We start from the raw sequence: 137,230 nt of genomic DNA on the forward strand, positions 1-137,230 counted from the left end.
GAAGGACACAGCCTTCAAGATCCAACAGAAATAGACCCAAGGTGGCTTCACACACACACACACACACACACACACACACACACACACACACACACACACACACACACACACACACACACACGCACACACTCACAATCCCCCTGCCACACACAGAGCTAGACAGTGCTTGATGTGACTGACATCCACTGACACAGTGCCTGCTTTGGCATTTGTCTGACCGTGCACAGCAACTCAGTGACCTGCTGGATGAAGAAGAAATGAGCTTCATCATCTTGTTGCTTGCTTACCCGCTTTAGCTAAACTGAGGCTGCATGTCATTTGTGTTGTTTGATGCAACTATTACAAATTTGATTGTGACTCATCGGTGTCTTGGTTGAGAAGCAGTAAAAAGAACAAAGGGCTGGTTGAAAGACAAAATAGAGTGACTGGATTTGGTATTCACAGTTTTCAGCATGTTTTGATCGGTAAAGCACTTTTTGACCTTCTTGTACCTATAATACATGTACAGTACATACCATATGACATGCATTCACATAGACTCACACATATACGTCTGATAAAGTGTCCCACATTACATTAAGAGTCTCCTTATTAAATACTTTATAATAGAAAATCAACAGATTTTGCACCTTTACAGTAGATGATTTCACTCCTGGTTTTAAGTTAGAACCAGTCAATGATTGGAATCAATAAATAACATTTTATATACTCTGAAACTGGAATGTACATTGTTTTATAAGTGCTTGACTTCTGTTGCATTGTTCTTCCAAAAAAAGGCATCTTTTTTATTTTTTTATTAATTTTTTTTACTAAAGTCCCATTTAGGGACCCCATGGGGTCACATTTTTGACTGGCTGGTACCTGTTGCAGCCCTCTCTAGTGGTGAACCCGCAGGACTTTGGGTCACCACAGCAGCCCCAACAACCACTCGACCTCCAGCAGCAGTGTCAGACTTTCCTGCCGCGCCTCCCTGCCTCTCCTCAGCTGCCTTAGTCTGCTGTTCTTTACTCTTGGACCCCTCCTGGGAGCCGAGCTTGATTGGCCCGAGGACGTTTTTGGCCACAGTGGTCAGCTGGCTGACAAAGCTTGTCTTGTCGCCAGGGGAGACAGGTCGCGACTTACAGAGGGAAGGTCCGCAGAGGGAGGGGGTGACAGAAGTTGGGGAGGGAGAGGGGGAAGGCGAATGCTCTTCCACCACCTCCAGGCGACATTTGTCCTCCCAGTCAAGGGTTCCCCGGTAGCAATTGACAGGCCCGAGTCCCTGCCTCACCTTGCCCAGGGAGAGCGACTGCCCATGTGGGGGGACGACAGGAGCGAGAACACGACCTGGAAGTTTGGGGCTTTTGGAGCCAAAGTCTGGAGTCCTTGAGTCACTGCTCTCTCCTCCAGTCTTTCTCAGGCAGTCCCCCATACCTGATGGTTTAAAGGTCTTGATCATGCTGAGAGGACCTGCTTTCACTGTTGCGTTGATGCCGATGGATTTATCTGGAGTTGAAGCAGAGCTTTTGGTGAACAAAGCACCAGGTAAACCAGACCTGCTCTTGTTGTCTCCTTCCTGCTTTGGTTCAGTTCTGCCCCATTGCTGCTCCTGGGGAGCTTTACTATTAGATAACACACTTTTGGCTGCCTTGAGGTCTTGCTGTTTTGAAGCTAAGTCTGTCGGACTCTGGGCGATCTTTTCAGGTCCCTTCTGACCATCTAGACCTCCTGTCATTTTGGTAGGAGTGCTACAAGTTGTAGCTTTAGTGGTTTCTGCACTTAGTCTGGAGCCCTGGCCAACTTGTGAGCTAAAGGGTAGCTCACTTGTATGAGGTTTTCTTATGAACGATGACTGGCATATTGTTGCTCCAACCCGACTCAGTCTCTCCAGGACTGCCCCGGTATCACTATCCCTCTCTTTCTCCCTTTCCCTTCCTCTCTCTCTCTCTTCCCTCTCCCTCCCAGCCAACAGAGTTTCCCTACTAAGTGGTGACTCCTGTCTCCCTAATCTTCTCACAGGCTTCAGGACACCCGTCTCTGGGGTTGTGGAGGATGACGGCAGGGGTGGAGGATTAGGAGGCAAATTTTCCCCCTCCGTCTCAAGCAGGCTCTGGAGCCCAAGCTCACAGAGGAAGGCATCTTTACGGTACTCAGAGTGCTGCACCTCCAGGCTGTGCTTCCTCAGTGGACCCCCCAAACCTCCTGTAGAACTGGACTGGGTCAGAGGCGAGCCCAGCTTCTCCGCTGACTGCACCCGTTTGAGAAGGGGCGATCGAGGGGGTTCAGCACTCTTTGGCCTGGGACGGACCACCGGTGGCGAGGAGTGGAGCTTGACAGGAAAGGACTGGGTGGTGTTGGAGCTCCCCACAGTGTGACCAGGCAATGGTGGAGGTGAAGACTGGGTAGGGGAGGGTGTGTGGGCGAGCGGAGATAGGGGGATGTTTCCTGCAGATTTACAACGAGCAGAGCGATACTGGCGGTGGAGTTTAGGGGAGAGGCCATGCAGGGAGCTGGGCCTCATGTGCTGAGAGGGAGCGGGGGAGTTTGGAGTGCTGGAGGCTGGGGAGCTGTTTTGGGAGGAAGCACCTAAAGAAAAACAGAGAGCAGAAAATATTAATTAGGATACAAATAATCCCCGAGCAAAAGGCAGAGAATTCAAGATAGCCCTATAGTATAATTTTGGCTTTAAAAGTTCACTTTTCCCGGGTGGTTCCCCAATTCTGTTTTTTAAAAATGTGTTTAGTAGTTTACCATGGTGTACTGATCTTAGACCATTTGTTTTTGGACACTTGTATGTGCATTATTTATTTCCTTACCTAGATATGAGGGCTCAGGGGTGGAGCGGTAGCCCTGAGTCGGAGACCGGGCAGATAAGCTGTGAGTTGGGGAGCCAGGAAGACTTTCACTGGAGGAAAGAGAGCGATTCAAAGAGGACAGGCTGCGACTAGTGTGCAGCAGATTGGACTGCTTTGTGATCTTACGGAACAAGGAGCTGCGTTTTTTACTGCAGGACAGACAGACAGACAGAAAAGACAGGAGAAGAAAGTAAGATTTGAAGTGGGATTGACATATAACATTTTATGTCAATAGATTTGACTTTATAGTGCAATGACTTTTTTTTGCATGTTATGTTTTGTCCAGTTACAGTCAGAATACTCTTGCAGGGACAAGATAATCCCAGTGTACAGAAAAGCATGAAATTCATGAGCCATGCAGTTGGAAAATTAAATCTAACAGAAAGCAAGGATGTTATGAAAAGGATCATTTACATTTAGTTGCTGTGCACCAACTGAGTCAAGTGTCAAATGTTTATTTGCAACATCATTACATTACTGACTTTTACTAGTATACTGAAAGGAAAGGAAACTAATGACGAATTTGGAACGCATGAAATCAACCTAACCACTACCAACGGTCATCAGCATGTAAAGTATACAGTAATTGTAATTAATGGGCCAAAATGTGCAAACTGTTGCCCCATCGAGTTTTGAATCTCACTAGATAAGGAGTGAGTCAAAAAGACAAGAACATTTGGAACTGTATGTAACAAAAAACAAACCCCTTTACTTATTGTATTTCACTTAATGAGACAAGACATCACTGTCCTGGTGCAGATGTGTGTGCTCCAACCTGTCCTGGCTGTCTTTGCCCATGGTCCTCTTGTTTCGTCGGGCCATCTTACACTTGTAGCTGGCCTTGCGGGCAGGACCTACTTTAATGGAGGTGTTCTCAAAAGGTGTGGTTGTCACCGTCACCTTGTTTCCACTCTACACAGATCAATGACATCAAATTATTTCTACACTGATCCTTATAATTATATCTGTGCTTATTTACCTACAGAAAACTGACAATAACTGTCACCATTATTTACAGAAATTCTAATCAAACAGATTGCGGATTTGAAATAACTGAAGAGCTGCTAGGCTCAGAGTTACATAGGAGCTAAAGCACTTTGTTTAAGTACATGAAGAGCCTTTCCTTGACATTATCATAAATAGACAACTAAGTGGCCTTTTGACAGAAATGGAATAATAAGACAGGGATATTTATATTACCAATATACAGTACAAGAGAGAATGAATAAGTCAACTGCTCCTACCTTGAGGATGAGCTCTACCACTTCGGTGTGGACCAGACCGTGGACAGGCTCCCCGTTGACGTGGGTGATGAGGTCACCGGCACACAGGCCAGCTTCCTGGGCGGGGCCGCCGTCCTCCACATGCTGCCAAATAACACAAAACATTCATGTTCATAATAGGGCGAAATCAATTACATGTAAACATTTAGTGTACAGCATTTAAATTTTAGACAGTATTCTTTAAAAAAAAAAACCTCTAACAGTACAGATGATCATTTGTGTCAGATTAGAGGACATTATGAATTATTTTCCATCAATTTTGGCCATAAATAATAAAGGTAATGTTTGGTATTATAGAACAAATGCAACAGGTGAGAAATAACATATTTACTAACTGGTGAAATTTGAACCCAAACCTGAAATCAAAAGTATTAGATTTTGCTGAAATGTCATCGTCTTTTGACCTCTTTTTTAATTTACTGGTCCCTCTTTAATGCTCCCTGAAACTAGAAATATACATTAACATCAGAGAACAAGCCATCCCTCTTTATGTGAGGTCACTGACCAGTAAAAAACATATTCAAACAGTCCAAACTAATACACGATTCTTACCCAAACAATGTGATGCACGCTGTAGATATCACTGTCTCCAATGTAGACCCTGATGGCCCTGAGAGTAAAGCCGTACTTCTTTCCAGAGCGATGGATGGTGATGGGAGAGCGCAGCACGCTGACTGCCGGGCAGAAGTCTCTGCTGGGTGAAGAGTCACGGGACGAGGGGTTGGAGGAGAAAGAGTGTGGAGACATTGGGCTGGCCAACGGAGAGAAGCCGCCATGCTGCTCCACTGGAGAGGAATGAGACTCTGTATCAGTGTGCCACAAACATATATTCAATCCAAAAGGATTTTATTCTGTTTTTTCCCTGCTCACCTGATGGTATGATGACAGACAGGGCTGTGGCAGAGGCTGACTTAATGACCTTGTTTCCAGGTCTGGAGTTGCGTTTCTCTCCATCACCAGACAAATGCTGATGGCGCGCCCTGCGGAGAACCAGATCATTGGTGGCCCGGGCCCCCAGAGGGTCATACAGAGGAGTCATCACATCACGACCAGCTGCTGCAGGACCTGGGGATAATGTGGCGATGGCCGTGGAAATTCCTGGTGTCTCTCCATGTCTCGGGGATTTGTCTGAGAGGATATAGAGTCAGGTGGAAATAACAATTATTTTAGTTTGGAGTAACATTTAGAAGTGAAAATAGCAATGTTATGAATTGTCCAGCTGCCCACTGACTCAGCAATAGTCATCTAAAAAAGGTATTACAGACTGCTTTTTCACCTCCTCCGCTCTTACTCCTCCCCCCTTGCTCTCTCTGCCTGCTTTATTCACCACCTCAGAGACTTCCCCTTGCAAACACACCTGCTCCGTTGATCTCCTTCAGACTGTTCCTCTGCTCCAGGAGGCTCGGTGAAGGGACACTGGTCCCATCCAGTGACGTTCCACGAACCTTCATGGGCGCTTGGCGGGACAGGAAGTCTGACTCACCGTCTAGGGGTGAGGCAAAACGGTGTGTATCCATAAGTGCTGAGAAGCGACGGCGAGCACCAAGAGGAGGGCTCGCGTCCCCCTCCATGTAGAGGGACTCTGAACAAGACAAGCGCTTCCTGCAAGAGAAAGACACAGAAACAAAGTCACATAAGAGAATGGAAACAATTACTTTTCTGTGAGAATATATCACAGTAAGACTAGGAACCTACAGTCATGCTAGCAGCCCGGTGAGGCTGTATGCCAACATGCTCACAATGACAATGCTAACATTCTGATATTTACCATGTAGCATGTTAATATGCTAACATTTGCTAATCAGCAGTAAACTCAAGGTTCTGCTGAATCTGACGGGAATGTAGTTTTGATGTATTCTGTCACAAATCTAAGTATTGGACAAATTCAATTTTGACCTGATGATGGCGCTACATGAGAAGTGAAGGGATGAAGTTACAATTCATCCTGAGAAGTACACGGATGTTTGCACCAAATGTCATCATAATCCATCAAATAGTTGAACACTTCACTTAAAACCACACATTTGAACATCATAGTTTCAATGGAATAAATCAGAGGATCACAAACATCAGCAGGATTTATCCTCTGGGGATCATTAAGAATGAAGAATTAGAAGAATTACTTTATTTTTATCCCACTTGGGGAAATTCAATTTTCACTCTTATTATCATACATGTTACACACACAGGCCCGAAATACACACATGCACAACCAGGACCTATACATGCAATTGAGGAGAGATGTTAGAGCGAGGGGGCTGCCAGTGACCAGCGCCCCGAGCAGTTGGGGGTTCGGTGCCTTGCTCAACAGCACCTCGGCAGTGCCCAGGAGATGAACTGGCACCTCTCCAGCCACCAGTCCACGCTCCATATATGGTCCACACAGGGACTTGAACCAGCGACCCTACGGTTCCCAGCCAAGTCACCTATGGACTGAGCTACTGCCGCCCCTAGTCAGTACATAATGGCATGGTAATCAATCCAATGGTTGTTGAGATATTTAAAAATAAAATAAAATTAAGACCAATGTGGTGGACTGTCTGACTGACACTGCCATCTCTAGAACCCTGCTGCTAGCATGGCAAAAATTATTAGTTAGATTATTTCTCTAATGGTACCCTGCGGAGTTTCTGACCTCCAGTAGTGTTATGGAGCAGTTTTTCTATGAGTGGGTCCCCAGTTTGATTGTCTTGCACTCGCACAAGGCTGCACATGCACAGGGGCGACGCAATACACACCCTACTGATCAACAATTCCCAAACGGGTACTCAAGGCCTGTGCTGGGCATTTGGAAAAATTTTAATCTAATCAAACGTGCCAAGATATTCTGCAATGTGCAAAGGCAGAATAGAAGAAGAATGCTTTCTTTAAGCATGGATGTAAATAATGGCTTTACAAATGGAAGGAAACACATTCAAAGATACACAGCACAAGTTTTAGTGATTAACACTGAATGTAAAAATAACTTTTGTTAGTTTTCAAGAAAACTCTACAGGGCACCTTTAATTAAAGAAATGAATGAATGTGATGAGCTGTAGCCAAAAAGCAATCATGGCTAGCGAGATACTGATAATTGGTACTTGATATGGGAGAGGGGAAAATCCGATATGTAAGGTAAAAAAAAAAGTGATGAGCCACCTTGTCCTTATCAAATCTTCTAACCTTTATGAATACAGAATATGTGAATGCAGAGAGTAAGAAATCCAGACGCATGCTTCCTAAAGAATGAGGTGAAATGGAGTTATGTTAAGTAAACTGTTTCTGCTGTATGCTTTTAGTCAGTTGCAACTGTATCAGTTAATAATATGTGGCCTGGACTTTGAAAGCAACAGAGCAGAATTATGTTAAATTAATCTAGATCCCAGGATGAGAGTACATTTTTCATTTAGGAGGGCTGAAACTAAAAGCCTTAATGCAAGTCAATGAGAGCTCTCTTTTTAAATCCAATATGAATAATAACTAGCAGAGTCACACAGATGTTGACTATAATAGAACACTAATAACTGTAAGTTAATATCAAGAAATACAGTAGCATTAAACCACCCATATTCAATGGTCTTAAAATTACCCTTTTTGTCTCTTAATTAGAAAACGATGCAGTGGATTTGAGTGAGGAAAGCAGCTAAATTTGCATATTAATATATCACGAAATCATGAAAAAAATGACACATTAGAGACATATTGGGTTTATGTGAGTCATATGAACCAGCCATCCAATTTCACTTTCCTTCTTTACAGATGTTGCAGAGGTGCGATCTCTTGACTGTAAACTTTTCTTTTTATAAAAGAAGTGTCAAAAATTGGCAGTGAGACAGAAAGCAAAGCAAAGTTGTTTAGGCACTCTTGGTTAAGTGACATGTAGGCTGTTGAAAGAAAAAAGAACCACCTCCTGAAAACCCTCAGTCCTATCTTAAAGGGATAGTCTGGCTTTTTGCAGTGGGGTTATTTGTACTTATCCTTAGTTAGTGCAGTGTTGTGCCATCTCGATTGGTTAGTTTTTTGTTTGTGTTATTGTGTGATGTTTTAAAGAAAGGAACAAAACTAAATAACAGCTATAGACCAGCAATCCCTGTGTTCTGGAAGGTAAAATTACTGTTTTTGTCAAAGTAGTGTGGCTGCCTTGACTAGAGCATAGATGGATACAACGACTTTAGGGCAAGCCCCTATTACAGCGACTACCTGGCTGATCCATTTGAAGTGCCAGAAACTTCAATTTACCGAGTGGCCACTCGGGGCAGGTTTCATAATAAAGCAATTTGTCACTGACCCCCATGATAAACAGGTGATTATTTTGTACTAGGCTAGTTTTTATCTTATTGGAAGTTAAATGTTATGAATAATTAGGGGCGCAGCCTCTTGAGTGACAGCTAACCGCTGGCCCTCACTTCTCCTCGGAGGTATATGTCAGTCAGACGGACGTATCTCCCTCCCCCCAACATCACGTCAATGCCTTTTTTGGTAAGAGGAAATGAGGCAGAGTCTGACAAGATGGCGACTCCCGTAGGCGAGTACAATTGGATCAAGTTGAGAGAACGGACCTCGACTGAGAAGCTACGTCATTCTACAAGCATAATATTAAAAGAAATAATTATAGCAAGGTAATATACACAATATGTATGAATCTAGTAACCCCTCATCCAATAATGCCAGCCACTCACATCTCGGGAGATCCGGTCCTCCAGCTCTTGTCTCGCATGCTGAAGCTTCCCAGGCTCTCTCTCTTGGTCACCTTGTCCTCCCGTGGGACCTTATGCTCCCGACGGGACACAGAGGTCGTAGCTTTCTGCTCCAGCTGAGACAGATGCTCCATGCTGCTATACACCTGCAGGGCGACACAGTCAGACCAATCATCACTTGTTAAGATTTATAAACAGCTCTGGTGAGTGTGGGTTACACTGCTTTCTTGACATTATTTATATTTACTGTTATTTGTTTCAGATATCAGATGTTTGCTTTGCCTTGTAATGAAAAAATAAATAGGGCAATTGTTGTGATGCACTGAAATGATGATTTTCTTCACCTGTGTTCAGATATATTTACTGTCTTTTTCTGTACATACATTAAACAGCTGAGTCAGTTGTTGATATTACAAGTGCTGATGCTATTCACGCAGAATACAATAAAAGATTTGTAACAAAAAAAACAAAACTGTAAGAATTGGGATAAGATGTGCCCAGCTGTTCAGGGAACAAACTTGTATTTCTGAGCAGTGTTATACTCCACCGATTTTACACATCAAAGTTTTGTTTGCAGGTCTTGCCGAGTACTACTGCATATTTAAAAAAGTTGTACAAAGAGTTCTGTGTACTGGAGAAGCTGAAACATGGCAATTTTCTGGCCTTATTCCATCAACTAATCACTGTAGCTCTACTTAATAAACTATAATGAATCAAATACGTGTGTGTTCACTGTGGACCTCATATGCATTCAGCAGAGGTCTTTGTTCACCAGCTTTTCTTGAGTGAGGCCACTCAACAGCCCTCGACCGTAACTTCAAATACATCTCAAACTAAATTGAGCTCCTCAATGAGGCGCTTTTGATTTTCTGAAGAGCTCCTTCCCAATCTCCCATCCCAAACATGAGAGGATGGACCAGGTGAAGGGCAGATGGAAAGACAGCGAAAGTGAGAGAGAGGGAGGGAGGGAGGATGGAAGGGCAGAGAGTCGGGGCAGGAAAAATGGGCAGCATGAAGTGAGAACAAAAACACACAAAGTTGGAAAGTGTGAAAGGAAGACGACGCTGGCACGCTGTGAGAGATTCGGCCATAGAAAGAGGGGATGAAAAAAAAAGGATGAAAGAAATGATAAGTCCCAATAAATTATCTCGGTCAAATCTACAGAGCGAGGCCTCAAGATGAAAGGTACTGAACTGGAGAAAAAAGAAATGAGAAGGAATGGTGTAACAGTGACAGCAGCCGTAAGACTTCCTGACCACTGAGTCTGGCCTCCTGGCTCTGCTGTACAGTAAGACCTCTTTTAACACTCTTTTTCTTCCTCCTCAAACAATCCTGTCGAATAATCTCAAGTGTCAAAACATAACAGGTTGATGCAGTGATAAAAAAAGGTGACAAATGACAAAACAACTATTTCCCCTATTTAAGTGCCTTTTGAGGAAGAGTTTCCTGCAGATGAAAGAGGTGAGGTAGAAGGACAAAGTCAAACCTTGCTGAAGCGAGGAGAACAGGAAGAGAACTGTCGGATCTCTACCGGCTCGTCGTCATTGGTGTCATCCTCGTCATACGTATTGATGTGATGATACCGGTCTGAGCGGGCTGGCGAGTCGAGAGAGAGATGGAGAAGAGGTGAAATATATGAGCTGTCCGTTCAAAGAGTTCGAAGTGTATTTTTTTACTTAAACGGTGTCAGAAAATAATTGCACAACCCATAAAGCTACTATTGGTGTAACTGCTGTGCTTTCCAGACACATAAATCTAGAGGGAACCTACTATCAAAGTAGCTAGTGTCCTCCTCTGACTCCAGGTGCGGGATGAACTCTGCCTTCTGTCTCAGCAAACTGTTCCAGTCCAGCTCTGTGAAGAACGAGTGCTGCTTCACCTCGAACGCTCCGCCTGGTGGAAAAACAACATAACCTGTTGGCCTCATTCAAAATGGACAGTCTGTTTAAAACCAGTGATTTCCATTGCTTGCATGTGAAAGGTGTCTCTCATTTAAGCAAACAGAGAATTATCTCCCCACTACGGAGCCTCTTTGACACTTTCAGCTAATTGTTTTGGCCCTTAATCCACTGTTTTGCTTCACTCTAACTCATCTCAGCTGTGGAAAGGCTCTTAAAACCTACTGCACGCTTCCTGCACACCGCTGAACCACAAACCCCAAAGAAAATCAGCAACTAGCAAGTGGCAAGAAATATCATTCTGGACATGTGGACTACCATGCTTAGCCTGCTGCCCCCGCGACCAGGCCCCCGAATAAGTGGTGGATGAATGGATTAAAGATGATTTGTGGAAATTGAGATTATTTTCAGCTGTGACTTAATCTGCAGTCTTTTAACATAATGTTTGCAAGCCTGAATGCTTCTTTGGACATGTCCTCATTAATGGCACAATGCATTCCTAATATCAATGCAAAATAGATGCAGATTTGAGCTCTGATATCAAGTAAATGCAAAAGTAAGTACCTGAACCCAACCTCACAAGAGGGTTGGTTTGCAACAGGGCAGAAATGAGGTCCTGAGCATCCGCAGGCAAGGCTTCATCACCATCTGGCCAAACTATATTGTCTAACAGAGATAACAAAGAGAGGGCAAAAGGTCAGTGTAACAAGAGAGAACGAAATTGCCTTTTCAAGTAGTTTCCAAATGGCAAATCAAAGGCCAAACTTCTGCAAGATTCCCCAATACCCCCATGTCACCAGGGGAAAAACTGAAATATTAAATATGAAATCATACTGTGCAACTTTTATGGTTTGCTTTTGCTAAACAACATTGCAGTTTGAGAGTGTCTTTAACAATTAAGTATAAGTTTAATACTTTTTCCTTACCTGTGATGACCTGCCCAAACAGCTCCTCTGGAGTGTCTCCAAAGAAAGGCACGCAGCCCACCAAGAACTCATAGAGGATAATGCCCATGGCCCACCAATCCACCGGCTTTCCATAGCCCTGACGCAGAATCACCTCTGGAGCGATGTACTCTGGAGTACCACACACCTGAGTGATAGAGAGGGACGACACAGGAAGAAAAAAAAGAAAGAAAGATGGGTTGGAGATGCTTGACAAACTTAAGTTTTTTATGTGATGTAATCAAAGACTGTATGAAATATGGATGTAGTCTGTATCATCCACAGATGAAAGCCGATTACAGACGGATCTGACTGATTATGACTGGTTTTATTTAGAGAATAAACAACAACAAATGCTGAAGAGCAATTCCTTAGGGATTCATTTATTCAGAATATACAGGAAGTATTGTAATGCTATGTCCTCTTGTAGAGATTACTGATTATGATTCATCATAATTATTGGTTGGAGAAGACTAAGAGATGCTGCAAATGGCACCAACTAAACATCCCGTCTTTGAATTACACACACCTCATCCGTACAGTCGCTAATTACATGTATCTTGACAAAGTGGTGCTTAAGTATTGTACTGTACCTGCTTATCCAGGAACTCTCTGGCATCTTTTTCAATGTGCCCCTCATACAGGTTGGTGGTGAGGCTCATCAGACCCATTTTCGACAAGCCAAAGTCTGTAAGCTTGATGTGTCCCATGGAGGTGATCAGTAGACTATTTGGGGAGAGAAAACAGGCATTAATTTCTGGTTCATTGCAATAAAGCCATATATCATGCTCACAGATTGTAATTTATTGTTTTTGAAGGCAGGTCTTGCACAATACACCAGGGGGAGAGTGTGTAAGTGGAGGTATGGACACATGGGACTGGCGTGCTGCAGATGAATGTGCACAGACACCATAAATCGAGTCAGAGATGGACACTCATCCCTGAAGTATTTTGGGTTCATTTCTGTCAGCGTCTATTTGCTAAATTAACTGAAACCAATAAAGCTCAGTGCAGGGAAACAAGGAGAGGACCGGAGCAGACCCGAGGGGGCTGAAGGTAAAGCCTGCCTTTTTTAAAACTCAGATCTTTTCAAACAACACGGCATGGGAACACGACATTGAGGCGTTGTAAAAATCTGAGGCTTCTGGGGAAGGAGAAGTGAGCCGAAGCCTCGCTCCAATCTCTGTGTGTTTTTACGCAGCCATTGACTGTGTTTCTCTCTTCACTTTTTCGCCAGTCTGACACAGCACCGGGAAAATGATACAGTTCTAAATAATGTACCATCAGCTATTGTCAAACAAAGATACAAACAAAACCAATTTATGTTATAACAATAAAATACTTTTAATAAGATGCCCCTATCAGAAATTAGACACGCATGACCGCGCAGCACTGGACTCACATGCACCCTCCGTTGTCTGGCAGGAGGGTTTATTATTTCCACATGTCCAGTTTAATTAAAAAGAATGTATGATGACGATGAAATAATCTTGTCCCGGACAGGGGAACTGTGCCATGACAGCTACATCAAATTGTTGCAGTATTTCATATTGTCCTATTTAAAGTGAGTGAGCCCAACATCATCCTTTACACCAGACAGGAATTTCAAAGCAGCATTATATGATTTTGGGCCACTTGAGGCAGCAGAACAAACTTAAAACACCAACATTGACATGTTATCATTATGGATCCTGTTAATATAAAAACTATCGATAAGCGCAAACACTCACTTGTCGGGTTTGAGGTCTCTATGGACGATGCCATAGTTGTGCAGGTATTCAAGGGCTAAAACTGTCTCTGCAAAGTACATCCTCGCCAGCTCCACAGGCAGCGCCCCGATGTTCTTCAACAAAGTGGCACAGTCACCACCTGAGAACACAGAAACACAAGTTATTGTTAACATATGAGCGGATTTGTTGATTTCATACTTTTTTGTAACTACATTTTTTTCCCTTTTTGCATTCATTATGGAGAAAACCTCACACATGGAAATCAAGTAACAAAACAAAAACTTCTACATCTAAACTCCAAAGTACTTACATATGTGTTATACATGTATGTACATTTACATTCACATAGTGACATGGAATGAAATACAAAAATATATAGTGTGAATACTACATAAAAAATATGCATACCAGAAGAATTAAAGATGAGTACAATGGCGTGTTGTGCCATAACCAAAACGCTCAAATAAAATTTGATGCAGTTTATAAGAAATAATTTCCCAACCCCCATACCTCCTGTTGTTTGACCCTAATTATAACCTAACATGGTACAGACAATTTTTCAGTAGTTACCAAATGAGGAACCAACTGCTAGTGATTATTAACTAATGGGTTAGATTTTATAGTAGTAGATAGTAGCATAGAGTAGCAATTATTAGTTAATTTATAAATGAGTGAGGAACATGTGAGGAATGATTTGATAATTGATGGATTATTAATGAGAACTTCTCAAATAATTCCTAACTTTATAGTAGATAATGAGGAGTTACTAAAGAACAGAACAGAAAGGGTAAGTAATCATAAGATAATCATGTGTAATGATGGTCTAACTAGTAAATAATCAGTATGATGCATCACTTGGGTGACGCAATGACAGTAAGAAATGATGTAAAGTAATTAATAAGTCGTTACTTGTTTTGTGCCGCACAGACGCAGGTTCAGAACGGCTCTTGAAGAAAGTGGTCAGTATGATCGACTGACAGATATTCACGAATCATTACGCAATGATTCATTAACATAAGATGTCCCAGTCTGTTCTCTAATAACTTATCATTCTCTGCTATATATTCCTCTATTAGGAAGGATTAGAGAGGTACTTGTTAATGACTCATCAACTAACAAGTCCTTCCTCACTTGTTTCTTAATTACTTAATTAATTAATCAATCATTAGTTTATAAAATTATGAGTTATTCATTAACTAATGGTTACCTAGGTAGTTAGCTCCTCATTCATTCCTCATTTGTTCCCTGGTAATTACTCAAAATTGTGTGTACCTCTTTGTAAAGTGTTACCCAAATGGTAATGCAGCACAGAAAGTCTGCAATATGATGTAATTTGATCCTCTGATGAAGCAGATTAACATCATAATGTCATTCATAATAATAGTATTCCTATTGTATGTGATCTACCTGTGCTTATGAATGGGTTTTAATGTATTTTATTTTTATTAACTTTTCTACCATTTTTTACCTTGTAATCCACGCTTGCACGTCCTAAAGCACATTTGGCAGTGTCATGCCACATGAGTCCATCTCGACTACCCTTCATGCCTCAGTGTGTCTGTGCACCAACAGGTAACATACTGTAAGAGCTGCTGAATCTATTGACCTTGTTCGACTTTCATGTTCGAGAATCGTTGTGATAGTGAAATAAGAGTCTCATCTCCGCCATATTACTTTCATTTTCCTGAATCTGAGCAGACAAAATCATCATTTGATATTCAGGTGTTTAGCTGACTTTTATCCTGAATCAAATAAATGAAGTTCAAAGAACAGAAACCTGATCCAACATATCCTCAGATGCCCGGGGTGAAGGGCGAACTGAACAAGAAAGTCAAATCAAAAACATCTTTTCAAATTGAGTCCCCCCTTTGTGTAAAAAAAAGCCCGCACACAAGCAAAATCTGACTCTCTTACCTTCGACATATTCCATGACCATGCACAGATGTCTCCGCGTCTCAAAGGAGCAGAACATGGAGACGACAAACGGGTTCTCTGCGAAGGTGAGGATGTCCCTCTCTACAAACGCCTGCTGGATCTGGTTCCTCAGGATCAGATTCTGCTTGTTGATCTTCTTCATTGCAAAACGCTGACGTGTCTCTCTGTGGCGCACCAGGTAGACGGCACTGGTGAGAAGGTGAGACAGAAGAGCCAAGAGTGAAAACTGAAGGCAATGGCGGTGCCAAGATGAGGTATGGAGGAAAGAAAGCGGGGTAAGACAGTGGTGAGACCATTATAGGAAGTGTATTTTATGAGATGATCTAAAAATAGAGAGGATATTCCATCTGCTGTTAGACATGAAGTTCATACAGTCTGTCTGAGTGGTTATTACGACATAAAATCCGTAACCTTTGAATCCTGAACTGAACTTTTGACGAAATAACCTTCATCTTTTACATGGGCAGATAATGATTTTTTAAATTTTATTTCTATTTATTTAACTTTATTTAACTAGGAAAAGTCTCATTGAGATTAAAAATCTATTTTGCAAGAGAGTCCTGGCCAAGACAGGCAGCAGCACAGTTCCATAGTTACAGGTAATTATTTAAAAACAACAGAGAAGAAAGAAATAGTTTCAGTTAGAACATCATCAAATATCAAACAAAGCACGTACAGACAGATGAGCCCGCTTCAACATCATTAAGAAAGCATTTAAATTTAGTGTTCTTAAGTTACAGTGAGCAAGTACAAATCCTCAGACCGGAGCTGATAAGTTCTGTGCTTTTTCGAGTTAGTGTACATACTTCTCCAGGTATGAAGGAAGAACACAGAGAATAGTCTTGTAAATAAGGATATGCCAATGATGGAGTCTGCGGGTGGACAGGGCAAACCGTCCAACTCGAGCGTACAAAGAGCAGTGGTGCGTGAGGGTTTTAAAATGAGTGACAAATCTCAGTGTGCCGTGGTACACCGTGTCCAAAGACTGTAGGCATTTTGAAGATGCATTCATATATAAAACATCTCCATAATCCAACACTGACATAAACATTGCAGCAACAAGTCTTTTTTTTTGGCTTCAAAAGAAAAACAAGATTTGTTTCCAAGGTAAAAGCCTAATTTTATCATTCGTTTTTTCACAAGCTGCTGGATATGAGGCTTAAAAGAGAGAGAACCGTCAATTATTATAATGTCCCCAGTCCAGCTTTAGATAACCTGAAAATCTTGCTTATTAGTTATAGAGCACGTTTATGATCACATCATTGTAAACTTTAAACATGTAACAAAACATTGCAAATGTACTCTTTTTTTACTGTTTACATTTGATTGTTATGTCTTGCTTTTTTCTTACTGATGCCTATTGCATTATCCCCTTTGCTGGTGAAATACAACAAATCCCCCGCTGTGGGACAAATAAAGGATTATCTTATCTTATCTTATGTTCCAAATGGTTCTACAGACCACTGCCTGAAAAAGCTCCTCCTAAAACCCCTCGTAAAAAAATTCAAATAATTCATGCAGCAAAGAAAAAAAAGCCACAGTCTTTAAGATTAAAAAAACATTTTTTGTTTTTATCTTACTAAACCATATATAGCATAGTTCTAATAATTGGTTAATATTTGAATACAATACAACATACTTTTTAGCTATGTATTAACGTCTGGTTTCTTTCATTCAAAGCAGCTGGTTTTCAGTGATGGAAACATTTCTTACTATTTTCATCACAGTGTTGCTGTTGTAGTACTTGTAGTATTATTATAATGTGTACATCAAACTCGCATGAAAAGCACTATGTTATATCAAGCATTAATGTTTATTATTGACCTTGGAAACACTTCCTATACTGCTTTTCCCGGAGCTTTCCATTTCACTGTCTTCCATGGCCGGACTTGTTCTTGTTCATAACAAAATAGCTTCATTTGGATTTGATTTGGTTCCTATGAGGGATAATGAGTTTTCAATCCACTGCTTACCCATAAGCTCCATTGCTGATCAGTTTGATGCTTTGAAAATCTTCTTCACTTGGTGGCTTGATGGCTCTCCCTTTTCCCTGGTGACACATTTTAAATGTATAACTCAAATCAACACAAAGGCTGTTTCAGTTAAATGCTCAAATGTCATTGTTTCTTTGGTGATTGTGACAGGTTTGTGTGTTTGAATGGTGGCGTCTATATGCAGTCATATTGGGTGTGAATATATGTAAACACAGATCTTTACCTCTGCCGAGTCATCGGTCTCTGGAGTATGCGGACCCTCACTGTCGTAACTTTCAAGGCTCACGATTTCTGTTGAGAAACATGTTAGTTAGTTAACAAGAAAACATTTCTCATACTAAAACACCAGGCCTCCCACACTGCAGCTGCACAAAGGTCTTAAACAAAACAGCTTTTCATTTTTTTTAAAAACAGATGAAGGGCCAATTCACATCGTCAGATCCCAGAAAGATAAACGTGAGAGTTAAAATAGCTTCTTCTTATTAGTTTTTCTTGTCTCCTTCAGCTCTCCCTCCCCCTCATTTTGCGCCTTCTCCTTCCTTGAGCAGCACTGGCAGCTAATTTTCACTGTTCTCCCACAATTGTATGTGACAGCTGCTAGAATACACTGATTATATCACTGTTTTGTTGAAGCAGGGAAATAATTGACAAACAATTAACTTTGCAAAGCATTTACGAAGCCACTCTGTAGATATTAACGCCATGTAAAATAAAAGTCACTGAGCCAGCAATCGGACGTATATTCTCTCAGTTTTGCATTGAACTGAAAGCAACTGATCTTTCAACGTTCTCTATGAGGAGCCAAGAAAAAAGTGTGAAAATGTGCAAAGGTACGTGGGTGTGCATGTGTGTCTATGAAAGACAATGTAGCTGCAACAGAAAGTGCTAGATCAAGATAGCAAGTGACACATTGTTAGCAGAGATAATCTGAGAAAGGCCTGGCAGGTTCATATTTTTCGTTCTCAGAAATAAAACCGCCGAGGTTTATTGTGAAGAGTCATTCTGGGTCATTTACCCATCAGCTAATGAAAAGCTCCTGATGGATGAGACCGGGAGCGTCTGAGCAGATGTGAATTAGAACTGTGAGTTTGAGCCCTGATGATTAATGAAAGACAGCGATGCCACTGCACCACCAGCCAGCAAATGATCCAGCTCGTCCAGACTCTACATCTCCTAAATCCTCATGCTGAACAATCAGTAAAACTGCTTAACGCTCTGACACTTTGAGACAACTGCACCCCAACGAGACACGCTGGCTTTTTGACTTGATTGTCTGTATGTTCACAGTTTTCAACACAGGACTAATATCTGTATATGAATGGAGAGTGTCAGTGTCAAAAAATAAAAAAAAGTTTTTTTTGTAATTCCAATTATTATTCATAGACTTACTTCCATCATTTTGGGGCGTAATTATTAAGTTTTGGAACTACAGTTCCCATCATTTGAGGCTTTGGTGAAACTGTCATCCTTACATTACTACAGTATTTGTGTATTGATGAAACAAACCAGCGGCACGGTGGTATGGTGGTTAGCATTGTCGCCTCACAGCAAGAGGGTTCCTGGTTTGAATCCCGGCTGGGGCCCTTCTGTGTGCTTTTTGGGTCGGGGTTTCTATTTCTATTTCTTCAGTTTTTAAATTTAACTTTATTGCTTATTTTTGCTATTTTTTTTTATCTTTTATCTTTTTTTTTTTAATCTTATTTTGTAACATGTTCCTGCTTGTAATATTCTGTTGCTGCTGTGACAAACGAATTTCCCCGTCTGCGGGACATTAAAGGTTTTCTGACTCTGATTCGGTTTGTTTTGCACATTGGAAAGAAAAACACGCATTTCCAATGTTCTCTCTGTTCTCTCTGTATTTTAGCAAGAATACATTTTTTTTTGATAATATATGAAATCACTAAATATTCTTTATAAAGCAAAAAGTGTTACTCAGCTATTTTAGACCTGACTTAAACAATGATGGTACATCCTCAAACATCACAGGCAGAAGGGAGAATCCTGGATGCACACAAAACAAACAACTTTTGTTTCCTTATGGAACCGAAAAAGTGCAGCTTGTCAAAACCGGCCCGCGGTTTGTGTAGTGAATGGCTCGTTTTTTCATGGTTCGGTTTTGCTCTCAGAACATACAGTATTAGCTGTTAAAGCTACAATTGTACAACAAAACCTGAAAACATATATGCTCTCTCTCTCTTTCTCTCACCCTCCAGTGGGTCTCTGGTCAGCCCCAACTGGCTGATGATGTATCGGGGAATGTCTGCCTTCATCAGTTGTCCCTCCTTGGCGTGGTCCTCCGCTGCCTCCAGCAACTGGTAAAACTCTTCAGGGTTGAACTCCTGTCATTGGAGGGGAAAAAATGTAAGAACCAAAAGAAGCTATAATATAAATGCACTTAAATGCTTAAACCGCCAAAGATGAAGATCTACCAGAATCCAAATGGGTGAACGCAATGATCATTTAACAATCAGCAGTATGAAATAAATTCAAGTCCACAACAAGAGAGTTTTAACACCTTCAGATAGGTTTGAAGGAGCCACATCATCTCTAGGAGTGGATTCACGAAACTGTAACCAGCTGCTGTCAACACCAGATGATTGCCACAGAGGTGTTTGGTGTGTGGGATTACAAATAGAAAAGCTTTGCCCCTTCTCTTGCAATATGTCATTAATCCTCAAACAAATGTTAATGTGAGATCAAGAGCAAGAGACTGAATGATTTTAAATGGTTGCACTGTTGAGTAAGATTGGTAACTTGTAGGCAACTCATGGTATTCTGCTCAGTCATGATGGCATACAGGTAGTCTTGTGAGTCAACTGTCTAATATACAGTATATCATGATATGTTTGCAATTGCAGAATAGAAATATGACTGTAAACTTATTCTTAAGAAAAGCTGGTCTTATTTATATACTTTATATAGGGCTGCTGATCATTATTTTCATTGTCAAATAATTGTTGGTCTGTAAAATGTCAGAAAATAGTGAAAAATGTCACATCACAGAGTTCAAGATGGCATCTTAGAATTGCTAGTTTTTCTAACCAGCTGTTAAAAATCTGAAGATATTCAATCTACTATCATAGAACACTAAAAAACAAAAGCAAATATTTACATTTGGGAAGCTAGAAGCAGTACATTTTTGCCAAATTAAGTTTTTTTTTTTTTTCAACTGTAAAATGGTCTGTTTAGTATGTATCTCAGTCAGGATTTGCTTCAACCTGCTGCAAATTCATGACCAAACACTGCTCTGGGGCGGTCAAACAAACACAATCAGTGTTAATACAACGCACAACTTTAAATTGCTTTCTTGTAACATCCTTTTTCCAATGAAACAGCCTTTTGTGGTGTCCTGTGGGATTCAGTTTCATTCCTGTTGGTGGAATAACATTTTGATTAGAAAGCAGAGCCTGGGGCAGCCAGGATCATTTCCTTCCTCCCTGCTCTCTCATATCTGCTCCCCTCGACCGGAGAAAAAAGAGAGAGTATAGAAAGGGGGAATTAACCTGCTTCTCTGATAGCTTGCTCTGCTCAAGGATAATATCCTTGCAGCCAACAGCCTACTCACTGTGTGACATTTTACCCAAATCAGAATTCGCAACTGACTTGAATGCTAAATGAACTTCACGCCTGTGGACAACATTTTATCTGTGTGTTGTCTTCTCCTTTCTAACCTAGGGGCAGTAAGGATCTTAAGTCTCCTCCACATCCTGCCTGACCCTATCGACCTCTTCTGACGGTCGCCTTGGCAACGGAAAGATGAGCCGCAGGGTGGTTTGAGGAGGGACCACGCCACTGACGAACATGTGAGGCCATCAATCAGTGAGCTGATATCCAGGTATGGCTAAGCCTCCTTTGCATACAGAGAGGCTTGTTGTTACTAAGTAAGCTGAAGTGAGTTATGTTCTGTCTGTATCAACATGTCAAGGACACGGCTCTATCTCCCAGCTGATTCAATGTGCTACTGAGAAGATCAACAAGAAGTGGAGGCGGAAAGAATATTTTACAGTTTTGAGTTAAGTTGGAAAAATATCCTGCGGCGATAAGCGCATTCTCTGCTGCTGCAGAGATGTGCTGCATGTCTGATGACCTCAACTGCATATTACAGTACATTCATACATTAAAATCTAATGTATTAAGAATTCTGAAGGTGAAACTACATTTACTGGAAGCAAGTGTACATTAGCAGTCATTTCTGAATGCAAGGAGATAGTAAATATGCAACACAAGTGCAAAAGGAGGTAGAGAGTAGAACTCTGGTACGGTTTTCAGATCTACTCATTTTGATTTAATGCAGCTATGTTAACTGTTCATCCAAAAAATTGTAATGTTACTAAATGGAAAATCTTCCCTAGAACTTCCTGATAATGAATAGCTTTTGCATGCTGAAAAGGATACTTCTGCAATTTAATTTAGCATTTATATGAAGTCGGGGACTCACATTAAAAAAGAACAGTCTAAGTTGAAGCCACAGAGATATCCTGAAAATACAGAGTTTACCTTGCACAGCAGCTGAATTCTCGCAATATCACGAGATCACGTGATAATCGTGTTCACATGTCACACAAAGATCCATCTCGTCAGGCTCCAAGTAATGCGTTTGTGTTTCGGCTATAAGTCATCCAGCCAATTAGCATACTGTGAGGAGCTACTGGCAGCTGAGGGGAGGGGTAACGGGGGGTGGTGACAACACGAGAGGTGACTGCTTGTTCAGAACAACAACGTCGGCTCTAAAGATGTTAGATTAGATGCTAAAATAACATCAGATTTATCCGAAATGGAGTTTTTTTCTTCATTGAGAGAAAATAACTGTCAGTGCAGTTGGAATGGAAAAGATGTCTTGAAAGCGCCTGCCCTTTTTCAAACAGTATCCTATGAGGCCTCCTCAGATGGTTCTGTGTTACGTTTTTTAAAGCCTTAAAGTCACTATTCCAGCTGTGACACAATTAGAAAACCTGTGTTTCATCACCTCAGACTAATGCACATTAGACAGCCTTACCCACTCCAAATCATTCATTAATGCCATTTCACTGTGAAGTTGACCCTCCAACTCCATGTGGGAGAAAAGGAGCCTTTTCGCGGCAGATGAAGCAGAACAAACTCAGAATGTCAAAAGGCCCGCAGAAAAAAAGGATCTTGTCACTTGATTTTAATAAATGCTTTGGGGAATCCTTTTCAGTGTGTGAGGACTGTTTCACAAAACTCAATGCATTAATAGATAGAGGAATTAAACTCACCAAACACTCGAGGAGCCTGGCTGGACGAGAAATGATGATGAAGAGCTTTTTGACCAGCTCAATGACGAAGGTTAGCTCCGAACTCTCTGAGCGCTCATAAGCCTGATAGCGAGGGAGAGACAGGCAGACAGAGAGACTGATTAAGTATGTGTAGTGTTTGAAATGGCATTAGTTAAATAATAATAATAAACATTTATTTTTACAGCACTTTTCAAGCTTAAGGACAAAGTGCTTTTCAACATTAAAACATACAGAATAAACATGAAAGATTAAAACATCAGAGATCCCTGAGCATGCAACTTATCTTGGAGATGTTTCCTAATTGATAAAAACAAGCTTGAATTATTTTTCTGGTATGCTGCTCAGAGGAAAAGTTGTTATCTGTTCATGTGGTATGGGGTTCAAATGAGAGGTATAGCTGCATGTCATCGGCATAACAGTGAAATAAGATTATGTGTTGCCGGATGATATGTCCAAGGGGGTAACATGTACAGTGAGAATGAAATGGGCAGTTTAATTCCCTCTCCACCTCCAAAACGTACGTCATTCAGTAGCTTCTCCAGGTTCTCCTGTAGTTCACAGAAGTAGACGCTGGTGATGAGACCCTCGCGGGATTTGGTCAGGCAGTCTCTGGACAGCTCAGCTACCTGGTGGTGGATGAAGCTGAGAACCCCATCGGCCAGTGGCAGATCACTCTCTGGGCAGTAGTTGTGGATGAACTCTGCCAATCTCTCCTCCATCTGAGCTGTGGCCTAAATTAAGACAAGATATTGGTAAACAGTCAGTTACTATCACCTTTCTAACTCCCAGAAACCATCTGTACTACTGTGGGTTGATGGGAATGTATTTGGATAGATAGATAAGTATAGCAGTTATTTTTATGTGGATGTATGTTGTTGACCGAGTTGGTATTTTAATAAATATCATTTAATACAAGTCCATGCTCTTGCTTTGTTTCTTTGTAGGACAAAGAAATGCAAAGTTGAAAGTAGCAATAATCTGTTTTGGTAACAAAAGAAAATGAACACTTTTCCTGATAATCGTGAGTCGAAACGTGTTCTCAGTTCTTCAAAAAAAATCTTGATTCTCATTTTATTAAGAATCATGCAGCCTTACACAGTAGTGATGCAATAGTCAACCCACGGTAGGGTGAAACAGTGACAAAGCAGCGTTCTAGGCTAAGTTATTTATAACTTACAGAAACATGGCATACAATAGTCCAATCTCTTCCCCTCTCTCTTGACTCTTCCTCTCTTAAACATGCGCAGTTTTGGCTGCCGTGGCGCTTCAGTCCATCTCTGTCCTTCTCTCTTATTCTACTGTCAGTTGTACTACTACTTGAGGAATATTTATCAAATGATGTCGTTTCCATACAGCTTTTCTAGTGGGAAACTTCAATATGTGCATGAAAATACATGAACAGAAATACGGTTTATGAGAGCGGTGAGAAACATTAAAGGTTTTGGCCGGACATCTAAACAATGTGCTGAAACTCACTGTAAAGCTCATTAAAGCCGAGGGAAGCTGCAGATTCACTGTAGGTCCATTACTACAAGCAACCCCTTTAACTTTGTCACATTGACAGTTTATTCATTTTTATAATAAAAACATATATTTATATTTAATATCTATTATTAATTATATAATTATTATTCTAAAAATGGCGATGAGGACGCAGAAATGTTGAGCGTTTATTCTCAGTCCTGGGAAGTGTGCAATTATATGTGGGAAGCCTTGTTAGCACTGCTTCACAATGCATTACTGTGATAAGCACAGTGTGATGGTGTGTGTGAGCACAGTTTGAGTGAGGCATTTTCTCACATACATTTCCCTGTTCATAGAAATAAAACAGTTGTTTCCTTTCAGACACGGAGTCATGAATAAATTCTATTTAAGAGGTTAGCTTAAAGTTTGATTACATGTTGGCCAGGAGCAAAATACGTGATGTAATTGATTGATTTTGTGATCATCAGCGCCTGAGGCACTGATGACCGCCAGGAGTTTTTACACATTGCAGTGTCAACAGCTTACAGAACTGTGAAATAAAATCTCAGTTACTGCCCTCTGACTGAGAGTTGTCCTTGTGTTTGAGGTCAGAGGAGGATGGTAAACCTCTTTAACAAGGGCGCAGAAATATATACATAATTTAATACAGCAGGAGGGTTCATCAGTGTGAGAGAGACGAGGAACATTTGGAGAGACAGGAGTATGACATGCAACAAAGGTACTGTGGACATTGCAGTTTTATGATACGCGCCCCAACAATGAGACAACTGAGGCTCCTTATACTATGACTCATGTTGTGACTTGTGAGTGTCTGCATGCTGGCAACATAATGGCTCATCACTGAAGACCCACTTAGACTGATCTGCTTCTTGTTGAAGGGAAATACTTTTGTGAATGAAGAAGAAAACTACAGCTAATTCAGAAGAGTCTTAATTAAAACAAGGAACATTAACACACGTTATACTGGCTACCAGTATCCTTTTTGAATGATTTCAAAGTTATTTGACATGTTTATAACATTTTGAAGGACCTTCCTCCTCAATTCATCAGAGACTTTATTTAATTTTATGGTCAGCCAGATCACTAAAGTTCTCCACTGCTTTTATTTTAAATAATCCTTCTGTGTCTCATAAAAGTACAGGCACTCTGGATTTTAGACGCTCTCTCTGTATTTTTAAAATGAAAAAGATATATCTTTTTAATCTGTCTTTTCATTTGTAGTAATGTTATAGTATAAGGAAAAAATATAATATTTTATTCATAGCGTTATTCTAATTCTTAACATTTTATTGTCTTATTGGTGTAATTGTTGGTTTTTATTTTATTATTATTATTTTTATTATTATTATCATTTTGTCTGCATTGTTTCAGTATGCTCTTTGAAGCACTTTGGGCTGCATGTTTATAATAAAGTATTATAGTAAAGTAATAAAGTTAAGTTATATAATTTTGCAGGGAGTAAAAACCCTCCAACTGATCCAAAAATGCAGCAGCCTTTCTGATTGCACGTTGCCCAACCCACCAAGTTCAAGTTCCTGAGAGCCAAAACTGTACTGGCTCATGTTTACTTCCACGATTAAAGTGTCTGATCTACTGTTCGCCTGAGCCCTCAGTTTTTTTTTTCAATCTGAATCTTGCCATTACAAATAATGAGCACTGATGTGAGTTGCTCTGAAAAAAAAATCAACTTAATATTTTAAATGTAAATATAACTGAGTATAGTTAAAGAGGTGGCCACTGACTGCATGCATATTGTTTGTGTGTGTATTTGATGCGTGTAGGGGTGCAGAGTTTACACAGTTGGTGTTTGTATGAGGCTGACCTTGGGGAAGCGCTCCTTGTAGACATGGTTCATCATCATTATTTCATTGTCATAGCAGGATGGAGAACGCCCCGGGCTGAAGAGAGACAAACACACACGCACGCACGCACACACACACACACACACACACACACACACACACACACACACACACACACACACACACACACACACACACACACACACACACACACACACACACACACACACACACACACACACACACACAGAGCAGGGGTGTAAAACACAGCTCTGACTGAGAAAATGAAAGAAGAGTGAAGGGAGGCAGCCGGTGATGCTGTATTTTTCACTTGAATGATGGAATTATTCATTTCCCCTCCTCGTGTCCATCCTGTCTGTACATTATGCTAATTGGACCGTCAGAAATTCAGTACACTGAGTTTAATTTTTCTTTTGGATCCGGTGTCCTCCTGCACGTCACACCACACATGGAGCAGACATCAGACAAGCATGAATAAATTCAGTGTCACATGAGCACTCTCCTACACACCCATGCACAGATATGAGGCAAAATCAACATGTAGCAGATACAAATCCCCAAAATATAATACTTATAGATGTGATTTGAATGGAAAGAATGAGACATGTCAAGGCACACAATAAAGGCATTCTGTATACTGAAGCCACAAGATAGAAGATTATCTAGGGCAGCAACTGCTGAGGAGCTTATTATGAAAACTGAATACTGATAAGTAGTGACGTGTTGCATGTAGTCGGGGCATGTTGCTTCCAGAGGGGAGGCTATAATAGGTGTGGTAGGAGGGAGAGTACACCAGAGACTGCAGCTAATAGAGAAACTGCTGCACTCTGGAGAGGTACTTGTCCTTTACTTGAGAATTTATATTTTCTGCTACTTTCTAATTCTATTCCAATACAATTCAGAGGTAAATATTGTACTTTAAAGAAAGATTACAAACACGAGCAGCTGATAAAATACACTGCTCGAAAAATGAAGGGAACACTTAAATCACAACCTCAGATCGTGATGACCAAATTATTCAAGTTGAAAATCTTTACTGGTGTATGATGTATAATTTGTTGAGAAAAAAATTAGGTAACAAAGGTCAATGCTAACCCAGATCATCAATCCACTGAGGGCTGGATTCAAAATCACATCAAAAATAAAAATGAAACATTTCAATCTTTAAATGTCGTCAAAAGTTTTTGTAGGTATATGTCACCCATGTCCCGTAATCCTAAAGGGTAGCTTAATATATTTCCATAAAAGTGTTTGACATCATGAATTTTGGTTCCTTTTCATTTTCTAATAAAAATAAGAATAATTACGCACAAATAATTTACTTAAAGATAGGCTTTGAAAATGCACAGCATTAGGTTTTTGTTAATTCAGAGACTGGGGGTCACTTCCTGCTACTAGAAGAAACCACCGCCTCTGTTCACAGGAACGTCCAATCAAAGACTGCAAGACGTCTAAAGGCTGGTCTTCATTCGCTTCATTGTTTTTTTCCCCAGGATCTGCCGTGCTCTCACCTGAGGCTTCGGGAGCGAGGGCGGACATGCGGCGAGCGTCGGCCCCCGTCATCGTCCGTGATGCTCTCGGTGCTGCCAAAGTGCTTGGACAGGAAGTGCAACTCGTCCATGGTGGGCTGGAAGGGCAGCTGGTGCAGCCGCTCCTGGGATGAGCTTGATGACTAGAGAGAGGCATTAAAAAAGAGACAAGGTTTATTCTAAACTGCTCTTTGTCACATTTTTTTGAAAAGCTTCTGTTGCAACATCAATAGTTTAAAAATAGGTATCCAGTGACGGAGAGGAGCACATCAAAAACAACAAATGGCAAGAGCACCTTCATCAATGTGGAGAAGAGAAGAGAAGAGAAGAGAAGAGAAGAGAAGAGAAGAGAAGAGAAGAGAAGAGAAGAGAAGAGAAGAGAAGAGAAGAGAAGAGAAGAGAGCGCAAGGTGTACTATGATGTGAGTGGGTGGAAAGAACTAAAACAAAGCAGCGACTAACTTAAAGAACAAGGAAGAAAGAGAGAGAGAGAGAGAATTGGAGAAACAAGAGAAATATCCAGAAGGAGTTAGTGTAGGAGGACAAAACAGAATAATGTGGACTGAACACCAGAGCAAAAACACTGCAGGGAGTGAAAGTCACTCCACCTAAAAGTGTCGGCTGCCTCGGGGGGTTAATGGCAGCACAATTCGGTTTTAAACAAAAGACTTTTCTTCAGTGCAGAAGGGATAAACCAGCCTGGATCAATGGGAGGCTTAATGAACATATCTCCCAATGGGACACCATGGTTGGCTTTGACCAAAAAAAGATTTCTGCGATAAAAATCCATTAGAAACTCCAGTCAGGTCTGAGCCACTTGTGCAAGCTGCAGAAAAAAGCACTGAAACGTTGTTGTTTATGCAGCAAGTCCAGTCAACAGAATCAATTAAGAAGCTCCCTGGAGACACAGAGAGCTCAGAGACTTAGGAGAATGCCACTGGATATGATGGTGAGATGAAAAACTGTTTTACTCCTTTCGGGCAGTCACAGGTTGCATCTCGATTCACCTAATTGCACCCAGATTTCCTTCACTTAAGTCCTAGTCCGTCTCACTGAGGACGAGACAAGAAACGCAAAATATGCGAGGAAACAGGTTTATAAGAGAGTTGTCGAGATCATCTGATGTCAGTTTTCGGATGATGGTGTCACAGCAGGATCACCAGTCAGTCAGCTTGAACAGCTCTGTAGTCTTTTGATGTCTTGGAGTTTGTATTTGCACATATGTACTGGTAATACAATAATGCAGGTGTAAAGTTACCATTTCTAGCACGTTTTACTCTTTTTTCATCATCATCATCATCATTCATCTTCAACCGCTTATCCCTGTCGGGTTGCGGGGGGGCTGGAGTCGATCCCAGCTAACGCCAGGACGCCAGTGCAGGGCACATATAGACGAACAGAGACAGACAACCTTTCACACCTACGGGCAATTTTAGAGTCATCAATTAACGTAACACATGCATGTCTTTCGATTGTGGGAGGAAACCGGAGTACCCGGAGAAAACCCACACAGACACGGGGAGAACATGCAAACTCCACACAGAAAGGCCTGAGCCGGGTTGCAAACCTGGAACCTTCTCGCTGTGAGGCGACAGTGCTAACCACTAGACCACCGTGTCTCTTTTTTCACATTTCATATTATTTTGCAGCATAGACACATGCATCCAAACTTTATTCAGTACTTGCAATGTACAGATCCAACCCTCACTACTCAGACAGTGAATGCTCATAAGCCATAAGTGTCAACATGTTTTTTATGAAGCTAATTTGCAAGCCAAGTTTGTATATTAATAATTTAATAATAAAGGTTATTATAAGACTATCTCATCATATGTAGAAATGTTTTGAAAATATTGCAAAAGTGGAAATAATGTGAATACATTTATACAGGCGATCTCACAATCGAAATATAGAATTCTAAAAATAACATAGCTGCTTCAGCACCACGTGACTTGATGGAAATGACACCAATAGAAAATGTTTATTGTTGAAAAGACGACGGACTCTCCACTTCTTCCTTCTTTCTTCTTTTTGCTGGTATTAAAAAATTACAACACCAGCACCAATACCAGTACCCTCAAAGTGATACCAATACCAATAAAATACTTCATTTATTACCTATTTTCTACTCCATTCAATTGGATGTGTTATAGTTCATCCCTTTCTAGATTTAATACAAAAAGGATCAAATACAGGTATCGTTTGTATTGGTTTGGAGATGTTTCAGTACTAATTGGTACTGGGTTATTTTGGTGGATACCTTAAAGGTAACGCGTACCGATACTCAGCCACAAGATACAGGTGAAAAGGGGAAAAGAAAACTGATGAAAAGAAATGCCTTGCTGATGAATGATTATAGTGTCAAACGCAGCCCGATCAGCTGCAACATCTAACAGATTTCCTACAGTACAAAGGGAACCTTCAATGCTTCATCCTGCGTACTTCTTCCATATCTATCCTGCCTCACCTTCACTTTCAACTGTTTACATTTCTGCAGCTTTCCTGCATACATTTTGGTCCATAGTTATCTCTTCCTACAGGAAACTCCCACACACACACACACACACACACACACACACACACACACACACACACACACACACACACACACACACACACACACACACACACACACACACACACACACACACACACACACACACACACACACACACACACACACACACCTCCTTTTATCTGTCCTGTTCAGTATGCAAGGGTCCTGCTGTAACTAATCAAGCGAGTAATGGCCCATGTACGAACTAGCAGAGCAGTGACAGGATGGAGGGGGGAAGAGGAGTGATGGAAGTGGAGAAGAGTATGGAGAGACTGAGAAACAATTTTCAACCTCATCTACAAGTAAAAAGAGATCAATGTATCACCTGCAGTGTATTGTATGTATTTCTATAGGAGGAGCATGAGAGGGAGTCAATTCAAGAAATGATGTGTGAAAGATGTAGAAGTAGTGACTGTGTTCAAGATGGCACGGCAGTCTAGCTACAGCGAGTGGATTATGAGTCAACACCTTGTCTCCACCTGAGCATCATACACATTAAGGTCCATTTCTCAAATGGACTATTTAACAAATGGGCCTTGGCAGCGTTCATTTCTCTGAGTAGTCTCTTATGCTTCACTCAGACAAAAGTGAACATTGTTATTGTCTCTGTGATTGCTTCCAAACACGTTTCACTTCAACCTACACTCTGTTTTATTTGTTTCCCTCTTAACCATCCATCTCCGCTTCTCTGTGGATAAAGTGATTCACTGAGAAATAGTTACTGGAACAGGGAAGAAACACAGATTGGTTACATTTCATTTCCATTGTCCATAGTCCACTTTTTTTTAGTTCTAGTTCTAGTTTACGTGATGTGATGCATGTTCTTCAGCGATTAAATCCAGTTTAATAGTCGGCTGAGACTTGCGGCGATTACAACATCTAAGAACGCAAAGGTGTGTTAGATGTATACAGTTTCATTTTGCATGTTTGTGTGTGGGTGTGCTCCCTGAAGTGTTTCATTATGTGTGTATGTGTGTTTGTTTGTGTATGCACAGCATTTAGCTGCAAGTGTGGCATGTAATCAAATCAAAGCGGAGCAAGACCCAAGTAGAACATGCATCCTTGAGAAAATTATTTTACAAGCAGAATAGCACTAACAGATTTTATGCATGAGCATGTTATGCAAATAAATGATTTGAGTGAGGTATTTATTCATGCAAAGGAAACAAAAACCCAGCTCATCAATTTAGCAATGGATGAAAAATCAAACTAACCTAATCAGCTAAATTATCAAGAGAACAAAAAATGGCAGATCAAACTCTTCAGTGTTACTTTCTCCTGTTTCTGCTCTAAGACTGGACATGAAAGAAAATCCAGTGTTTAATCTGTATGCGTTTTCACTTATCCATTATGTTAAAAGGGGAACATGAAGGAATCTTTCTGGGAAAACAGCCACCAGAGGCCTCACAATGTATTTCAGGGGAGTTTTCAGCTTGCTGCTTTACTCTGGTGTCCTGTTTGACAGCCAAACATTTTTTGTAATGAGTTCACACTTAGTCCGCTCTCTCAAATTAATCCTATATTTGAGAGAGCACAAGTTGCAGTGGCTGCTGCAGTGATAATACACGACAGATGAAGGAACGTTGCTGCTGATGTAGTCACATCTGACAGCTGTGTTGGTAACTGGAGAACTTAAATTATAAAAAGTGAGATTTCCATGTCTTTTTTGAATATAAAGCAGGTAAAGATGCTATATAAATACTGTGAAAGTATCAAAACACTCAATACACAGTTAAATGTACACCTGCCTGTATTCAGAAACTGTGTCTTTAAATGAGTGATGTCACAAAAAAGAAAGAAAGTTTCTCTACAGTGCCGTTACAGTCATTCCCCTGCTGCAATGATGGCACTGAGAACTATCAAGGGTAATTATGTGTATGTACAGACAGTATTAGAAAAATTTTGAACATTGAAGCATGTGAACATGTTCTAGTAGAAACCAAAAACACAAATCTGAACCTGAAAATGAGCATAGCATGGGGCATTTAATCAAGTGGATTGTGGATTGTGGATTGGGTATTGGGCGGGACTTAAGTGATCCACAGTAAATACAGGTAAATATAGTTTCATTTAGTCACAGTTGATCTCCGCAACTCAACTTTAATTCCTATTGAAATGACTGGCCTCACGTTGTCTCATATAATGTGCCACACAGTGAGGTATACACAGATTTTGAATTTGGTTAAAAAAAACAAAACAATGGTATTGGATTAGAAATCTGTGTAGGATGCTTTAGGAAATCTGAAGAGGAAAGAAAAAGTTGGATCTGTTCACCCCTAATACAGTATTACTGTCTATTGTCCTCAAGAAGACTTGTTCTTCTTCCTCTTAAACTTACCGTTGAACTCGGTGTGTTGGTGCCATATCCTGAGGAAGGCAGAGAGGCCAAGGACCATCTACGACCATCAGCCCTGAGGAAAAAAGAAATAAAAGTGGAACAGGAAGAATACGTTAGAATCAAATACTGTTTTTTCTATCACTTTCAACAGCCAGAGCCCCGATATTAGTTTCTATTTTAGTCCCCCCTGAACAACACAGTTAGAGTAAATCAATCCCTCCACCTTCACCTCCTTTCTATCCAATCACTCTTTTGTTCCTTTTATTCCCTTTCTTGCCTGAGGCCTCCTCCAGCCCCGTCTAACACTTCCTCTGAGTGAGTGATGAGAGACACATGTATGGGCAAAATCCTGGCGCCTCGCCTCGCTCCTCTGGGTTCGCCGTCACGCTTCTGACTGTCGCATAGACACTTGGTGGGAGCAGCGCAGGACAAAGACAGGGTCGTGGTATACAGTTTCATTTTGCATGTTTGTGTGTGGGTGTGCTCCCTGAAGTGTTTCATTATGTCTGTGTGTGTGTGTGTGTGTGTGTGTGTGTGTGTGTGTGTGTGTGTGTGTGTGTGTGTGTGTGTGTGTGTGTGTGTTAAAATAACCCTATCAACAATTTTACTCAACTACTTTGCACTGCTCTTGTAACGTTGAAAGTGTGACTTATTGTGCGAACAGAGGGATGTCAACCTGCGTGAGGAGGCGAAGGAAAAGTGAGCAGGTCCACTTGGCGAGAAGTTGCGCGGGCTGTCCAACGGGCTGCTTCCTGTTAACATACGTGTGGGCAGAACAAAGCAGAAAACAGGGCTGAGTATTTTATCAAAAGTCATTTAAGGTTTAAGGCAACTCTACAAGTGATTTACATTTCATTTAGTCAACCTCACTTTTAAGGAAACATCGAATCCCAATCAGTTGACATCAAGAATGTGAAGTTTTGTTCTTTGTTCACTGAGTCCTTACCAGAGAAAACACTTGTGTTTATTTATAAAAACAACAACTCTGCAACTGCAATACTAATACTATTTCCTCTGTGCCATGTTGTAAATTGATAAATATTGTATGTTGTAGAAATACGGTTACTATTATTTTTATATTTTATATTTCCCTTCATTTATATTGTTCATATTTTTCTATATTTCCTTGTTTATATTGCTTGTTATAAATTATTGTTTCTTTTTGATGTTCTTCTATGTTTGCTATCCACTTTGCTGCTGTAAAAAGGATATGTCCCGTTTGTGGAACTAATAAGGGAATATCTCTTAACTCTGTTTATTCACTGTGACGCCTTTGTCCAAGACACCTACAGTAAAAGTGTATCTTATCCTGGATCCTGACCTACAGCATTATATTTCAGCAGCTGAACATTTTGTTCTTGCTGATCTCTGGTGCAATAGTGCCAAACACATTTATTTATTTATTCATTTTTTACCATGGAACCTCTCAGTAGTGATTTTCTTTCATGGCACACAGGTTCAGTTGGGTCAGACTGTGCTGAGGGCTAAGATGGATCAACATTTATCGGAGCTCTGTTTATGAGAAACCTTTCCACTACTTAATGTGATTGTCAGTATTTGTCTTATAACTCACATACCACAAAGCTTATTGTGTTACTATGATAGCTGGTGATTGTGAGGTGTGAGCAGTTAATTTTTTGGCATCCTTGGGCAAAAAAATCTATAATCGTCTCATCATGTTGTAATTCAAGTGTTCTGAGAGAAAACTAGACTCCTGCACCTCCTCTTGAGAGGTTGAGAGAGAGAGAGAGAGCATTTCTATTGGCTCAGGACAGAGAGCAGAGAGGGAGAGAGAAATTATTTTATTTGTATTATAAATATCAATATTCAGTGAAACACATCTAATCAAACAAACTCAAATAAGCTTTTAATTTTTTTTTTCTCAATCAAAATGCAAAAGTTGTATTCTGTTGATTGGGTTAATTAGTGATATCAGTTGTTACCAGGCTAACATTAGCTAGCTAATGAGTTGTGAGGAAACAGATTGTATCAGGCTAATATTAGCTAACATCAGCCCTCACAGACACTTTCTGTGTCAACACTGACAAAGTTGATCAGTTTTAATATTCAACCTGAAACCGCAGACAAGTAACTTGATTCTCAAGTCAAGTCAAGGCACAAGTCTTTAACTTCCAAGTCCAAATCGAGTCTCAAGTCTTTTATTTTCAAGTCAAGTTTATTTACAAGTCATCAAAACAGTCGACTCAAGTCCAATCAGAAAGTCTCAAGTCCAATCTCTGGGAACCACGGCATAAATTCACACCTTGGCACCAAGGTGTGAATTTAATCCCACCAGTGTGATTGTAGTGTTGTAATCAGAGTGAGCTACTGATTGCAGCATGCAGCCCAGTCCTACTGGGTAAGTAAAAAAAACAAGAAATAGTTCAACTACAGCGTGGTTGTGCTGAAAATGCTACTTTTCAAGTCTGCTGTCTGTATTTTTCTTTTTACTCATACTATATTAATTTATTCTTTAAGTAAAGTCAATTAATAAGTCATTAAAAAGGAATATAATGGCCCCAATAATAAACTGTTTAATGGTGCACTGTATCATGGCTATAACTTTCATATACTTACCTATGTGTCCAGGCAGTGGAGAGTGCGGCCGAGGCAGGGTGGGAGACGTACTGGTCAGGATGAGGCTTTTCCTGTTACTGGTTCTGCAACTACAACAGATACGAGAAAAAAAGAGTCGGTCAATATTTGTCTTCATTATATTCTTCATCGATACCAGACGGTTGATAACTCACACACACACACACGCATGTACGCACACACACACACACGCACACACACACACACACACACGCATGCACGCACGCACACACACACACACACACACACACACATACACACACACACCACAAAGTGACCCCCCAGGTCTATTAATATACTATGTGTACTTACTTGTCACCTTGAGTAAATGTATAGCCTACAGTACAGTATGTACAGGTGGAAGTGTGTGTGCCTTTTTATATTGAGTACAGTATGTCGTCAGTGTGTGTGTGTGTGTGTGTGTGGGGTGTGTTTGTGCGTGTGTGTGTGTGTGTGTGTGTGTGTTAGTGTGTGTGTGTGTGTGTCAGGTCATAATACAAGACTTTATTGACGTCCGCCCACCCAAAGTGAGTGACAAAGCAACAAAGATTTTTAATTTCCACTAGGTCCAGCCCCACGACAGCTGCTGCCAGGAAATTTAACGGCAGAAGTAATGAGGCAATGGAGAGACAGACAGGGAACAAGAAAAGGTATACACCATAATGATGAACCATGAATTGGATGTGTCTTTGAACAATTTCACAAAGGGGCACACACATATACACACATGGTTTATTGTTTATTGTCGCCTGTAGTGGAAGTGGGAATTTTTAAGGGTTATTTTCATGCGTGGATTGTGCTTTTGCTCATAGGTTCCTGCTTGTCTGCGTGCTTCATTGGAGTGCCTGTCAGAACAGATTTTGCAGACGAACTATACAAGTTTGCTCCGTGTTGCATCAGCCAGCATGCTGCTTTACATTTGTGCAAGAAGTGTTTTGAATCTCAGACGCACACATTAAATAAAATGCACAGTCACACAACACGCATTGGTTATTTGATGTATCTCCCTCGATCAATAATCTATGTTCTCCTGCATCCTCCCCACCCTCCCATATCCCTCCATCTTTTTGATGCAAGTCTTCAGCAGTTGTTTCTGGCACTCTGAGACATCAAACTGCTGGCAGGATTTTATCGGTGGCAGTGCGCCTCTGTGGGCGCCAGCTGAGGCAAAGCTTGTACTCAACCTTGCAGAACAGAGGAGGAGCATATTGAAATATTTAAAGGAAATGCATTAGCTTTGTATGTAGGGATGGAAGTGGCTTAACGTCATCCTTTCCTCTCAGAAGAGGAGTAGGGGGAAGGGTGAAAAAGGAGAGAGAGAGGAATAAAAGAACAAGACAAAAAAATGAAGAGACTGGAGGTCCTTCCAGTACATTCTTTAGATTCCCTTTCTTTGTCAAACTTCTCTTCTGCAATCATCTTTCCTTTCACTCGCCATTCAACCTGTATTTCTCAAATCCACATTTTCATTGCCACTCTTCCTCAATCAAAAGCTGAATCACTAGAGCATAGTGTATGATCCTCCAGCTTCAATCCAGAACGTATTCTTAGCTTTTGATTCATGATTCATCACATCTACAGCAGCTCCACTCCAGTGATTCACTTTTAAGTGGAGTGTTAAATGTTTCAAACCACATGTTACGGAAATGGATTTATTCCTACCTGCCTAGTTTCTGTGACTTTTTCCTAGTGCGTATTATTTTCAGTCTCCATAAATCTCTCTACCATCTTTTGATAACCCCTCATCCATCTGTTTCCCCTTCATTTCTTTCTTTGTTCTCAATCTGCTTTCTCCTTCTTGGAAATTAACTTTCTGAGTGATGAATAATAAAATAGTTGGAAGACCAGAAAACGTATTCTTGCACTCGCCTTCTTATGGTTAAAGAGTCCACTAAACTATTAAGGACAGTAACAGAGTCAAAACCCACAAAGGCAAAAGCAATCTAATCTTCCCATAAAGCCAGAAGTCTCTTGCAGCCACTATGCTTAACATTGTTATCTTCAATGAATGCTGTAAAAGGGCAGCTTGCCCAAAGCCTTTGTATTGAAAAAAAAAAAAAAAGGTTAAATACAAAAGTGCTGCGTTTTATTCAACTGTACTCCAGCAGCCAGCTACATATTTATCACCAGAAAGGTCACATTAGACTTCTGCTTCTTGTATTCGTGCAACAGTGAGGAGGACAGCATATGACAGAAGCAGCAGGGTGGAGAGGAAGGGAGAAATATCCATCTGTGGATGCTCTAACTGTCGTATATCGGTTGTACTATGCTGTTAATTTGGGGTTATTTGATTCTCACAACCTGTTTTTTTTTTTATATTTGATATCAGTCAGTAATTTACTAAAGTTTATAGAGTGGCTTTTGGCAAACCCAAAAAACAAGGCGTGAATTTCTATTTTAGACACGCCATAGAGTAGAAAGAGCAAACAAAAGCAGTCTTTGCAGACATTAAATAGTGAGATTTAAACCATCTACACAACACAGCGGTGCCTTGTGGCTACAGTATATTGCAAAGAGGTCTATTGGACTGGCTGGGTGACAAATTAAAGGAAATACCAACCTAGTGTCTCATTAAACTTAAATTGACCTTTTTTTCGGGCCACTTCGGGGAAGCGCAACAAGCTGTAAACATAACACTAACACATCATCTTCCTATTAAGTTCATATAGCAAACACATTATGTTAGAGTTGCCTAATTACACAACTTAGATCTTCTTGGAGACATGTTTGTGTCCTCCTGATGAATGAAGGATGATGAATACACTCTTGTTTTAGCACTGATTTGGTCTCCACCAGCTCCTCAGGGGAAATTCTGGCTCTTAACAGTACTCTTTACACTATTACCTCAAAAGATGTTCTATCATTAGGCATTTTACCACGCTGGTCCAACATCATCCATAAGTGTTCAGTTATATACATGTCACTGAGCTAAATAGTATATTCCTTGATTGTATTGTCACAACACAGGTAGTACTGGAGTTTCTTTGGTAAGATACTGAACCCCAAATTACTCCTGATGGTTGGTCAGTACCTTGCATATGTGAATGATAGGCTAAATTGAAGCGTTTTGGTGCTATATAAATGAAATGTCCATCTCCCTTGAGCAAAAAGGTGCACATAACACATGAATTTAATTGCAGAGTAAGCAATGACAAAATTGTAAAGAAAGATGCATATGTACTATTAGAAAACATTATACATATAAAAAACTATTATTCTAGTAACTTGGAATAGTTTAAATACTTAGTACATATCCAGCCAAACGCAGGATAACATGTTTAAAGTACAAATGTGTAGGATTAAGTAGCATCTAGTGGTGAGGTTGCAGATTGCAACCAACTGGAACTTCTCCTGTGTGCAGGTGTGTCTGAGAACTACGGTGGCCGACAAAAAAATGTCAAAATGTGGCAATGCGAACGGTGCTCTCTAGAGCCAGTCTTTGGTCTGTCTGTTCTGTGCTACTGTAGAAACATGGCAGCGCAACATGACGGGCTCTGTGGAAGAACCCCCTATGTCGACACAAATGGCTCATTCAAAGGTAACAAAAAATCTTATTTTTAGATGATTGTACATCAAAGAAAACATTTGTCTTAATATATATACCGTATATATCGTCCAACAGACTGACCTCCATCCTACACACTGCACCTTTAAGAAGTTCACATTAATCCTGTCTTGCCCTGAAATGCCAGCCAGATAATTAGCCGTCACAGTGGTGGCTGTCAGTGAAGGTTAGATGACAGGAACTATAGGGGGCTGTAAGGACTTAGGACTAACATGCTGAAGCTTCACTTGACTGGAACAGCAGAGAAGATAAGAGAGGTGCGAATGTGTTAGCGCAATGTGTGTGCGTCTCCATGTGTATGTGTAAATGTGACTTTAAATCACTCTGTCACGGTTATGGTCATGCAGCCCGGGCACATCCTGCCTCAATCTGGTTGAGAAGGTGTGTGTGTGTGTGTGTGTGTGTGTGTGTGTGTGTGTGTGTGTGTGTGTGTGTGTGTGTGTGTGTGTGTGTGTGTGTGTGTGTGTGTGTGTGTGTGTGTGTTGTGTGTGTGTAAGACAGAGATAGAGACAGTTAGTATGCTGCACATCGCCATCTTTGAATCATAAATCTAAAGCGCTCTCTAGTTTCATGGTCAAACACAAACATGTTGTCAGTTTACAGCCAAACATGCCTGCACTATATCATCCAGCAGCCTCTTCTGTTTTCAGGCAGCTGGTGCTGTTGGATTAATTCAGTCGTCCTTACGCATAAATACATTTTGATCAGGTTTGCTGAAAACGAGACAAAATATTCAAACTCGTTCGGATCCAATTAGGTTAATCGAGAACAAATTCTCGTCTATCCATAATAAATTGATCAAAAAACAAGAAAAAAGATGAAGTGGGAACTGGATGTTCAACGTTACCATAGAAACACATTTAGAGTCACGCTCAAAAGAAGCAAACAGTGACATCTCCGACTGTTTTGGTTTTTCTCTATTCTCGCCAGAGCTCCCAGCAAAAAAACAAATAATAAAAATAAAAACGTGTTAAACTTAAATAATGAAGGTGAGCATCAGACAGAATCAGCTCTGAACTGAGGCCATAAAAATGATCTCAACCTGCAGTCAACCATAACACTGTGAGTCAGTGTCTGTTGATATGGCTGAGCCAAATATGTTTGTGTGTTTGTACGAGGATGCCAGTCTTATAATCCATCATAATCCATTGTGTAATCCATCATGTAGGCTCAATCTGTGTGTGTGACAGAGGAGTAGTGGTGAGGCGTGTGGGGCTGTCAGTCAGACGGAGTATGATTCATTGGGGTCAATGGTGCATGCATCTATTGTGTGGGCCTCTATTCACAGACACCTAAGCGGGTGAGAAAGCCGCCAGAGAGAAACAACTTTTAATATGTGAGCGAGAGAAACCAAGTGTGACAGCGTCAGCTGGGTCTGTCAAAAGGTGCAAAGCAAATCAGTGTTTGTTTTTGCAGGATGCAGGTGATTTTTGTATTGGGGGGGTTTCATGAAAGGCCTCTAGAATGATGAATGACAAACAGTGACGGGGAGAGGAACAAGAGGGTCAAGGGCGGTGAGAAGGGAAGAAACAAACAAAATAAAAGTACGAAGAAAGATATAAACGAAGAAAGTATTTTGCCAGCAGGCAATATTCATATTTAAACGTATCAATGTAAACGCGTTTAATCCTTCAAAATCTGCTCCTGGCAACTAAGCCATGAGTTACCCTATTATTATTAGGTTTTGGCAACTCAAAGAAAAACTGACTGATTTAAATATTCAAGAAGTCTATGCTGACTTCAAGCACAAGACATTGACAATCTTTACCAATCCTTACAGATTGAAACAAGACAAACATAACACATTATTACCAACTCTGTATTTCCCCTCATCTTTACAGAGCGTTTTAGCATCTTTCATCTGAATGTTTAGGTTTCGTTACTGTTCATCAAGTCTGATAAATCCACTGTGAACTATTTGTTCAGCGGCAAAGAGCAGACAAACACAGTCAGCGCCTGGCTGGTGAATATAGTGGAGCATTTAGCAACTAGAAAGCCAGATATTTCCCTCAGGAGTATGTGGAAACAATAAAGTTGTGCTGCATCAAGCTAATGTAAATGCAATAGCAATGACAACTTATAATAAAACCCTGTCGTATAATATGTCAATGTTGCGTCTAAAGTTTGTTCTGCCAAAAAAAATCTATTCATACTGCTGCTAAACTTAACAACACAAGTGGACGTGAACCAAAGTCTTCTTCTTCGCAGTAATTATAATTTCTCCAAAAGGCAAATTAGTCGTACACAAAGGTATTTTGTAGGTGACAGGGTTGCATGGTGACACATCAATGTTTAGAGGATAACATAAATTGACAATGTCAAAAGTAACCTACAGAGAAACAGAAAGAGCTAAAACCACAAACAGAGACACAAAGATGTGACAGCCAACAACCCCTGTCTGTGTTTCCCTGCTATGACGCCCCGGTCTGCCTGCTGTAGTGGGGTCAGAGGTTAAATCTGTGGTAATGATTCGTGCAGAAGCTTTGACGAGCAATTATCCCCCTGCAGGCCCTCGGCTGGCATTGGGCCATTAGTCTCTCACACATGCACGTGCCCATGAATGTAGATACATTCATGGAAAGTCACAAAGGCAGCATTTGTCCTCCAACACCCTAAAACTGTCCCAGGCTGTCTACACTCTTTACAGCAATAAAAGTAACATTTGGATACAGGTCATGTGAACGATACATTTTGTGATTCCCTAGAACCAAAACACACCCTAAGTTTCTAAGTTTTGAGTTAGGATGTAACGAGAACACCTGTCATCTGTAATTAAAAAAAGGCTTTTGGGTTTAGAGCAGTCGCCCCATTTAAAGAGGCTGAAGGTCCTCGAGGCAGCGGCCGTGGGGCTACCAATATTTTATGTTTATCCATGATTTTCTTTTAAATAAAAACTTCTATCACAAACTCCCAATCTACCATTGTCCGCTCGTATTTAATATAATTATGCATCTTTGGCATTTCCTAATTCACAATTACTTCCCAAGTGACTTCTCCTTGAGGGGTTTGTCTTCTCTGCTCATCTTCTCCTCCTACATTAAAGCTGAGCACATTCATATTAACGGATGGTCCCTGATAAGAACACAGCCGACATTTAAACAGAACAGCTCCATATTATGCAAATTCAATTAAAGGAATGAGCCGATTGAGAATGAAGTGTCACAGCCCGTCATGAGAGGATGTTTAAGTGGCTAGTGTAGGATGTTATGGACAAGGGCAACAACGTGTGTTCCTCTGTGTGTGTGTGTGTGTGTTTGTGTGTGTGTGTGTGTGTGTGTGTGTGTGTGTGTGTGTGTGTGTGTGTGTGTGTGTGTGTGTGTGTGCGTGCGTGTGTGTGTGTGTGTGTGCCATTACTGATTATCCATTTGCATTCACATGTGAGCCTGTGACAGGTGTGAGTGAGCGCTTGTGCATGCTTAATGTGTCTTACCTAGCTGATTATTAACTCTGCGTGTGTGTTTGTATGTGTGTGTGTGTGTGTGTGTGTGTGTGTGTGTGTGTGTGTGTTAGTGTGTGTTGTCTGTCAGTCAGTAGTGTCATCTTCTACTCTAAATGCTGACTCACAGGGCAGAGAGGACACCAGACGCTGCTGATGGTTACACCATCGATCTGTCCAGGATCATTTCCTGTCAGGTGACCTCTCTCTCTCTCTCTCTCTCTCTCTCTCTCTCTCTCTCTCTCTCTCTCTCTCTCTCTCTCTCTCTCAGGACCTCTTAAAGGTGAGTGCATGTTTACAAACTGTGGGATCTGAGATGGAAATAGACAGGATAAAATGCCACCCCTTTAAAAAAGCTTTCTGGACCAACAGTCTGTTTCCCTGTTAGTGCATCCTATTACGCAACATCCACTGCTCTTACTGCCAGAGTCTGAAACATCCACCAGGATCTCTAGATGGATACCAAACTCAAAAAAAGTGGCCAAATTAAGCCAAGTCTGCAGATTTATCAAGCATGAGGCAGTTAGATGGAGATTAAAGGGGTGATAGAGTGAAGCTGATACGCACTAGGTGAAAGTAAACAGGTGATGTGAAAAAAGGAAAGATAAATGAGGGTAAAACTAGGAGAACATACCAACAGGACTGCAGGGGTTAGTCACATGGCATTCTTGTTGCTATGCAATGCCGCACAGAGAGACATAAATAGAGGCTTTTACTGTTATTCACCATTAAAGAGGCTAAGCCAGGAGGGAAAAAGATTATCAACAAAATAACAACCATAGATTTCACAGAGTTGTACAAGAAAGTTAAAGAATGGCGTTAAAGAATGAAGATGAAAAGAGAAAGGCAGAGAAATAAGGTCACAGAAGAAACACTGACTGAGTCACCCAGTCATTTCAGCATGTTAGAAAAATAGCAATTACTTTGGTAACTGATGCTGTGACTAAAAGGCAACTTTCCGTTTGCAGCAGAAGTTGTTTAATAAACAAAAAAGGTAATGGGTTTTGTTGTGACTCATAAGTAAATTAACTGATTATGTAATGGGGTACGTAAGTAAGTAATCGACTGCCTGAATTATAGACCAACTCGGTGGATAATAAACATGCTGGCTGAGAGTCAGACTGTATTCTGACTGAACTAGTGTCTAATGCTATGTTCACACTACAGGTGACAGAGCAACAGTCTACAAGTCCTTTTCAATGAAGGCCGGTGACACAAAGCTACAAACTGATTCCTAACACTGAAGCGTCAACTAATTATATGTTTTTGTTTCACCACATTCTCCCTCCCCACAATTCTGGTCCGTTCGGTCTAAAAAAATGTAAGTAAAATGTTTTTTTTAATATTGTTAACACTAACAAAAACTAAATCTCGCCTGGCAAAGGGTGAAAGCTATTATGAGAATACCATGAATATTTAAATGGCTAGCTGTGGTACTGTATTATTTATCTAATTTAGCTGATAATATGCTACCTTTCTGTGTGTTGCGGTGCACATTGGGATGCACTGGGACATGTAAACAATAACTATCTCCACAAATGCTCTCAAATAATGATCTGTGTTCGCAGACACACACAAGCCCATGACTAACTAACTATGTTAACGAGCCCTTGCACCTCAAGGACAAAGTAGTTGGCCATGCTTGACTGTTTTCTCTGACGTCAGTTGACTCAGTAAGTGACTGACAAATAACGTATTGCTGAAGTCTGTCAGGGCCTGAAGCTGTTGTCTAAATTAAATCAATTCAATTCAATTCAATTCCATTTTATTTATAGTGCCAAATCATAACAAGAGTTATCTCAGGACACTTTACAGAGTAGGTATAGACCACACTCTATGACTTATTTATGATTTACATAGACACAACAATTCCCCCCGTAGAGTAAGGTCACCAAACCAAGTCTTCTCACTTCTGGGCGGCCTACTCCTCCCTGATCCTTTTGACTTGGATTGGCAATTTTAAGACATATATTAATTTATTTATTTGTATGTTTACAGTGAGTGATGTTATTTTGCAATGGAAGTTTAAAATTGCAATTGAAACATCCATCTCTCTTCCCTTTTACAACTGAAAGTGTAATTCTGGCGCAAAATCATCCCATGGTCTTTTTTGGCACTTACATACACTACTGTTCAAAAGTTTTTGGCTACTGAGGTGAGGTTGTGAAAGGCAGTTTCATGTCATGGCAAGACTGAGCACAGCAACAAGACACAAGGTAGTTATATTGCATCAGCAAAGTCTCTCCAAACACAGATTTCAAAGCAGACTGGGGTTTCAAGTTGTGCTGCTCAAACAAAGAAACAAAGAAACGAGCATCGCTGTCTGATTGTTGCCGCAGTGATTGGCCAAGGAAACTTATTGCAGCAGATGAAAGACAATTTCCAGCAGTGCGATCAGCTCAGAACTGGCAGAAACCAGTGGGACCCAGGTACACCCATCTACTTTCCTGAGGAGTCTGGCCAGAAGTGGTCTTCACAAAAGAGTTGCAGCCAAAAAGCCAAACCTCTGATATGGAAACAAGGCCAAGAGACGGAACCATGCACGAAAACATAGGAACTGGAGAACAGAAAAATGGCTGATGATTCAAAATAAATTTGAAATATCTGGCTGTAGCAGAAGGCAGTTTTTTGAAAAAGGGCTGGAGAGCGGTACAATAATGAGTGTCTGCACGACAAAGTGAAGCATGGTGCAGGTTCGTTGCAAGTTTGGGGCTGAGTATCTGCAAATGGTGTTGGAGATTTGGTCCGGATTAATGGTGTCCTCAATTCTGAAAAATACAGGCAGATACTTACCTATCATTCAATACAATCAGGGAGGCGTGTGATTGGGCCCAAATTTATTCTGCAGCAGGAAAACGACCCCAAACATACAGCCAATGTTGTTAAGAATTATCTTCAGTGTAAAGAAGAACAAGTGGAAGTGATGGTATGGCCCCCACAGAGCCCTGATCTCAACACCATCAAGTCTGTCTGGGATTACATGAAAAGACAGAAGCATTGGAGGAGGCCTACATCCATAGAAGATCTGTGGTTAGTTCTCCAAGATGCTTGGAACAACCTACGAGTTCCTTCAAAAACTGTGTGCAAGTGGACCTAGAAGAAGTGATGCTCTTTTGAAGGCAAAGGGTGGTCACACCAAACATTGATTTGATTTAAGTTTCTCTTCTGTTCAGTCACTGCATGTTGATAATTGATGAAAATAAACTATTAACACTTCCATTCTTAAAAGCATTCTTAGTTTACAGCATTTTTTCACGCCTACCTAAAAATTTTGAACAGTAGTGTACATCAAATAAGCCATCGAGACAGTTATTTTAGTGTAACTTTTAACTTTTATGTGTAGGGATACTTATAATGTACTGCAGAGGTTTGATGTTATTTTGAGCAGTATTAGTGGCTGTTATTTTCCACAAATAGTGCCGAATTTCACAGCAAATAGGCTTATGTAGATCCTAACACTACCCCCAACCCTCACCCGGATCCTAACCCTAATCGTAACCCCTAACCAAATTAAACCAAATTTGAAGAAAAAAACAAAAAAACATTTACTGGCACATCTGAAGCAAACTTTAAAGGTTGTACACTGTTACAATATGTACGCAAACAGAAAGCGACAAATTTTTATTTTTTTTTTGGGGGGGGGCTATAGCTGTTTCTTGATGAACAACAGCAGGGCACAATGACTTCATGGAGTATAGGGAGCCCAGCTAGCTGCTCCATCCTGCTTCCAGTGTTCATGCTAAGATGCGCTAATTGTCTGCTGGCTTCTATACATAACGGGCAGACATCGACATTCTCATCAACTCTCAGCAAGAATGTGAATAGGATTAACGTTGAACTGTCTGAGCTTTTTTCAGCGACTACTTCATAAGTTTGTGGAACTGGCTTATGTGTCCTTTGATCCTGCCCCATATCAGGTGATTGACGCAAAATAAGTTTATACTTCTTCCCACTCCTTTTCGGATATGTAAACAGAATTTAGATATTTTTTTCAGTTTACTTTGTTATACTTTGTTATTGTACATTTATTTTTTCTCTCTGTTTTTTTTCCTTTTCTTTATGACTGCCCATTAATGTATGATAATTTAGTTTTTTAAGTAAGTAAAAAGTTTAAGTAAACTATTTAAACTAAAACTAAAAGTAAAATTTAGCTCAATGGTGGAACCATTCACCAATAAAGACAATGAAGTTGAAACCCCAGAAAGAGGTAGGAAGTGGACCTTGCTTTGAGATTATTTTATTCACACAGATTTTTCCATTTGTGCGAGCACAACCTGGGATTTAATTTAGTTTATTTACCTGTTTTTGGTCTCACTGCCCAAACGCACAGTTTAACAAGGTTTACTGTGATGATTATATTGAATTGTGACAGAATGACATTCCCATCAAGCCAGAGGAATGTTTATGAATGTACAACTGAAGTAAGGCTTCATACAAGTCACACTGCAACAAATTGCATCAATAACATTGCATTCAAAGACTGGTCTGAAACACACCACAGTTGAGGCACAGCAAATAAATAGAAAACAACTGGACAGAATAAACACCCAGACGTCTATTTTAGTCACATCACTCCACTCTGAAGTGTTGTCAGATGTCCTCTAAAGGTGTGAAAGTGTATCCCCGGGCAGAGTGATGCACCAGGAAGTTGTGGCACTGCAGAGACCTATCTGGATCTTTCTGCATGTGTCACCATCAGTCTCTCGTCTGCTGGTTTCCTGTTTGTCTGCATTAGTCTCTCCACCATGGCTGTCGCGATCTAAGGTCTCAATAACTGCAGAGAGCTGAGATAGCGACAGTGCTCTGAATCACCACGATCATGACATTTCACTTTGTTCCCACCGTGACCTTATTCATAGCAAATGATCCGTAGCCATCTCCTCATATGGTATAAAAAGCTTTCTCCAGTGAGCAGCACTCATTTGCATGAGTAGGGAGTCTCGCAGCACATCTAATAGCCATTAAAGATGATTTAATCTGATAATGGATAATGCATATGGATTCACAACGAAGCAAGGCCACCGCTTCTATCGCTTAGAGTAAAGTAAGAATGGAGACGGCAGTAGGAATCTTAACTCAATATATAGTCTGGCGTAATAATGCTAGACTTTAAATTATGACACTAATGGTTTCGAACAAGGAACAGCTAAATGGCTTGACTGTAAATAAAATGCTTTGACATTTTGTGATAAGATGATTACCAGGTATGTAAGTGACACTGGTATAGTTTTCACCTTGTGAGTCTGTGTGTCAAAATGTGGTTGTGGAGACTGTAGCAGGAACAACCACAGAGGTAGATTTAAAGATTTTGTCAGGTGTTTGTTTGTCTGTATGTATGTGGACAGACACTGCATTAGCATCCAAACTGCACAAGATGCTCTCATGAAACTTTATAGGTGTGTAGTTTAGATCAATATGAAAGCCGAGTTCGACGATCGGTGTGGTCTGAGCAAGGGCTCCATAAGTAGAGGGGTAGAAAATAGGGGAGGGGCCATTGCCTAAAGTCAAGAATTAATTTTAATGCTCCAGTATTAAAAGTATCTGCAGGAACAGAATCTCTTCTTAAACTTTAATCATACTTTTCAATAATTCTGCATGTTAGGAATCAAAATTCAAAAAGGCAGTTACGTCACAAACTCATTTTTTTACGCTCACGTTAGCAATATAGGAAGACACTGTTACATTATTCTATTAGATGAATAGTTTGACCGTGTCTGGGCACCACTTTTTGGTAGGGGTACATTAATTATCATGATTTTACGCATTAATTCATTCCTGTAGTACCTTATTAACTATCAAGAACTAACAGTATCACATGCATGACTTAATGCAAGATCCATGAATACATTAATTAATGCAACAACTAAGGTATTCAATAATGATGTTCATGTCTTCTTCAGAAGCAATTCTGCAATTAAAGGCACGGACTGAAAAACTGACCAGCCACAGCAGTGTGCATGTAATCTGTTGAATTGTGAGTTGAGTATTGTTGCCATTGCACTAACAAGCCAAGCACTTTTTAGCTTAGTTTTTTTTAAATAGGAATAACCATAGGAATAACTTATGAATATGAAAATGAGTGTAGTTCCTCTTTAATGAAGTACTACGTCATTAAGTAGGAAATTAAGTAAATTAAGTCACGATAAATCATGCGCAGATTAAGTGTAACCAATAAGGACATATAGACCATCTCAAAGATGTAAACATTCCAGTCCTACGTAGTTTATTTCCTGTATTGCAGTAAATTTGAATGACATCAGCTGACAGGAAGTTACCAAGGACCAAGGCTGTTGCCTAGCACCCACCTGTTGAAAAGGTCTGTTAAGACGTTACATAACACCCTTTCAAAATATGATTTCCGGGTCCAAGCCGGTCCAAGCGTCATATTTCTACAATACCGTGTGCCATTTTCCCCGTTGTTTGAACAGATCTGAGTTTTTAAAAAACAACATAATTGTCATTTTACCTCTTTCTTATGGATAAAAAAGGTGTCTAACTGATGAAAGAGGTGATCGTAATTGTTCACATGTTCAGCTGTTGTGTCTGTTTTGTTTCAACGGAGTGTTTGGACCCGGAAATCGTATTTTGAAAGGGTGTTACGTCAGACTTAACAGGCGTATAGACCTTTTTAATGGAATCCCATTGCTAGGCAACAGCCATGCTACTGGTCATTCACCTTTACTGCAACAGGAAATAAACTGGGCCGCATTCGAATGTTTATGTTCACTTTATGTTATGTTAACTTTGAAACGGTCATATACTTGAATGCATAGCCTAAATATTACCTCTAAGCAGATTTATATTTTTATTTTAAGTTATTAAATATGGACTTCATGTTGCCAGCTTGTCTTCTAACCTTGTACATGAAATGTTGTGATATCATGTCATTGCATCATCGAAGATAAACCCCAAACAATCTGTGGGTTTTGGTCAAGGCCAGCCTGAACACCAGCCAGTAACAGATGGTGCTGTCAAACAACAGGAGTAGAGCATGGAGTTTTCCGTTTCTTTACCATATTTTACTGTGCAGCTCCTCCTCCCATTAAAAAAAGACCAGCTAAGCAATGCAACTGCTCACATATATGTCACTGAACATCCATGCTTTTGGTGCTTCTGGTGTTGCACGGATGAAATTTAAGTCTGTTCCTGTGTTTGACCTCATCTATGAACAAATATCTGAGAAAGTGACTTAATTTAGTAACCTATAAAAGCCATAACACCACTGAGTATGTGCTTTATTGTAACCATGATTCATTTGTTGATGCCAGAGTAGATCATTATTGTACCTACTTATGATCAGGTCCATCATCATAATGTGTGATGTAGCTTAAAATAGCCTGAAATACTTACAAATGTGGTAGATGTGTGCAGAACTATTGCAGCAATGTGTTATTTTGTGTAACTATGGTATCGATGTCAGCAATAAATACAATGTATTATTCTATGAGTTAAGGAAATGAAGAATATATGCTAAATAAATGAAGAGTTTCTACAGTTTTCTTCTTTGCTTCTTTTGTAAAAAAAAAAAAAACAGCATTGACAACATGTACATGTGAGTGGGATGAAATGCCGGGTGTGTTTTGTGTGTTATTCGTGTGATGTGCATTAAATACACATATGTATATGTGAGATAGCAATGTGCTGCTTCCTGCTTCCTGTTTCCTACACTTGTTTGTCATTCAGTTTCAGTCCCTGAATGCACCGTCTCCCTGTCATGCCAAAATACAAACCAAAGGAGTTTACCTTCAAGTAAAAGGGAAGGAAGTAGACGAAGAGACAGAGTTTATCGCCATGGGCTCAGTTAACCCAGCCAGGATACTTAAATGTAGGCTGAGACATTACCTGAGGCTCTACCTTTCATCCCACCCCCACTCTCTTCTTCCTGTAGCTCTGGTGTTTTCTCGGTCTCGTTTTCTCTCTCACAAACTTTTTTTTACTATCTTCCTTTTGCTCAATCTGTTTGGGAGTGGACACAAAGCATTATCTTAATTGCCACCGCCAGCCAAGAAAACACACATGCACTAATGAAACAATGCAGAGACACACACACAACGCAGAGTGAGAAAAAAACAAGAGAGGTAAAAAAAAAAAAAGCAAGAAATATTAGGTATAAATTATTTGATGTTATTTATAACTCAGAATTAGGGCTGGGTATCGTTTGAAAATGTTCCATGGTAGAGATGCAGCACCAACAATTCAAGCCTCAAAGAGTACTTATCATCACGCCGGGTGCTGAAACGATTTGTAAATTAATTGATAAGTCAAACAACAGAAAATTAATAGATAGCAGTTTGACAATCATTTATCAAAAAGAAATGGCGAACATTTGCTGGTTTTTGGGTTCTCCAATGTGAGGATTTTCGATTATCTCTGTTAACGATCAATGCAAATTGAATATATTTCATTAGCAATTGAAGATGTCACCTTGTGCTCTGCAAAAACTGTGATTTTTACTATTTTCCAACCAAACGATAAATACGTTTATCATAGAAATAATCAACAGTCAAATAATATTTAGTTGCAGCCCTACCAATACTAACAATGCAATAAGCTCTAGACGGAGTGGAGCATGATATCAGACAGCTGACACTCACTTATAAAAATCACATACATGTAACAGACAATTTGGTGACACACACAAACATAACTGTAAACATGTAAAGCTCTCCCAACAGCAAACACATACACTCTGCATGGTGGCCGACAGTCATAGTGAGGGGGGCTTAATTCTTGTTCATAAACAGTATATCCTGCTGTTCATTCCCTGCACAGCTCGAGCAACAGTGATCAGATCAGATGAAGAACACAAAAATTAAACTTAAGAGGGGCTACAGAGCAAAGGAAAGAGGAAAGAGGAAAGAAAAGGAAGGAGGAGAGGAGAGGAGAGGATGAGATTAAGAGGCAGAAATGACTTGAGCTAAGGAAAACAAAAATGAGGAGAATGTAAGAGCGGAGAAAATGGAGGACAGGGAGGTGACGTTAGTGACAGAAAATAAAGGAAATAAAGAAGTGTGGACTTGTGCCAAGCAGACAGGACTCCAGCACTGCTCACTGTTGGCTCTCCACTACACAAGCACTCCCTGGACACTGATAATAATACCTTCACTGCATAATCCTATCGCTGGCACACAGGCTACTAGTCAAGCACACACATACCTTCTAGCGCGTGTGTGTGTGTGTGTGTGTGTGTGTGTGCGCGCAATAATCTAAGGCAGACTAAATCCTTGTGCTCATGCATCACTACAATAATACTCAACAAGGTTATAAATAAACACATCCAGCAATTCTGTGATCTGCACACACACGCACACACACACGCACAAACATAGGCATACAAATGATCAAATCTCCATGAACTTTAGAAGCTTAAATACAAATAAAGCACAAAAGACATCAAATACACACACACACACACACACACACACACACACACACACACACACACACACACACACAAACACACACACACAGACCATATTGTTGGAGCTAAATGGAGACAGGGAGACAACTGTGAGACAGCACGATAGCTGGCAGGGACAACGGAAACATTATGGAAAAAAACAACCTCCTCAGATTAATCCACACACACCGACAGCAGCAGGGCACCACACTGTTCACAAAGACGGCACGTAGACAGATTGTTGCCGTTTACCTTTTTGTGCGTCGAAACATGTTGCTAGCAGCAGCAGAGGCTGTGTTGGCTGATGATCATGAGAGCAGCTAAACCTCACACACACACACACACAGAAATAAGCACACACACACAAACAGAGGCAGTCAAGAGGCAGCGATTACGCTCAATGCCGGCATGTCAGCCTCCTCTGGCCAGTTAAACACACACACACACACACACTCACTTATTGATGTCTCGCCGTGACTCTGTACACGTGAGAATGCCTGCAAGAGTGTATGCAAGAGAGAGATGGAAATTATTAGAAAGATTTGGAAATTTCAGCGCTGTTTCAGACGGAGAAAACAAAAGGATTAAGGACAGAGAGAGAGAGGAGGGAAGAAGAAGAGATGGAGAGAGGGGACAGGCTGCCGAGCATCCCGCTCAGAAGGAGAGAGGATTGTGGGTCTGCTCTCAAGGGTATCGTGCCAAGTCAGGAAGTGTAGAGTGAGGGGGGAGGGTGGCAGAGACAGAGAGAGAGAGAGAGAGAGAGAGGGAGGGGGGAGGGGTCATGCAGGTATACATGAATGAGAAAGAGAGAAACAGTGAGAATGTAAGAAAGAGCGATTGTAAGCCAATCAGAGATGAAGAGAGGAGGGAGCAGCGAACTGAAGGCTAATGTGAATGACGAGACATGAAGGCAGAGAGAAGGAAGGGCACTGCATGTTGGTTTTACATGTGAGTGTGTGTTATCCGTTGTGTCACAGCTGGCACTGACATTATTAAAACAGAAGAAAACAGGCCATTAAAGGATACTGATGCTGATGGGGTCGGACGATGTCTGATGGCGGACGATGACATCGTCGTTGGGGACTGGTTGGGGGGGGGGCGTTTTATGGGCTACTCCTATGAAGGTGCTATAATCTTAACTGATTAAACTGCAATGATGTGTCTGAATTCAAATGTGAAATTAATTAATATTCAGGCATCTTGCTCTCAAAGCAATCACGCTGCACATCTGCATAGATTTTGCTGCTTGACTGAGCGCTCGGACAGCGGACATCCAAACTCAAACTCAAATCATATGGCCACAATGCACCATGATGTTGGGCTCAGTGGTCGATGACTGTCAGCCATTGGCATTAACCATCGGTCCAACCATAGATGGTGATATTCTATATTTTTCTTTTTGACATCAAATCCCACAAATAGAAAACGACAAGTCAACGATCTCACTGAATATATTCCTCCGTGCCACAGACCTTCATTGTTGTGTAAAAGCTTTCAAAGGATAAGGCTGGCAAAATGTTGTTTTTGTTATTGTCAATAAATCCTGTGAAAAGACCGAACTCACAATGCTTTAGTCTGTCTGTTGTTGCAATCTGATTTCTTCAAGCTGTAGGTGGCTCTCAGCCCCAAGTCAACATAAATCTTCACCCAGTTAAATAATTTCCCAGCAGCTGGGCATTTTAGTTTTAAGCAAATGTTACTCAAACTAAAGTAAATAGTTTATTTGTTGGGGGACTATTTTTAGCCACATATTTGGTGTCCTGGTGAGTATTTTAACCTGACGCGCCAGGTGGTTTGTTACACAGAACCATCTGAGAGGAAGTCATTGGAAACTGTTTAGAGAAAGGGCAGGCGTTTACAAAAATACCTTGCAGGTGATTGGATGAACCATCTGTTTGGGAGAAGAGAGAAAACCTCTTTTCCATTGAGAAAAGCCTTCAGCTCTTCTTTGAGTGAAGAAATACTCTCCAGTTCTAATAAAACTGGTGCTATTGCAGCATCCACACTAACCTCTTTAGGAGCCACCATTATTGGTTTTTAACGAACAGTCGCCAAGCAGCACACACTTAAACCACAAGGGTAGCTGCCAGTAGCTCCTCACAGGACGCTGACTGGTCACACATATATTACTGGAAGTCTGACAATATCGATTTGTGTGATCTTGTGAAATAACAAGAATCCGGCTGCCATGCAAGGTAAGGTGTATGTGAGATTGGCTCAAAACAACAGTAAAAGAATGAAGGAACATGCCACCCAGTGCAACAAAGTGACTGCTTTATATTATTTAGTTTGGACAACGGTGAACAGATGAATAAGATATATCAACAATACTCAATACTCAAAACTCATCAACACATTAACTGTTGTTTTGGTCTTTTCATGGGATTTTTTGATAATAAGAAAACATAAAATTTCTAACTTGTCCTTTCAAAACACGTCAAGAAACCGCACATTTGCACTGGATAACAGGAACTACAGTTCATTTTGGGTCGGTCCCACAGACGCCATTTTTTTCATGTAAATACTCACTGGAGCAGCAAATGTTATTTATCTGCAGCTTAAAATAGCCAACCCCAAAATGCATTCCTGTTTAAGTAATATGTGTGTCCAGCGTGTCAAGTGTCCAGCTGCTTTCCAAAAGTATTGACAGATGGTTTAACAAACACACCATTGGTTTGGGGTTTTTAGCGAGGTTTATTTTATGCCAGGAAAACATAAAATGATGTCAGCATACTTAAAAATGCGCATAGAGACATAGAGACACCATTCTGTTTTTCTTCTGTGTAAAATAGCATATTGGACAAGCGTCTATGTGTCCTAGATACCACAGGAGCTGCTCTACAATGCCCAGCCAAGAGAGATGTCGACTCTGTGTGTGTGCATGCATGTGTATACTCCCTCCCTCCCTCCCTTTGAAACAAATCCCCCAAATGTTAAAGCTGACGTGGGGTGACAGTTGCACAGTAGTGCTGAGGGGAGTAATTCAATAATGGATGCCATCTCTAATGTGGGAGTCTGGATGGATAAAATATACATGGGAGAGGAGAGACGCAGGGAGGAAGTGGAGGAGGGGAGGCAGCGGGAGGAGAAGGGGGGTGGTGATATCACTGAAACACAGTGGGGGGTCACAGACAGGGATGGGCAGCATGATATCATATAGGAGACATGGTGTGTTTTTGTGTGTAATGTGAGATTTTTTTTTCTCTGTCTCCTCTGAAGCATATTCAACCTCTCAGGATTCCAGTATCTGGTAACCTGTTTGTCCTTCAGGTCACTTTATTCTCATTCTGCTATAAACACCCGGTCATTAGTATAAGACTCCAGCTCCACCCACAGGAGGATGTGTGTAGAAAAATCCAACAGAGGGAGGGGGTGCAGGGAGCTCAGAGAGCTGACCGTGAACCTCCTGCTCCAGTGTCTCCTTCATGTCATGCTGTGACATCTGCCATCCCGCCACACGGAGGTCAGGGGTCAGGGAGAAAACACACCCGATGACAGCGAGTCACGGACACACATGCTTGCTGCACACCAGATCACTGAGAAACCCCCCACACACACACACACACACACACACACAAGCATGTGGACCACCGGATACACATGGATACAGACGCACATTAAATACTCCAGGCATGTTTAAGCTAGCATTATCAGGCTGTTGCTGCCGGACAGCCATTCTACAGAGTCAAACACATACAGAATATTAAAAAGACAACTACACACTAAAGTTTAAAATAAAGTAAAGTAAAAGCGCTGTTCAATACAGGGAATTAAATCCATGCTTTAAGTTTACAACTCCCTGAACGGCCTGATCCCTAAGAGCAACAACAACAGTTTACATAATGACAGTTACTTGATTCACATTCTGCTCACACAGAACAAAAGTGCCCAAGCCGAAAGTAGAACGGGTAAAAGAAATTATGGCTACAGACCAGCAATTTCAGAGAAATGTCAAGGATTACAACACTCGGCGAAATGATAACGGCGAAGTCTTAGCAAATTACACCCCTGTCGGTGTTCAAAGCATTTCGAGACAGCCTTTTGAGCTGACATAAGAAACGTTTTCCAAATTCAGTCTGATTTGTAGAATGCCTTCAGTCGCAGCAGCAGCCAGCTGCAGTTTTCCAAATCCAACTTTAAGAGCAGATGAGAAAATTCACCGTTTATCTCTCTAGTAAAGGAGAGGATATTGTCAAAAAGTGAACAGTAAGATGTCGCAAACAAAAGCTGCCAGAGACAACACTACAAGCCAAAGTCACTTCACTCTGTGTCAAAAAGTCTGTATTCTAAAATTATATTTATAAGTGAAAGAGTGACCAACACAGTGTGCAAGGGAAGGAAAGAGTGGTGAATGTCATTTCAGCACCAAGGACAGAGACTTACAAGCTAATACGCTACAACAGTCGTGCCCTGCATGTCTCAGATAGCTCCCTACTCTAACACACCTGATTCTTATGATCTACTCATTATCAAGCAGCTGAAGCTTGTCAAGGGCTGGATAATGAGCAGATCTTTACAATCGGGTGGGTTATCACAGGAAGATACCCTATACGTTCAGGGCTTAATTCTCCGGGCGCAGTGCTGTAGGCCACGTGCACAACAACAAGAGCATCAGTTGCATAAAAAGACAGACACATAACACATCTTTCCTGCCGTAACTGTTGAGTGTAACAGTTTCACATGAATGAACCACAAATTAAGATGCTTTAATCAGTTTTGTCAAACCTCTCAGGATCCCTCTTCTTTTTCTAAACGGCGCAGAAAACGACTCCAGAGGTTTTCTAATTTAGGCGCTAAATATAATCCATCTCTGTGGAGATGCCAACTGTACTGCTCTCTTTCTCTGAGAAGACAATCATGTTTTGTGAAGCTGCATGTTAATATCTGGCTTTAATGTTGTCATTTTGAAGGAATTTCCAGTAATTGTTTCATTCAACAGCATTATGAGCAATGAGTGAATCCCTTCCTCATACTTATACTGCTTATAATTTCCATGTTTTCACGTACAAAATAGGACTTTCAAACAAAGGGCTACAACTTGAGCCCTGTTTTTTTGGCCTACATTTGTTTAAAGCATGTCAAAAGTATGCCGATTTAGCAATTAGCAGTTCTTGTTTGCGATGTAACCATTTATGTACAATCACTTGATTACTTTGATACAGAGGAAAACTTGAAAACGTCTTTCTCAGCTGGAATAAAGATTTTTAGTAGTGGACACTGGACAGAAATAATAATCTCCTCAGGAAGTGTAATGCACATAATGAGCAAAAGCTCCAATGATGGTAGAAACGTCTGAGGCAAAAAAAAACAAAATTCTCTTGTCTAATAATGTTTAGGGTCAGGGTTCTCTACTGGTTCAATGTTATTGTCATTCCTCACTATCTGATGCTGTAAAGCCGGCCTATTCAATTTGCAGCCTGTGGGTTACATCTGGCCTAGAAGCAACCTCTGAGTGGCCCAGCAGAATCAGATCATTTATATCCTATAATACAGACTATCGTTTATAAATTCAGTAAGCCTGTGAATCTTCTCATTTGTCCAGATCATTGTTATCCAATTAGTGTATAAATTCAAGTGTGTTATTACTGGATTCACTCCTACTCACATGCCCAAATGTACATTGAAAACGTTTTTTCCCAACTGCATGTGTTTCTTGTGTTCACATTTGAGCCTTTTAAAGCAGTTTCGATGGAAAAGATGGGAGACAAAATATGAAGCTTCAGCAGTCGGAGTTGGACAGATCAAGTGGATATCTTCCAGAGTTGCAGTCTTTGTAGTATCAAACATTGTGTACCTGTCTCTTGACACTGTTGATGGAAGCGCAAAGTGAGAATACTGACAGGACTGTACCTCTGGAAGATCTGCTGAAGCATCAAATTAGCATCAGCTACACTTATAAGTCATTTTTTACACAATACAAGAGCTGTGAATTGTGTCCCAAGGAAGGGATTTATTTGAGGCTAGTATAGACAGGAGGGCAGATTACTGAAACTAATTGTCCTTTCAATGCACATACAGGGATGTGATTATTGTGACTATTCCTTTGATAAAGCATAAATGTAATGATGACATAACACATCAGTCATTCACTATCTGCACTCAACATATTGATGGCTTAACTCATTGGTGTTACACATCATGTTCTCCCTTCTCAAGCTCTCACAACCCTGCAGGGCATTGAGGTCACAGCATGGCTCTCCTGCTGCTGAACTTTCATTGCACAGCTCACTGGTGCAACAGATTGGGCCGACAGAGACGCTCTGAGAGTGAAAGGGCTCACGCAGAGCTGGAACATGCTGGAGTCTGAAGGCAAGGCTCCCACTGGAAAATACCATAATTTCCTTTAACAAAGCTGGAAAGACTCCAAGTACGAAAATATGTTATTCCTTCTTTGTGTTCATCTTTCAGCTCAGAAAACATGTTTCCATATGATGTGGAAGATCAGAAAAACAAGATGAAAAATGTATTCTGGTATATTAAGTGATAGCACACTAATAAAAGATACCAATATGTGGATATTTTCTCAGTTTTTCAAAGAATTAATCACATTTGCACTCTTCATTTCTCTACTACTACTCCATTAAGTGCATCACATTTCAGAAACTCCATGGAAAAAGTTTAAGACTAACACAAATAAACAGTCACACAATAAACAAACTCACCTGTATTTTAGAAAAGGGTGCACACATAAACTATAGAAAATATCTCAACACCATATATCTATCAAGAGATACATACAGAGAAAGAAAAGTGTGAACGTACCTGCTACTTTTCCGTGGCAGAGGTAGATCCTTCTGGTGAGAAAAAGAAAAGAGGGGGAGAGCAGATAAATTAGCCTGATTTGAGTTTAACTCATCATGCAATCACTGTGTACAGGACTGTAGAAAATATTATGATATACTGTACATGTGGTGAGGAAATAAGAATAAGCATATTAAAAAAGCTTTGTAAGACTGAAACAAATTAAACTAATTATACTGACATGTCTGATATTTTTATTAATGAAGAACAGGGTTTGACTGGGGCAGCTTGCTTGCTCTGTGTGAATGACCAAAAAGCCGGCGTTCCTCCATCGCGACACTCTGTTGACATGAGAGTGAGTTTTCCTTAACATATTGTTTAATTTGAACAATTTTTGAGGTGAAATTATCAAGTACTCACGCAAAAAGGGCAAACATTATAGGAGAGGGAAAAAAACATTTATTTTCATTTAATGTTCTTGTGATCACTATGATTCATCTTAGGAACCTCTGCCTTAACTTCTTCTAAAGGTTTACATTCATGGCTGCACTGTCTTATATAACACTTACAATTCTGATATTTGCTTCCTAAATAACAACTGCTAAACCTTTGACAGATTTATTTGCAAAAGAGGTAAAAGTATGTGGGATCGTATTTGGTCCCACTGAATAGTAAACCCATTAAGACTCACTGAACACCGACACTTTCTTAAGAAAGTAGAACAAGAACTCTATGTGGCGATATTATACTGTGTTTCAAATATTATAGTCAACTTTTCTGATAATAAAATTGTTTAAATAGTAGTGTACAGTACGCCGGGATCTGTCTGTAGACAGTTTCATGATTTCCCTGTGAATGTCTGGTGTAAGTGGAAAGCAGTTTGAAAACTGATCCCTCCTCAGTCCTTAGAGAGTTCAGAGCTTCGGGAACCACCAGGTTGAGTGGAGCCAAAGTCAATTTAAAACATGTTGCTGCTATATTTATGACATTGGGACACAACAGCTAGAACTCTGATGTGATTAGGATCTACTGGGAGGAATCTGTGCGGTGCTTGTTGCCCATCTATTCCCAATTTTGTTCCATTTAACACTCGTCTACGGTAAGCTCAGGTTACAGTCTATTCCTATTGTCAGCCTGTACTGCGCTGCTTATCGAGCTATTTTCTACAGCCCAGTGGCTCCGCTTAAAATATATTATTATTTGTTTCTTTTCAATCAGGGATGGCAATGACACAAAGCCATGTCGTTGAAATGAAAGGAATCCAAGTGACAAACCACACTAGGGTCATACGTGGAAAATAAACAAACATGAGAGGAAACTTAAGAGACTGTAATTTGTTTTCCAGAGAAGGATTACACCCTTTTTGACGAGAGCAATCCTGAAATTTCTCTCTTACTCTCACACAGTCTATCTCTTTGTCTTTGTACAAGTAAACAAGCGTTATGAAACCCAATGGGAAATATTCTTATTCGCTTTCTTTTGGTGAGAGTCAGATGAAAAGATTGATACCACTCTCTTGTCTGTGTGTTAAGTATGGAGCAAAAGTCAGGGGTCGATTAGCTTAGCTTAGCATAAAGACTGGAAGCAGGAAGAAACAGCTAACATGTAACAGCTAAAATGTTCAGAAATCCTGCTTTTTAACACGTAGTAACTTGCTTGTGGTTGTAGAGAGGGTCATGTGTTGTGACCACTTTTTGAATATATTTTTTAAAATATTTGAATATATTTTTTAAATAAGTTTTTCTTTCCAACCCGGGACATCTCTTTTAGACTTTAACAACCCCTAAAACTACAAACTGTCGAGTTTCCACCTCTGTTGGTGGAAAGATTAAATCAATTTATAATGTGTCAATTATACAATTTTTTCACCAAAGTGAAGTGCATTTAAACAGGTTTATTAAATGCAAGAAAACTTGCTAAAAAGAGGCGATAGACTCCTTTACCATTGCTCATAGGCGGTTATGCCTTTCTGTTTTTTTATTGATGCATCAGGTTCGATCTCACAAGCGTACCAGAAAACATGGTTAGTAAATGGGAAAAAGTATCATAGAGGCTAGAGAAATTGTTACCCAAAATCTGTTGCAACAATTTACAAGACATAATGCTCTGAGCTATATATACACTCTACTTTCAACATTTGATTAGGTGCCTAACAAAAAAACAACTTGATACACAGTGCTGCACTACATCTCAAATTAATCTTCAGGTTCCATGCTTTCAGATGATGTTTACCACTTCTATGTGGCATCTACTGTTGACCTACTATCTGCCCCTGAACACCCCCTGTCCCCTCCGAAAAAAAGACAATTGTGTGTAAGAGGTTAAAGAAAGCAAATAAGCATATTTCCCAAAATGTCAACTATTATATTCAATTAAAATTAGACCTATATGATGGTGGGATGGCAGCATTTCTCAGTTCAGAGGAGAGTGATGACCTTTTTTTTCAATGGGAGTGACATCACCCATCATACTGAGGTCCTTCTGGGACGGACGCTAATGAGTTAATCATCAAGAGGAAGTGAGCTCGGCAGGAGACTTATATGCATGTGGGTGGGTGGGGGGTGGGGGGGTTTAATGGATAAAACCCCAACACCTGCTCCCTCTCTGCCTCTGCCAACAGACCGATATGTGTTGTTGCCAGCATTTCTTTGAAAATATTCTTCTCAATTTCAAGTGAAAGTGACAACCTGTGAAACTACTCAGTCATCTTCACTTTGCTTCAGGCAAAAAAAATTACATCAAGGATATTTTCAGACAGTATAAATGATGGATTATGTTTTTAAAGCAGCCAGATCTTTAAGAAGGTATTATATGATTTTCTAAGACTGATTATGATCTTCTCAAGGGTGTCAAAAATAAATTCCCGTTATTTTGTATTTTTTATTTTTCAGTGTGTTCATGCCAAAAAAAAACATTTATGCAGCTTCTTCAGATGTGAAATCATGTTAGTGAACACAAGTGCGACATGAGTCTGATTCTTATCTTTCACAAGATTGATAAAGGCCAATTTTTGGACTTTCATTCATCAATAAAGAGCACATCCCTTATGAAGCACGCTGATGTTTTATTTATTAAGTACCGGTGCCAAGTGTTTGCAAATTAAAACTTAGCAAATGTGTGACTTACTGAATGAATGACAAATTATTAATATTCATACGCTTCTATTTCATCTAAAGAAGCAATTGCCTTTGCTTGTCATTTTAGAAAATGATCATGACATGTCAAAGACAGATGTGTTACACTGGTAGTATTAGTAATGCTGAATCATATACTGTGAAAGCGAATGGTAGAAATATAACAGTAATCACAGACCTGGATAATCTATATATGTGGTTGTACACCATTCAAAAACCTTTCCTGTCTTCATGACTACAAATGAATGTAATTACATCTTCACACTTCAACCACACACAGGCACACAAACACACACGCACGCACGCACACACACACGCGCACACACACAATGCTAACTAAACACTGCATCAATATCCGCCTGTGGGAAAAAAGGCGGAAACAATAGAAATGTGTAATTACGCCCCAATCTGCTACCTTCCCCAAACACACACACAAACACAAACAAAAGGTTACTTATGTCTAGTCTGGAAGTCTTACACTTCTGTTGTTTTAATGAATCAGAAAAAACTAAAATCAAAAGTAAGAAAATATGACAAGGTTGCACTACGAGGATGCAAATAGCAAATATTAGTATCTGCAAATCATTCACATGCAGCTGCTGCATTTTATTGTGAAAACGACGTTCAAAAGCGAGTAGCGGGTGTCACACGTTGTTTTTTTTGGGGAGGGTTTTAGTATATATTTACCAAGGACAAACCGAAAGCCAACTGGAAGCCAAAGAAAAGAAAAATGTTAATATGCTGCTGCTCTGGGCAGAGTCAGGAGGCTTCTGTTCTATTTCTCCTGCCAAAACCGACAGCAGATTGTGTGGCAAATGTCACACTCTGTATTATTCCGTTTAATAGTTTCACTTAAAAGCTTTGCGATCACCGGTCATCACACTGTTTAAAATAATGTCTCATTGTATGACTCTTAACCTATTTCACTTTCTTGTTACACTGTATGCATTTAAAAGAGCTTTTCCCCTTTACTTCCATTTATTTTTGTCTGTTTTGGGGATTAAGCTTTTGTGCTTTATAGGAATGGCACTTTATTCAAACCCAGCTAAAGTAGTTCAAATATTTGAAGCTATTCCCAAATACATTCTGGTCCAGATCTTCTGCTTTGATGTACACTTTTCTCTTTCAGTACAAAACATACCCTTTCTGAATAATACTGACATCAGAAGGACGTGGTGAGGCAGAACAAAGCAGTGGGCATGGCAGTGAGTGACAGGACTTGGCACAGAGAGCTGGATCTTCTGCAGTGATCACACTCTCATCCCTTGTGCTTAGCATATTGGAAATGGGCACACTGCCCAGAACAAAATATTGGACAAATTATGCTAGTGTGTGTGTGTGTGTGTGTGTGTGTGTGTGTGTGTTGCACTCCATAATCCTACAACAGAGAGAAGGGTGAGACATATATGACTTGTGTTTGTTTGTGTGAGTGTATGAGCATATGGGTTAAGTGTAAGTACGCTCCACACACCTACAACTGCTCAAGTGTAGACGTCATCTACACTTGAGATGAAAACAACTCATCTCAATGACACACACTCTCCCACAGTTACAGCCAGATAAAATGTATTGGGTGTCGCTGTGTTTCAAGGAGCAAAACCCGAGCCTGTTCCAACAAAGTCCTAGCCAGTAAGTTTATTTGTCTAGCATAATTAAACAACAAGGTAATTCAAAGTGCTTTACATAAAACATTAAAAGCATTGTAAAGAAACACATAAAATTACGTTTAAATAAAGCTAACAAATGGAATTATACCACTACAAGACAAGTAGACTAAAAACATGTACTCCGTAAGATTTCCATATATTTAATTGCCTTTTAAGTTATTATCTACCAAATAGTGAGTAAGAACCATGGTGATTGATCATATGACCCAGACCCACTAATAAAAACACTTCTACTTGCCTTTTTTTGCCGAGTATTCCAATATCCGTGTCTGTGATGGCATTTGCGGGCTAGATGTAAATAAGCCGCCATGTTAGTGACGCTGTTGACAGCAGTTGGTCTGTCGGCCAAGATCGTCACCAACAGTTATGCTGCGTTCACTTGTTTATCGGAAATTATTCTGAGTCAGGCTTGTAATAAGGGTAGAAGTATAATAGGAACATGCTTTATGTATGTATTTAAGAGGGTAGCATATAGGGGACGGAGTGGAAGTAGAGAGGTGAATGTGTATCAATAAAGTTTACAAAAGAGAAAACCAAAATATACAATATACTGTATACACTCATAGTCATCATGAACGTGACAAGATGGATGCTTTGAAAGAACAGCCTCGCCTGCAATTACCTCTTACCGCCACAAAGGCCGCTAGAAACAAGGTATCTCAAATATTATGGAGCGGCTGTGGCTTGGTGGCAGAGTGGGTCGTCCTCTGTTCGAGAGATTGGTGGTTCGATCCCCATCTCCCCCTGGTCCACATGTCGAAGTGTCCTTGGGCAAGACACTGAACCCCGAATTGCTCCCCGTGCTGCGCATGGGTGTGTAAATGTGGTGTGACTGGCTAGATCAGATTAGATGGTATGTAGATGTCCACTGCCATCAGTGTGAATGTCTGTGTGAATGTGACAGACACTGTGAAGCGCCTTGAGTAGTCAGATGACTAGAAAGGCGCTATATAAGTACAAGTCCATTTACCATTATGGAGTACAACTTTAAACCACTACAAGGCAAGACCTGCAGTTTCCTGGGAGTTTGTTCGAGATATGTGGTGCATAAAAACTGAACGCTGCCTCTCCATGTTTAGTTTTAACTCTGGGGACACAAAGCAGACCTGAACCATTCTATCTGAGAGGTCTGGATGGTTCGTAGCTGAGCAGAAGATCAGAAATGTATTTTGGTCCTAAACCAGTCAGTGCTTTGTACACCAACAGAAGTATTTTGAAATCAATTACATGACAGACAGGAAGCCAATGTAAAGATCTGAGGACTGGAGTGATATGATCTATGAGTCTGGAACATCTCAGTTCTGTTATGATTTATGGAAGCAACTGGAAAGACCTACAACCAATCAGAGCAACAAAACGTGATGTAACACTGAGTGACATGCAAGTTGGGGCAATGATCAGTTCATTTTGAAGCATAAAAAAAGTCACGGCCTAGTCACAAAGGTTCTCAAATCACTACATATCATTACACACACATTATATGTGCTGAACGGACACCGTGTACAGATGCATAGGGGGTTACATACAGAAGTTTAACCAAAGAAATAAAATTAGAATCAAGGCCAAATTTCTCCAAAATGAAAAATTGAAAGTCCCACTCTCCCCATCTAGCGCCACTACGACCTTGAGAGTGTCCGACCCAGGTGAATATATGATGTTGAGCAGCCTTCTGGTGTTGCAGAATGGATGTGTCCCTAATATGAAGCCTGTCTGGTCTAGCGAAATTATTGATGACATCACACTTTGGAGGCAGAGGGTGAGGACCTTAGCAAGGATCTTACAATCTATGTTTAAAAGTGAGACCAGTCTGTATCTGCCACATAGGGGAGGATCCCTGTCCTTCTTCAGGAGCAACAAAAAAATAGACGCCTCATACAAGGTCACTGGCAGTCTGCCTTCAGTAAGGGAGTTATTGAAGAGAAGAGTTATTCTCACAAGGATGGGAGCTAATAGCATCGAGTACGCCTTAAAGAACTCGACTGTAAAACCGTCGGGACCAGGAGATCTCCTGTTCTGCATAGACTTGATCGCTTTATGCACCTCCAACAGAGAGATAGGTCTACCGAGCTCCCTAGCAATATTCATATCAATCTGAGGGTACATTAAACGGTCTAAGAGATTAGGGCTCGCTGCAGTAATTGGGTTGCATTCAGAAGTATATAATGCGGTGTAAAAATCAGAAAAATAATTGTGTGGTTACTGTCCAGTAGTTGAATTGTAGAGATAAGTCTGGAAGCCCTAGCTGCGCGGGCCTGCTGTGCCAGGAGTTTCCCTGCCTTATCTCCCTGCTCAAAAAAGCTTTGTTTGGATTGTCGCAGCTGTCTCTTCACTAGGCATGTCATTAAGAGGCTGTGTTCTGAATGTAGTAGTAGCCGTTTCTTATGGTGGGAGGGGGGGGGGGGGGGGGGTGGTAAGTTCCATCGAGTTTTACCAGTTCCTCTGCAATTTCCACCAGCCTAGCTCGTTCAGCCCTCCTCATTTGAAAAATATAAGATATCACTTGTCCCTGAACAGTAGCTTTGAGTGCTTCCCACAGAGTGCCGCTGCTGACATCAGAGGTGTCATTAAACTCTATGTAAGAGAGGATTTGAGGCGCAACAAAATCTTTATGGGCTTATTTTTAAAGTTTTTTGTAGACTTTTGAGTCATATATTGCCTGATTTAAAATTTTAATTTAGTTAAAAGTTTCTGTCCGTTTTATGTGAAAACAAGAATGAACTGCATGCATATGATATGTTTGGCTGTTTCAGTGAATGAGAAAGCTATAACTATAATCATTATCCACACTCAAAATTAAAAGATAAAGTCATCTGTATGAAACGCAAACATGCTATACATCCACACACACACACACAATGCCCTCTTGTCCTCCCTCCTCACTCTCTATCTGGTGTGAAAGTAGATCCAGGCAGTGAAGGGATTCAGATATCGTAATAGCCACTTAAATGGGGTCTCCAGTAGCCCACAGCTGTTGCCTGCCTCAGGTCTATGCACCCCCACTCCCTCTTCCTCCTGGCCTCAGGCCCTTTCAGCCCGTCCTGCTGCTGGTGGTTGGTCTTCCTCCCTGAGGGCACACAGGGCTGTTAGGCCACCATTAGTCCTGCTAATGGGCCTGACAACTGCGCCACATCCTCAGCATTTAAACCTCTTTCTGAGATATGGATATCGACCACTTCAATGGAAATGGAGAGTAGGGGCAGGGGGTGAGAGTCATGTACATATAGGCATGAATGTTATGCCTGTGTGTGTGTACACACACACACACACACACACACACACACACAAGAGGCATAGTATTGCCACTGAATGGACGCACTTACATTACCATGCACTCTGACTAAAATCAAAAGTTTGACTCACCAGTAATCTTCTTGTAAATGAATGTGTGTTTCATGTGTGTTCCTGATGTCAGGTGGATACAAAGTCCATCTTGGCTGAGCAAGTGTGTGCGTGTTTCTCTTCTGCGGTGTCTCTTCTTGTGCATTACATTAAAACCTTTATATTCACACCAAATTGTCTCCTGTCCCCCTGCTAGGCTGCCTCTGCTCTCAGTTTCCACTGACAGTGTTGATATACAACTTTAAAGTTAATCTACAATTAACTTCAGAGAAAATATTTAAATCAAAAGGAGCAAAGTGACTGAATGTCTTCTAATTTATACACTGGACACCAAGCAAGACTATTCCTGAGCTGACTTTTTGTTCATATATTTAGTGAACAAAACCCCACAAAATCCACAGCACACAAAAACTACACATGCCATCTGAACACATTTACCTGTGTGATGTTTGAATGAAATCTGTGCCTGATATGAGCAATAATATTTGTGTAAGAAATCAACTCTGTTTCAGCTGAAACAATTAGTTGATACACTATTTTAAAGCATAAATATTTTCTCATTCAAGATTATTTGATGTCAAGAATTGTCGTGGTTGTTTTCAGGTCAATTATTTTAAACTGAATATCAGAATTTTGGACTACTGTCCTGACAAAATAAAATGATTTTGAAGTCATCATCATTGGCTCTCAGAATTGGCGAAGGAATATTTCACTAGGTCTTTACAGATCACAGAATCTAATCGACTAATAGATCAATGTGAAACATTGATGGATGAACCATTTACTAGCCCTACATCACCAGACCAAATCGCAAATGCAAGTTAGTCTGGAACCTCTCTGTTAATTATCAATTTCCAAGGGCCGTTATCAACAGCTGTAGACCAAAAATTCCTCTGGATGCAATTAGATCGACCTACAACCAACCAGAGTAACAAAACATGTGACGTAGCGCTAAGCAACAGACAAATGTAAACAGACTACAGGGTGCAGAGATCAACTGTGATGATGTAGCATCAGTATCTCTATGAATGAGTGTTGTCGTCTTTGCCATCAAAATTTGAAAAAAGTACTTTGACATCAGCTGCAGTCGTCTTGGTTGTTTGTTGGCGCTCCTCTTTACTAAGCTAGGCTTATGCTCGCCATAGAATACTGGACCCATGGGTATGCAAGCCAAAAATTACGTCATCTCGTATTTTACATAAAGTACAAAGGCTCCGTAAGGTGTCATCGTCTGAAACACACCCCATATTAGATAAACGGTTGAAACTGGCCCGGCTAGGATCTGGTCGGCTGGAAACCTACCTAAATGTGAGGGGGAGGGGGCAGAGCCAATAAACATGAGCAAATGTGTCTTGTTTCCAGGCTTAGGATTTACAGCAACATTTTTAATGGAATATTATTTACCATTAAAAGTTGCTAAAGTCATCGTTTTATATAAAAATGCTCGAAATTCACTGGCTCCAGTTCCCCAAATGTAATTTTTTTTGTTTTCTTAGTCGTCCATGATGGCACACTGAATACTGCTGGGTTTTAGACTGGTGGCTATTCAAAACAAGCAGTTTGAATACAGTTGAAGGGAAATCTTTAATAAACAGTTCAAGTACAGTTCAACAAAAGTAGAGCTACTGGTAGAGGTAGCAGATTGGCCCTCGACTAACTCAAAGACAGGCAGTTAACGTAAAATATTTTATTTGCTGTCTACTTTAATCCACTAGGCCGTACAACAGGAGCCCAGCACATGTAAGAGTGACATCTCTCTGACTGTTACTGCCGTTGTAACATCTTTCAATGTCACTTATCTATATTTTATAAATGATAAGCAATTATCTATAGCAGAGTACTTTTTACTGTAAATTAATGCACCAGGGAGCAGAGGACTGGCAGATAATGGTTTTGCATAGTAAGCTTTGCCTGCCTCACTTGGTAATTTCACACAAGCACCCACAACACAGAAGAAAGCCTCAAAAGAAGCTTTAACCGGTGCCCTCGCTTGTCTGTCATAATGTACAAGATATGGGCTATAAGTGACGAGCCTGCATCATGCAAATGTAGTAGAACTCGACCTACTCAGTCTCCTGAAGCAGCCCGGACTCAACATGTGATTGGTTATTATACACTTGAATAGATATCATTATGAATCTAAAACAGTCAGAGAACAGGCCTGTCAGCAACTGCTCTTATTAGTGTTAAAGTTAAATTCCGGGGTCAAATCATCCCAGTCACACTCATCAATTTTTTTTCATCTAACAACTATTAACAGAGATATCCCAGAAAGCCGTGAGCAGTTGCTAAGAGCCGAATGCGACTAGCTCGGGGCAGCGCACACATGGCATTAAAGCGGCTTTTATAACCACTAATACTGCTCATGATAACACCAAATCTCTGCAGTAGCATAAGAGTCCCTACACATAAACCGACGCATCAATGGGCTCCTTCCTTTTGGACTGCATTTGGTAATTGACTTGATTGGACTTTACTATGAGAGGAGCTGGTACCGGAGCCAGTTGGTAGATATTTGAAAACCCGTTTTTATCTCTGTTAATAGTTGTTACACGAAAAAAATTCTCTCAGTGGCTTCTTTGATGAGTGTATTTGCCGAAAAAGACCCTGGGATGATTTTATGGAGGAATTTCCCTTTAAGGAAGTTTGTCTACTACAAAGACTTTGCCACACAGTTTATACCGGGGTGACTCTCCCTCTGGGTGAATTAAGACATTGTGGACAACGCTACACATCAGTAAAATGGACTGTTTTTTTTGACAAAGTATTTGTCAGTTATTTTTTGCCAAAACACTCCTCTTTCCTAAAAATCGATACACTGTTTTGCACTTGATTTTCTAGAAATTTGACCATAACATGTATACGTTGACATTGCAAGATTTCCATGTCGCCCACTGAAATGTATTTATAACGTTGGCTCTATTTATTTAATTCTGTGTGGAGGAGTAACCACCTTATGCCACATGAATCTCCTACATATCCTGGACTATGCGACAACAGCAGCCTTTGGTAATTGTAAAACATTTCTCAACACTTATTCTGAAAATACAAAAAGAGTGTGGCCTGCACTCTACTAAAAATAAAATAATACAATTAAAATAAAAAAATAATAATAAAGTTCTCACCTGCAGTCTCCTTCTTCGGATGATCCCAGAATCATCCATGGCGCGCGTCGGCTGGTTCACACCTGTCGGAGTATCTCGTGGGCTCCTGGGGTTTCCAGGTAACGGGGACGAGAAGAAGCCAAAGCTCTCGCGTGGCTTCCAGCGAGAGTCAATCTACAACTAAACCGAAATGCGTGGCGGAGTGTCGATTGCTTTTAACATCGTTCACCCGTGAGAAGCAGGTATCTGCTAAATATCTAAGGGTGATTCGGATGCTGTAATGTTCTGTGTGACAAATAGCCTATCAGCATACAAGAAATGGTCTTCTAATATAGTCTGTTACATAAAAAAGAATTAAAAAAAACACTATCAAAGCATATAAAAGTGTGCTCGACCCCAGCTCACATCCTTTGCTGGCAGACACTGATACAGGGACTACTGACGAGGCTGCTCTGTGGTGGGAACTGCTGAATAAGCGAGCGGCTGCACGGTGGGACCAGCGTGCACCGCATGAACTAGAGTCCAGCTGAGAGACAGAGAAGACCGAAGTGTCACACCGAAGCGTGTCACATCACAGATTAGATAAAAACAAACAAGTCTGCACACATCTTTCACCTGCGCAGGCATCAGTTCAAAAACAATCTATAAGTAGCCCATTGCACCAGTGAATCAACTATTCTATCATCCTTTACAATGATTTCATCACAATGATCCTCTGTCGGTCTACGCGCTGCAGAAACCCTCTACATGTTAGAGGAGTCCAAACCAATCCCATTCAAACACAGTCTATGTGCTGAGGAGGCACCAGTGCATGCATATTGCACATTATTGCACAACTACAAATCTCGGTTATATGACACATCCAAGCGCTGTCAGAGCTTCTGTGCATCAAAAAAAGGCGAGATCACTGAGAATCTGTAGCGACTCTATTCGTCCCTCTGGAGAAACACGGGCGCTGAAAAGCAGGTTGATCTCTTTACGTTTTCGTCCTCCGGTAGACAGATTTATTCCCGTTTTCTCCGTGTTCTCACACCGACGTGTTCACTCTGCTCTTCTCTGGCGTAACATAGATGTTCTCGCGAAAAACGATCCGTGGTCGCAACACAGGCTTCTCTCCATCCTCGGCTCTTACCACCCACTTCCTACTACCAAATGCCGTTTAACCCTTCAGCGACCAGAGTGTCTTTATATATATATATATATATATATATATATATATATATATATATATATATATATATATATATATATATATATATATATAAGATTTAATATTTCCAAAGAATACAATCATCTCTACTCACATTTAGGTGCTAAAAAACTGCAAAATATTTCAAAGACATGTCTTGTAAAGTATTGACTACATATTTGAAACTTCAGGGCAGCGATGTAGAGCTAATATTATCGCTGATTAATCGATTGACAGAAAGAAAAGGGGAACAATACTATACTATACAATACTATATTTATAATCAATGAATCGCTTCAGCCATTTTTCATCTGTCAAGCCTCATAAAGTGAAGGCTTTGAGGGAATTTAATAAATTAAGTGTATTTTTTTGGTGAAATGGAAGTTAACCGTATATCGTCGTATGAGTCCAGTCAACGATTTCCAGTGGGCAGTGGTAGTTTTAGATAATATCAAATGGAGGCACCAGTCTGGGGCCGCATGCAATTTTAAGGGTATTAAGTATACCCCAACCTTTTATCATCACATATAAATATAAGGTCTTATTGAGTCCAGAAGAGTCTCAGCTCTCCAGTCATACCAGATTTATACAATTCCAAGACTGTAGAAACACCCAACACAGGAGAGCTTACTCCTCAGGCCTGGACTATGCTGTCCACTTAAGCCTAAAGGAGAAAACCCACTCCTTTGAGTACAACAATGTCCAAATCTTGGACAGAGAGGACAGATGGTTTTAAAGAGGAGTAAAAGAAGCCATCTATGTAAAAGTAGAGAAACCATCGCTAAACAGAGGAGGAGGTCTGAGACACCACTCATCTCCAATTTACAATGCTGCCCTTTCATCCCTTCCCAGGAGATTCAACAATCTAACCTCAAAGAACAACTGTTCACAAAGGGCATCCTGTGACCCCAACGACTGTTGGTAAGACTCGATAGAGCACTAACGAAGTCGAAACCAACTGCCCACCAACGACTGCCACTCTAATGATGGTTGTTGGCACAAAGGGTTTCAGTGACATCATCGGCCTTGTGAGAGGTTAAATACCTGGATCTCACACCAGTTAGTTGGACCAGTCCCAGCCTGGTCAGATGCGTACATGAACTGATGAAGCCTCTTGGATGAGAGGTGAAACGTCTTCCTAGACAAATAACCAAGTCCAGTTGCTTTTGACTGAAATTGCTTTGAGGATAACGATGACCTGGACGAATGAGAACATTCACAGGCACCTAAATACACTATTTTATAATCAGCAAAAATAACACTTTCTATACTGCATGAGAAGATCGGCATCAAGGCTCGGAGGTCAGCGGTCTCAACAAGCTGTTAAGCAATGAGAGTCATCTTGGATAACTCTCTGCAATGAACTGCTGCAGACTGCAGAGAGAAGGATGAAGGACAAGAACAAAGCCTGGGAGTTGTTCTACATCCTGGTCAAGGATGTTGGTTGTTGTGCAGATTGTGAAGCCCATTGAGGTAAATTTTGGATTTGTGATATAGGAATGTATAAATAAATTTGATTTCAAGATTTCTCTCTATAGGAATGTGTCCTGGAGATAAAAAGAGGCAGAGTAATTACATACAATTATAGTGCAGTTACAAATATGAAGTGCATAGTAGAAACAAGTGTCAAAGGCATAGACAGAAGACAGAAGGCATTATATATAAATATATATATATAATGATGTAAAAATGACATACCATAGATGATTTTATTCTATATGAACCACTCTTGTTTGAAACAGACATAGTGCATCAACAAAAAGTAGGTTGAAATTTATACGCAGCACTCTCCATGAGGTTGACAAATCCTAACTTGGCACCCAACCAAACATGACCCAGTATTTGCATAACGTTTAAAGAGAGTTACTTAGTTACTTCAAAGTTAAAGTGCTTTGTCAAGATGCGGTTATGCCTATAAACTGGACTTGTCTAAATTGACAGTCAGCACAGCCACCATTGTGCTTCTGTTGCTGTTCAAATGGAAAAATGGCACTAAGCATTATGCATTATTCAACATTCACACCTGTCACATACATGGGATTCACTGCCACATAACATTTCACAGCTCCTCACCCTTTGGTTCCTTGCATCCCTGATCCTAATGTTAATGAATGAACGCTGGCATGGAAACAAATCCTCACCGTGGTGACTTTAAAGAGAAAGATCTTCAATGCTGTTGACATATTAACCGAAACTGCATGTCTTCTGCAGGTTTAATATTCCTTCAAACTGAACCGTCCCATCCCCACTGAGTCTGTAGTTGTAACGTCAATAAAAAGTGATGCATTTCCTGATCAGTACTGAAGGAAAAGTCCCCACTAAGAAGAAGTAATCACTGACTGTTCTGAAACAGGTCAAAGTCCCTCATCATGTTCACACATAATGTTTCACTGTTAAACATTCTCACATGAAAGAAGGTGAGGAAAAAAGACGAGTTGGTCGAAGGTTACTGATTGGACGGATCAATGCGGACAGAGAAAAACATGCAAGAGGCCGGGCAGCTGGTCCGGCTCCAGATTCAGAACGGAGACGAGACGGAGACACTTAGTGGCTTTTAGCATCTTGGCCTTAATGTTCCCCGTCTCCCTGAGCAGACGGAGCTGGCGAGCTTTAGTCCCCCTCACCCTGAGATTTACTGCTGACAGATCACTCTGAGTTCAACCTCAGCGCCCCACTACCTCCATCTCCACCACCACCACTTCAAGTCTCTCACTCTCTTGCACACAAATGCACAAGGAGAACTCCCTCATTTTATGGTGTAACATTTTGTTTAAAAAGAGAGTGCAGTGATTTTTTTTGTCATTCAATCTGCCGATTATTTTTCTGGAAATAACCCATTCATTTCATAATCTATGAAACAAGTAGATGACCATCACCGTTTTATGAGATCAAAGATCGACTCGTTTTGTCAAATCAACAGTCCAAACGTATGATTATTATTATTTTTAATAGATTATAAAATTGTTGCAGGTTAATTTAATGTCTATCGACTAATTAATAACTTGTTTCAGCTCTAAGGCTTCATAAAACAACGGACGCAGTAATACTTTGTTACAAATATTAGGCTTTTATTTCACCTTTTACCTCGGGAGTCTTAAGGCTTGTAGAATGAATCCAAACTTACTACAGACAATCTTAAAAAAGTCATGAACAGGTGTGGGGGCATATGCTTTTGGGGCAATTTGTTCAGTATTACATGTAAGCTGTGTGAGAGATTTGTGTTTAACACGTGTGTCAGTTCTTGTCCTTTTGACAAAAGGATGTACTGTAGGATTACTTTTAGTAGACAGCACAGATGAGGCTGAGTATGTTTCTCCAGTGCTCTAATGAAATCTCAACCATCAAGTATTTGCACGTCTGGTCAGTTTCCTCATATACGCCAGCGATTTAATATTGCACTTCTATAAAAGGTGAGTTGTGCTCCTTTGAGATAAATAAACAGACATTTATTGGTGAAATCTGTGAAGTGCCCCACACTCAAGGCATGAATACTTATTTGACTCTAATCTACAGTACTTCCTTATGTGATATTATAATATATTTTGAGTTGGACACATTTGAATCCATGAATCACAACAGTCCACAAACTCTTGCAATAATCAGATGCTTATCTGGAAGTTATTGAGTGAGAATTTATGAAAGTATGCTTAAATAATTTAACACCTATTAGTGACTTGGTAGTATTTGGATGTTTTAAATTGTCTAGTTTCAGTGACTGTTTGCAAAGCTTGTCTGTCCACCCTGCCGACAGTGTTATGTGCTGAGGAACTTGTCAGCAGGAGAACATGGTTTAATGTATACATTAGATTTTAAACGTAAATCCAATCATGCTGGCATGGATTTACTAAAGAAGGCATTAAAATAAACTGCGAGTCAAGCTAAATGTGCATTGGTGTCAGCAGGTGAAATGATATTTCTGGGGAGTGACCTAGTTACCAGCCTGTCTGACTTCACTAGCACATTTAGCCTATGCTGCTTTTCTTATTAATATTAAATAATGAATGAGGGCACATGAATTTTACATCTTTTTTGTTCATTAGGTGCTGTGAGATTTGGGGAGGGGGAGGAGAGGCAGCAGAGAAGAAATCTTACGAGTCACAGTTTTAACAGACAAAGACTTTTTCAGACTGCTCTGTGCCAAAAAGCTCTCAAAAATGATGTCACCATTTTTCCAAGGATGCCCAGAGGGAGGTCACATGGGGTCAGCTCTCTGCAGCCAAAAAGCTTGGCAGGGTCGGGATTTGGGATATGCCTCCTGCTTCCCGTCCTGGTAAGCCTGTCTAACAAGAGCCACTTCAGCTCACATCTCTTCATGGACTGCAAGTGCCTCCCCCTGCATTCACATCTGCTGTGTGTGTGTGTGTGTGTGTGTGTGTGTGTGTGTGTGTGTGTGTGTGTGTGTGTGTGTGCGTGCGTGCGTGCGTGCGTGCGTGCGTGCGTGCGCGTGCGTGCGTGTGCGTGCGTGTGTGCGTGCGTGCGTGCGTGCGTGCGTGTGTGTGTGTGTGTGTGTGTGCGTGCGTGTGTGTGTGTGTGTGCGTGTGTGTGTGTGTGCGTGCCTGCGTGTGTGTGTGCGTGCGTGTGTGTGTGTGTGTGTGCATGTAGGTTGATAAAAGGAGTCAGCATTCATGTAAGCGATATTGTGAGTGAAAGTTTCCCCCATGGTGATAAATCACATCAACCAGTGTGTGCAGGTGTTTTTAGGACACATGGAGGATAATAACATAATATATAAAACCTGGAAAACGCAGTGCAATCTAGTTTAATAGAGAGGCGAGGTCCCTCCCCTTCCAGTGGACCTTATTTCAGAAAAAACATGAATAGTGAACAGGGAGAGACACAATCTTTTTTGATCCCATCTAAAATTGTACCATGAATTACACGTTTGATAATTGTTAATTGAAAAGATCATTTTGGATGCCAAGAAAGTCACACTATGTCGTGGTTTTGTTGTAGTTCCACTGAGTTTTGTGTGAAATCGCTGAGTGAACTATTGTCTTGCACAATGTCATCTTTGCTTGTTAAATAGCTAGCTAGCTAACTAAGCTATGTTCCATAACATGTTACATTATCTTACCCGCTATACTGTATATTGTCCAACGACTCTTTTTATCAACAGAGAATCGAAAGAACAAGCAAAACACGTCATTTATGTGAGTAACGTTACATCCCTTGTGCGACTTTGAGGTGGGTTGTCTTTCTAATAAGGTCTTTTTAGCAGCCTTATACTAAAACGAAACAAACTGTGGCTTTCTTTAATGGCAAAACCATCTTTTAAACTGACATACATCATATGTGTAATTCATGGTAGAATTTAAACAGGATCAAAGAAATATTTTTCGCTCAGCTCAGCTCTACATCACATAATGTGTTGAGTTATAAGCTGTTAAATACAGAGCCAAGGACAAAATAGTCTGGCTTAACAAATGAAGAGTGTGTGAGAGAAGTGCTGGTTGTCAGGGCATAGTCGCTGTTCCCTGGGCTAAACACCAGCCGAGACGATTGTGATTGGTTTAAAGAAATACAAACAAGCCATAGCGTTTTCCCCCTATACCAGAACATTAACTCCTGCAGCCAGACTACTGATGATGATACCCCAGCGCCGACACAGTGCTGTGGAGATACATCCAGCAATGAGAGACGCAGTACTATATAATTCACTCCAAACACCCTTGAGGCTGAAGGCTACGTCTGCTAATTCAGATGTACCTTGTTTATTATGACTGTGCCCCGACATTTTAAAACCACCTCTAATGAGTGAGCTAACTCTGCATCACACACAATAAATCTTCACAAAATGATTGTGTGGAGATATTGCCGTACAAGATTCCAGTTTAAGTCATTTAAAAGGCTCGGATGCACATGCAGGTAAGTGCTGACACCTTTCTTTTAAAGCTGACTAGCTGCTGCTAATTTGCATTCAATCTAACACGACCTGACTTTGCAGCGGCGTTTGTAATTGTTAGTGTTAAGAGGAGAGCAGTTTACATTGTTCAGCATCTGTAGGTTTTAATTACCAACCTGATGTTGTGTACACTCTTGTGTACGTTTTTCAGTGATCTAATAAAACAGCATTAGATTCAGTACACAAACTCAGTAGCCATGATTCAGACTCCATAACATAATGCACAGATGAAATTAATATTAATGATGACTGAGTGCCGCTGAGTGCATGCACAATACCAAGCTATTGTTTTTCTGCTGTCTATAGTATATTTAGGCGGTCATATAACCGCAATATCACTGTGTTCAACTGTTGGACAATTTGCCCTATAGAGCTAGACTGATATATCGGTCCTGACCTATCACAGACATATCGTTATCAGCGTATAGGTGGTCCAATATGTGCCGATATGAAAATTCATTTTTATAAAACATATAATGCAGAAAACAATGCCTGGGGTGATTTAGAAATGGTGTCATTACAGTTTGTCCAGCAGAGCAACTGACTGAAACTGAACATACAGTACTGATCTTTATTTAGTCATATATTTTATTTGTATTTTATTCATTTCTGGTTGACAATGCATATATAATGTATAATGATGTTAAATATTCTTTAATATAGTAATTTCTTCATGAAAGCAGCCGAGTATCTTTGCAGTCATATTTGCACAATCCACATCCAAAAGGTCGGCCACCATATCGGTGAAAGTTTCCCTCTTAAACCGGAACCTGTCTCAAAAATCCTGTATCAGTCGGGCCTTAATGTTTACAACTCCTAATTTTTTAACTCTCCTTTTTTATCCTCCACATATTGTCATCCTTATTTATCCATTCCCTCTCTTACGTCAACTCTCCTCATCCTGCAGATATGCTTCCTGAGACACCTCCTTTCTCCTCCTCTCAGTTCCCACTTTCTCATCTCTAGCCTGTAGAAGTGGGTCACAGACTACAGCTGTGCTAAAAGCCTAGTCTGGGAAGAGGATCTTGTCTAAATAAAACACCATACGATCAGCGCCCTCGGGGGTGCCTCATCATACATACATAAACCTAACAAAGATGGAGGGAAGAGGGCAAGGAGTTCAAGAGGCATATATATGCAGCTTGATTAGTTAAGTGAGTTTCTGGCCTCGTTGTCTCTGGAAAGATGCCATTTGCGCTCGCATGTATTATACATATCATACATCAAAGCTTTTAATCACAAATGTTTCGGCGGAAGTACTCTCAACAGTTTGTCACATTAGTCACAGTGAAGTTTTTCATGCGATCTGACCATTTGGCTGCGTTTTGATCCATATGAAACTGAATTTGCCTAGACTCAGAAATAATACAAACAGATGAGTTAATTTATTAAAGGTTTCGTGTTATTCACCGAAATTAGTGGGGGGTTCAGTTAGCCGCAGTAGCAACTTAAATTCTGGCGGGGTCGGATGCCGGACTGCCCCGACTAGCTAATTAGCAAGCAGCTAAATGAAAAATCCACACACTATTGTCACAGCGTATTCACCAGATGAGTGACAACTTTGTTTGGCTCCAGTGTAGCATGAAAGCACGGTCGAACAAGCAAGCTAACTAGCAAACGTCTCCGGACCTGCTACCAGCAGTTGGTTTCAGTTTAACATTCTGTTGCTATTAGCGACACCTAGCAGCATAATTCCAACCGTTAACAGCGGTTTCACAGTTACATCCACCAATCCCGATGCGTTCTGCCACTTTTGCTCTCCACATGGACTGTGTGCCTGCATGCAACCAAATCTCGCTCAAAGGTAATTGGTCAATAGCACACGCGGAATCCAGACTGCTTCCACTAACCCAAATCTTGTCCCTTTGCCTACAGATTCAGCATAAATAGATTACTGTCGGACTAGCAAAACATTTTATTACTATTCCTTTTATTCATGTGCTTATAAATTTACTATGTGGATCACTGTGTTGTACTTCCGATGAGGACTTCCTTCACTGGTGATGCTTCGTTTCTCTCTGGCATGAGGAATAATCTAATTAATTCAACAATCGGTCCAAACCTTTGCAAATCCACCAGATCATTGACATTTGAAGAATAATAATTATTCTTTTAATGCCCGGGGAAAATTCTGAGTGAAATGTCTCGACAGCTGTTCGATGGATTACTGTTCAATTTGGTACACGCAGTTATGGTATTTCACGAACTTTGGTTGATCCCCTGATTCATTTATTTAGTGACATCATCAGGTCAATTTTTATTTGGAGTGGTTTAACATGGCTGCCGACTCTTACTCGTTACAATACCTTTGCTATGTATGACTCACTATCAGTTAATTGGATGACCAATACTGTTTTCACAGTTACACAGTTGCTTCCAGTAAAATGTGTTGCAAACACAACAGAAAAGTGTGTTTAGCTTGCAGCACAGGTGTGCAAATATACAAAGAGAGGGCAGAAGGCTGAAAGTACAACACATCAGTGTAATTTCCTCCACGTCCACCAAATTAAGACACAATGCTCTGTATGTGTAGTTTTAGTTCTATCATATATATAGTGGGAGGAATTGCACTGCTATGATAAAAGGTTTGTCCCATTAGGGGAAACACATTACTTTTTAAGTAAATGCCTTTTGCTGGCAATGATCTGGATCTGTGAACTTTTGCCTAAATCAAAGAAGGAATATGTTATCCAATAAAGCATACAGGATGCATTACTGTATACTAAAATGAATACAGAGGAAATACAAGCATAAACAGGCAGCATCACAGGAAATACAGTGAATCAGAGTGACACCTGCATAGCTGCAGTTCAGTTTCCATATGAGGTACCAGCACCTGTTATATGTTCTTTATTTGGCTAGTTGAATTTTTATGGTCTTAAAAGAGAGAAAACAGTAATTGCATTTAAACTGAATAACTGTTTTAAAAAAGTTAATACTGGCCTGTTATTGTGCAATCCAAGTATTCCACTCTTGTATTGAATTTTTGATATTGCTATAGAAAAAACATACAGCAGTTTTCATTTTGAGGCAACAGGGACACCATGTGGAAACGATCTGCTATTCCAAAATGAGCCACCATGTTTTGAACGGGCCAAGAGAAAAATGCCAGGGCACTGGAGAGAGTTACAGAGATAATTGAACCTGACGGCTAGGCACAACAGAGTCCATAGAGACCAAGCAAACACTGCTGATCTACAGATAAGTAGCTCTAGATCAGACAGCTCCATCTGGACCAGAAGCCATGGGAAAATACAAATAACATACAAACACATTATGTTGAAGAATTATTGATGGTTCAAGCAAGAAAATGAAGTGGAAATTTCTGCGGTTTAATGTAGAAACCCTCAAAGGTCACTTAAACAGATGACTGCTTTTACTAAATGCATTTTCCCATCTGATACGTTTAATAAGACGGTGCACATTGTCTATGATTTTCTACTGAAAGGAACATCATCAGCAACATTCCTGATTGATAGCTTGCTGACTCTGATGTCAGTGTAAACGCTGATATATTTGGGCCCTACAGTCTGCTTAATGAGTCAAATAAGGGAGCAAGGCCAGTGTGGATTTGTACAAACGAGTTAGAGAGTACAGAAATGACTCAAAGGAAACATATAATATCATAACACATAATTCAGATATGCCACTAATATTTATCCTGGTACTTTTCTCTGACTTGTGGTTGAAGCCTCTCGTACTACCACGACTGTATCACTGCCACACGTTCATTCATGAAAGCTTTCCGTGTCAGTGAAGTAATGGAAAATAACCGGAGCAAACCAATTGGCACAGTTAAAGAGACGCCATGAAAAGAAACTGGGACTGAGTGTAACGACCTCAGGGATTAGAGACCGGCTGACCCTACGTGACCTGGGTCACAGGAGAGGAGCTGTCCTTGGTGCTGAAACGTGTGTCCAAGCCACAGCTGACAGGACAACGTGAAGTTATTATTTTTTAGTGGATAGATGGAAATTTCACTAAATTCTTGTGTCATTAAATGTTTTACACAGTATTTTTTTTTAATAAGGACAAACAAAATGATTTGCTGGGTTCAAAGCATTTAACACATCATGCCATAAATAGGGCATGCACATTTTTTCATTATCGATTAATCTCTAAATAATAATAATTCTTATTTTCTACATTAATCGTTTAATCTTTTGGTCTATAAAATGTCAGAAAGTTATTCTTTTATTGTTTGTTTCTCAAAGTCAAAGGTGAGGTCTTTCAATGTCTTGTTTTGACAAAAAAATATTCAATTTAATAATAAATAAAACAGAAAAGTAGGAAATCTCCATATTTGAGGGGCTAAAAAACTGCATTTCCTGCCATTGATGAAAAATGACTACGATATAGATAAAATAGTTGGCGATTATTTTTCTGTTAAAGGACTGATGGATTAGTCAACTAATTGCAGCTCTATCTTAGAGAATAAAACTTTAGATAAAATATAGGGCTGCAGATTAAATATTTTTGATGGTTTGTGATACAGGTGATTTTTTTTATAATTTCAATAATTCTGGTGAAATTACTTCCAAAAACCAAAGGGTATTTCAAACACAGGGATGTATTGCATAATGGAGATGAGGAGCAAATTGCACACCCACATTCAATAAGCTTGAATCAGAGGTTTTGTATTTCTGCGCAATAAATGACTTAAAATTGATCAGTTATCTAAATTAGTGATTGATTTCCTGAAACTGTACTCATCGTTCAGCTCTAGTCTGTTAATGAGGATGATAAATGATGAATATGTGTATGACAGGAGGGGACAGTCTTAGGTAGTTTCCTCATTTTGGATACTAGTGGCCTGAAAGTAGAAGCTCTTCCTGAGCCTCTCTGCTCGCCTGATGTATCCAGTACCTTCTGCCTGACCTCAACCTGAAGAAAAGGCTGTTAGCCTGTTGGATTGAATCTTTATTGATTTTCTTTGCAGAACCCTGTGGTGCTGTTTCCATCCAAAACACCCTGTTGATGTTGAAGGGGGCGTAGTTCCTTCTTTGCAACTTCCCAAAGAGATTCACACTTCATAAACCCCTTGACTTGCAGAGGCAGGTAAAGCACAGGTGAAATTAATACCAATAATGACCCTGAGTGCCACTGTGTGCATGCACAAAACTAAGGCCCTGAAATCACAGCTGTACTTTCCTTACGATGAGATGTCAAAATGTGTATCTGTAATGGAAATCTGCCTCCTTATTTAGGCAATCATTTATAAAGGGGAAATGATCCTCATGACTGTTGCCTACCTCTCGCCTGTCGTATCATTGTTCATGCCCTTTCCTAATGATACGTTTATGTAGCTGTTGACTGTTTGCAAACTCCATTCATTCACCATGGAGGAATGGCAGGGTGATCTAATAGAATTAAAGTAGACAGTCTTAGGCTGAAATAGATCGTCACCTTGATCCTCTGCACATTAACTATTTTTAATCCCATTGACGTAGAAGTAGACTAGGCTACTTAAAGGACTTAGATAGGAAGCGTGGGGAGGTTATAAATGGATGTAAAGGAACAGAACAGAGGATTCTGAACACAACAGATCAAGCTGTGCGACGTGTCCTGCGGAGGGTGAACCAGACAACATCTATCCTGTCGAGACCAGCTCGTGGACTTTACCTTCAGCCTCCATACGTCCAAGCAACAGCTATAACCATGGAGCCTGTGGTCCAGACAGTGATCACCACAGCAGCCATCGACAGAGAGACTTTCCGCAGGAAGGTACTGAGGACAAATTTCAGAGGAGCTTCTTCTCATTTTGTTGGGAGTTCGATTATGATCCTGTCCTCGTTTGCAGTCTCCACTTTAGCTATGAACTGTGGCAAGAGGATCCAAGAGTCTAGACACAAGTTTAACAAGTTCTAGCGACAGTAGATAAAAAAAAGACATGCCTTTATATTTTTTGTTAACCCTTTTTAAGTTGGTCAAGTCAACTAAACATTTATAATTCGGATGATATGGACACCCCTTCTTAACCAGCTGCCCTTTGTTCTCCCGTAGCAAAATGCGATGTGTTTTATGTCATGCGTGAAGCTTTCTGTGACTTCAAGAGCTGGAGAAATGAAGAGAACGAAGCTCTCCGAAGATGTGAGACAGATCAACAACAGGAGATTTCTGAGAAGACAGGCATTTGGCAACCATCTCAAGATCAATCTATGCAACAGTGAATGTTATTTGTTGGGTTAATACATATTACACTGTGATGTTTAAAGAGGGGAACAGTATGCAGCTATACCATCAAATACGTAGTGGGTAGTCTCAACATGTAAGATGTAAAACTGAACATCAGAAAAACCAAAAGAGATTTTAGTTCAAAATGTCGGCTGCCGATGGTTCAGGGACAGTTATTCACGTGATTTTTATCTAGTGAGTTATATATCAACTTTATAAAGACAAAGCTAAATTAGAGTAGAGTAAAAACAAACAGTATTTATACATTTTTAGAAAAGCAAGACATCCCAGTTCTCCTACAAGTGCTGGGTGAACCATATTAATGTGTTGAAAACTGTTGAATGCTGAAAACTGGTGTTGAAAGCTTACTCAGAATATGGCTCTTGAATCATACTTTGGTTAACTGTGTTACGGCAAAATTTAAGCTCCGATTCTGCGCATTATGTTAATTTTGTACTGAATTTCTTAATAAAATTAGAAAATACTCAGTACTTTTTATAAAGTATTTAATTCCCACTATATGTGAGGATATGATAAGAGGGAAGGTTGATCTGAGGAATAACGCATCATTTTCTGATTGTTTCACAGCAGTAACATTCAAACACACTTCTAGTTGGCCACAGGTGGTGTACAGTGTGATTACTTTTGTATTGGTTTATAGAATATGTTTTGGGATAACACTACATATGAAACCTTTCAATTTTGTATGGTTTTTTGTTTATAGACAAATCTTAACATTTGACAACTTTTATTTCTTAAATGATAAAAAGGTTTATTTGTAACACGTTTGTATTTGTCGTTTTTGTTAATGTACTAAAATCCATATTAGACAACACCCAGGACAGCACATAAATAATAAGCTTTGATCTTTACGCAGCGCTGCAGCCTTAACTATACAATATATACGACAAGAGACTATGATTTCAGTTTATGTGGAAAATCTGTGCTCTGTGGTTTTCATGCTGCAGTTGTCGTATAGTGGGGGATATTTTGCATTAGTCCATGTCAGCCATTCTGAACATGCTTGTGTTCGGCCCCACAATGGTTCATGTTAAACATGCTTATCAAACCTGGTGCCTTTAGTCATGTTGCCTCCAGAGGGCAGTATAAGCATTTAAGATTGCAACACTTTCCAAACTGCCTTTTGGATTCTTTTGCAAGTATGATGAAACATTTAAAAACAAAAGGCTTACAAAACAAAACAAAAAACATGTTTTTAAACTCAAACCTTTATGCATTAAAAAAACAGGTACAAATATCTTACTTCACATCTATATTGGTGACAAACATTAAATGTCTGCAATGTTTCATTTCGTTCACATCTGTGCAAAAGAGAATCAGTCTGGGCTGCATATCGAAATCTCACAGTGATTGTGATTATGATTTCCTGTATGTGTGTGCGTGTCCTCAATCTTGTCTTCAGAGTGTGTCGAGGCTCTTCAGCCTTCTCTCAGTGAAGAAGCGGTGTGTCTGATGGGTCGGGTTTTGGTCATTACCTCCAGCTGATGCATTGAAGTAGGCCAACATGGACCTGTTGCTCTGCCGCTGGGCCGCTTTCTCCCCCTCCTCGTCATCATCATCCCTGAGGAGAGATTTTTACACTGTGGTTATCTCTCATCTCCTGAAGTCAAAGGATTTGCACAGACATTAAGTGTGACCTAGAAATCAAAGGGGTTGTGGTATTCTCTCACACACAAGCAATTTTCAAGAGCATTTCTTGTTTTTGGCTTCTTTGAACTTGGATATAAGCCGGAAACTATTTTCATGCTTTGAGAAAATTCTTTTCATCTGCCAAATACGTGTTACTTAACAGCAGGCAGTAAGTTTCTCAGAGTAGAATCACAGAGGGTGCATGGATTTTAATGGTATTTATTTAACTAGCTAAACTAGCTCTGCTTCTTTACTAGAGCTGGAGTCAAATATTAACGTTTTTAATTTTGGGATTCAGATATAGTTTTTATTTTATTTTAAAAACTGTAGAAAAAACAGAATCCTTAAAAGACAATGCATTCAATCAAACCAAAAGAAACGTGTTGCATTCGTTTACATTTGCATTTCTCTCCTCACACTTGACTCATTTCCTCTTACCAAAAAGGTGCATTGATGTGACGTTGTGTAGAGGGAGAAACGTCCGTCTGGCTGACGTATACACCCGAGGTGACGTGAGGGCGAGCGGCTAGCTGTCACTCAAGAGGTTGCACCCCTAATTATTCATAAACTTTAACCTCCAATAAAATGAAAACTAGCCTGTTACAAAAAAAGTCAACCCCCTCGGTGTTGTCATAGAGATATGACCTAAACATTCAGACTACAATGTTTTTTAATAATGCTGTGAAAACGGCGAATTTAACATGGGGGCCAATGAGAAATTGCTCTATTATGCAAACTGCACCTAGTGGACACTCAAGGAACTGCAGTTTTTGGCATTTCCTTATTGGATCAACTAGGAAGTTGCGGTGGTTGGGGCTTGAACAGTACCGAACCACCAAAATTTATATTCGGGACATCCCTATTTTATATCTAAGAACTTTGGTTAAACTTCCAGTTTAAAGGCTCTTTACCAGTGGACAGTCACACCCTTGCTGTCCATTAGGGTTTGGGCAGTGCTCCAGCTAAATCGAACAAACTGAGGGTAACCAAACACTGGGTCCAGGTACTTCAGCATCCATGCTTTAGTCTTGGGATCTGATAACACAGGAAAAAAAAAACAGTTTCTCTTCATGCACCGATAACCGTCTTAGTGTTGTTTAGGCAACAGTAGCAGTGACACAGAATTCCAAGACAAAATGCCTGTTAATAGGATAAATGCACTCAAATGCTGATTTTATTAAATACATTTAAAAAGTATTTCTCAAACATGGAAGTCATTATGGAAGGATTATAATAGTGGATTGTTTCCATTACCATTAGGGTATCCTGAGCCGTAGTCCGTATCCACCTGTCCCAGGTCCTCAGCAAAGTTCCAGCCCTTCACAACACGATCTCTGGCCACCTGAGAATCAGCAAGGATTAAAATGTGAATACGGAGCCTTTCAGCAGCCGCAATTGTGAGCTTGAGTTTGCTTGTGGTCACTAACCTTCGCACAGATACTTGCTGCACTGACGACAGGGAAGAGGGAATCAGCCTTTGGCCTCACAGTCACCTTGATACCTGGGAAGCGCTTTGAGAGTTTCTCCTCATACTTCTCTGCTGGGCCAACTGTGTCCACAAATACCTTCACAAAATCAGGGAGGTGGAGGAGGGCAGGCCAAGTGGGACAGGGAAGGGAGTACATGGACATATGGGCATATGTTGATGTATTCATGACTTTCAGACACAGAACTGTACAGTACAAGAAGTGGTAATTAGGTGTGTGCCTTTATATTCACAAAAATGACTTGTTTTCATACCTCTGTGAGCTGTACTCCACTGTCCAAGGCATACTGTACTAGATCAATTGCTGTATCATGTGAAAGAGCGTTCAGGTTGTATTTTGTCCTAACAAAAGAAGACATTTTGTCAGGGCGTGAATATAAAACCAACAAGTCCCTGTATGTGTGTATGTGTGTGTGTATGTATGTACGTACGTATGTATGTATGTGTGTATGTGTGTGTGTATGCGTGTATGTGTGTGTGTGTGTGTGTGTCTGATACCTTTGTAACATGCTGGTAGAGATGGTGTTTGGTGAAAGAATCTGCAGAGCCCAGCCTATATAGCTTTTGGCTTCATCCAGTTTTTGGAAAAGATTCTCTCTTTCTGCCTCTGTTAGAGTCTTTGAATCTGATGAGGAAGTGGCAAAATGCAACCAAAATTGATGTATTACTCATTATGACCATTTATTTTCTCCTGGCATTCTTGCCTACTTTAACAAAAGTGCAACATCAGTCTGAAAAGATTTACCTGCCACTTTGGATTCCTTCAGCTCCTGCTTTTTGGAAACTGGACAGAAACATATTCCATACACCATGGGCCCTAGATCACAGAACATAAACACTGTAAGTGTGGAAATCTTGCCATAATGCAGTGAGTGTAATGAGCAATGCATCAAACCACGGCAGACAATAAATCAAATAATTTTTATTCATGATTCTTGCAAATTTTGGGTGGTATCTTATTGCTTAAATGCATGTACTGTAAGTTGTTTTGGATAAAATAATCGTTACCAATGTGTGTTTATGATTGCTGGATAAATACTATATATAGATATTATTATCATTATTATTATTATTATTATTATTATTATAATTATTATTATTATTATTGCTAGTGCGACTTGTAAATCATAAATAAGCCATAGAGGGTGGTCTAAACCTACTCTATATGTAAAGTGACTTGAAATAACTTTTGTTATGGTTTGGCACTGTAAATAAAATGTAACTGAATTTAAAAGAGTCAGCTAAATGAATGAAATGCTATGTTATGTACTGATCAATTATTGATGCATGCAACAGAAGATCTAAGGATGCAGTCATATTAAAACAGTATGGAAAGACTAACTAACAGCATACCCAGCACAGGCCCCCTGCCTGCCTCGTCAATGCCCAGACAGCAGTCCTCAGTCCGGCAGACATCAGGGATCTGAGAGGCCAGTCGGCAGCTGACAGAGTTGTCTGTTTCAAAGGGGCTGAGGTCCATGACAGCTGGCTGAGAGATGATACAAATAACATAGTTGTCTCATATGGCAAACTGTTTTAACATTCAACTGATAGACTGGATTTGTATTGCAGATATCTGTAATTAAATTCTTCTAAGTCTAAAAGAACATTTCAGATTTCCCCAACGGCATTCTTACTTGTACAAATTACGTCACTTTTGCCATCCATGTGTATTGGGCTTTCAATTCTAGATATCCACAATTACATTTTAGATATCTGGAATGAACATTCTGGATATCTGTAATGTAACTCTTGCTAAAAATAACTCCCATTTCAGATATCTACAATCCAATTGTTACTTGTCATAATGTTAATGTCAGATATCCCAAATGAAAAACCATTCCAGATATCCATAATGTAATTTTGACTACCCAAAATACTGGTAAAACTGTCAGCAATTACTAGTAGTAAGAATTTAATTACAGATATCCATAATGTTCATTCAAGATACCTAAAATATATTTGAGGGTATCTAGAACTGCAAGCCCAATACACACGACAAGATATCTTAAATTGCCATTCTTACTTGTAATAATTAACCTTTGACTAGGAGAAATGGTATTATGGAAATCAAAGATGTAATTACAGACAGGAGTGTGATATTACACGTTAAACGATCTCAAACGTTAATTAACAGCTAACGACTCAAACTGACATTTTTATTTCGTTTTTATCACAACAGTGTTTTCTGTTTAAAGGAGTAGTTTACACTCTTGCGAGAAAACATCAAATCAGCATATATCATAATAACTCTGAACAAAGTTTACTCTTACCTTCTTTTTCTTCTTCTTCTTCTTCTTCTTGTGTTTCTGTGCTGCAGGTTTGGCGCCTCTGGAATGACGTCACGTGCTTCTTCTTCGTGTTTTTTAAGGCGGTTGGCAAACATTTTTTAAGTGTGCATTACCGCCACCTACTGTAATGAGTGTGGACCAGCACGACCTTTAGTCCATTCTTTTAGGGGTCAACGTTTAATAAATCGCAACAGAAGCAAACTCTACTGACTGTATCCTCAGTATGTCCTGGGTAAGGGGGGGAAAAGCCCAGAAGAATCCCAAAAGGGTAAAATTTTGAAAAAGACCCAAATATACCATATGCATTTTCCAATTCATTATTTTATTCACATGTAAAGGGGAAAAATAACCTTCAGATATCACCATGAAAATGACTGAAAGGATGACTTACATCAAGACAAACAAAAAATATATTACAAGTTTTTTTAACTGTTTGTTCACATGGGCAAATGTGGCATAATCTCATAACGTGTGTGCTAATTTCCATAAATACTGCAACGGATCTAAACATTGGGTAAAGCAAGTGAAAATGTCTTGAGTGTGTGAAAAGTCATAGAGTGTGGTCTATACCTGCTTTGTAAAGTGTCCTGAGATAACTTTTGTTATGATTTAGCACTATAAATAAAATTGAATTGAATGGTTTTTGTGTAGTTTTAGTGTACAGGATACAGTTATAGTTCTCAGTCATCAACAGGAGTGAAATCCATTCATCAGTGACCAAAGTCCCTGCTTTAAAGTCCTTCTTTATGTCTCCATTTATTAATAGTCATAGACTAAATGGGGCCCATTCAGACCTTAACATTAAGTCTTTTACTGTTATACGTCAACAAGATTCAACAAGACATTTTCACCTGCTTTAGCTAATGTTTAGATCTGTTGTGGTATTTATAAAAATTAGAACACACGTTATTAGATTATGACCTGTTTGCCTATGTGAACAAACAGTTTCAAAAATCTTGTAATACATTTTTTTATTTGTCTTGATGTAAGTAATCAACTCGGTAATTTTCATGGTGATATCTGAAGGTTATTTTATGAATAGGTCTTGTTCTGAACTTTCCCCTGCTGGGATGCTTCAGGGCTTTTTCCCCATTGGTCAGGACATATTGAAGATACAAAATCAGTTGAGTTTGCTTCTGTTGCAATTTGTTCAACCTTTTTTCATAAAAAAAACTGTATTTCTTATATTGAATTTGATTTGTTCTCTTCCCAGTTGATCTTGTAGACTCTTCCTTTCCTGCTGATACTCTGGACAATAAATGATTACATACTGTTACTCTACTGCTTCTAGATTATTACAGAACTCTCACGTACCAGTTTCATGTTCAATTATCATTAGTTCAGTTATTTTAAGTGTATTATGTAATCCAGTATGCCCAAATCTCATTCTCAACAAGACCACCCCTTCCTTTTTATTTCTACTCAGTTCTCTCACTACTCCTCTTGGATATCACAGTAGCATCTTCCTTTAGTTTCCCCGTTCCATTGTTCCTGCCACTCCTTTTTTATTTCTGCATTGATAATGTTTTTAACTTCAGCCTTACTATAATTTACTGCCAAATTTACTTCTGCTTTGTTGTTGCTTCCTCTTCTTCTTTGTCCTCTTCTTCTTCTGCTCATTCTTAAGCTGCTTTATCCCCACCGCCTGTTCTGGAGTGCCACTACTCACAAATAAAAATCATTCAAAATACTGTAGTATAAGTGCATATCCTCGCGGTAAGTGTTATCAGCAAAAGAAGCCTACTCAAATTATCAAAAGGAAAAATATTATATGTTGTTCGGTTGCTTGGTCATTTATTGTGACCATGTCTGGCATGGGTTGTTGGGAGAGATGGCGAGATTCATGTTGGAGTTTTTGTCTCTGTTCTTTTTCACATTTTAAGGCAGACACACTGTACGGCTGTCATGCTTTTTCTTGTGTGCTTTGGTATAAAAAAAAAGGCAAAGTATTGATTATACAGAATTCCCCCTTCAGAGTGTTATATTCTATATTTTATTTTATTTATTAGCTGTTAGTAGTTAATGCATGAACATGTAAACAGCTTGTTGCAGCTGGTCAACAAGGAGCTCATTTTAACTGTTATAGGCTATTGTTGATTAGGTAAATCAGTGTATCATAATCTTAATCATCTGTTTTTTTTAAACTCTCAATCTGCAAAGTACAACTACAGCGGTCAAATAGGCCTAATGGAGTAAAACATAGGCTATTCCAATCTTTAGAAGAAATAATAGTTCTTAAAGATAAAAGGTCATTGTACTTCAGTATCGAGATAAATCTAACCTTTCCAACACTATAATCCAAACAGCCAGAGGGATGTCAAAGAAACTGTAATCATTCTCTGTGATTTAACCTACTTGTTTCACCTCATCTTTACTTTACTTTGTGTTGTATTTATTTATCAGGGAAGGATCATATTAGTCAACCCCCGGAGGGAGTGTTTTGGCACAAATGTCCACTTGGACTCAAAGATGAACTGATTCGATTTTGGAGGTCAAAGATCAAGATCAAGGTGAGCTCACAAAATGCATTTTTGTCCATAACTCAAGAATTCCTACATTAATTATGACAACATTTCAATTATGACAACATTTCACACAAATGTGTAGTAGAATCCAATGATGAAATGTTACACTTTTACAGCTATAAGGTCAAATGTCAACTTCACTGTGATACAATGTTTCTGCTCATTATTTAACGGCATAACTCTGGAGCAGAGGGGGAGACATTTGGTCAGATACTGAATTGGAGACACTTATCTCAAAACTGCAGTGACTGTATAGATCTTCTGTGCTGTCGGGTTGAAGATGTGTGTGAAGCATCAACGTTTCGCCAAAAAAGACACTTTATTTGATCAAATTCATTTAAAGTTTTCACAACAAATGTGATGTAAAACTGGACAGTTTGGATGTAAACTTCATCTGGACTGGTTGGCGGAGGCATACAACTGCATTTTTCTTCTGGGGGGTACAGAGAGAGGGAGAGAGGGAGAGAGAGGGGGAGAGAGGGAGAGAGGGAGTGGGGTATGATGTACAACAAAGGTCCAAAGGCTGAAATCAAACCCGGGACATTGTGAATATGCACATGCACATGCACATGCACAAGCGCTCCCTTATTAATCTGCATTGACTAAAATGTAATGAGCTAAAACTGGACAAAAGTGACATAAAATGGACATGGGTGGATTAACACGCTTGGGGGTCTCAGGACAAAAATATGCCATGTATCCCCATTAACCATCCCCAACCATTGTTCATTTGGTTGAACACAAATTTATTTAGGAATATGCTCTATTGACAACACAGGTAATAATGCAGGCTTCACCCCAAGGCGCTTTACATCTGAGTTGATATTTTGCTTGATCGTGTGTGTTCGCAAGCGTATTTTGAAGTATTCAATTACCATAAATCAAGTAAACGACAGTGAATGAGGATCTAGGATTAGGCAGCTGGCAATCCCGCCCTGAAAACAGATAAAAACTGAAATTTACAAAGTTGCTGTGGTACTTCCGAGGCTTTTTTCATCCTCTTTAACTTCAACGTTTGAAAACTCCGAAGTTTCAAAATCTTTAGACCCGTCATAAATTCCCACGTCAGTAGGGATTATTTTCAGTGTATAATCAAGCATACATTTTGCATTCTCTAATTCTCTTTCCTCTCTTACCGTTTTATTTAATTCAAGGTTTATTTCAGTTTGGTTTTCTTGCAATGGCCAAAGAGGTAAGCCTCTTGAACCAAAGCTGTTGAAGTAATTGTCCTCTTTCAAATTTTAATCCAATTTTGTCCCCATTATCCTTTTTCTTTCTGTGCTCACAGAATGATTATATCAGTGTTTGTCAATCACCTGATTGCTTGAATTAATCAAAGTCTGAGTACGACCATTTTCTTAAATTAATAAACCTATCAATCTATCTTGTGTAATTTATGGAAAAAGATAAAGCCGATTTCCCCTGGTATAGACTGCTCTGTGAATTACATCCCCTTTTCTACTCAAATTAATTTCAGCTCTCACGTAATTTGGGGTATTTTTTGCAGAGGACCACCTCGTCTGTCATCATCTTTGTTTTACAGCTCCCTCACACACAATGAACTTGACATTTTGATTTTGGATGGCCGCTGAATGGGTTTAAACAGCAGCAAAGTGTGGAGGCAGGGAGGAAGCCTCAGGTGGAGAGGAGAGGGCATGAGTGAAAGGAAAGACATGTACAAAAGTCCAAGTGTACGCCAGTTACTGAGCTGAAATTGGCCTTGCCTCTGGCGCTTTACACCCACCCCTTCTCTCTCTTTCTGTCCCTCTCTCGCTGAATGGTTCTCTTTGTCTTTCCCAGTAACACGCAGTCCCCAGCCGATTAAACGTGGGGAATTAGTAGTCAATTTTAGCCTACCACACACACAAACACACTAAACAGCTTAGGTTGGTGGGGCACTGATTGTGTTGTTATTACAGTTCACACGTCAGCAGCATGTTTTTAATTTATTTTTTTTCACCCTTCACTTGCTAACTGCCCCATGTGTTATTTTTGAACCATTGCTGCTCCATAAAATAACATTCGTACACAGGATTTTTTTTTTTTTTTTATAAATAAATTGATTTAATAGATGACAACAATAAAATTTCAACATTGCTTTTCTTGTATGGAAGCAAAATACTCAAGTGAATGTATAGCAAACACTTTAAAAACTATTCAGAATTATACAAAATGGAAGAAACAAAGGTATGACACACAATGCGTTATTACTTACGTGAAGATAATAACTACATGGTAAGAGGGTCAGTATAAAATGATAAAGTATGCATCACATTATAAAGGTGAAGCACGTGGTAATGACCATTATTCACATTGCTGAAGAGGAAGAGGGCTATTTGGGAACAATATAGGAAAAAAAACTGTAAAGACAGAACATGCTTTAGGCCCTCATGCAGTGCAGAGCGGTCGTACATGTGATTCTAATCCTTAAGTAGGACCCAAAGCTGGCCAATTACCTGAAGAGATTTAGCTGAGACTTTGTACTTATAGATTTTAACTAATTTATTGAAAAAATCAGATGCGAAATGACAAAATGTTAAGCACTTAAAAGCAAAAAAGAAGACTGAAGCGAAGGTTTACTGCTCTGAAATTCTGAATACCTTCAGGTATCCAGGGTCGCATTTCTCCTATGCTATTGGCACAAAATGAGGTAAGTGCCCAAGACTGAGCGTTAGGCTGAAATAAATCTTTAAGAGCTCTCTTTCCCTCTCTTTTTCCTATTTTTCCCCTTGGATGCTTCATTCTTCAGTTTAATGAAGTCAATGTAATGAAAGGACAGAAATACAGAGTGTGCTGTCTTCAAAGAAAAAAAGGTTGCAACTATCCTTCTCTGGCCACGGAAAAAAGAAAGACCTCCGGGGAACATCTTATTGAAACAATACATGCTTTTCCCAAAGCAGTGGTGCAGATGTATTAGTGTAATATCAAATCAGTCACAATAAAGTTACACCCTAGGATATTAACAACAACAATAAACTTACTACTCATATAAAATAACACAATAACATCAAAAACATCTGCTTTAGTTTGGTTAATAATATCTGATGTCAGTCTAAACCGTCTCTGGGTCAAATCAGAGTCACTCATCAACGCAACTGTTCACTCTCAGTGTCTCACTCATCGAGCTCTTGTATACAAATTCGCTGTACATCCCAACTTGTAAAAACTTATGATGGCACACATTTGTTAAGGTTTATTTAATTTTTGATTGGCAGTTGACCCATGATTCACACTAATATTGTGTGAGTTTGTGGCTGTTGTTTTTTTTCTAACTGTGTGGATGCATCTTGCATTATATTGGCTAAAAAAGTAAAAACCTCTAATATAACATCAATATGGCACGGGCGCACGCACACACACACACACACACACACACACACACTCATGCTCAAATATTTGCACACCCACAGACACACAGATCCACTCACACACTTCCCATATTTCCCTCTGCTCAGCTGGTCTCCCTCAAGGTCTTGTGAGTGTGGTGTAAACAGGCTGCTCCCAGTGCGTGGGGCTGTGAGAGGGGGCCACGCTGGAGGGGTCTCCGATGGTAGTGTACAGAGGCCTCTGTGTAGGGCCCATGTAGGAGAAGGCTGAGTACAGCCCCGGGGCCTGGCTGGAGTGGGCATAGTACGCCCCAGGGGCCTGGTGCTCTCCGTACTCAAACTGAGCCCTGGAGGCCAGCGAGGGGAAAGCAGAGCCATAATGAGGGAGGCTGAGTGGGGTGTATGTGACATGGGTGCCTGAGGAGGGAGACGAAGAGGCATCGGCGTAGTGGCTCCCGGCTGCAGATTCGCTCTTGATCTGGGCCTTGGAGGGGTCGGAGGACGACGGAGAGGCTTGAGGCTGCTGCTGTTTGGAAAGCCACGCGGAGTGCCCGCTGGCAGCAGCCAATGCGTAGGCATAAGAGGCCGAGGATCCAGCCACAGAGGCCCCGGTTCCACTCTGCGGGTGGCCGTTTGGAGGAAGGTACTGGTCAAACTCGTTTACGTCAAATGGTTCAATGTTGGACATCACCTCGTGGCTGATCTCGCCAATGTCCATGGTGCCAAAGTCGATGTGGGGTTTAGCAGCTGATGATGATGGACCTCCGGATGTCCCTTCAGCTCCCACCCCGAGGGCACCCCTAGAACCCCCTGATCCTCCGGCCACTCCTGCTGCCCCTTCCCTCTTGGCGTCTGACAGTTTCCCAGACTGGAGATCTGTCTTTGGCGTGGTGGGGGGCGTGGGTGGGCTGTGACCCTGACCTAGAGGAAAGAAAAGGGAAATATGGTCAGGCAAATTTTGATGTCAGTTTTTTTATGCGAGACTCTTCTTTCAGTGTTACTTTGATTAAGATCACATCAGTTTTTTGTATGTTCCACTTTTTCTTGACTAAATATCTCTTTAAATATAAATGATGATTATTGCGTCTAGACTCCTACCAGCAGGATGGTGGTGGTGATGGTGGTGGTGGTGCAGGTCACCCAGGGGAGACCCAGACCCTCCATTGTGCTCCAGATGCAGGGTCTTGTAGTGTGACTGGGAGTGGCTGGCCTCCCCTTCCCCCTGACTGTCGGACTCACTAGCAGCAGCCAGTTTGCCATTTTTACGTCTCCGGGGCTGGTACTTGTACTCCGGGTAGTCCTTCTTGTGCTGTTTCCTCAGTCTCTCCGCCTCCTCGATGAATGGCCTCTTGTCGCTCTCATTCAGTAGCCTGGGGAAAAAAAACAAGGACCGATTTTAGTTACAGGCCTTCTAAATTAATGTGAAAATGTTTTTTTTTATAGAATATGTTTAAAAATGATCAACATTGTCGCATTCAGCCTCGTGCGTAAAAGATAAGAAGTGCACATAAATCTTAATTTAGGATGGTATTGATATACAATAGGCCTTTATTAAAAGAACCCAAAACAACAAGCCATCTATGTCTTTTACCAGGTGTTGTCTTTGTTTACAAATACCAGTTTGAGCATATAATTTGCCCAATTTCTACATTTGAGTTCAACAACTACGCCCCCACTTTACGCACAGGCGACACAGGAAACGTGCGACTGTATGGCCACACTGTTCTGGAACAACCACACCATACAAACCTCCACAGTTTGCCCAGGGTCTTGCTGAGCTCCGCGTTGTGCAGGTGGGGGTACTGGTCGGCCAGTTTCCTCCTCGCCGCTTGCGCCCACACCATGAAGGCGTTCATTGGCCTCTTTACGTGGGGCTTAGCTTTGTTTCCGTTGTTTACGCGCACCGGCATTGGCACAAGTGTCCAGTCGTATCCGTCCAGCACCTGACTAACCGCCTCCCTGATGCCGATCGGGAAGCGATCGTCCTCTATCTCCGATTTGGCTGTATCGCCTCCATCCTCCTCGCTGCCATCCGCGACACAGAGCGAGGTCAGCTGCTGCGGCTGCCCGGTCAGAGGTGAGTCCTGGCGGGGTGGCGCTCCGGGTTGAGTCGGTGACAGTGAGTGACCATCGTCTGACCCTCCGGGACTCAGTTCCGCCTCGGACAGGCTGTGCTCCTCGCCGGACATTTTTTTTTTAACTTTCAACTAATGACAAGACAAACCTCGAACTGAAGATTGGTTTTAGTGAGAGTCAAAACTATTCAGTGTAATTTAACTGAATAAGATGTCTGGAGTTTACGACGATCCCAGTTATTGCTGACTCTTCTCGGACAAAGCCATACTGCTGCGTAAAAGTGTCCAAATCCTTTCAACCGTCGGCTGGAAATCCGTTTCAGCAAAAGCAGTTACACCTAAAAAAAAACATTTGCAGTATAACAGAAACAAGTCAGTGCTAAAAAGTTCACAAATGGTAAAATATCATTTTAGTTTTGCTGTAAATCAAACATGGCCCGGTTTACGTCAAGCTAAGCGGGTTAAGAGAGTTAAATGTGACCATATGACGGCATATCCAGCCAATAATTACAGCCTCATAATGATAATGCTATTTGGACGAAATAACCGCATCCAGAAAAATATATTTTCCTCGAAGGCAAATTAACGCTAAACATCTTCCTATAAATACTACTAATAATAAAAATCCATCTACAACTGACACAAACATATTGATATGAAATATTCCCTTTTGTCATATGAATTTAGGTTTTTTTTTGGTTGAAAAAATTACATAACTTACCAATTTAGATGTCCAGTGGTTCAACATGGGAGTGTGTGTGGCTGACTGTAGAGCCGATGAATGGCTGCTCTGTGTGGCAACACCGGAGCTTAAAGAGCGCCTTGTGAGGAGGACTGGGAGGAAAAAAAAGTGATTGAAAGTGGAAAACATTCCCAGAGAGGCAGCATTCCAACACACAGTCAGCCCCGCCCCCCGGCACCGCTCCGTACTCTGATTGGCCCTCTAATTATCCCGCTGCTCGCTGATTGGAAGAGAGTAACACACCGTTAATGCCCGTCTGTCCGTCACTGCAACATTTCCAACAGAGAAGAGGTGAGATTTTTACATCGGAGTGGCTTAAATGACTCTACAGTGCGCCCATTTAGAGGCAGGAGAAGGCCAGCTTTGTTGGACGTGTTGACATGTTATATCAAACAAATAAACAATCATGAGGAGAGTTATTGCCTCGTGTGGTCACGTTCCTTAAAAAAAAAAAAAAGTTCAGCTCTGATTTAACCAGATTCAGTGGGATGCAGGAAAAAACGCTTGTAATTTTGAGTTCGCATCTTTATGTAGCCTAATAATACACACACAATCCTGTAAAATGTATCAGCGAGACTTACGTTAAACTAAATTAATAGATCTTATGTTTTAATAAATATAATAAAAACATAAAGACATAATAATGAATCAGATGGAGAAGCTATATTTGGGTTATTGATATATATATATATATATAGAATATTTGATAATTAATCCAGTATTCGCACTTTTCTATCTGACCATGAGACAATTCAGTGGAAGCGTTATAATCTTTTTAAAAATTAAAAAACAAACGTAAAGTACACTTTCTCATTACCCAGTTAACACTGTCCTGCAAGCACCCACCAATTATTACTTTAATTGGAAAGGATAGAAAGGAGTTTTTCAAGTGTGTTGCTTTTTGACAAACTACGGTATTGTTGTTGTGAAATGTTACAGAATATTTACTCTGAAAAGTAAATCATGATGTAACTTTTTGGACATTGATCAGATGTCTACCAACCTCTACAGCTTTAACATATTGAGCCGCCTCACCGGTGAAGGACTGAGGTGTGATGTAAATAAAAAGTGTCTCACTTTACCTCGACAGGACTCAAATATCCAAGAAAACCAAAGATGATATTTTGTTATTTTGGAAAGGAAACGGTCAGAGACAACGTGGCTTTACTAAAACATGTTTGTAACAGCTATATTTAGCTCACTTAAAAACGTCTGGTTTTGAAGGTCTTGCCAATCAATATCTGTTTGACTTTGAACCACGCCCACAATTAAAAAGAAATAATTGAGTTACAGGTAGTGCTGTGGAAAGATTTTAGGATTTTTTCAAAAAATGTATTTGCTCCATTGAGCTTAAATGTCCCACTTTTGCTGAAGTCACGATGAGTTAACCACCAGTTTGACTTGAAGGTAAACATCTGATATACGGACAGATGTGGGATTGTTCCATTCAAATAAAACCACAATTAATTTATTAATGATTAAATCTAATAGTCTAAGACTAATAGTCTAGTATTCGTAATACAAATTGTTGAAAGCCACGAAGGAGACAAGTAGGTTTGAAATACAATAATAAAAGATGTATAGCAACAGTAAAGCGTCTCTCAAAATGACTATTCTTTAAAAAAAAAATGTAAATACAAGTCACATTTTCTTAAACTAGTTAGACTATAAATCCTGGGACATTGCCCCTGTCGTCATGTTTTGTGCGTAAAGCAAGACTGCGCCAGTGAAAATGGAGATTTGGGGCCCTAAATGTATAGGTCGGGATTGGTGCCGTTAAACCAGGACCTGATGGGAAGGAAGAGGATCGACTTCTGCAGCATCTGATGCGCACCCGGACACAAACACACACACACACACACACACACACACACACACACACACACACACACACACACACACACACACACACACACACACACACACACACACACACACACTGAAAATGAATGCAACAATAACCCCTGTGTGTCCGTTGCCTCTCATGTTGAGCCTGACTCTCTCTCTCTCTCTCTCTCTCTCTCTCCTCTCTCTTTGCTCTCTTTGTCTCCATCTCAGGTGAATTGTAGCCATGTGATCAAACGCCCAAGCCTCTATCCATTAACCCTCGTAAATGAAAAAAATGGGGAACAAAAAGCAGTTTTGTGCTGCAAACATGGAAAAAATTGATAACAGAGAGCGATGTGTGCGTCTTTTCTCCCCTTATGTCCGAGCATAGACACCAGCCCTCGCACACAGAAAATACTCTGCAGCAGAAGGAGCATGGATCTCTCTTGTTTCTCTCCGACAATCTCCTGTCTTTAAACACTCCGCAGCACCTGGATCTGCAGGGGCCTTGGAGGTGCTGATTGTAGGGGGGCTTGCGCTTGGGGATGAAGGGGGTGATGGGTTTGTGGTGGTGGTGGAGGGGGTGTGGGTGACGGGGGGTGGAGGGACCCCACCGAGCATCCAGCACCACCGGGATCCTGCGTGAGGCCTCCGAGGCTCGGCGATGTGAGTGTGTTTTTTTTGTCCGTAGATGCTGATACGAGGAGGACTGTTTTTGCAGGGACATGTGCGCGTCGTTCTGCGGCGGGAGGAAGCTGCGGTTTTACGGAGAGTGCAGCGGGATGTTCACGGGCCCCCCAGGGAGTCTTGGTGTTTTGTTTTATGTCTTCACTGTAGAAATCCATCTCAAAATTGAATAGGCTGATTAAATGTCCGCTAAATAATGCATTTAATATATAAAATACTGCTGTTAAAATAACCTTATAACAATATTAAATAACATCCGATATATTCCGACTTATTAATAACTTTTATAATCACGCGGTGTCTTAATGTTGCCATGAACTACTTTGTGACAATAGGGATATTATTGCCTGTCCTGTCGTCTCACTATGAACTAAACTATTATTCATCTTGGTGGTATTTTTTTCATTATTAGTTTCATAGTTTGAAATTGCGTTGGAAATTAAAGAAAGCTTTCGAAAAAAAGAAGTTAAGGAAGTTAGAATCCTACACACAGTTACCGACTTTATTCATTTTTTTCTACTGATTTTTTTTTTCTTCAAATGAAGACAATAGTATGCAGCCTCTGTTCATAATTTGAAGGACAATACAATTTGTTTTCTGGCCGAATTGTTATGTTTTCGTTATGAGCTGTGCGTTCCTAAAAAGCCAAATGAGATGTTTTCAGCTGAGACAAAATAATCAAACGAATATTCTTATATGCAAAAATGAAAACTGTAGCTGTGTCAGATTTTCACTAGCCTATATTGTGTATGCGCTATATACTCGTGTCTACTTACAATGTTACACTTATTGAAATCTCTAATAAACGAACAAACGGGAGAAAAGAAGGTGACTTTAAAAAAATTGTCAAAACAAGATGTTTAATGTCTTGTCCATTCGTTTTCAAACTCAATGTTATTTTAAACATTAGTCCACTTTTAACGAACGAAATCCAAAGAAAGAGGAGTGCATGCAGTCCATTTTGAACCACTTGTGATTTTGTTTCAAAAGGCCTCAGAAAGTTACTCATTTGTCTAATCTTTGAAGATGTTAATTTGGATAAATGCTGTATGTGGTTTCGTGATATTGCCACGTCCTCCTTGTTTGCCTGCAGGTCTTTTGCTCTTCAGTTGGAGTTCAGCCCAGAAAACAGGCCTGATTCTTTTCTCTAATTTATCTGCTTTGTTGTGTCTCTAATTTTCAGATACTTGTCCTTGAAATATTTTGATTTCAAGTGACTTTTTATATTTCGTTTGTACTTTTAAAGAAATACTCCATTTCTTGCCTGTTCGTATTGAAGTGGAAACATTTTTGCTCTTTGAGAAAAGTGCTTTAACTTTAAACTCCAAACTGGCTCAGAAAAAGAGAAAGTGGATGTTAAACTCAAACTCAGTTCAACCCACTGATCCTGTGATATGATCACCAAGCACTGATTTAATAGAAACTCATAATCAACCTACTGATTTATTTCATATCACTGATAACCTCAAGGCCACATCTTCTTCCTCTGGCACAGTTTACAATCCTTTGACAGCTTCGACAATCAAAGTGGCGTTTAGTGCATATTCATGCTCTTTGAATCTGCTTTAGTTGTTTAAATTAACTTTTATTTCTATGAATGAAGCCCCCTGAAGACTTTTAAATATTAGAGTAGGTATTTGGCTGGATAGATGTCCCCTCTTTGTGATCGATATCTCAGAGCAGAGGATGATAACATAGTTTTAAGCTCACAGTTTCCTCTTTTTTAAAAGATATTTAGCTAACCTGTTTTATAGGAAATAAAAAGAACTGATGGATATTCCACCTGTTGCTCTAAACAAAGAAATACCACCTGTTTGTTTAAGCTGATTCAAAACATAAAAAAACAGTGATGTTGCATCTTTGCTTAGACTCTAAACTCGCCATGCATTTGCAGACATTTTGTATGTTGTGTCTGTGTGAAACTATCATGGGCCCTCTGGCAGCTGTAACTTAGAAAATAGAGCTCACATGGTCGCATCAGTTCCTTCGCTAACCTGCCATGTGACTGCTGTAATGGGCCTCTCCATGGCTGCACAGACCACTGGGTCACAAGAAGCCCGTTTCCTGCGGCTCCTGGGGGAGAGTGGGGAGAAGATGGGAGGGCAAGGTCTCATGATCAGCAGAGGGGTCAAAGAGTCAGCCTTCAGGTGCACACTTAGTCATGGGCGGCCGTTTTTTCTCATGTGTGTGATTGGGTTGAAATTGAGTCTTCTTGAGAGATGAATGCAAGGTTCTGCAGGATAATTTTTCTATTAGAGAAGTTTTTCAGAAAGTAAATTAGCTAATGAGGTGGCAGAAGGACAAAGAACGTAGACGAGGAAAGAAAACAGAGAACGCCCTTTTTTTTTTTGATTTGGCCTTAATACTTGAACAACCCCCGGGGGAAATTCCTGAAATCTGACGATGGATGGAGAGAAAAGGCAAGAGAGGGGAAACACAGAGCGATGCAGAGAGTGTGAGAGGGATACAGATAAGAGAAGCCTGCACAGCGGTCAAATATTCACATGCTGGGTCACATTCTGCATTAAACTGATGTATAATTGGTGGAAAGCATTCATTCCCATGTCAATAGGCACATTTTGGCCTGACATGAATGGCGTCATTTGTTTTCCGAATGATGACGAACTCGACAAAGAGGATCTGAAGTTATATGTCAGAAATGACGAGGAAGGGAGCAGAAGCATGTTTTCTTCTTTCTTAGCCTCAGATTTAATCACAAAATGTCCCCGGCAGATTATAAATGTAGAGTTTATCTGTTTACAAGGGGTTTTCTCTCGCTGTGGCTTCCCTTTTGTGTCTTTCTTGGTTTGTGTAAAACACTGCACTTAAGTCATGAATGCCATTCCTCAGGGTTTGTGTGAAAAACAGACAGTGCTCTTCTGAGGGGAATTCCAGCTCTAGACTATCAATAAAACTGAACATCATGTGACTCAATTAGTTAGACTCAAACTTTCACACTGTACTGTACATCTGATTAAGAACTTCTGATCCAGCAAATATCTAAGACCCGTGCTGTGATTTCACAAGATATCCTCACAAACGGAGACGACATTTCTTCCACCTCTGAGTTTATTGTGTGTCATCACAGGATCACAAAGTAACTCGCTGTGGCTGTTTAACATCAGGGTTAGATGCCATCCGAAGCATTTGCATATGTGATAAAAAAGGGGAGAGAGACATCTAACAGATAAGTTTGGTGACCTGTTGAATGATTCAACATCTTACTGTTATTTTTTGAAAGGACGCTTGGAAGAAACTGATGGATCCCATCACACTGAGGGCTGCAGGTGTGTTCTGGGGTTCGTCACTTGATTTATGCATTATGCAGACTTAAATGTTGACGATGCAGTGGCGTGCCATCCATGGGGATGAATAAAAAATGATTCTGCTATCTGACCTCTGTCACTTCTTCTTTTTTTTTTTCATTTTCACCCAGTAAATTAGTGCAGCTGCACCACACTTAAATGGGTCCCCCTCTTTTTTCTCTGGGAGTGTATGTGACTGAGCATGAATCCTCTCTTTGTGCTCCATCTGCAGAGTCCCCCCAACCCCACCCACCCACCCCCTCTATAGTTTCTTGCCTTCTTCGTCTTTTTTTATTTGGGAGAAGAGGGACTTCGGTTGCGATGGCGGCAGCACTGGTGAGGTGGTGGTAGCGATGGTGGCGGGCGGCAGGGAAGAGGGGGGAGCGGGAAACTTGTTGGACCACATTCCTGTGCAGCTGTGGAGGCTGGTGCAGGGTGGGGGGGGGGTGGAGGGCAGGGTAGGATCATCATTGCATTGCAGGGCATCATGAATGGCCTATTGTTCGTTGGTTTGCTGTGTCCGCATCTCTTTTGCCACAACTTCAGGCTGAGAGAGAAACGGTGCAAAAAAATTAAAACGTACAGAGGGATAAAGAAAGAAATTTAAAATTAATTTATTGCACTAATTAAAAAGAGAGAGATTAGAATCACATGGAGACTAAATAAAGCAAGAAAAAACAGTCAGAAATGGACATCATATTTGTGTCTCTGACTCAGATGTAGGAGGATGTGATTGTGAGTGTGATGGTGACGATGAAGATGGGGATGATGGTGACAAGGACAATGGTTGCATTCACATTGGGACTCGATGACGGTTTTGCCCCTCAGTCATACGTGCCAGCACGTTGTTTGGTCATGAATATATGTCGGCTGTTAGCTACACTTAAAATTCTTCCCTGCGGTGGTACAAAGTCGGAAAAGGTCTCCTCACTTAAGTGTGACTGATGTAGTGTTTCTGTCACATTCAGTTTATCAAAGTGACATTTGTACATATTCAACTATGTTAATATGAAATTCTGCTGTTAAACGTGTGGAAACAATATTATTTTTTGGCTGTATTGCCTAAATGTCTCTGTGTGATTCTTTTTTTAAACATTAGAATAAAGTAAAATAAAGAGGGATAGTTCGGGACCCTATGAACCCAGGTGAACTCCCAGGGCTTCAGTCCAACTAATGAGAGGCTGCAGACAGCTTCATCTGAGACCAACAAAATAACACCTTATTTATTATTTAGTCTATATTGGATTGTCAAAAAAACTTCCAGAGTCCAAGGTGAAATCTTCAAATCTATTCTGTTTTGTTCAACCAACAGCAGCCAAAACAGCATCGTCGGGTTTAGACAACAAAACTACATGGTCGGGTTTAGACAAGAAAACTACATGGTTGGGTTTAGACAACAAAACTACATGGTCGGGTTTAGACAACAAAACTACATGGTCGGGTTTAGACAACAAAACTACATGGTCGGGTTTAGACAAGAAAACTACATGGTCGGGTTTAGACAACAAAACTACATGGTCGGGTTTAGACAAGAAAACTACATGGTCGGGTTTAGACAAGAAAACTACATGGTCGGGTTTAGACAAGAAAACTACATGGTCGGGTTTAGACAACAAAACTACATGGTCGGGTTTAGACAAGAAAACTACATGGTCGGGTTTAGACAACAAAACTACATGGTCGGGTTTAGACAACAAAACTACATGGTTGTGTTTAGACAACAAAACTACATGGTCGGGTTTAGACAACAAAACTATATGGTTGGGTTTAGTCAAAATAAAACTACTTGGTTAGGTTTAGACAACAAAACTACTAAAAAAAGAGGTGAAAATAGCTTGTTGGCCACCGACACCCAGGTACAAATAGCATACATTGGTGTTTGTACGAGGGTGTAAATAGCCTTTGCCTTAGCATTATTCTACCAGGATGTAAATAGCACACATTGCTATACACACCAGGGTACAAATAGCATCCACTTCTAATTATACACTGGTGCAAATAGCATACATAATTACTGTACTTAGATACAACTTTGAGGTACTTGTACTTTAAGTATTTATGGTACTTCTGCTGCACAACATCTGAGAAGTAAATATTGTGCTTTGTAATCCACTTTTTAAGCTAAATAGAGTTTTTAAAAAGCTTATTGCTTGAGCTGGAAAATGCATCTTCAAAAAACTGAAAACAGGGCTGTTTTTCTGACATAATGAAAGATTGACCTTTTAATGATCCGTGGTTCTCACAAGACAGCCATGCTGTTCACATATGATAATCTTATAGATCACAATGCAGCGCTGCAGAGTGAACTACCCGACCATATATAAAGCAGTTAACATGCAGACAACTTTAAACATTTACCGCAGTAAAATACACATTAATGTAGCAGTAATATTGACTCAGAAACATTATATACAATAGTAAAACACTGACAGAGAAGGTTTAACTGCACACACTTTGCATACTTTAAGTACATTTTGCTGATAATGCTAACATACTTTTACTTATGAATGAATGCAAGATTAATATTATAGTGGAGTATTTTTACTGTGCGTTATTAACTTAATTAAAGGACCTGAACACTTGTCCCACAACCACAATACAGTGTGTGTTGAATAATATTTGCATGAACTATTGTTTGTGAATATTTGTGATTTACTTTGTGTCACTCTCTCTTTACAAAGCATGTTACAACAAATAAATTTGCTTTCTGTGTCTGTCTTTTGGTTTCCCTTTTCTTTTCTTCCTCCCGTAAAGCACTTTGTAACTTTTGTTTTGTGAAGCCAAGAAAAATAATCAAATGATATTCAAGAATTTACATTTCACCTGTCAACTGTACGCTCTCCTCAAAGTTTAGGACAATTGATGTAACTCTGATGTAACATATATTATCTGCTATATCAGCCCGATCTAAAACAACAAATAAAGTGAAATGAGTGAAATCTTATGAAAACAAACTTCTCTGTGTCTTGTTTTTAAAAACAACTTTGATTTTTAATCAGGCGCAATAGCAATAAGTTTTTTACGAGATTTTTTTTAATGAGAAGAGAGACAGAAAAAGGAGAAAGCTGCAGAGTCGCACAGACTTTCCAATCATGAGTTCTTCTTGGAACATTTAATTAGTCTGTGTGAAGGGGAGAGAAAGAAGGACAGAGCCTGAGGGGTCTGAGGAAAAGATGTCTACATGAAAGACTGTGTTGTTGTCGGAGCAGAGGGACAGACGAAAGGCAGCTAGACAGAAAGACGGATGTGAAATTTGGGAGTGAGAAATATGCTGATTTATGACTTTACTGATGTCTGTCATTTTTACTTTTTAATTATTGTTTTAATTATTGAGGACATGAATGAATATGAGCAAAAGTGTCCCATGTGTGACACAATAGCAGAGTGTTTATCACACAGGCTGTAAAGGGAGAGATTTCCGTTGGTCAGATTCACAGAGAAATGTCCTGTACATAAACATACAGACATATTAACAGACAGACCGACAGGCAGAGAGGAACACAGACAGGTGTTCAGGCTCTCAGAGCAGACAGACAGGCTGCTGTGCAGATAGACAGATGGACAAGTGGAAAGTGTGATAATCAGAATCACAGTCAGTGTAATGCATTTGACTTGGTGGGCTTCTCGCGTTGGTTGTGTAACAAATTTCAAAATTTAGAAATCTCCATAAAATGCGGCGTTAATTGTGAATTATACATATTTCTACATAAGGTAGTAAAATTTGTGTTGTGATAAGATCTGATTTGTATTATAAAATATTTAAAGCTGAAAATTCCAGTTAAGGATCATTACAGCATTGCAGGGCATCATGAAAGGCCTATTATTCTGTGGTTTGCTGAATCTCTTCAGCCTGCCTGAGAGAGAAATGGAGTAAAAGAACAACAGAGAGATTGTGGACATTTTAAAATTATTTGTATGCTGAAAATGTTGAGCACTGGATTAAAAATGGAGGAACAATTGCATTGCAAATTGCACCAGTGAAACTCAAAATAACAACAGCAACCTAATACTATAGGCTGTCAAAAATTAGATGTGCCTCTTCTTAATTTGCAACAACCCTAACCCAGAATCATGTAAATGATATCGCTTGATTATTATTATTAGCCTATTATTGATGCATTCATGTGTTCATCACTTTAATATTGCAGTTGGTAAAGCTGGAACAAATTTTAATTACTACATATACTGCTAGCTTGCTTAACCTACGGAGAGTCTCTCTACACCTGGGTGAAAATAGTCTTTGCTGCACGATCTGGCTATTTACACCTGACACCTCATCCACCACTTCAACAAGCGAGTAATGTGGTACTGAGTCACTAACTGTGGGTGAGTGGGTAAAGCATTGGACTCTCACCAAGGACACCTGGGTTTGACTACAGCCTGGAACTTAGTTCAAAATTGAGTTTGCTTATTATTTTTGCAGTTTGGTTAGGTTAAGTCAACAAAACTGCTTGGTTAGGTTTAGTCAACGAAACTACTTGGTTAGGTTTAGTCAACGAAAATACGTGGTTAGGTTTAGTCAACGAAAACTACTTGGTTAGGTTTAGTCAACGAAACTACTTGGTTAGGTTTAGTCAACGAAACTACTTGGTTAGGTTTAGTCAACGAAAATACGTGGTTAGGTTTAGTCAACGAAAATACGTGGTTAGGTTTAGTCAACGAAAATACTTGGTTAGGTTTAGTCAACGAAAATACGTGGTTAGGTTTAGTCAACGAAAATACGTGGTTAGGTTTAGTCAACGAAAATACTTGGTTAGGTTAAGTAAACGAAAATACTTGGTTAGGTTTAGTCAACGAAAATACTTGGTTAGGTTTAGTCAACGAAAATACGTGGTTAGGTTTAGTCAACGAAAATACTTGCTTTGGTTTAGTCAACAGAACTAAATTGTTGGGTTTAGTCAAAATAAATCTACTCGGTTAGGTTTAGACAACAAAACTACTAAAAGACATGGGTGAAAACCGACACCCGGGTACTAATAGCATACATTGATGTTTGTACCATGGGGTAAATAGCCTTTGCACACATTGCTATACACACCAGGGTACAAATAGCATCCACTTCTAATTATACACTGGTGCAAATAGAATACATTGATTTTCGTACCCAGATGCAAATAGCCTTTGCCATCAAATCAGCATAAAGTTGGATTATATTTTTTTGCCAACTAATCTGAATCTAAAAAGTAACTAAACTTATCAAATGAATGGAGTAAAAAGTACAATATTTGCCTACAAAATTGTATGGTCAGAATCAAAATCAGAAATACTTTACTAATCCCAGGGGGAAAATTATTTTTGTTACAATACTCCAGATATACAAACAACAAATATTATACAGACAACATACTGTATATTAAAAAAACTCAATTTTTAATTTACAGAAATGAATATTTACAGTAGTGAAATATGTACGAGATCAAAAATACCAGACTAATGCAGAAAAGAACAGATTGTCTGTGGTTAAGTCTGAATTACAGAGAGAAGAGTGTACAATTAGAAGAAAAGAAAGTAGCATAATATGGAAATAATCAAGTAAAGTATAAATATATAAAAAGGACTTAAGTATAATACTTGAGTAAATGTGCTCAGTTACTTTCCACCACCGGAGAAATTACAGGAAATAAGGAAAGACCGAGGAGGGTTGACTGAGATCCCCATCCAGACTCAAACCAGGGATGTTGCATTTACAAAGCCAGAAGACATTCATATTTTAAATAAATAAAAGCCACAGTTTAGTTGTTGAAACGTCACTGACTGCGCTGATGTCAGCCTTTAATAGAGATACAAATTAGACCAAAATACAAGATAGATGAGAGCAAAAATACAGACAGACAGACAGACAGACAGACAGACAGAAGATGTTTGCCCTGTGGTGCTTCCCAGCCTGGATCAGTCAGGCCTCCTCTGCTGAGCTGAGCTGTGTTGAACAGCACACAATGCTCCTCTGTCCCCCCAGCGAGCTGCTTCACAGCTCCACAGCACACAACAGCTCATTATGGAACCAGAGATCCCCCGGCCACAGCTCCCAGTGCCTAAATACTGTCCCCTGCTGAGCACACACACACTGTCACCGGCTCTGGTCGCACAGCCCGAGGCCACAAACAGCCAGTGAGGCCAAGAGAGGGCATGCAGATATACAGGGTGTCACACACATGAAAGCCACACTCACACACACTTAACCTACATGAGGATGAACACACACCACCTTATTAGGCAAGATCCAAGTCAGCCATTAGAAGTCTTAACAGAGGTTACAGAGGTCACCCAGCTGGTCCGCCTCGCGGACGCTGATGACAGGGGGTGTGACGGTCCGGTTAATTAACCAGCATTAGAAAAGAGAAGGATGAGGATGGGATGACAGCAGGGAGAGAGGCAGATAGACGAGAAGGGAAATTGAAGATATTTAAACAAATCAAAAAAATAAGTTTTTCCTCCGACATCAGATTTGAACCACAAAGTTCTCACCTGGTTTGGGCTTGTGACAGATTGTTAAGATGTATGTCAGCAAAGAAAGAGGGAACGATGGCTCAGAGGTCAGTACTGTCACCTCAGAGAGTCTAAGCACAGGTACTTCCTGTGTGGAGGTGTGTCTTTCCTCCAGTTGTTCTACATGAACAAGTAGGGCTGGGTTCTCTATACTTGATAACGCGGGTCTAAGTAATATTTAAACTCCTCCAGTCATAGATACCTGCCTGCGATCCTTCATGGATTGGCTCACAGTCATAACCAAAAGCGTTCTTTGATTTTAATGCAACGTTTGATTGATCTATTACTGCAGCAGCTACATCCATACAGTCTGGGGTGTTGTAGAGTTGAACAAGTAGTATGTCAAAGGGTGGGCAAACGCTCAAAAGAATTTGTGTACCATCATTTAGATGGAGAAAAGTGGTGGCCGCGTTTTACGCCGCAGAATGCTTCTATGCACACAGTTAGTACTGAATGAAGTAGAAAAAACAGGATGGCACCTGACCCTTTAAAAACAAAACAGTGTCTGCTTGTGAACCTTTGTCACTTGTTGCATATGTGATTTTACCCTCTAAACCTACAAAATGATTTATTAAAGACCAAAGAGGTAAAACTATAGAATAATTAACAATATATGGAAATATTAGGGATTTTAATAGGGCAAATGTATAGTTTTCACTCACCCTGAGATAGGCATTGTGCTAAAAATATTGTTTCAGTGATCAATAGCCCACAACAGCAGCTGACTTCTGTGACTCTGTTGCTTAGTGTGTGTCACGACCTGGCGCCGAAGCCATGACAAAAGAAAGGGAGACACAGGCTGAAGGCAAATAATGAGAAATTTATTTTCATAAAGATTATAACAGTGGGCACAAGATAAGTTAACGTCAGTAGTGATGCTGCATGTATGCATTTGTGTGGCATGGATGGTGATGGTATTGAATGGAAGGTAAAACAAGAACTTCATGGATGAGGTGGAGAGAGGGCCTCCTAGCCATAAGGTGGAGATTTATAGCAGAGGAGTGCCTGGCCTGGGTTCCTCCAACTAAGTGATCAACAATCTTCTCCGCCCTTCGGCACCTGCAGCATTACAGAGACGCACAGTATAAGTAAACAAGCCAGGGGGCCGTCACACTGTGGAGTCACTGTTCAACCACATGGGGGAGCTTGTACAACAGCCAGAAACACTCTGTCCTCCACAGTACAGTCAGGTGGACTTCAGTGGCTCTCTGAGGAGGTTGTTGTGTGTGTCTTTGTTTCTTTGGCCGGATTCACATGTTTAGGCGCCTCAGTGCATATTAGCTGTTTGGCCCCTGTTGTATCCAACTTCTTTTCAAGTACAGACACAGTACAGAGGGGGCAGCTCCACCACAGTATAGTGTGTTGCCATGGTTGCTTAGCAACAGAGTCCATGGGGATTCACTTACCCATAGCAACAACAGGAAGTCAGAAAAATATCCATAACTGTTAACGCGAAGGGAGCTTTAGGTTCTTGGTAGTCTCACATTGAACGAGTTAACATTGGAAAAGCAAGTAGAAAAAATGCTGCAGACGAGAAAACAGGACGAGATTCTAGGAGACATTTCACATGTCATCCAAAGGGCTTCTTCAAAAAGCCGGAAAACATTTATCTAAGAATTATTCATGAGTAAAATAAACAATCAAAGTAAAAAAAAATGCAATTGAAGGTACTATTTAAAAAGTCACCTGTGTGTGTGTGATTGTGGTTTGATTGATGCAATATATGTGACAAAGCATTGCCAGATAGGGAATGTTAAACTATCGCTCAAGAGGATAAAAATTATTGTATTTTGAGTAAAATTATTGTTCACAAGTCCTAACCACGAAAACAAATAGGCGTAAATGTGTAATTTTACAAAACAAGCTCTCAAACAACTCTTTGACACGTCTACATCGACCACATGGTTTTTTTTCTAAGTAAGCTTCTATTCATAAAACCATTAATTTGACCATTTTTGTATTAGCCTACTATAGCAAAATAAAATTACAAGGCAGCAAAACTAGAGCCTGTTCATATAAAAACATTAAATGCTAGCTAATTCAATGAATAAATAACTGTGCTTGACTGGGTGCATTCAAAGCAACTTTAGTGAGAAAGTTCAAGCTCCTCTTACACATCCTCTTTATACATTTATAAATTGAATCAGTGTTCACCGTAGTTGTTGCCGCTCCGTTGCTCTGTTGTTCCGCCATTTTCCAGTTTGATTTGAGTGTTCATCGATCCACACTCAACGGTTTCAAGTGTGCAACCGGATGAATGCAGTACACTGCATTTTACCGACTTCTGGTATAAACGCAGTCCCACCCTCAAAAAAGCCAGATTGAAGGTGGATGTGCAGGATTTGGGACACGTGTTCAGCTCAACCTCTGACTGAACTCTGGTTCTTTCTGTTATTTCGCTCTGGTCTCCTTTGTCCTCTCGTCTCACTACTTTTATGAAGCAGATTCGTAAAACAGCGGAATATGTGTATAATTCCCAAAATGTTGTAAGCAATTACACTTCCCCTCGCTTTGCGTTCTGTTTGAAAACACAGTTAAAACTAGATTTTGGACAATGAATCACAAGATTAGTCCTACATGATAATGGGAACCCTAGCTGGTATTGTACATGAGTGGTGCAGGTTCCCTGACTAGTTACCAAGACCAATACCAATACCAGCCAGGCCAGCTACTCTGTAAGGCTTTTAGCTAAATGCTAATACTCAGCATGCTAACATGCTAGCATAGTGACAATGTTAACATGCTAATGTTTAAAAGTTATAATGTTTACTCTGGTCATCTTACTACAGTGTAGCATTTGCTAATTAGCGCAGATAAAATACAGCTAAGGCTGATGATATTTTTTGTCGAAAGTAAGACAAATCAAAAATTTGACTTAATGATGGCAGTAGATGAAAATATAAATAGTGATGAAAGTTATTACAGATTATTCTGAGGATTATTGTCTGTATAAAATCTCATGACAATCCATCCTGTTGAGATATTTCAGTCTGGACCAAAGTGTTGGACCGATCAACAAACCGACACACCGGTTGACTGACTGACTGCCGACTCGTTGGCAGCTAGCATGACAAAAAAACCTATTGACACCAAGTGTCCCCATGGGGGCTTTTAGGACCCCTGGAGGTGGAGTGGTTGTCTGCTTTACCCCATTAGTAATCTAGCCATGCTTGTGAGAGAGAAAGAGCAACCACCCATGTTTTGATCCACAGTCAAGACAAATAAGATCTGTGTGATCTCGTCTAATCAGACACAGGTGGTAATGAACATGGCTAGGCTGTTGAACCAGTGAGAACATGTGCAAAGAGACTCAACACAAGTGTTAACAGCATAAACTGTTGTTTATTAGGAGCTTTGTTAATACGAAACAACACACTGCTGCAAAATGTTTGATAAAAGTGAGAATAAAGTGCTTGTTCTTCAACTGTACATGACTAACCACTGACTAATTCTGTTTCATGGCTCATTCAATTTATTTGAATTTGCTGTCTATCATGGAATAAAGAGCTTATTTATCAAATGTTAGAAGTAACTCAGGCAGGAAGACAGAAGTTCAAAATACATAAATAATTTATTTTTACAGAGAGAATAAAAGTGTGTGACCATTTATGTCATACTTCCTTTAAAATAAATGGATTTTGTCTCTCATAACATGTATATCTGTATATGATGCATAATCATTTCAACATTCAAACAAAAGCATATCATATTTACAAAAACTGAATGGAAATCAAGAACAAAAAGCTTGACTTAACTGCGTACACCACCATATTGAATAAAACAAAAGAGAAATAACATTTTCAAGATACCTCATGATTTGAGAGAAATACCCAGCCACCATGTTGAAGAGAAGATGAGCTGTGCATTGTTTAGATGCTGATGTTATAACTGAAAGTGAACAATACCTGGAACCAGAGAAAGGATTTTGTGACAGCTGCAAAAAATGACCATCACCTTCTCCAGATGTACCGTTTAAATTGTGTACTCCATCTTTTATTTTTCTTCCAGTTCAATACTTTGGTTGGATGCACACAGACAAAGAGGAAATAAATGGAAGAGCAGCCATTACCATTGATTAAACCCCTGACTCTCTGCTGATGTATAAAGGTAGAGTGGGCTGTAGTCTGTCAAGGCTGATCTGATTCTCTGTGTCCAGAACACACAGCATCTCCACCGTCTGCTCCTCTACAAATGTCTCTTTGAAACCCAAGTGAATGTCATCTCTCATCTTTACGTCTCTGTCACTTCTTACGTTCAGGCTCCCCGCCTCCTCTTTCAGATCCTCCTCATCCTCGTCGTCCCCGCAGCACAAAGCTACCTCATTCTCGTAACAGAACGCGCTGGGTGAGTGAGAGCCCAGGAGTTGCCGGGCCGCCCTTGGGGCAAATGGTGATGGAGACCGGGAGTAGCTCGAGCTGGAAGATGAGGACTGCCCGCCACGACCCGTCATCTGACTCAGTTCCCTGGCACTGCAGTGAGGCGTAGATGGCACTTCGTAGGACTTATGAAAGCGGGAGTAGTCCACATGGTAGCGGTCGCCCTTCTCAAAGACCACAGGCTCAAAGCGGTGACCCCAGAGGATCTCCTTGGCCAAGTAGGAGCTACGGGCCTGAGTGGTCATAGCTGTAGCCTCCACCATCCCCTCTAGGATGACCACAATCTCAAAGTCTTCCTTGAGCAGGTCAGCGTGGCTCAGGTTATACAAAGGACTGTTCTTGTTGATCTCATGGACCACCACCAGCGGTGACACCAGAAACAGCCGATCCAGCCCGTCGTCATAGCCAACATCAATGTCTGTTTGTTCCAAAGGGAGGTACTCACCCTCCGCCGTCACATGTGGCTTAATGAGTTGAGCACGCACATGTGCTTCGACAATGTGGCTCTTGCGCATGTTCCCCAGGCGCCACATGAGGCACAGCTTACCATCTCGCAAAGCGATGACGGCATGATGCGAGAACAGCAAGGTCTGCGCCCGCTTCTTGGGCCGTACCATCTTTGCCATGATGGTGCCAATCATGAAAGAGTCAATGATGCAGCCTACGATGGACTGAACTACCACAGTAACCACAGCTGCCGGGCACTCTTCAGTGACACACCGAAAACCATATCCAATAGTGGTCTGGGTCTCTATGGAGAAGAGGAACGCCCCAATGAAACCCTGGATGTGGAGAATACATGGCCGCCATTCATCTTTTCCATCCTCTGGGTTGTCTTGAGGATCCCCTTCCTTGACAGGATTGCGAAGGTTAAAGTCTCCATGAGCCAGCGCCACTCCCCAGAAGATCAGGCCAAACACCAGCCAAGACAGAAGGAAAGTGGTGGTGAAAATTAGCAGCAGGTAGCGCCAGCGTATGTCCACACAGGTGGTGAAAATATCAGCCAGGTATCTTCGTGGCTTATCCTCCATGTTGTTGAACACCACATTGCACTGGCCGTTCTTCTTCACAAAGCGACTACGCAGGTGGCCAGTGCCCAGATCCAGGCCCAGACGACATGATGGTGAAGCACGGCAGCTGTTGTGGATGATGGGCTCATTTGTCACTCTCAAAGACAAAGCCCCTCTTCCCTCATCACTTCCTGGAAATTCTCCTCCTCCTTCTTCTCCCCGCATACAGGCCCCCGACAGCGTCTGCTGAGTCAGAGGACTGTGGCCATTGTGGAGGCCCGCACTGGAGATCTTCAGGGCATCTTCATCTGTGGAAACGATGCTGTATCTGGGGGAACAGAGGGGAGATAATGAGTTCAGGGGAATTGACAGTTTATAAAGCCTTTCAACATTGCCACCACTGTCAAAGTCTCTGTTCTGTACTAACACTAAACACTTTATGTGAGAAAAAGGTAATACAGTAACAGAATATTGATTCATATTTTCCTAGTTTCACAGTTATCAGAGTTCATGAGCAGTCATTGAACACTGCGTCAGAGACTTCTCAGCTCTGAGTGGTTGTTTTTCAACAGAAATAACTTTTTCACAGATTGTCTGTGTCTGTGTGTCTCATTGTGCTGTCAGTATATAGTGACAGTTTCATCAAATATAAAAAGAAATTCATAAAGTAACCAACTTCAGCTTAAAGTATAATTCTGCGCAAAATCATATCCCATGGCCTTTGTCTGCACTAATATACATCAAATAAGCCATCGAGACAGTTTTCCGCATAACGATTGCTAAAGGAGAAATCCGGTGGAGTCATTAACAGCCAGACGTGGCTCACACTGATTAGCTCTGGGGAAGTACGGTGAAGGCATTAAAACATCTTTTTAACCAGTAATACTGCTCAAAATAACACCAAACCTCTGCAGTAGCATGAGAAGAGTCCCTGCACATAAAAAGAAGCAACAATGGGCTCCATCCTTATGGATTGCATTTGGTAATCGGCTTGAATGGACTTTACTATGAGAGGAGCTGGTACCAGGGCCAGTCTCTCAAAACACTCTTTTAATAAACTCCGGGTTTGCTAACTACGTTGTTGGTGCTTCGTTTTATGTGTAGGGACTCTTCTCATGCTACACTGGAATCACGCCGGAATTACACGTTAAAGCAGTTGTGGCATTGACTTATTTTTATTCCACATCTTCTCTCACCTATTGACTCGCACCGCTCCCATGGCACCAGTGATCATCAGGCTGTGTCTGCGAGGGCAGTAATGTAGGTTGGGGCGGGCAGTTCCAACCATTAAAGTACTGTTGCTGTACAGGAAGGCAGTATGAGCTCAGGTCTGTCTTGCATTAGTTATCATCGCTGCCTGCTCATGGTACATTTTCTGTGAACAACAAAGACAAAAAGGACATTTGTTTAATCTTCATCAGAATGGCGAGTTTGAGTACATGTAAAATGTGACGGTAAACGAAACACAACTGTTTAAAAAAAGATGGTTAACTCCACTAATGTGTTCTCAGAGGTCAATGTACAATGTATGTTTCCTGGGTCAACGTGTTCACCCACCTAAAGCTTAAAGCCTCCTGAGGTTATACTTCTTGAAACGTACGTCCTTAGATTTGTGGGCAAGACAGCTTTCTTGACTTTAGACGTTGATATCTCCACAGTGGCTGAACATCACCCTTATCTCTTACAAAGTTTATACTCACACACAGTGGTGGTTTGAGCTAAATGCTAAGGTCAACATGCTAACATGCTATGTTTACTGTGGCAGGTAGTGATTATATTTGCCATGTTTGCTTAGCATGTTAACATTTGCAAATGAACAGCAGTGCAGCTGAAGCTAATTAACATTTGTTTCACAAGAACTAAAGTACTGGACAAATTAAACATTTGACCTGGATGTCTGGACCAAAGTTCATGGCAGATCATCCAGATGTTATTGAGATATTTCAGTATAATCAACCATGGGGCCACTCCACTAGCGTGGCTAAACATCAGAAAAACAAATCAAATATCTCTCCCTGCAAATTTTAGCCTTATTGCCCTAATGCACAAAGCAGACCAGACAGTTTTGCGTAATGAAAGCTTATTGATTAGGTCCTTGCTAGTGGTTAGCCTTAGGGACCTTCAGGCCAACCAGGGGTGGAAAACCAGACAGGCAGTGGAAGGGACAATGGTCTAAAAAAGAGATGAATCCGTGGTAATCTACTGTTAGAGGAACAATTGATCTGCTGTTTGGCCTGATGACAAGGTTGGAGGGTGTTTTGCTCTGCTTATTATGTCAGCAAGCTGGGGCCCAGGAGAACCAAAAAGCAGCGGGTTGCATAAGCAATACAAGGCCAATCGCGTGCAATTCAAAAGGGCAACAGAGGTTTATGTTTTATTGTACGTGAACCACTTTAGCTTTAAATTAGTTGACAATGAAAGGTAGCAATAGATTGTCTTTGGAAAATCTGTGACGACGGCAGTTTATAAGCCTTAGTTCAATATCGGCGTCAGTGACAAGCACAAACAAATAGAAACACACATGAACACACACACACGTACAGATTTTGATGGGATTTAACGTCATGTAATGCGGGCCGTGTGCAACTCTTGTGTGTGATGCCTGCAGACTCTTTCTCCTGTTACACCAAGGACAGATGTTACGAACTGGCTGCTTATTGGCTGGATGAAGAGTGATTTTAGACTGGATAATCCCAAAAGGGCAGATGATTACATCAAATTGAAAACTCTCCCAACTGGAGCAGAGTCTCCTCTATGTGAAATCACAACCTTTTCCTACAGGGTCCCTAAAGACACCGGATATTATGTCTGGTCACACAAGTCAGTCCCCTGTCAGTGGCAGCAGCATCATGTGTGGGGTCAGGACAGAACAGCACAGTGCACTGTTTGGATTTAGAGACATGAATGAAAGACTTTATTATTTTGCTGAATTATTAAAGATCACCTCATGGTTTTCATATCAGTATCAGTTGTTTGTTGTTTTACATGTTGGTGTTGTATATAATGTTTTATAATGTAAGTTTCTTTTTTATTCTGTGTCAGTCCAGACTTTTGGTCCATCCCACTTGGAATTACAAGACGCAGCTAATTATCAAACATTAAAAATATAAAACGTACACAAAAACACAGGTAAAAAAAAATCAGTTAACAAATTTAATGTACTTTCAAATGACATATCTATGAGAATATTTTAAGATAAATTGTGCATAGAATAGCAGAAGACAGAAAGTAAATGCAACAAGCTCAAAGTTCAACCTGATGTTTTTTTTCTTCATAATCACAAAATCTATTTCTGTTTTTATCTTACTGTACAAAGCAATGCAGAGATCCCAGAGAAAGGACAACAGAATAGAAAAGGGAACAGTTTTTTATATATATATAATTGAGATGTCACATTGGACAAAGGTGTGATCAATAAAGTTGTATCGTACTTTGTTATTTTAGACATTTTTTCAAGAATAAGTCATTGGCTAAAGAAAATGCTGTGGCGTTAAACAGTTAGACATAATTAAGTTATCAGAGAGGGAGTGCTGTTGTACTGTGACTCGGTCGTAGGGATGAGGCCACAGGCCTTTCATAATTTAACTCAAATGTTATTTTAGAAAATATGTTCATGTATATGTACATTTGCAGTGCAATATTTTGTTATAGTCATTAATGGATATCGAAATGTCTATGTTATCAATGGTTATTAGAATGAACATTACATTACACTGAATGTTTCTTAGAAAACACCCTCACACACATCCTCCAATTACATTAATTTGTCGAAAAAAACCCGGGTATAAGTTTGTAACAAAGGCTACACTTGCTGACTGTAATGTTGAGTTGTTGATTGGACTGTTTGTTTTGATATAATGCAGTAAAACAGAACCGTTTTGTTACCTTAACAAGTACCAAGACAAATCCATCCACACCCACTGTCTACTTACAGTACTCGCTTGCCTATTGGACCCACATGGACAAGCAGTCCTAAAAGTGTTATGTTTTACAACCATGTTGGGAGTAATCTCCATGACAACTGAGCAAACACCATCTTATGAACATCTCCAGAAAAAAAGCACTGGACCTTGTGTTGAGAACTAGGACTTTAAAATGACATCAACCCTTCTCAAGAAAACAAATTATATTATAAATTTCACAAATGCAGCATGGGTTGCAGGACCATTACACCGGTCCACTTTACTGGTTTCACGTTGTTGTTTTGGTATCTGTTATCTCAATAAACAGATTCTGCAGAGGAAAGTAGATCCGGTAGGCAACGGGACACTTTTTGGTGCAGCTGGTTTCTGTTTGTAGTCTGAGTAGTATTGACCAATCACGTCTGAGTGGTCGTCAGACAGATTATACTCGTGTTCACATGGTCGCCACTAGTCTTGTTTACAGTGTAATTTCTGAGATTGAAAATCAAAGAATTGCCAGTATGTAGAAGCTAAAGTCAGATTTGTAGCTTTAAATGCTTGTTTTATAAATGCTGATTATTGTAAATATTGTGTGAATCTGCCAAAAGTGTAAAAAGATAAATAACTGTATGCCCCTATTAACATTACTGTAAACGCTATCATTATCTCAAATATTGCCACTAACGCAGCCGAGTGTCGTCAGTATAAGTCTGGCTGGTGTCTTTATTTCTCCACTGACAGGATCCCCAGGGAGAGTGGCAGCAATAATGTCTGCTCATAGTTACTGTATTAGCCGTCTCCATAGGAACCTCTCTTCTTTCTCTGTGGGGCTGATTTGCTGTGTGCGTTGTGTGCGGTGATGGTTTAATTTAGTTTAGTTTAGCTTATGCACAAGAATCAGATGCACTACAACCCAACACAATGTACTACACCTGTCCACAGGAGGCTTTAAGTGGAGACGAGAGGAAACCACCTATATTCCTAAAGAAGCACCAAAACATGCAGTACTCTCCAAACAAATGTGGATTATTATTATTATATTTACGCAGTTTGCTGAAGACTGTCATAGCTATTATTCAGGTACGTCAGAGGAACTAAACAGACATGTATTAGAGCATAATCCCATGCAAAAGAAAAGAATGGAGGAAGCCTTCGTCAAATACCAGATTACTATGTACCTTAATCTCTCAATTCCAAACAACAATATGAAAGTTGGAAGGCAGTTGCTGTTTAAGCCCTTTTGTGTAATCTGAGATCAGATAATATTAGAAGGGGAGGGATGGAGAGATGGATAAGGAAAGAAAGAAAGGTTATGAGGTCTTCCACATTGAAGAAAAAAAATACAGATTAAGATGAAGGGATTATGACGTCAGATGATGTAACTACAACGTGCAATGCCAGAGAGGATTGACAAGACAAACAACTATGTGAAAGTGAGTGAGTTTCATTAGACACGCCGTTATTTTTTGGAGGTGAAAGTGATTTAACAGCAGGTCAACACTGTGTCGTAGTCCTACAGAGAAACAAAAATAGGGACCTCTGCGAGTAACAGGCGTGTTCCTTATTCTCAAGAGAAGAACTTCATCCTACATGCACACTACAAATAACACCAAACAACGGAGAACAGACCCAGTTTTTCACAGGGCAAAAACTATCACAATGGAGTGGTGAAATGTAACTAAATACATTTACTCAAGTGCTCGACTTGAATACAATTTTGAGATACTTGATGCAGCTTACATGTTAATGCAAAGGTAATAATATTCCTGTCAAGCTTATAGGCCTATGATATGAAGAGAGACGTCTGCATAATGAGTACTCTAACTTTTTTTTTTATTTTAATTATGTTAACATGTATATAGTCTCTGAGCATCGTCTATATTTACACAATCTATTTCTGTTGTTATCCTTCTAAACAAAGTATTGTGTAGTTCCTAGTGAAGAGGAAGATAGAAAAAAAATCCTGTCAGACAACTCTGATTAATACTTACATACTTTTATGCTAATAAAACTTTACTTTACTACTTTACTTGTAATTGAGTACATGTATAGTGTGGTACTGCTACTTTTAGTGAAGTAAGCAATTTTTAATACTTATAGTGGCAACACCGCAAAAATTAATTACATTTTCAAAGACGCATCAGTTCAAATTAAGTTGAAATGATATTCTGAGCCACACTATGAATTCGGGTCATAAGTAGTTGCCTCAGTCCCAAAATGTGTGTTAATTGTGTTATATAATAATACAAATACAAGTGAATTTTCCATCTTTGCACATGCATCACTGTTGGGAAAGTTAAAAAAAAATAGATTAATAAGTAAAATAAATGTCAATCGATGGTTCACACAGTCCAACCAAAAGTCATGACAGGGCAGTTTGCAAACTAAGCAGCAGCTGTGACGTATGTTGGTTTCATTGAGGCCACAGGAGCTGTCCAGTGCTGAAAATCAATCCAAAGCCTGCAGGAATAATCGACAGCTGGGAGCGGAGAGGTGGAGGGGGGGTGTTAGAGGAGATGAGTACTGCCCTAACCTTGAAAATGATTTTGGCCTTTGCAGTCTTTTCCTCTATCTGTGTACAGATTTTTTTTTTTTTACAGTCGACTTACTCAGCCGCATCAACGTTTTGCGAAGTATTGATTGTGTTTTCTGAGTATTTGGACTAAACAGGGTCAGAAAAACTTCTGCAGGATTTACCACAGTGGAAGTTTCCTTTTATGCAGTTTTAAAATTTTGAGATTTAAAGTTGAGTCAGAAAAGTAAACAAGTTATAAGTCTTGATCATAACAAAATAAGTCTTGGGATATAAGTCTTTTCTCGTCATTGCAGTCGAGCCAACAGACGTTACCACAGATAAATATAATATATTAAGTTATAAACTCTTACCTTGGTATTACTGTCGACTGAATCACTCAAAGACTAACATTGGTTTCATCCTCGTAAAAAGATGTTTCAGTTGTTGTAACCATCCTCTCTTCTTTTCTTCCTCCTTCAATAGACAAACACCTTTTTCATAAATCTGCTCCCAGTTTCCTGCTGCACAAACTTGTACATGTCTCCAGTCTGAGCTTTGTCTGGTTGCTCCATAGTAGCTGAACGGAGTTGCTCCTGCCTGGTGGTGGTGCATCTGCTCCGATCCCTGCCAGTGTGGTGTGTGTGTGTGTGTGTGTGTGTGTGTGTGTGTGTGTGTGTGTGTGTGTGTGTGTGTGTGTGTGTGTGTGTGTGTGTGTGTGTGTGTGTGTGTGTGTGTGTGTGTGTGTGTGTGTGTGTGTGTGTGTGTGTGGGAGAGAGAGAGAGACAGAGAGAGCGAGCGCTTTGATTGTGTTACTATTTATATATATGTTATTGTTTTCCCCAGAGTATGGAGATGTGGATTGTATAATTTAGACTTAAGCCCACTCAAACTTGCACTGACATTCAAGATAACACACCATGATGACTATTGTAATCCCACAAAATTTCTGTAGAGAGTCTGTAGGAGTGTTCCTGAGACATTTTACAATGTATTTATTCTGACTCTGTGGTACAAAATGGGATTTCTTTTGGTGTCATATTGCATTATGACAATTATTCACTAAATCTAGTGTATAAATGTGGCAATCCAAAGTAAGTTTATAGGGACCTTATGTATGTATTTCCCATCCGTTTTGCATAATATAAAAAGATTTGTAGTATGTATTGGTTTCCACATTTTTAGATACAAAAAGAGGCAAGAAATCTATACATCTATATGTTTACATATATATACATACATACACACAAAAAAGTAAGAATAAAAAAAATCGGTATTTCTCTATCAGAAAGTACAGAGTTATCGGGGCTACTACTAAAAATATGGAAAGACCCTCTCCAGTAGTTTGTCCGTTCTACTGTAGAAACATGGCGATGCAACACCAGGCCTGACCAGTTTTCAATGAAAACAGCTATGAATATCATATTCCACTCCAGCCAATATATCCCCCTGAATCCTACACACTGCTCCTTTAAAAGCACATAATGACTTCATTGGTCCTAAAAGTACAAAGTTCAGGACTTGTTGGTCTTAACTTGACTGAGGATGTCCCACCTCTGCCCAATTTTATATCTATAATCACACTATTCTCACTAAATTGTACTTGCCTGTTAAAAAGTCACAAAACTGACTTGACAGCATTTTATACAGCATCAAGTGGAGGGTTTTACAATTTAGAATTTTTTGGAGGACACAAATTATTTGCACTGTCAACCATGATGAGAGAATCGCCGCCGTCTTAAAGATAATCAGAGAGGCGAAAGAGAGTAATTACTGCAACTTCCATCAGTTCACTGCTTTCTCCACCTCTGTCCTGTATCTTCACCCAGAGCAACATCACCCAACCAACAACCACACTGCATATTACTTTTTTCCACTCAAAGCTTGCATCACCTACTTGCCATTACACAATTAGTTTTACAGCAATGTTGCTTTTCACTGAGAGGTTGAATGGTAGTGAACTTTAGTTGCCTCTCTCAGCTCATTGTCATCCCTCTCAGGCATCAATTACATGCAGTCTCATGCCAAGGGAGGTGATTAAGTCATTACTGTGTAATGTCTTAAACACAGGTTACATAACAGTGATTAGTTTTGGCCTCCTTTTGCAATTACTGGAACCTTAATTTGTCAAGTTCCTCTGAAAATAAGGAATTAAAAACATTTATAGTTGACCTGAAAGTCGCAGAGAATCTACGGCTGCAGCCATAAGTCGATGAATCAATTAATCCAGGTGAACATTAGTCAATAAAATTAATCAACGACTATTTTGACACCTATTTGAAGTGTAACTCCGGCGAAGAAATTCAAACCCATTTTTTGGCATGAATATACATCAAACAAGCTATCGAGACAAGTTCTTTGGGTGATCACCTATTAACAGAGAATTCCCGGGCAGTCGCCATCAACCAGACGTGGCTAACTGAGTAGCTCGGGGGAGAACGCTGAACCATCCAAAACCACTAATCCTGCTCAAAATAGCACCAAACCTCTGCAGTAGCATGATTAGAGTCCCTACACATAAAACAAAGCACCAACATTGTAGTTAGTGAAGCGGGAGTTTATTAAAAAAGACTGTCTTTACAAAGCTACAAGTCTCAGCAGGTCTGTTCATATTGACAGGCAGCCCAAACAAGTTGATTACCAAATGCACTGGAGTTCAGGTTTGTTGAATTTCAATAATAGGTCATCACCGAAAAAACTTGTCCCAATGGCTTATTTGATGTACAGTATATTCATGCAAAAAAAAAAGTGGGTTTCGATTTTCAAACACAAGATCTAGGAAGTTGAGATTGACAGTTTTTTTTTTCACAACTTTACAGATGGAACGATCAGCCGGCAATGAAAATAATCATTGGTTGCAGCTCTAAAAGAATCAGACGGGTGGTTATATATTCTGGTATTTCTGAGATGATGTAAATATCTGCAGCTCTTATGTCCCACCGGTCTTGATAGCTCTCATGGAAAGAGGTATTTTCTTTTGGCAGCGTTGTTGATTTGTTTGCGTGTGTGTGTGTGTGTGTGTGTGTGTGTGTGTGTGTGGAGGGGGGGGGGGGGGGGGGGTGCTACCTGTGTGCCAAAATAATCTCTCCTGCTTTAGTTTCTGATAACCATCCATTTCAGAAATAAACACAGAGAAACGGCAGCTGCTGCGGCCCAAACCATTTTGTACTTATTGCAACGGACAGATTAAACATCATCGGCCTCTCTAAATGAATCAAAAAGGCCATTAATAAACAAAAAAGTAATTGCAGATTGAGCACAGCAGCAAGCGAGACCAACTTAATGGTCTCTTATTTCAAACCTCTTAAGGTGTTATTGCCAATTAGACACAACTCTTTTAGTTTCCATGGAAACATTATTTTTTCTGATCTTTCTGTTCTTTCTCCTGCATATAAATACACTCCCTCTCTCTCCACATGGTTTATTTTTAGACCTGTTTTCTTTTTAGATTCATGAGACAACAGGTGGGTGGTGCATTGCGTAGGGGGGAAGGTGGGGGTACAGTAATATAGGACTGAGCAGTGTGGGACGGGTCAGAGGTTAGGGGATTAACTAAATGGGTGCACAGTGGGAATGAGTGGGCTGACAATAACTCAAGGAACACAGTGTCCTCTGTGTAACAAGTCTGAATGAGAGAGTTGTTTAATGATTCATGCACACACAGTTTTACAATCAAATACGAGGTGGCACTTACACTTGAGAAATGAATGTAAGTTGTAGACATAATATTAAAAACATTAAAATAATATATTAAGACTGCAGAATCATGAAGATAGCTGTGTTTCAGAGGAAGAAACCACCAGAAGAAAACCAGTGTTAAACGAATAGTTTGGATTTTTTAAAGTGGGGTTATCTGAGGTACTTATCCATAGTCAGTGTATTATCTTCAGTAAATGGCGATCCACACGCCTCCAGTTTGGAGAAGCAGGCAGGAGTCCCGGCACGAAAGCTAAAAATTGTAGCCTCCTGCTGTGGGCGAGGGCAGCAGCCAAAGGTATTTTAGTCACCTAAAAAAAATCAAAATCAGTTTAAGTGTACACTACATAAAATTTAGAATATTTTCACCACTGCCATCAGACAGCCTTGGTTAAGGTCCCACTCCGGTCATGTGAAAAAGCATTTAAAAACTACTCTGATATGACTAATATTTTGTTTCACATGGATTTCCCACATAGAAAGTAAAAAAAAAAAAAAAAACTCAAAAGGGATGGAGCTGGAAGCACATCGACACTTTCTCCCATGAGAAATGTTGCATTTGACCCAAGCCCCCACCACAGCGACTTCCTTGTTGATCCAAAACTGAAGTGCCAAAAATGTCAGTTCACTGAAAGGCCACTAGGGGAGGTTTCATAATAGAGCAGTTTCTCAATGACCCCCGTGTTAAACAGGCCGGTTTCTCGGCATAGTTAAACCTGTTTAAGGCCTGGTACAAAAAAACATTCTAGTCTGTATGTTTATTGGAGGTTAAAGTTTATGAATAATTAGGGGCACAGCTTATTGAGTGACAGCTAGCCGCTGGCCCTCACTTCCTTTTGGAAATATACATCAGCCAGACGGATGTATCTTCCTCCCCCCAACGTCACATCAATGCCCCTTTTTGGTAAGAGGAAATGAGGCAGAGTCAAGGGCTAACAAAATGGCGACTCTCATAGGCGAGTACGATTGGGTCAAGTTGAGAGAACAGACCTCAATGCAGAGGCGACATCCATTATTTATAAAGTCTGACCTTGCCCCGCCTTCAACTTTGGCTTTCTGAGCGGAGGATTGCAAAATCATCTCTCTAGTGACAACGTTTGCACAGATACAAGCCACGATAGTCAATGTCAGACATTTCAGAGGACAGAAACAGAAGAAAAACACTTCTTTAAGTGGAGGGGGACTTTAAGTTTAAACCGGGGAACTGAAGCTTTTCTGGACTCTCATCGAAGCCACAAGAGTCCATGGACAAAAACAGTAATTTTACCTCACAAAATATGAGAGTTGCTGGCCTGACGCTAAAATAAAGTGGTGAAAATATTCTCAATACAGTGCATGCTTGAGCAGATATAGTACTAAAGTATATTTAGCTGCTGCTTCCGTCCACAAGAGTACATTTCTTATCTTCTGTGCCTGTTCTCATGCCTGCTTCTCCAGGCTGTAGATAATACAACACTCACTGGGATAGTCAAAAAAAATCCAAACTATCCCTTTAAGTTGTGCATCAGGATATGAAGCTGAGGTGAAGGAAAGACCGTCCTTACTGTCGACACGGCCATCTGAGTATAGAAATAGCTCTGCTCTAGGTGGCAGTGAGATATCTTAGACACATGTAGCTTTTTCCTGGAGTAATTGACTCATTAAGGAGGTCAATAGTAGAAGCGCCCTCAACATTATTATCATAACTCTGCCCTTGAGTCCTTTTTAAACATGATAAGCAGATGATGGGAGCTATTTTCTGTAGTGCGGACCGTCTCTGTGGCCCTGCTTGATGCCTCCCCCTCGAATGTCATGAGAGCCAATTTACTCAGCAGCAGGCGGACGCCTCATTTACTGTGAGAACTGATCCAGGTCAAAATGTTTTTAGAAAAGCAGGCCTAGGGGGGCGGGAGCAGGGGCTGAATAATACATTTATTCATGGTCATACATTAAAAGAAGAACTGTATACACTGTTGCTCTGCACATTAGAAACACCAATATGCAATGTGCACTTTATTGCTTTGTGTATTTTGTTTTCAATCTGCTGAAGAAGACCATGAAATGCAGCCGAAAGCTCAGCGAATTTTTTGCGAAACTACAATTTCTAAAAATAAATAAAAAGAAGCCCAACATTCTTTTATGGTTTTTGAAAACATCTAACGGTTTGAACAGTTAATACTTACTGTAAGGATTTGTTAGTGTGTAATACCATTAAAGCTCTGTTATACCACAAAGGTCATTACTTTGTTAAGTGTTTATATTCAAGGACTTCAAACATATTTATAAAGCATAAAATAAGACAGAAATTAGATAAGAGATAATAACTATCAGTGAATATCAGCATACAAAGAACGAGTATGCAAAACATCAGCAGCCGCGGCAAAACTCCAATAAACTTGACAGATATAGATTGATGTGTATCTGGCTGTTGAATGACATGTGGGGTTGTTGTTCTGCACATAGGAAGTGGCTTGGAGTGCCATATCAGTAAATACTGCACGTTCATACACCAGGTGTGGACGTCTCATAGGAAAACTGTTGACGAACACATGAAACTGTCCTTACATGTGTTTACAACTCCATTATAGTGTGCTATAAACAGTTTATTACTCATGTATACCACTTATAAATGCTTAAGTGGGATCAAAGTGATATTGCAATTAAATGTGATTTGACAACCAGCTTCTGTGCTTTAAATAAAAACATTTCTAAACATTTATACAGTGAGTGGGCTGGTTGATCTGACAGTGAACAAGAGTTCAGAAGGTCGTTCTGAGCAGGAATACTAGTCACGATCAATAACTGTCTTGGGTGAGGGGCAGGATCAAGGTTAGGATGCTGGATGAAAAATATAAAAAGTCACATTAAATGTGTTTCATTCAGACTCAGAGGATGGGACTTTAAAGGAAGCGAGAAAGATAGTATATGCTCTCATTCGAGATTTGTGTGTGGAAGAAATGACGATTATTGTTTTTGTAAGACAGAACTGGAATAAGGGCATGTGAAATTGTTCCTGTCTTGTGTCTTGGGAAGTGGATCAGTTATGTGTTGTAGGGGCGTTATTCTTATTATTATCTAATTTAATTACCTGATTACTACACTATTTGTGTAGTTTTTGATTGGTTTTATTATGAGAGACTCTGTTACTTGGTTTGTATTACAGTCACGCAACACTAAACTAATCAGTGTTGATGCAACAATGACGATGAGTGATAAGTGTTAGTGCTTACTGTTAAAGTAAACTATTGCGTGCCTAAACTATACAGGGAGTAGTGAAAGAGTGAATTCCAAGACAATAAACGCCTAAATTAAAGGTACACCTGATGACGTTGATGTATAGTGACTTTATTTCATTATTAGTTATATATTAAAGCAATATTTGATCAATTAAGGATAGAAGTTGAGCTCTGACAAAACTTCAATGAAAAAAATCCATTCCAAGTCACGAACATGAAGTAGCTTCATTAAAATGTTAATTGTTTTAGGTTGTGTAACTTTTCCGACCGCATTTCTGTGGATGGTGGCTCTATACTCTCATTATAACAACGGCTGCCAGAGAAGCTGAATATAGCAACAGTGGGCATAAGACACACATCTAGACATAAATATGTCTCCTTGATTTTCTGTTAAAAATGTATAATTATACTACTGTGTCTTGAAGGTCATTTCATGTTATGTGACAAAATGTAGGCTTATAAAACTGTAATTTATCATCACAAATGTAGGACAAGTTACAGGCGACAGAGTAAGGTATACCTATAAATACACACCATCTCTGTGGATGTTTAATGAGCACAGTGGGATCAAGAAGCAGCTGGTGCACGGCCATTTTTATTAAAGGGATAGCTCAAATGTTTTGAAGAGGGGTATGAGGAACTTATTGATAGTCAGTGTTGCAGTAGATTACAGTTAGCATAACGACAGTTTGGAGAAGCCGGCAGGAGTAGACACGGATATATATTTTCGACACCTTAAAAAAGACAGTCCGTCTCAGTTTAAATGTACTTTATATTTAGAATATTTCCACAGCTTTACTTTGCTGTCAGACAGCTCATCCTCCACTTCCCACAGAAATGTCATCTCTCTCTCTTTAGGCTGTTCAGTCTTCCTCTGCAAATGTTCATAAAGCGATCTTCTTGTCTCTGCAGTGATTTCGTTGTTGCTGTTATTATCACTAATTTCTATTTTCCTGTATTTGTTTATAACATAAACTGTGGAAAGTCGGACTCAAACAGCGTGTTTGCACAGTTGTGTTTATGCGTAGGAATGGGCTGTCTGACAGTAAGGTAAAGAAGGGAAAATCTTCCAACTATAGCTACACTTAAACTGATATAGATTTTTTTAGGTTTGCCTTTTTTAAGGTGACTAAAGTACATTTTCCCCCGTCTACAGCAGCTTCTCTGTTGGCACTCCCATCTGCTTCACTAACTCATCATTTCTAACTGTCATTTACTGTAGGAACACACACACACACACACACACACACACACACACACACACACACACACACACACACACACACACACACACACACACACACACCCGCCCCTCTTGTGGCTCGTTCAAACACTGAAAAACAGGCTCAGCACTTTGTTCCCCGCTGGGAATTAACTCAACTAATGATGCCAAAAGTTTTCAGAGACATGCTCTACTTGCCCAGTTTGGTATAGAAAATAAAGTAGAACTACTGAATTTAGGTAGCACTTTACATGACGGCAACATAAAACAAATATAACCTTATTATTGTCACCAAATTACCCTCTGTTTAGTCAATAAAGAACCCCTTCATATACAGTTACATACAGGCTGACAGTAACATATCGGTTTGTTTAGGCTCCTCATTGATGTGAGATGAGAGATGAGTGATACCAGAATTGCATGTCCGTCAAATTAAAATGAGATTCTAGATAGTCTTCTGCATAATATCACACTCCATATTAATCTGTCTGATTTGCGTCTAGAGTTCAAAATAAAGTGACAAGCTTGCCTGTTCTCCAACTTCCTTCCATGGTGCGTTGATATGCAGGTGTCAAGTTAATCTCTGACTCTAAATTGCACGTAGGTGTGACTATGAGCATGCATGAGTCTGATGACCTGAGTGCACCCTGCTGCACTGCATGAGGTTATACTGTCTGGCTCAACAACAGGCCACTACTTGTTCAGGGGTTTAACTTGACCCCGACTGCTACTCCCCATTTTATTACCAAGAAACACTCAGGTATTACTTTAAATGAAAATATCAATACCACTCTCATGTCTATTCTGTAGCTCAGCTTAGCATAAAGACTGGAAACAGGTGAAACACCTAGCCTTACTCCAAAGTTAAAGCAGTTCTTACCTTTCTTGCATATCTTACAGCGCTTCCCTTGAAAGTCTCAACTTCTTCCCCCTGCCAGACCTCTGGTGCTCCCACCTCCCCCGACAGGTACGGTGAGAGAGAGTCGAATCGTTGCGTTCCAGTGCCATGGGAAGTCCGAAGTTTCCGACCTCCAACTAGACAAAGTGCACTTGAATGCCTCTCAGTGGACCAAATAAAATGATTGGTCAGACTTTTATCAAAAATATATGGGAATTGAATATTGATGGATTTCTCTTACAGTTTAGTGTGCCATCTGCAAAGTGTAAAAGTGCCAGAAAGGTAAGAATTTATTTAACCATATAAGTTATTGGGGTGATGTGCAGAACTTTTTACTGTGTGTACCAGGTAGCTAGCTAGCTGTGTCCAGTTTCCAGTCCAGACAAAATAAGTTTCAATCTAAATATGCAATGAAGATAATCAGCTAGTGTTTGTTTTATTATTCTGTATTGTATCAAAGCATTCAAAGGACGATTTCAGTTCACTTTTGGAGTATCATTTCCAGATGATGTAACCCTTACCCATCTGTGCAGCAAACCCACCGCCGTCCATAAGACATCTGTCAGGAAGAGTGAGTGTACATTTCACTTTCTAAAGATGATGATATTTGATAGGACACAGTCACCATATTGGGCCAAAGTGAGAACCAATGAATGTTTGCTTTGTGATAAAGTACAGCCTCTTTAGCCTCTATGATCACAGTAGACCATTTCCATCCTGGTGCGAAGAAACTGAGCTTTCAAAGAAGGATCTTCTCTTGGAAATAAAACATTTTTCTCTGTGCCAATTAAGACTTTGGACCCCATTCATAAGGTAGAGTGTCTTGCATATACTCTTATATATTTCTATGTGCACCTTGTCATAGACACCTTATGCTGGAGGATTCCCTCTATGTAATGGTTACATTATACATTGTGTGCAGGTGTAAAGGTATCCCATCAATAGTGGTGTGTGTTTCAGCCAACAGTGTTTGCAAACTATCTTAAGAGATATTACATTATTTATTATTTATAGTAAAAACATCTCAAATGTTAAAAAAAATAAAATAAAATAAATATATATATATATTAGTATAATTCTACTCATATGCAATTCAAATATAGCTAACTAAAGAATTAACCTTTAATCTCTTTGAGCATTCCTAATCATAACTAATAGACTGTTGATGATGTTTGTTATTCATATTATGCTGATGACTAAGAGCCTCCTGGGAAATAACCGCACCAGATCTATTGAAAACTAAGGCTATTTTAGTGCGTAAGGTGCCAGCGAATACCCAGTAAAACACCTTAGATGACAGATTCAGCAGGATCGGCATGGCGCCCCCTGCTGAGGACCTCTACTGCCGTCAGTTCCAGCCCAACACCTTTGACCCCTCCCGCTGCAGCTCCTGCCTGAGGCCAGATCATATGCACCACAGCAGCAACACTGCTGCTGCTGCTGCTGCTGCAAAACAGGACGGCTCACAAGAGTGGGTATGTACATGAATCATTCAAAAGTATTGTTAAGGCCAAACTTGATTTACCAGACTTACACATGCTCTAGAAACAATTTAGGAGAAAAAAAAGTTAAGAATTATGTTTATAAAGTGGCTCCCAATACGGCAAATGTAGGTAACTGTTGGAGCAACTCTGTCGAGTGATCACACTTTTGACAAAACACAAGATCATCTTATAAAATATAATACCATATGTGTGATAATTAAAGTTATTTATTAATTCATCAATAACAATGATGGATGTTTTAGCACCTGTCTCTTTAAGCCACCCACCCTTACTGAAAAAGCCCAATCTACTCTGATCTGATCTACTCTGAGCAGTATTTTCAGGTCTTCTACATCTGTACTCTCGGTGTCTCTGCAGTGTCATTGCAACTGGGGAATGACTGTAACGACACTGTAGCTGAACTTTCTATCTATCTACCTATTAACTCTTACAACATGAGATATTTAAGTGTAGGGGGATGGAATATTTTTGGTCTGTGGTATTGCTAGTTTTTTGGTAAATGATTTCAAAACTTCTTCCACTACTGTTGCTTACATACATCACATCAAGCTAAAAGACTGAGGCTAAAGCAAACAGGTCTCAGATTAAATGTCAGTATCCTCACCAGCTGGTGATAAACGTAGAAGACAGAAACAAGGACACAGCATTATTTTTGTTTTGCAGGCTGCATCTTTATGCTTTTTTAATCTGAAATTTACTAGTAAAAGGGAAAGAGTTTGCATCAGATGTCCGTTAGGATTATCATTGTCCAAAATGTCGCTTGAAGTTTGATGAGTGTGTCTGAAACATTTATAAATATTTATAAATACATTATAAATAAAATGTTCAAGTGCTTTTTAATGACATACTACCGGTCTAAACGGTCCCACAAGTTGCACACTGAGGTGATGTCAACCTATAAGACAATCAAGCGAAACAACTGTGGAGGTGGGACAAGGATAACACAACAAGGTGGCATTTGATTCTGTATCATTAATTAATGAGAGCTCATTACAATCCTCGGGGAGTGGGTTGTAAGCCGATACGCCCATATGACACATGCAAACATCTCCCCTCACACAATGCTGGCCCACTTCAGTTAAACTATACAGCTCAAAAATGTAAAGGAAGTTCTTTTTTTATCAAAGTTATTACTGAAGTGTAGACTTTATTTTGATCTGAAAACAAAACACAACACATTACACTCTTTAAACCTGCATCCTGGGTAAAGAATAGGACAACTAAAACAAGCAAAACTTTCATGAGAGGTAAAACTGAAGGAGGGATCAAGATAAAGATGAAAAAGAAGCTGAGTGGGCGGTTCTGGTAATGCAAAAGCACTAGAGCAATGAAATAATGATGAGCATGACCAGAGACTAGCTTGAGTTACGTCCTGTGCAGTCTAAATGTATTGGCTTAGCTAGAACGAAGGGACAGAAGGAAGGAGGGAAGGAGGAGAGCCGCTGAAAGAATTGATAGCAGATTTAGCTGAAGGACAGCGAGCAGTCACAGTAAGTGAAGTGTGTCTTAATGTTTAGACTTGGGATGTTAGTTGGCTATATATTAGTGTCTACAGCAAGAGGAGTTTATGTCTGTTTGTGTTGTTTATTCTTTAAAATGTATGGGATAAAAGACACAAGACTGCACTTATGTCAGGCTCATCATTTAATATCCATGATTTTCTTGCTGCATGATATAAAATGTGATCAAATGTAACAGCATCAAAACATTCTCCTTTGAAAACAGGTGATACAAAATCTAAATAAATATCTAATTTACAGATTAAAAAAAGGCCTCTATGAACAACTTCACAATTCTGACTCCTGTGATCTAATTTCCCTGAAATACTCAGACCAGTTTTACTTTTACTGCATTATCCAAATGCTTTAAAATGTGTTTCTGTGCTTCACCAACTAGGATGGAGATGATGACACTTGTGCCCTGTCTGAGGTGACCACAAGTGGCAGTAGTGATGACGTCAGTGAAGGTTGGACCTACGAGTGGAGTCTGGTCCACAGTTTGAGTCCTGAGTGGGAACTCAATATCTGTGACACTGACATACAATCCAGGTGACTATATCCTGTATCCTGATTTTAGAAACCACTTTTTTTGTTTCACCAGGAACAATGTGCTTGAGCAGGGAGCACACGCACATAACCGCCACATTTTGTTGTCTAAATGAAACCGTCACGTTCATGCACCAGTCAATGTTTCAAAGCATTAAATAGACGTTTTTGTAAGATATCATAGAAACATGTTAATGAGAAAACATTGATCGTATAGCTGCCTCACCCACAATGACTACTGTCCAGTTTGTCGCACATCCTTTGTTTTGCGCTCACTATCTACCATCAGCTATTCCAAGCCATTCTGCAATCACTGACTCCAATCTCCGTCTTTCCTCTGTGCTGAGAGACGAAGTGAATCAGTTTATCAGATGCCATTCTGGATAAGAGGTTTACAGGTACGGTGGCTCACAGTGGTCAAAAATGTCTCTAAAGGATTTTGACAGATGGGAAAATCGAACCTGTTCTGAAAGTTTTATTAACAGACAAAAGTTTAGGAGTCGTGCATTAAAGATTGAATATGGAGAATGAGCAGAACTCCGCCATCTAGTGTCTTAAAATCGTAGTCGCAACAACAAAAAATAATTCCAGCAGTCAGGTTGCCAGGTTCGTTGCAGGGAGTGTCAAACGATCAGCCTGCTCCATGTCAAGTGATGAATCATACAGGGTAATGACTAATTTTGATTAATCAATTAATTTTACAACAGTATTTAACGTTAGCCAGTCTTCAACTGGAAGTCTTTCTTTGAGTGGTGTGTAGTCAATTATCTAGCTCTCAACTCAAAATGATTTCTTGTTTCTGTAGCAACAACAGACAACCCTGGCAACCTGCAACGCCCAACGCTATTGGCTGGTACAATGTAAACAGAATGTGACAGAAAGTCATTGTCAAACCTGTCAAAAAAAATGTAAATATTAATTCCGACTAAATTGATTTTTTTATGGAAAAACAATAATTTTATTCTGTACCCCTCAAAACGCCCCGTGGGTGTATTATTATTTTTTTAAATATAGCTTTAATAAAGATTCTCCATATTCAACATTTAACATGATTGACACAACGTGAGGTCGCATTTATTTTTAAATGTGCAACAATTTGGGATGAAAAATACGGACTTGGTATGCAAAGGTTTTAAGTAGTTTACATAATAATTTTTTTAAAACTCCTTATAACATTTGTAAGCCTTCTGCCTGATCACCAAGCCAAGTGACTCCAGGAATCACATTCCATGTTTGCACCAGCTTTTTCCTCTATATATCTGTGATGGCCTTGCACTGCCCTCCTCCAGCTCTCCAAATCAGTGGGACAGTCCAGGGAGCATCAGATTGCTCAGCTCAGAGAGGCACTGTGTGGCCCAAAGAGATATGACCCGGTTGGACCCGTCCAAAGCTGAAAGCTCCTGGATGGATGAGAGGAGGAGCAGGGACAGGTCCCGCCGAACATCAGGTACAGTCACAGATATACGCTGCACCATTTCAAAATGAGTCGTACCTTTAAATGTACAGAAGACAATCTTGACCTTGACTTGTGCTCATGCTCTCTTACGGGCTTAATGTTAAGGAAATTACCTCAGGCTTGTATGATTTTCAGAGTCCAGAGGAGACAGGGAACAAGAGAGTGGCTACTACTCTCCAGACAGAAGAGGGGACAGTGAGCAGCAGATGGAGGAAGTCAAACGGTCATATCGTTACTATGAGAGGGGGCATCCTCTTCCTAGCAACTATGTTGCTGAGCCCAAAGCCTGCGTACCCTACAGGAATGTTAACCTTGGCACGCCCTCCCATAGGAGGAACCCAGAGACGTATATGCAGGAAATTTGGAGAAGTGAATCCCCAGAGAGGTACACGTACCACTCCAACTTTAGACGGGGAGCTGATTCAAAGAATAATTCACCAACACGTCACAGCTCTGTGAGCCCAGAACGCTACAAGTTAGCTGAATCTTCTGTGGGAACCCAGCGAAAAAGCTCCGTCTCCAGGAGTCAGGCTCGGTCTCACGCCTCGTCTCATGGCTCCTCTCCACTTCCATCATATGGTCTTTCTCGGCATACATCCGGCAGATCCAGTCCATCCCGCAGGAGGGGGTCCTCTGCCTCTCGGACCGCCTCGCCCTTCAGAGCCACCCCTTCTCACAGGCACACAGACTCTTTCCATTTACAGAACAGTCAATATGATGCTCAACAGAAATACAGCAAAGACTTGAGGAGTTCATCACAAGCTTCAAACAAACACAGTTTGGACTCTGAGAAGCTCTACAGGAATCTGGAGTCTATCTCCCGCCGTGGATCCTCAGTCATCCAGCAAAACTCATATGAGGGATCGCAATCATCTCCTCGAACCAGGACAGCTGTCAACAGCTCAGCTGACACTCGCACATGCAACAGTCGTGAAGTATCACCATCCAGGAACGGCTACAGTACACACAGTCACACCCCGCACAGGGAGCCCCACTCCAGAGACAGCAGACCGAGTCCTTCTCAAGGCTCTTGGCAGGGGTCCTCACACTCTTTACTCAGCCTCCCACCCTCTCGTGGTTCCTCCACATCAAGACGAGGTGTGGACGCTCACATGCTTGGTGGTTCACTGTCACATGTTGCAATCACAGAAACAGACAAAGGCCATGAGAGGAATAATAAGGTGAGTGGTGACAGAAGCAGGAGCAACATGAGGCGAGGAATGGAGGCATTACTGATCTCTGAACCCAAGAAGGCTGCAGTGGAAGTAGAGGAGGTACGTATATCAGTTAGTCTAGTACTTGTTTTTAGCCGATCGGTGAACTGCTTTGGTCTAGACTGAAATATTAAAACAACTATTAGATGGATCGTCATGTACAGGCATTCATGGTCCCCAGGGGGATGATACATACAGTGGAGATTCCCATCAGTTCTCATCCCAACTGTTCAATACTGCAGTTTTGTCAGGACCCGTTGGCTTTACTTCGTCAATGCCCTGGGTAGTCCTATGCATCAAAAGTATGATGCTCCCAATTGATGGTTTGGAAACATGTTGTTTACATTTTGAACTCACATAAAACTATGTGGTTAGATTAAACAACAAAAAAGATTGTGGGTGGGGTTAAAACAAGTGTGGGACACACAGAACATGGTGGAAAGGTGAAAAGTCCAATGTTTCTTGAACCCATTCACCACCACACCCCAACCTGCCTCATTGCATGGAGTTTGGCGCTTTGACTCTGAGCGTCTAATATCACCGCAGAGGGGTTTACAGTTGAAAGCCCAATGCGCTTGTGGGTGCCAAACGCAGAGGGCCGTGACAAAACTGAAGTATTTGACGCCCTGGGAAGGAGAACAGGCTGATCAGTCTCAGCTGTACTTTGAGTATAGTGCTAAAATTAGCACATTTTAGCATGCTCATTTGCTAAAATAAGTTGGTGAACATAGTAAACATATCTTCTAAACAGCAGCATGTTAGCATTATCAGTGAACCATATAGTCTATGTTGTGAACATTTCAGGGGGTCATCCCTATGTTCCCTGGTCGCATAAGCGAATTTAATTCGTGAATTTAATTCAGCATTTTGTTAGGGCTAGAGGTTACGGTTAGGGTCAGGGTGAGGGTCATGGTTAGGGGGTAGTGTTAGGGTCTACATAGGCCTATTTGCTGGGGAATTCAGCACTGATTATGGAAAAAATAACAGCCCGGGGAACATAGGACCCTTTCTGTGAAAAGCGGGGAAAATCTGACCTTTTTGGGAAAAGCGGGGAACATCGGACCTTTTTTAAAGCATTCTCTAAAAGGGTCTTTCATCCCCAGTCACATACAAAGCGGGGAACACAGGTACGCTCCCCATTTTAGCATGCTAATGTTGGCATTTAGCTAGGTACATCCTCAAATAGCCGATAGCATAAGTGTAGTGTAGACTCTTAAATCTTGTTATGTTTTGTATCAGTCAACTCTTCGTAC

The 137,230-nt window shown here is 40.3% G+C and overlaps 4 protein-coding genes across 4 annotated transcripts; all 4 read right to left on the reverse strand.

The window, feature by feature from the left end:
* Positions 1–838: 838 nt before the first annotated feature.
* On the reverse strand, positions 839–69,321 carry mast1a (microtubule associated serine/threonine kinase 1a; the record flags this gene model as incomplete). The annotated part of the gene is made up of 27 exons (XM_083922410.1): positions 839–2,565; positions 2,796–2,983; positions 3,610–3,746; positions 4,079–4,201; positions 4,670–4,902; positions 4,988–5,245; positions 5,475–5,719; positions 8,776–8,939; positions 10,280–10,389; positions 10,564–10,686; positions 11,256–11,357; positions 11,618–11,783; positions 12,229–12,361; positions 13,366–13,504; positions 15,280–15,488; positions 17,274–17,350; positions 17,518–17,585; positions 19,501–19,633; positions 22,529–22,630; positions 23,071–23,280; positions 25,857–25,932; positions 27,369–27,529; positions 32,281–32,353; positions 32,957–33,032; positions 34,858–34,946; positions 58,039–58,070; positions 69,283–69,321. The coding sequence occupies 27 exons, from the start codon at positions 69,319–69,321 to the stop codon at positions 839–841; spliced, it is 5,193 nt and encodes a 1,730-aa protein (XP_083778536.1).
* A 14,474-nt stretch (positions 69,322–83,795) lies between these two features.
* On the reverse strand, positions 83,796–87,967 carry rnaseh2a (ribonuclease H2, subunit A). The gene is made up of 9 exons (XM_083935787.1): positions 87,936–87,967; positions 87,016–87,151; positions 86,408–86,479; positions 86,161–86,287; positions 85,917–86,004; positions 85,604–85,741; positions 85,431–85,518; positions 85,088–85,211; positions 83,796–84,108 (listed from the first exon to the last, which is right to left on the reverse strand). The coding sequence occupies exons 2-9, from the start codon at positions 87,140–87,142 to the stop codon at positions 83,946–83,948; spliced, it is 927 nt and encodes a 308-aa protein (XP_083791913.1). The 5' UTR covers positions 87,143–87,151; positions 87,936–87,967; the 3' UTR covers positions 83,796–83,945.
* A 4,626-nt stretch (positions 87,968–92,593) lies between these two features.
* LOC310961435 (transcription factor SOX-10-like) lies at positions 92,594–96,145 on the reverse strand. The gene is made up of 3 exons (XM_083933490.1): positions 95,554–96,145; positions 94,903–95,174; positions 92,594–94,725 (listed from the first exon to the last, which is right to left on the reverse strand). Exons 1-3 carry the CDS (start codon positions 95,991–95,993, stop codon positions 93,944–93,946), a joined length of 1,494 nt encoding a protein of 497 aa, XP_083789616.1. The 5' UTR covers positions 95,994–96,145; the 3' UTR covers positions 92,594–93,943.
* Positions 96,146–113,001: 16,856 nt separating this feature from the next.
* On the reverse strand, positions 113,002–115,600 carry LOC310962899 (ATP-sensitive inward rectifier potassium channel 12-like; the record flags this gene model as incomplete). The annotated part of the gene is made up of 2 exons (XM_083935509.1): positions 113,002–114,640; positions 115,509–115,600. The coding sequence occupies 2 exons, from the start codon at positions 115,598–115,600 to the stop codon at positions 113,002–113,004; spliced, it is 1,731 nt and encodes a 576-aa protein (XP_083791635.1).
* Positions 115,601–137,230: the final 21,630 nt, after the last annotated feature.

This window comes from Echiichthys vipera (genome assembly GCF_963691815.1).
Source record: "Echiichthys vipera genome assembly, chromosome: 2".
Lineage (NCBI taxonomy): Eukaryota > Metazoa > Chordata > Actinopteri > Perciformes > Trachinidae > Echiichthys > Echiichthys vipera.

What these genes read in the sequence shown, in the direction of transcription:
- rnaseh2a (XM_083935787.1), bottom strand. Translation starts at nt 87,142, where the DNA reads ATGGACCTCAGCCCCTTTGAAACAGACAACTCTGTCAGCTGCCGACTG. An exon ending in GAAGGAATCCAAAGTGGCAG is followed by an intron (nt 86,288 to 86,407) that starts GTAAATCTTTTC and finishes CTTCCTCATCAG; the next exon opens with ATTCAAAGACTCTAACAGAG. An exon ending in AAGGGTGTGACTGTCCACTG is followed by an intron (nt 84,109 to 85,087) that starts GTAAAGAGCCTT and finishes ATCTCTCCTCAG; the next exon opens with GGATGATGATGACGAGGAGG.
- LOC310961435 (XM_083933490.1), bottom strand. Translation starts at nt 95,993, where the DNA reads ATGTCCGGCGAGGAGCACAGCCTGTCCGAGGCGGAACTGAGTCCCGGA. An exon ending in ACCCTGGGCAAACTGTGGAG is followed by an intron (nt 95,175 to 95,553) that starts GTTTGTATGGTG and finishes TTTTTTCCCCAG; the next exon opens with GCTACTGAATGAGAGCGACA. An exon ending in TCACCACCACCATCCTGCTG is followed by an intron (nt 94,726 to 94,902) that starts GTAGGAGTCTAG and finishes TCTTTCCTCTAG; the next exon opens with GTCAGGGTCACAGCCCACCC.